Here is a 125,506-nt window from a genome sequence, read left to right as displayed (position 1 = left end):
CATGTATTTGGGTCCCACCACAAAAATTCTGATTTAATTGATTGGGTGCTATCAGCCTTGTAAAAGGTTTCTGGGATGATTCTAAAGTGTACAGCCACAGTTTACAGCCTGGTGCACTAGAAGGCAAACAACTAACCAGGAAAATAGACTTAATGTTACAGTGGTACCTTGGTTTTTTAACATTGTTGACTAACATTTTGGTTTTCAAACATGCCACACGGCTTCCAGTGAGTGCAGGATCCTGCGGCCTAGCTGTGTGCTCTTGATCCCTCGGTTTTCAAACATTTCAGAACTAGAACAGTCTCCCAAGACGGTTTACATTCGAAACAGGTACCACTATCACTATATGTCGATCGTTTACTATGAAGCTTTATTAATCATGTTAACTTCAGGGCTGAAAAGTACATCATACAGGCCAAATTTATTAGCCAAGTCCCTATTGTCACAATACTGAATGACGTTTAAGAGCCACTAGGCTCTGTATTTGGCATGCTTTATTTTCTTGAATTCTCCCATTGTGTAGATCCAGAAACTTCTTTGAGTTTTAATTTACCCAGTGTCCTAGAACTTGGTAGTAGCATACAAGTTAATAGTCCCTTGAGGAAGTGAATGCTCTCACTGAGCCAAACTGGGTGGTTGAAAAGCTACTTTCTGTGAAGAGAACAAGGCAAAAGTCCAGTTACCCTAGCATGAGATAGAAGGTACCAGACCAAGAAGTAGTGGAATGGACAGGAACCCATATAGGTGTCTGGTTGGTCTTGTACCCATGTGATTGTAGTGGGTATTAAAATGGAAAAAGTTCTATTGCTGAGAGAAATTTTCAGAAGGTAAAATCTATATATTTGTAAATAGGTTGAATAGAAGGAAGAAGGGTAAATGAAGATTATGTGATGTCTTGAGCATTGGCTAGCTGACGTTTACAGAGTACACTAGAGAAGGTTTAGAGGGACGATTTGACACATTTGAAGGGGCCATGGGACATTCTTATGGAGGTACTTGGTAGATTGCTGGGTAAAATGGATATAAAAATTAGAGGAATCAGATCGAGATGCAGATATAGGAACCTCAGCACATGATTGTAGGCATAGACACAGGCAAGGTGGTCCAGGGAGTATGTGTCTGATAAAAGGGCTAGGTGGAACCCATAAGTGATCAAGAAAGCCGACTGGAATGAGGGAAGCCACGGAAAATGTTTCAAGAATGAGAGAGGTGTCAACAGTGTCATAAGTCATCTGGGAAATGTAAATCAAAACAGGCAAAAGCTCACACCTGTTAAGGTGGCTATTAGCAAAAAATCAGAAGAACGGTGTTGGTGAGGATATAGAGAAGCTAGAACCCTTGTACACTGTTAATGGGAATGTAAGTGGTTGAGTCACTGGAAAAAAGTATGTTCCTTAAAACATTAAAAATAGAACTGTCCTATGATCCAGCAATCCCAATCTGGGTCTTTATCCAAAATATTTGAGATCAGCATCTCAAAACAGTATCGGCACTCCTGTGTTCATTGTAGCACTATTACAACAGCCTAGATGTGGAAACATCCTAAATCTTCGTGATGGATGAATGGATCTTTTTAAATGTGGTATATACAATACAATGGAATGTTACTCAACCTTAAAAAAGGAGATCTTGCAATATGTGTCAACATGGATGAGCCTTGAGGATATTGTACTAAATGAAATAGGCCAGTCACAGGACAAATACTGCATGATTCCACTTAAATGAGGTAAATAGTCAAACTTGCCAGCAAGTGTGAAAAGGTACTCCACATCAGGGAAACACCACCTCACACTTGTTAGAATGGCTGTTACCAGAGACAAGTGTTGGCAAGGATGTGGAGAGAAAAGAACCCTTGTGCACTGTTGGAGAGTCAAGGGTGCAAACTGAGCCGGCTCCCTCTACGTTCCCCCCAATCTTCCAGGCTGTCCTTTGTGGAGATCTGTGGTCAGGATATCCCAGAAATCAGTGGAAGAGAAGGAGCCCCACCGAGTAGGCCAATTGCTTTGCTTAATTTTCTTCCCTTGAAGCTCCATGGGTGGTGAGGACTGTGAGAGCAGTACATTGTAATAATGAAATAAATCTGGGATCATGTTCAGCTTCTCCTACCTGGACCCTCTTGAGAACCAAGGGGAATGGTACCAAACTCCCATGATTCCATTTTCCCATGTCCTTCTGAACACGGGCTATGACATTCCTTCTCTTTGCTGTTTTCTTGGAACTAGAGAACATGGTGCCCCACCCTGGCACTGCCTGCCCCCTTGTAGGGAGTGGTGGCATTAAGACCAGCCCTCAGGACCCTCTCTGTCCTCTCCACCCACCCTGTCTGTGTCTTTGAGGTGCCTCCATTTCTTCAGGAAGTCCCAGAACTCACAGTACAATATATCTTTGTATGTTTTTATTAATCCCAGGAACTCAGAGTTGGTATGAAATTTATTGCAGCAAATTTAAATCATTGCACAATTTAACTGCAACTTTGAAGAGATTCCTGAGGGAGATTTTTTTTTTTACTTGAAAATTTAATAAAATAGCCCTTTGGTCATTAGTCTGCCTGGGTAGTTGGTGGGAAATGTGTTCACACCTGCAGTGATGTATACTCCAGACTTCATTCAATTATAAAACACTGACCTCAACTCACCAGTGGCACTGAAAGTTATTAATACTGTTTTAAATCTCAACCCTAAGAGATATCTATATAATTACAGCTATGGATACAATTTTTGCAGAATCAGTGAACAATTCCTGAAGTTACTATACAACGAACACCAACATGGTGAGAAGCCGCATTAAAATGGAAATCCTACTTCACTTACTAAACAAGTAAATGTGCTGTTGTCTGTAACTTTCATTTATTTTTAAATCAACTTATAACTATGGATGCCTCTCAAAGAAAATTTGACTAAATCCATCATCCCTTTGATATTGGGAGTGAGGAGGAGGTGTCTCTGTGGAAACCTAGCTCTCTCAGGAGAATGCAAAGAGAGAACAGAAGCCCATGGGCTTTCTATCTGTTGACTCAGGATTTGGACACTAGAGATCCAGGACTTTGTGCCTTCTTATTTCATAATGTCTGTTTATGATAAACCCTTTAAGTAGAAAGGGCCTTATATTCATCTTTGGAGAGCAAGGAAGTGGGAGCTGAAGAGAATCTTGTTTTGGAGAATAAAAAGCCCAAAGGAGAGACCCAGTGGCGGCTGCCACTGAAACGAAAGCATCCTTGGGACCCTCAGCAAAGAAGAATGGAGAGTTCAGGGAGCTGGTCTGGGTCTGTGGTACAGGAGAGGAAAACGTGTCCCTGTGTCATGGCCTGAGGGCTCTCAGTTACCTGGTGGGAGAGGGCAAAATCGTATTTCACTTAGCAGGAGCCCCACATAATACCTGGCATATGCCCATTGGGTGCCCAGCATTTCTTAACTTGTAAGTACCTTAATGTCATTTTCTGAGATATGAAAAATAAAATCTTTGAGTGGTGGTTCTATGTCAGACACTATGCTGAGCAACTTCACTCGCAGTAGCTGATTGACTTCTGAATACAGCCTTGTGAGGTGCATGGTGGTATCCTCAGTCTATAAGCGAGGTTTAACTAATGAAATCGAGTGACAACTGCCCTCTTCTGATCACAAAAAAATATTAAGAGGGCAGAAAGATCATTCAAACTACAGTATGGGGCATATATTTTAAGACCCCCAGTGCATGCCTGAAACTGCAGATAGTACTAAACCTTGTATATACGATGTTTTTTCCTATACATGCCTACCTAAGATAAAGCTTAATTTACAAATTAGGCACAGTAAGAGATTAACAGCAATAACTAACAATAAAATAGAACAAATCTAACAATATACATAAAACAGTTACGGGAATGTTCTCTCCAGTATTTATATTTTTCAGTCCAAACCTAGTCCTGAGTGTATAATTATCCTTCACTTGGAGTGGAGTCACTCTTTTTAGGGAACACCTTGCTGATGTCTGAATGCTTGCTCAGTGCTCACCTTGCTCAGTGCTTTCTGATCCAACACATAGCCACCAATCAGAACATGTTTTCTATTCATGTCTCCTACCCACAAACTTCATGCCTTTTTCATCTTAACTAAGCACTTATCATGCACCACAGAGGTGTGACAGAAGTAGCACAGATTTCTTTTTCCTTCACAATTTCACAAATAGAAAATTAATTCTTATTGTAGATCTTAGCTACCTCAGCATACAATTTTTTAGTTTATTACGTTGAGAACTTTCACCTTTTCACATAAAGGAATCCCTTTGCAGTTTCTCTTTGGCAAAGCTGAATTGCCAGCATCACTACACTTGCACTTTGGGGCCATTAGTAAGTAAAATAAGGGTGACTGAACACAAGCACTGCCACTCCTGGATAGTCAGCCTGAGAATCGAGGTGGCTACTAAGTGACTATCAGGCAGGAAGCATATGTAGCATGGAGATGCTGGACAAAGGGGTGATTCATGTCCAAGGCCGGACAGAACAAGATAAGAGTTCATGCCTCTCAGAACTTCTTGCAATTTAAAACTTGTGAATTATTTATTTCTGGAATTTTTCATATATTTTTAGACTGCAGTTGACCATGGATAACTGAAACCAAGGAAAGCAAAACCACAGGTAAGGGGGCACTGATATAATAACCGGTCAGAGCGAGTGGAAGGGGGAGAGAGGGAGAGAAAAACACCGATGTGAGAGAGACACATCGATTGGTTGCCTCCCCAACCTGCCTCCACAGGGGCCAGGGATCGAGCCTGCAAGCGAGGTACATGCCCTTGGTCAGAATCGAACCCGGCACCCTTCAGTCCAAAGGCTGATGCTCCAACCACTGAGCCAAACCAGCTAGGGCGAGTGTGTGTGTTTTTAAATCCTCACCCAAGGAGATGTTTTTAAAATTGATTTTAGAGAGAAGAGGAGGGTGGAGAGAAAGAAACAGATCAGTTGCCCTCGGTATGCGCCCAGACCGGAACTGAACCTGAAACCTTTGGTGTACGGATGATGCTCCAACCAACTGAGCCAGCTGGCCAGAGCTGTAGTGGGTTTTTTTTTTTTTTTACCCCACCTATTCTATATGCTTATTATAAAGGAAATTTGGGAAAAGTAACTTTTTGCCTTTTGTATTGTAGGCAAACTGCTACTTTGGTTATTTGCAATTGGAGGGTGCCAGTTATTTCAGCTGTGTTCTTTTATGACATTTTGAAAAGTCATGCTGGTTCAAAAACAATATATATTAACTAATCCTTTCATTTTTTTCACTTGAGTCATTTTAGACCTTAATTGAGCTCTTTCACTGTTTATTCCTAATAAAGGTATACGTTTATGAATAACAATATTATATTAAAATAAGCATAAAGTTATTAAGCAAGGAAACTTTGTGTAAGTTGTGTTAAAGTTAAATAACACAATATTAATGGAAAGCTTTATAGTTTCTGGAACTGACACTTGGAATTGAGGTCTGCTGTTTTATAAGGTTTTATTTTGTAACTTTTAAAAAGTGACTATATTATTACACTTTTTTGTAAGTTTGTGTTTCTGATAAAACCTCTTTCATGCATATTAGTTTTGGACCAAATTTTTTAACATAAAGTAGGCATTTTATAAACAAAGATTCTAGGTTAAAGTTGTAAACGAATCCAAGTTATTTCCACTTGATTGCTCAAGTCATTTGAGATTGACTACTTTTTTTGGAGGTGGGGGGAGATATGCTTCTGTTTCATTGTTTTTTTCAGTTTTGAAGTCGAATTTAAGGGTAAAAAAAAGTAACAAACCACCATTCTTTCATTTACATGAGGAAACACTAGGTGGCGCTGTTCCCCGAGGGATTTGACTAAAATTGACTACCAAGCATCTTTGTAAGCCTATTGTCAAGGGTTGGTTGGTTATTTTGTGTTTATCAGAAGTCAGATAAAAATATTCTGTTCACTTTTTGTTCTTAATGAAGTTTTAACTTTATGAATAAGGATTTGCAATGGAAAAAACAGGGACTTCTTAACTAACATAAGTGAGATGTTAGATAAAGGTAAGTGACAGGATGGTAACCATGGCTTCATGGTACCAAGAACAAACTTGTTTACCTTTTTGTTGTTAATAAACTTTATCTTAAGAAAAGTTTTAGATTTACAAAAAAACTTCAAGGATAGTACAGCAAGTTCCATTTGCCCTGCATCCAGTTTCCCCTGTTATTAACATCCTACATTAGTCTGGGACATTTGTCACAACTAATTAACTGATATGGATATGTCATTATTAATTAAAGTCCACACTTTATTCATATTTCCTTAGTTTTTACCAAATGTCCTTTTTCTGTCCCAAGATCCCATCCAGATTACCACCTTACATTTAGCCATTCGGCGTCCTTAGGTTGCTCTTGTTGCAGCGTATCGCAGATTGTCTGTTTTTTATGGTTTTGAGTGTTACTGCTTGTGTATATTGGAAGATGCCCCTCTATTGGAATGTGTCTGATATTTTTCTAATGAATAGACTGGAGTTACGGATTTTGGGTAAAGTGCCACTTTATCGTGTCATATCAAGGGTACACACTATCATTATGACAAATCACTGTTGATGTGACGTTCACCACCTGGCTGAGGTAGTGCTTGTCAGCCTTCTCCACTGTAAGGTTACCTTCCCCCTTTCCATACTGTGTACTCTTTGGAAGAAAGTCAGTGTGCGCAGCGAACACTTGAGTGGGGTGTTATGTTTCTTGAGTGGGTGTTTTGCTTCACCTCTTTGAAGGCGAAGCACATAAATTATTTGGAATTCCTCTGCGTAGGACAATTTTCTTTTCTCCGTTTATTATCGAATTATTTATACCAGTGTGGATTCATGAATATTTTTTTCGTACTCTGGTTTATAATCCAATACTATTTTAGTTATTTTGTTACTCAAATTGTTCCAGCTTTGGCCTTTGGGGTCACTTTCAGTTGGCTCCTGTATTACTCTGACATAGCAGGGTGGGTTCCCTCTGGGAGCTGTGGGGGAAGGACTGGACCTGACCTCTCTCCGTGGCTTATAGATAGCAGCCTTTCCCCGAGTGTCCTTGCATAGTCTTCCCTCTATGTGTGTTCTATCTCTTTTCATGCTATTCCTTTTTAGGGGCACCAGTTATACTGGATTAGAGGCCTACCCACGATGTTGTCTTAGCTTAACTAATTATATCTGCAACAACAATCCTGTTTACAAATAAGATCCCATTCTGAGGCACCAGAGGTTAGGAACTCAACATACCATTTTGGGAGGACAGTATTCAATCCATAACGACTGCCAGCTCCAAAATCCAATTCCCTTGTTGAGTTTCTCAGGGTTATAATTTGAATACTTAAATCAAAATCACAGACAGGGGATGCTGTTTAAGAAACAAACACACAAACAGATTTCTGTACTACAGCCCAAATCTAGAGAAACCAATCTCCGGGTGTCAGGCAAGGCGAGGCTCTGCGGCTACCGTCTGCCACAGGGGGCTCACATGTAGTTGGGAGCTTCTCTCTCCTCCGCTGGGGCTGCCTGCTGTTGCTTTTCCTACCCATCCATCCCTCTGGCTGGACTTCATAATGCCCTTTTCTGACATTGCATTTCACTTAACATTTTGTTCAACAAACATCTTGATTTCATCTTTTTCCTTCACAAACACCGATTCAACTATGCGTGTGGCTTATAATGAAATATTTCTGCATTTATTCCCTCATAACAACCCTGTGAGGCAAGCACTGTTCTCACTCTCACTTTGTAGATGAGCACGGCCAGCAGGGCCCGGGCAGGAGGCCGGCAGTGGGGCTGCACAGACCATGGGGAGGGGGTGCTCTGTGCTGTGCCCCTCAGGTGAGACTCCCTCAGGTGTCTGCTGCTGCCACCAGCATGGGCTAGTCAAGTCCACACTTCTCACCCAGGATTCACATTTTCTCCAGGAGGTGACCTCCTCCTGGTTCACTGGGTTCCCCTGCTGCTGAGCTCCCGTATGTCCAGTGGGTCTCAAAGGGCGGTCCAGGGCCAGGAAGGTCAGACCCCATTCCCTGGCCCCTCTCCAGACCTTCGCCGCAGAACCAGACACTCTGGGTGGGGGCAGTGACCTGGCATAACAAGCCTTCCAGGCGATGCTTGTACACACTCGAGTTTGAGAAGAGCAGCCCTAATTCTAACAGCCTGGGGGGCCCTCTCCTTCGATGCTTCCACACCTCTCTGCCCCAACTCCTGCTGTGTTGTCCTTTCTCTGAACCTTTCCCCTGCAGCATCCTTTTAGACTGCCAGTGCCCTGGCCCCTTCAAAGCCAGTCCCTAATGTCATGTATTGATGAAGCCTGTGATCTCTCCTCAGAATGATCTTCACATTCTGTACCTGCTTTTCCCCTATGATGCTTTCCTGGCTCTACCTGTGTCATCACTGTTCTTGTCCCCAAAAAGCAGGCAACTTGAGTCTAAATGCCCAGGTTCCTCACACACCCACAGTTCCTGTGTCAGGGAAATGCTCAATGAAGCTCAGGATTGAATGACTATTATTAACCCACTGAAGCCCTTATTTAGGGTTAAGTACATTAACAAAAAAGAGATTAGGAGTGATGTCCTACTTTGAAAAAAAATATCTTCAAAGCAGGATTCAAAATATAATTCTTTGGCAGAGCAAATGTTTTTACATGATTTCATTTGTCTCTCTCATCAAAACATCTGTGCTGCCCAAAGACTTCCTTCCTCCTTTGACGTGCTCCTGGTTCTCTTAGGTACACCCATGGCCCACATCAAAGCGACCCTCCCAGGGTAGTTAAGATGAGAGTCTGCCACCCGGCATTCAGAATTGAGTGTAATGCTCCCACATGGTCTGACTTTCATGTTGTGAAAGAGCATCATTTTTGTGTGTGGCCTTTTTGGAGCTCCGAGTGTAGCCTGCTTCTGCATCCCTTAACTATCTTAGCACGCACAGCACACTGGCAGCTCTTGTGGACAGCTGAAAACACTAGCTATTTTCCCCAACTTGAACTGCTAAGGAGCAGACCCCCCTGAGGTGCATGTGACCAGAGATTATACTAATGACTATGTTGTTTTAAAGGGACACATAACTATTCTGCATCTTGGAACATGCCTGCATAAAGTGGGTCTTGGGTAACCACACTCCCGTGTCCGCCATTTGAACCAGATGCACTACTGGTGCTAAAAGGTCCTGCATATTCTCCCAGCTCCCTGGGTACAGGTCCATCCCCTTGTCCCCAATTCCAAAGTCCAAAAATCTCTGAAACCATTTTAGAACTCACTTGGAGGCAAAATCTGACTGAAAGCAATTTATAGGCTATATTCATCCACTAATATGAGTTTGGGCATTTTTCTGCAGGAATGTTTTATTTGACTAAAGTTTTTTTCCTCCAGTGTTCACTGAGGTATTACTACCAAATATTCAGTATATTCCTTATATTAATCTTTTAAGTTAAAAAAAAAATCAACACAAAAAACAAACCTAAAATAAAAAACACATCTGACCAAAGGGTAACAGATTAGGGATGAAGGGGGTCCAAAGTCGGCATAAGTGTAAAAAAAAATTCATAGGTTGCTTTCTTGCTCTGTGACATGCATCTACCTTTGGTGCTGGAAATAAATCCAGCTTTGATTCTAGAAGTTCTGTGTTAACATTCACATTGGCCAATCCAGATGGTTTCTAATAGCTTTCCAAAGACCTAGAAGTGAAGGGCACCAAGACTGCCCCTATTACTTCCACATTTAAGGGAGGGATGTACCCAAGATTACACGGTAGCCACCTTGGGAATCCTGTGACATTTTTGGCATTCACTCCTTTCTGAAGTATTTAGATTCACAACAACACAAAAATTAAGTTGGAAGGTTTTTCTTCCTATACATCTATCAGATTAGAACTTTCTAGGATAAAATTTTATCAGGTTAATACATCTTCATGTTATGAAGTGGAGGATAAATGTTATCAAAGCATTTTATTCAAAAGTGTATTCCGTATAAACTGTGTTTTTTAAAAGTGTGAATGGCAAGTTGAATTCTTGCAGGACTTTTTTCCTAAAAATAAAATTACTTAGAAGAAATTGCCCCTTATATCTATGTGGGCTTCAGTGGAGCATTTTATAAGTAATTCCTTTGCCCACTTAGGATACCCAATGAAGTCAGGGAGGTACCACTAGAAAGGTATTTTGTTTGCTTCATTTTACAAGGAAATAATATGAAACAAATCTATTCCTTGTGGCCTTAAATGCACCTGATTTTTCAGCTGTGGACTAGTGATAATACCTGCCATCTCTTCAAGGACTGTTATGTGAGCTAGAGGTAATTTTATAAAGTGCCAAAACACAAAAGGGAGCACTGAGAAAATGATGGGTGTGTACCTTTGTGTATTCCTAATTACCATTTCCGTCAGGAAGAATGGCAAAGCTCATCTTCACTTAATCTAAAAACTCCTTAGTCGAAATGTAGGAGACAGAGCACTGGAGTCTCCATTCCACGAGGCAGGAGTAGAAAATGCTGTTGCTGGGGGGCAGGAGGGCTGCTGGGATCTCATCTGAGAGGTGCATTTGGCAGAGAATGCAAGAAATGAATTGGCCGTGGAGTGTGGCAGTTAAACCATAAGGGCTGGGGGTGTGAGCCACAGGGTGCGCGTTGGTTTTAATTCAGCTGAACATGTCAAGATGCTGGTGTTTCAGAACTGAGTACCTTTTAGCAGCTACTGTCCGGGATGTAGTTTGTTTGAGCCAAGAAAAAGATTTTTAAAAAGCCATCACCCCAGGCAAATTGGGAATGAGTTCATACTTAATCTCAGTGCCCTTGACCTTTCCTGCTGTGTAAGTAAATAGACATGGCCCCTCCTTCTATTGACCCCTCGTGCACTCTTGGGACAGGGGTCAAGGCTTCTAGGATGTAGGGCCTCCCCAAGGAGGCCTGGGCAGTGTGCTCCTCTAGTGGATTACCGCAGAATCTAGGGAGGCCACGTGGGCAAGTAAGTGTCCCTGTCTACTAAACACACCAGTGTTAAGCCTCTAAGTTTTTTTTTAGGTTCATTGAGCCTCGTGTTCATAAGCAAGGAAAAAGGCAAAACATTTTCTCTCTCTTTCTCCCCTATTCCTCCCTTGGGAAACCAAACCATCTGAGGAAAGAGAAGGCTGGTCTTCTTTTGAGAAGATAACTTTGTAAAAGGAGTCAAAACAGAGGAGTGGCTCTCAGGCCTGAGCAAACCTGCTCATCGGGGAAGCTTTCCTAGTGTGGTGACAGGCAGCCCGCGCTGCGGAACAGCAGTCAGGACCTGGGCTGCGGGCAGCGGTCTCCTTTCCAAGTTCTCAGTAATGACCTGAGACGCGATGATGAAAACCATCCTGCCTGTCACCGGAGACCCTAAGATTCTACAGAAACCTACTCAGCCTCGAGGAGGGTGCAGTCCCACCAGCACGGGGGGGGGGGGGGGGGGGAACCGTGCGCGCCGACCACTGAGCATGTGGCTGAGCAGGTGCCGGCAGGGACGTGGCCGAGCTGCTGGAGGCACCTGGAGGAAAGAGCCACATAGTTGATGTGGGGAAAAGTGGAATGGAAACTGTCAAAGGAAGCGGAATTGAGAGAAGAAAAACCAGGTGAAGATACATTCAGTAATTCTAGAGACTTCTTTTTGCTTTAGGAATTCTTTACGCCTTCACTCCACGGAATCTGCTGGGCCATATGTGTGCTTCGGGAAGAAAATGTGAACAGGTGGGTGGTAGAAAACCTACCACTGTCACTCAAGTGACTAGCTGTGCAGACAGCCCATGATGATAATCTATCTTTGTGAATATGGCACTTTTGAATCAAGACTTTGAGAATATTTTAGAAGGGACATTTTAAAGATCGCACAGGAGAAGATAAAATTTAGGGAAAAGTAGAATATTTTATCCCTTCCTCTAGGCACCCATTGCCTAGCCAACGCACAGAAGGTGAGATTTTAAGGCTGCCTGCTAAGCTTATTTGAAAACAAATCCTATCTAGCCCCAGAAAGGGATGCTCAGGCCCCCATTTCAGTTCTCCAATCTGAAGATGCTCAAAGGATGGAGGCAGAACTTGTACAAGTCTTTCAAACCATGTAACCATATGGAATCACCTCTGATTTTTCACCAACTGGTACTCATTTTTACGTTAACAACTGAAAATCTTAGACACAAGTAAAAAGCTTGAGATGTTATTGGGCCACGTGTATTAAAATAAAATCAAAAAATAGAAATATTAGGTATGTACAGAACAGCATAAGTGAAACATGATAATAGCACTTTCCATTCAGAGCCTACAGTAGTAAGAAAAATTTAGTAAACAAAACCCCCTCTACCCCTTGCCGCAGCGGCTCATCAGAGCCTCCTCAGTCGCTCATTCCCTTTCATATTCTGTATAAATAGACTCACACACATCTTACACCAGTTAGAAGATTGCTGAATCATAACATAGCCCCCCAATATGGCATTTTTACTTTGAGTACAACTAAAATTAATATTTGATCATTAAAATAATGTTCAAATCATTTGAAGCAATAAGGAAAATGCTTATGTTTTATAAGGCCCCATAAGGTTCTGCAGAGATTAGAATCTTACTGTTCTTCCAAACTACACTGTCAATGAAAGTCTGTATATAGGAAGTTGTGGAATTGAAAAACTGGACCATTTGAAAATAGTCCTTCTGAAGGTAGTCCTGGGAGGCTGGGCAAGGCCCTGCAGTCGGTGAGGTCCATGTCACTCCACAGCAGCTTTGCACGGCTCACAAATGTCACTTCTACAGGAAAGAGACCAGAAAAGCGTGGCTGCTTCCCATCTGGGGAGTCTCCGCAGGTGGCAATGTTGAACAGTCTCAGATTTTAGGGGGAGGGGTGATCACTGAAATCTGGAAAAGACATTTTTAAGCTTCTGACTTCCCCTGCAAAATCTAACAGGTTAGATTAGTAATTTTTAAACAAATAAGCCAAAGCACAGAGAAGATACAAAGACACGCCATGACAGGCATCTGGTTATTTTTTAAGTGAGTTTAGTTCTGCTACTGTTTGAAATTTATTGAGATGGACTCTGAACCTTTGAGTCGCACATCCAATTGTAAACAAGAGGCCAAAGTGGGTGCATTTGGGGTAGAACAGGTGTTGTCTTCTCAGAGGGCTGTATTCAGATGTCGGTCTAGCAAAGCAAGATGGCCATCCAGGAGCAGGCCAAGGGGCAGAGCCCTGGGCATCAGCCTGTGAGAAGAGGGTGCTTTTCCACGTAGAGAGTGTTTCTTCCTGAGTAATTTCGCCTCATTTCAGGAAGCAGGGACGGCAGATGATCTTAGCACATGAAAACTAGTGCAACCAGTGAGCTGCCTGGCCAGTGGCTCCAGGTCCCCCGCGCTCTAAGGCTGCTGCTGATACTGGCCTTCCGTGGCAGTGTAGAAGTCATCCAGCACGCTCTGCAGGTAATCGAACGTTGGCCTTTCTTCTGCCTTTTCTTTCCAGCACATTTTCATGATGTCATAGAGCTCATCTGGGCAGTTCTCCATGCGGGGCATCCTGTAGCCCTGTGACAGCGCGGTCATCACATCAGCATTAGTTCTCCCTGAAGCAAAAAAAAAGCCAGAGCATTTAGAAACCTGACAGAGGAGTAAGCATTGCAGTGGTCTTGCTACCTATATCCCGCATCCATTACTGAAGCAAGCTCTGGAGGCTGTTATGGGCTGAATCATGCCCCCTGCAGATTCATATGTTGAGATCCTAGCCCACAATACCTCAGAATGTGACTGTATTTAGAGATAAGACCTTTAAAGAGGTCATCAAATTGAAATGAGGCCTTTCGAGTGGGTCCAACCCAATCTGACTGGAGTCCTTACAAGAAGAGCTTGGGACACAAAGAGATACCGGGGATGTATGTGCTCTGTCAGAGGATTGATAATGAAGGATGGCTTTTAATACGGTCAGATGTCTCACGGTAGTTCAGAAGCTGAACTTCTGATCTTTGTTACTGAAAATAGTTTTAAGAAAAAGATCATTTTAAAAGCACTTTCCTCCATTATTAAACTGGGACAAAGAAATGAGCTAATGTAGCGGTTTGGCAGCACCTACCCACATCTGTGTGTTTGCCTATTTTGTGTATACGTTGTTTTGCAGAGATACCAACTCCTCTAGAGAGGCACTGTATTCCATGCAGGGTAACTTCATGCAGAATATGTACACTATCCGGCATATGTGGAACTCCATTCATCACAACAGTTTCCTTTCCATAGCCATCTCCTTTCCATAGCCATAGATTCTACCACTAGAAAGACTCTAAAAGATAACTAGAAGCTTAGGAGAAATGTCTTTTATTAGATTTGGAACAGAGCCTTCTTTTGAATTTGGTCTCTAAGCAGTGTTTTTCAAATTATGGGTCACCACCCATTTGGATCAACAAATTCATTTTTTAGGGAGTTACCAGTACTTAAAAAAGTTAACAGAATAAAAAAGGATCAGAAGACAATGAACATATAAAAGTTAGTGTAGTTTGTGAAACTTATGTTTTATATATGGAGTGGGTTTCTGTATAGCTCTGACCATGGGTCATGATTAGTGACCTTTGAACTCTGCCCTTAACTCACCTTTCTTCTTCTAAGGACACAGTGGCTGAAAGGTCCTGCCTGCATTTAAACCACTGAAAGAAGACACCCTCGGTTTTGAAATGGAAAGATCCAGGCGATCTTTATAATTGTTAAGATCGCTTGAAAGTTGTTTAGATGGTGAATTATTTTTTCTCATGCCAATTTCTGAAATACCATCCTCAAATATTTGTGTAACTGGAATGTCCTAACTGGAAGACTTCATTTGATTTTCATTGCTTGAAGCCAAGGGGCCGATTTGCATTGCTTTCTTTATTTGGGCTTCTGGTCTCCATAAATTCCATGGCTTCGGCACTGCCTTGGCTCTTGAAACTAGCCAAGTTCACTTGAATAACTTTCCAAAGAAATCTCTGTGTTTTCTTCTACATGGGGGTTGGGGTCAGTCAGGGATCCTGGAGGGAGGACTAATATGCAGGATGACAGAAACAGCAGCTGGATGGACCTGTGAACTTGCTTAGGAATGTCCTTCACTTCCTTCCTGGACAGCCCCCATTGGCACGAAAGGTCAGAATGTGCCCACAGAAGCGGGGCCCCCTGACCCCACTGCAGACTTTTCTCCCTTGTTCTCGTATGATCCGCTAATGCTGAAGAACTCTCTCCAGGATGCAGGAGACAACCAGGCATGCTCCATCCTGCCTGGGGAATTTGACTTGATAAGAGGAATCAAAAGAAGGAAATCTTGAGTCTATCTTTTAATGTACAAGTAAACCAATAAATATAATAAAGCTATTGAATGACAAGACTTATGGAAGAAAGAGAGTGGGAAGGAGACCTCAACCAGACCCTACGATGAAAGCCGATGCTTGATCGTTGGTAACTGTTAGGTCCAAGACAGCAAACACCCGGTGGCTGGTGATCTGACAAGGCAAGCACTGCGGTATTCCGGCCTTCATTCTCTCAACAAGCATTTGTGAGCACTCACTATGGGTCATGAGCCAGCGCTAAGCTCTGAGACATACAAGGATGATGACGACAGAGACTTGTCTCCAAATGGCACACAGCCCAGGGGGAAGATGCCCCGGGATAGGGAAGTGGGTGGGAACAGGAAGCGACATTTGGAATAGGGAGGAATTAGCAAAGACTAAAGGAAGGAGCCCGGGAAGGAGAAAAATGCAGGACAGCAGAGATCAGAGGGAGCAGAGGGTGAGCGATGGGACGGGAGCCCTGCAGCCCCAGGAGCTATGACATCTTTAAGACAAAGGGGCCTCTGTGTGTGTGAGAGGGAGCAAGTACCGGCTACCCTAGGACCACAGTCTCCCATACTTAATACTTCCAAAAGGCAAATTAGTGTTTTCTGAGCAGAGCTATGACCAGGGTAAGCCTTTGCAGCAGGATGAGTTTCCTGGCTCTGACTCACATAGGGCACCGAGAGGCTGCATATATCTGGTAAGAAACAGCCAGAAAAGACGTGAGGCTTCAGCAAACTTTGCCATTTTCAAACCTCTTCTTTCTTTATAAGAGCAAAGCAAAACAACCCCCCAACCCCAAAGATCCCTCCTAGTTTCTTTAGAAAACTCATATATAAATATTAGAGTTTTGCTTTGAAGATAGTGAAATAAGGACCACTGGCCTCATCTCCCCTTTTCCTCTTTAATTCATTCCACCCCCCAAAGAGCAAGAAACAGAAACTCGAAGTCTGTCTTTGATGAAACCAGGACACCTGTCAGCCAGAGGCAGAAGTGGTCTGAGCCAAGAGGAGGAACATGAAACTACAGTGCCTACAAGAAAGGGACAGGCAGGACGTGCCATCCTACCAACTGCACCTGGGAGGCTCCGCGTAGTTACCACACATGCAAAGGTGAGGTGGGTGGCCGCAGACAGCACTGTACCTACAGTCCCCCTGGCAGGTGCCCCAGGTTAATGCCAGGCCCAGTAGAGGTGGGGGTAAAGTGTGGGAGAGAAGACTCAAGTGGGGACAAAGGCTGACCATGAAAAAGTGAGACACTTCTGACACATGTCCCAACATGGACAAACCTTAAGGGCTCTTTGCTGAGTGAAGTAAGCCAGGCACAAAGGGACAAACAGAGTCTGATCCCACTTATGGGAGGTACCCGGAGTGGTCACATTCACAGGAAAGTAAAATGCAGGTAACCAGGAACTGAGGGGTTGGGGAATGGAGAGTTAGTATTTAATGGATACACAATTTCAGTTTGGGAAGATGAAATAGTTCTGGAAATGGATGGTGGTGATGGCCGCACAACATTACGAATGTCCTCAATGCCACTGAACTGTACACTTAAAAATGGGTAAGATGGTAAATTTTAATCTATGTATATTTTACCGTAATAAATAAATACCAAAAAAAAAAGTCAGCACTGCCCCCCTCCCCAGTGAGCCTCCAGAATGCTGCCCATAGGCGGGGCCTGGAAGATCCTCTTCTGAAGAAACTGAATGGTCCCAGAGAACAGAGCTGAGGATGCTGACCTGTGAGGGTGCTGACAAGAAGCCCGGTGGTCCAGAGACCCTCATTCCCACGAGATATCTCATCAAAGGAAGGGGAGAAGCTAAGCCTGAGGGTAACAGGGACGGACAGAATGATGGGGACAGAGCTAAAGAGCTCAAGGACCTTTCGCTTTCTCCGATAAGCAGGGGCGGTTACTTCTTGAAGAGGCAGGGGCCCCAAATTCCTCTATATAAACCTCTGTGTCCGAATGAGCCAAAGGCACTGAAAATCCCCATTGCGAGGCCTGTGTTCCCCGCCATCAGGTGCGCGGCTCAGCAGCAGCACCCGTCTGCTCCTCGGCTCCATCCCCGAATCCGCCACACCCACGGTGGTGCCAGGCCCAGCGCAGGCAGGAGGCGAGTGGTCGGTGGTGCCAGGCACAGGGCAGGCAGGAGGCGAGTGGTCGGTGGTGCCAGGCACAGGGCAGGCAGGAGGCGAGTGGTCGGTGGTGCCAGGCACAGGGCAGGCAGGAGGCGAGTGGTCGGAGGTGCCAGGCACAGGGCAGGCAGGAGGCGAGTGGTCGGTGGTGCCAGGCACAGGGCAGGCAGGAGGCGAGTGGTCGGTGGTGCCAGGCCCAGGGCAGGCAGGAGGCGAGGAGTGGAATTAATCAGCGATGAAAGAGAATGTGCACTCAGTCAAGTAAGGTGGGGAAGCGGCTACGTAGATTTTAGAACCCTTTCCACTAAAGACAGTCAAAGTCAAATTCTAAGACACGGCTTATTCATAGCTTTTAGAGATGGGCTTTTTTTTTTTTAATGCCTTAGGCTTTTTTCTCATGTGCATCACTTGAATGGAAATAGGTAAGTAAAGGATACCTGGGTAGGGAATTTTCCCATAGGTGACGATTTCATACAGGAGAATCCCGAAGGACCACACATCAGACTTAATAGTGAAACATCCAAAGTTGATTGCTTCTGGAGCTGTCCACTTGATGGGGAATTTAGCACCTAAGGGAGAAGGCACAGGAGTCTTACTTGGGCCTCTGAGTTGACACAAAAAAGTCATGGCCATGTGACCGTCATAATTTCCTTCTTTTGAGAAAATTATGATTATTTATTTTGAATAGGTAACATACACAGTACAAAATAGTGATGATAGAAAATGTTGTACTTAGAATGTGTGCCTCCCTCCTCTGTTTCCCATTTGGGCATTTCTCTGTTAAGAAGCGAAGTTCCTAGTGTCTCCTCCCAGAGATATCCTAACTAGCCCACCTTGAACATGCACGCACGTGACACAGAATGTAAAGGCATCTATTCGTAGCTTGTCCGTTTGCCTCTCGACCCCAGGGTCTAAAGCATATACAGGGCGGGGCAAAACTAAGTTTACAGTTGTGAGTATATGAAACACAGAGTTTATTCTTGTATTATTATTTATTAATTATTGTATTGTTTTCCATATGAACAACTATAACCCAACTTTTGTCCCACCCTGTATATATCTTTAGTGTTCACATTTTCTCTAATTAACCCAAACTATGTTTATATGGAATGTAAATATATCTTTATATATATATATATATATATATATTATTGATTTCAGGGAGAGGGAGAGATGGAAACATCAATGATGAGAGAAACTCATTGATCGGCTGCCTCCTGCCCTCCCCCTGCTGGGGATCCAGCCTGCAACCTGGGCAGGTGCCCTGACTGGGATCAAACCCAGATCTCCTGGATCACAGGTCAATGCTAAACCCCTGAGCCATGCCAGCCAGGCATGGAATGTAACTATATCTTGCTGTGTATATTCTTGTGGATAAAGCGCTTAAGCCCATACCAAAAGGAACTTCAGATGCTACTCCAAACTTTAACGTCTCATCGTTTCATTTGATGGAACCAAGCATTATTACACTTTTAGAAATTGGGTAGGACGTTAATCTGCCTAGAGTAAGACAGTGGTGACACCAGGTTTCTCACTGGTGAGGCTAAGGGACACCTGGCAACCAGGTCACATGAGAGCCAAACCTGGCCCGAGGACCTCCAGGGTCACCCTGAGGAAAGTAGGGACTCAGGCACAGATTGTCGCTCTTACACCCTGGAAAAGCTGGGGGTTTCCAACAACAACTTAAACGTTTTCTAAAAACACATTTGCCTTTATTATGTCGTTGCTTTAGAATTTTTTGCGGCGTCAGACCAAAATTGGAAATCAGACTAAGAACTAAAAGGATGGAAGAAAGCCTCGCAGAGCAGCTGTTGTGCGTGGCCCACTCACTGCAGCACCTTCCAGCCTTAAACCTCCTGCCGCTGGGCAGCGGGACGGGGGAGGGGGGCTGCCGTGGCTGGGGTTTGACTCGGGTTCTGCTTGGTGTGATCCTGGCAAATCACTTTCTGTCCTTGTGCCTTCCTGGCACCTCCATCTGTAAAATGAGGAAACAACTGGACCTGCCCAGGTTGCTGTCAGGGCTAAGTGGGTTGATCTGTATGCTTGGCAGAGGTAGATCCCAATGAAAGGTAAATTGCATTACTGTTTAATTCTAGAAGCCGCGCTCTCTGCCCTAAGCCACCTGTCTCATTCATGAGAACAGTTATGTTTGTGACTTGTCAAATTAAAAAAAAACCAGAGGAATAAATTCTGGCTTATGTATTTTGAATTCAGATCTCCTGGGTCCGAATCCTGGTTCTACCACTGTGGGACCTCAGAAGCTGCTGGACCTCTCCGTTTCCTCATCTATAAGGTGGGACTCACCATCACCATCATCATCACATGGGGTTATTGTAGAGATAAATGATAGTGTATGAAATGCACTTAGAATAGTGCCTGCCACGCTGCAAATGCTCACTACATTTTCGCTGTTCCTTTTTTAACTGCTTTTCCTCAAACTGTTCTCCAGCACCTGCCTTTTTGTTGAGGATAATTAAGGTCAAGGGTAAGTAATAAACCACCGAAGAGAACATAGGACTGAGGCAGGAGGAGAACCACCTGAAACATGCTGGAAGCAAGAGATGCCGCACAAATCAAAATGATGTGTTCCATCTGTCTGTCACCTCTCTAAGTCCTGTGGACGCCTTCCAGAAATAACACACACGTAGTTAAAAGGAAAATAATCCTTGTTTAATAGCTCTTAGGAACGTCAAGGGAGTGCTGGGATCTTTCAGAAGAGAGAAAGCACTGCAAAAATATTCACTCAGCTTTCGGGAGGGAGATCTTCAGAATCAACCCTCAGACCATCAGCAACAGGGAGAGTCTCAAACAGGAGCGGCCAGTGCAGCTCCAGACATGGCCCGCCATGGAGCCACATGCCAGAAGTGGAGATTTACGCCTTTCTGTGCATTTCTGATTCACGTTTATAATATGAAATGTGCAAAAGTAAAGGAGTGTATTTTTGTAGCGTTATATTTACTTCTATGTGAGTAATAATTTCCATGTTTTAGTTAAAAGGCCAGAATATAGAATACAAAATTACTGTTGCAAATATTTTCTCTATACAATAAAATGTGCTCCATTATTTGAGTGAAAAGCTTTAACATATAATAGAAACAAAGAAGCCTGACCTTACCAAATGTCTTCTTGTTTTGCTTTGCTTACTTGAAATACCAATGATAGGTAGAATTTGTAAAAGTTATAAAAGTGTCCTGTGGCATTAAGAGAGTAATTTTTCAAAACAATATTAGAACAGAACCACAAACAGCAATTATGATATATTTAGAATATTTTACCAAATGAGTATTTTTTTTTTAGTGATGAGTACTGTAACTGCTCTGTTAAACACAGGAAAAAATAAAACTAAATAATAATTACACCTAAAGATCGTGAGGGGAACATACCTTCCCTTGCTGTATATTCGTTATCTTCAATTATTCGAGCAAGGCCAAAGTCGGCGATTTTGCACATGAGCGACTCAGAGACCAGGACGTTAGCTGCTCGCAGGTCTCGGTGAATGTAGTTCTTCCTCTCGATGTACGCCATCCCCTCTGCGATCTGAACACAAGAAGACGTTCATTTTCAATTTAGGGTAGACTATCGTAGAGGGCCATCAAGGAAACCCAGAACCCCGATGAGTTCCTGAAATCCTGTCATATATACTATTTTGATCACTCAAGTTTTAAAAAGAGTGGATAAATTACAACCACTATTTTGAGTCCTTTCTAAAATAACTGCCCCCAAATCTCCAATGATGGTAAGATCGCGTCTCAACATGATCTTTTAAACAGCTATGTGTTTCAACGTTTTCCAATGTGTGGAGAATCTTTTTAAGACGCTACTAAGTTCTTGCAGGTAGAGATATACAGGTGTCATTATCTCAGCTTTTCAAATGAGAAAACAGAGCTGGAGAAAGTGACACACTAATGCAAATAAGTTACTGGGGTATCAAGAACAGGATGGCTCCGGCCAGCGTGGCTCAGTTGATCGAGCATGGTCCCATACACTGAGAAGTCACCAGTTTGATCCTGGTCAGGGCACATGCCCCAGTGGTGGGCTTGACCTCCAGGAGGGGTGTGCGGGAGGCAGCTGACCAATGTTTCTCTCTTACTGATGTTTATTCTCTCTCTCCCCCTTCTTTTCTCTCTAAAATCAACAAAAATATATTTAAAAAAAATAAAAGAACAGATGTCCTTGGTCAGCAGCATCCTCCCTGTCACATGAATCACCAGCCCGTGGAACTGATCCTCCCAGTTCTCTTTGCACAGTCCCTCCAGGATGACCAGAACGCTTCACCCCGACAGCCAAGCATGATGGCAGGAAAAAGCCAACATGTAAAGAAAACAATAAAATAGGGGAGGTGAAGCTACTACTCATTGCTTACTAGTAAATCAGGTTTTTAAGGAAAACAGCACCAAAATATAAGGATAAGCAACAGAAAGGGAAGCACATACAAGTGTAGTCTAGGTTGTCTCTCTAGAACAGTGTTCCTCAACTTTTTTTATTATCATCCCCTAAGGAGAAAGGTTTAGATTTTAATTAAATTTATTCTTAATAGGAGAAATTAAATACAAAAAAATAAGATTTTTGTCAGGTAGGTCTGAGCTTTAGAGAGCCACAAACGATTGAATTATAAGATTTCCTCATGCCCCAGGAACCAGTTTTCATCCCCTTGGGGATGATCTTGCCCCCATCTTGAATGCTTGGTCTGTAAGATGCTAAATCAAACAAAGAAGATTTAAAATCAGTGTTGCCTCAAAAAGAGGAAACTAAGTCGGATGATTATATATGCTTGGCTTGGATAAGGTTAACACTGTCAGAATGAGCATGAGCAGGCTAAAATCAAGCAGGAAGATATTCTTTCATCCAAGTAACCTTATATGTTTTTACAAAAGCAATCAGTGTCATTCCCTTTGGAACTTTGATGGGGCTAAAAGGAAATTACCTCCCCAGAGTTACACCACAGGTTAGTTCAGTGGTTCAAAAATGATTTTGATTTCCCTTTTGTGCATTTAGCGGTAAAAATAAGTTTTAGTTCTTATGCCAATATTTCTTAAATTTGGGCTGTATACCTGGGGAGCTTTCATTTATTTATTTTTATTTTTTAATTGAATTTATTGGGTGACATTGGTTAATAAAACTGTATAGGTTTCAGGTATACAATTCTATAACACATCATCTGTATACTGTATTGTGTGTTCACCACCCCAAGTCAGGTCTTCCATCACCATTTATCCCCACTTTACCTTCTACCTTCTCCTAAGCCTCCTTCCCTCTGGCAATCACAACTCTGTTGTCTGTGTACCGGGAGAGCTTTTAAATAATATCATTACCTGAGGGCCTCCCTCTGAACCAATTAAACATGAATCTACGGGAGAAGGGCCTCCGCAGATGATTCTCACATGCAGCCCAAATGGAGACAGGCTCTAGGCACTTGCAACACTAAGTGTGGTCCTCAGACCAGGAGTGGCTTTGATATCATCTGGGAGCTTGTTAGAAGTGAGGCATTTTGGACTTTGACCCTGATTTATTCCATCAAAATCCAACTTTTCACAAGATCTCTGGGTGACTTGTATGCACTTTAGAGTTTGAGAAGCACTACACTGGATCCCATGATTTAAAACTTAAGCTATTTAGGATTTAAAGTTCTACAGAGATTGAAACAAAATCTTGATCTCAACACGTTGCCCACAAACCACCTCACCAGGGGACTGTGGTCCTCAGAATGCTTGGGATGAGAAGTCCCGGTGCAACTCAGCTTAAGAGATGGAGCAAGACCTGCTCAGTGGGCAGTAAGAGCCCAGGCTGGGCGATGGAGGGACATGTGGGCGCTGGGCAAGGTACAAGGCCAGATGACAGAGGTGCCAGGAACACCATGGTTGAAGTTCACGTCCATCAACATCTCGGGACGTGTGTCCCTTGAGTTCTGTCTTTCCTATAATTTAGTGAGAGTGACTCCTTTGGCCTCACAGCTCAGAGGCAAGGGACCCTGGTGCCTCTCCCTCTGTATCACGGCCCTGGGGCTGGGCCAATATGTAGAGGGATGGGAAACTGATTTCACCTTTAGGTTTTAAATCATCTGAGGGTATTTTCTTTATCTTGGGCCACTGCAGCATCGTGATGCCAGGCCTGGTGATGTACGGACATGAGAGAACCTCGACTTTCTTTCTAAACCCCTTGCCGAAGCTAAAGAAGTGACTGAAAATATCTGGTCTTCATGAGCTAATGTCTAACTCTGTATTAGAGGGTCTGTGTGCGAACTACTGGAAATTGAAGTAAAAAGCACCCCCATTACCTAAAATGAAAATAATCACACAAGATGCTGATGTGAGTGATGCTTTCAGATTCCTGGTGTAAGTGAACTGATTTGGGTCGGATGTGCTTTGCATTTCCCGGATTCTTTGGCTTAAACAGCAGGGCGAACGTACATTTCTTAGTTCCTCTTTTTGTACCTTCAGTGGAAATATATCATGACGACATTTTCTCCCTTTGATGGAGTGTGTGCGTGTGTGTGTGTGTGTGTGTGTGTATGTGTTGCTGTCCTGAGAGGACAGAGAGGAACCACTAAGAGACGGAGCCACTGGGATCCCAGCCTGAGCCAGTAACTCAGGAGGATTCCGGTGAAATTCCAGGTACCTGGTAGCCAGTGAAAGTTCCAGGCACAGGGAAGACAGTAAGAATGATGTGTCCTGAGTTAAGGGGCAGTCTAATCTTGTCAGGGCCAAATAAGCAGACTCCCAGCCCCGGGCCATGCAAGTCTCCCACAGAGGCCTTTCAAAGGCGCTGGGGGAAGGGGAGCCAGCCACCAGGTGTCTGCCATCAGCTTCTGCAAGCCTGAGAAGGGCGACCAAAGACAGACGTAAGGTATCACCCAGCGAGCGTCTGACCCCAGGTGAGCAGGCCTGCCTCTCCCACTGCGGCCGTGACACAGGAAGTGTCAACCCTCCCAGCAGACGCACCCTCTGGGCCCACAGCAAGTTAGGAAAAGGCACGGCTTCCTCCAGGCGGAGGCCACCTGCTGTCTTGGCTGGTGGGTAAGCTGGTTGGGATGGATTTCAGTCCCTCACCAGAATCACGAGGCCATTACAGACACACTCTACATGGTAGTGTCACTAGTGTGTGTCTATTGTTCAGTATATGCACAATTTTATGTATACACACAAGTACATATAAACTTATGAAAAGTTTTCAGAACCTCAACATTTTGTGAAGCATTACCCATCTGCTCCCTCTGCTCACCACACTCTACTACACACACACACACACACACACACACTCTCTCTCTCTCTCTTTCCCTCTCTCTCTCTCTCATATATGCTTATCATGGGGACAGGGTGTAGACAGAACACAAAGTCTAGAGTCCCATTTACTCTGCAAATAAATTTTTTCCCAGGGTACAAGGTCAAAAGTGTTAAGTCAGATCAAAGTTTTCAGAAGCATTTAAACTGAACATAAATCATTTAAGTTTAAATAGAAAGTCTGTGTTCCTACTCCCAAAATAAGTAGTAAATGTCATGAGCAGTCTCAGCAGACCGTCTTCACACACCCCTGCCTGGACTGCTCGGAGGAAGGCAACAGAGGTCCCTCCCTCTCAAGGAACTACGGCTTCCCTTACATATGTTTATTGAGAATGAGTTGCCAGTGACCAACTGGGGGCTCGCAGTACAGTTATGCCTGGGGCAGGAAATACCTAACAGCTACAACCCTTGGATATATATAAGATAGACTTATTTTATATGGAATACAACTCTGGAGGGGGGAAAAAAAAAAAAAGAAAAAAAAAGCCTGCCCGGCCGGTATGGCTCAGTGGTTGAGCATCGACCTAGGAACCAAGAGGTCATGGTTTGATTCCTGGTCAGGGCACATGCCTGGGTTGTGGGCTTCATCACCAGTAGGGGGCATGCAGGAAGCAGACAATCAATGATGTTTCACTCTCATCGATGTTTCTATGTCTCTATTCCTCTCTCTCTGAAAATCAATAAAAACATATTTTTAAAAATCTTAATTATGTTTTCCATACCAAGGCAGCATTCAAATAATACCCCTTGTAGGTGACTTTTGTTGCTAGTGATGACCACAGAGGTCCCTCAGTTCTTCTCAGAAGCCCAGCCAGGAGCCCGTTGACCCCAGCAGCCCACACACAGTACCCTCGGCTTCCAGGAGGCTCCATCCTGTTCACACACTCAGGCTCGGAGTTACCTGTACCCTCCCCTCCGGGGCACACGTGCTCTGAAAGGTTTGCTCAGCACAGAGGGCTGGTTTCACTGGAGAACCTGAGGGATGATTTGGACAAATAACGAAGTCTGTGTGGATGGCCTTGCTCTGCAAGTCTTGCTTTAGTGTTCTTGTGTTCATCCCAGGGGGGTATCACTTTTCCGAGAAACTGGCAAGTAACAGGCTGCCTTGCCTAGTGAGTTACTTTTTATTTTAATGAGAAGAAAGCCACACTTGAGTCAGATGATGGAGGGACAAAAGGAACCTAACTGAGGGGACTCAATGTGATCTCTCAAGCAAAGCTAAAATCGACCCCAGGAAATTCCAGCCTAAATGAGAAACTGGAACTGAAAACTCAACCTGTCTTAGAATTGGCTGGTTGGAAAACATTTGTCATCTGGACAAGCAGTGAGAGAAATTAAACAAGAAACCTGCCTAAGGGCAGGAAAGAATAAAAATCTGCTTTTCTTGTTGCTTTACCTGTCCTATTGGGCATCGTTTGTCTCATTCTCTAGATATGTATTTCCTTCCTATACTTGGGAAAAGCAGAGTTCAATAAATAATTACTTTGAAAAGCCCTAGGAAGTCTATGAAATAATGCTAATAATGACATTAATAAGTTGGAACTGAATAAATGAGTAGCAACTGGGGGAAACCTAAAGTTTCTCTGAAGACTCCTTCATAACAGGGAGCCAGCCCCTGGGCTCAATCCCAAAGTCACAGAAAAAGGCCATTTAATGACAACAGAAAAATAGAATATAAAGAAAACAGGGAGTTTAAAAGAAAGCTTAAGAAAGGACACATCTCCTCTGTACTCCATATATGACGGCATTTGTTTTATAGCACTTGACAGTTTTTATAGAAGCACTTTCCTATCTATTAATATGCATTGATATTCATACTTCATCCCTATACTCTTTTTTTTAACAAAATATTTTTTACTGAGTTTTAGAGAGAGAGGAAGGAAGAGGGAGAGAATGTTAACATCGACAGGCTGCTTCCCGCACAGCCCCTACCGGGGATCGAGCCCACAACCCGGGCATGGGCACCGATCAGGAATGGAAGCGGCAGCCTTTTGGAGCCCCTGGCGACACTCAACCAACTGAGCCACACCGGCCAGGGCACCCCTACACTCTTTAATCCATAATTTGGATGGAGGGAGGGATGGAAGAGAAAGCTCATTCTTTGATATGTTTTGGGGCCCAAATTTCTTAGAAATTTTGTTTTAGCTTTCTTGGGTTATTGTAATAATCTTCTTTGTTCCTCTTTTCTAAGCAAAACTGCTAAGAAATAATAAAATCCATTACTTTGATGATGATGGTGATGATAGCTACCATGCACTGGCTGCTTACTTAGCCCAGGCACCTTGCTAGGCATCTATAATCCTTAAAACAAGCCTATGAAGTAGCCAACATTAATAGTAAAGGTGAGGAAATTGAGTTTTGGAGAAGTTAAAATTTTTCCTAAATAGACTTGGATTTATTTAAATCCAAGTCTGGCTGATCCCACCACTTATGCTTTTAATCAATCATTCATCCATACTGGCTTCTTCCTTTAAAAACAGGAACAAATAGCGGAGTGAGTGCTCACAAGTTGATGTCAGGCAAAAGGAGGGAAAAGAGAAAAAATAAAACTAGATAATTTAAAATGTGGCCAAGTTAAAGTCTGGAGTCTGTCATGACTTCATAGCTCAAAGATGAGGGCAGAGTTTGGCATATACAAACTTAGGGCTGGCGAGGTTTCTGTGACTGGTCAAAATTTAATCAATCCAACAGCATGCAAGGAACCCCCAGTCCCTCAGGGGGCACGATATCCACAGAGACAGCTTCACTGAATAATCATATTTCAATCAGTAAGTTTCCATGAACTAGATTCACCTTCTTTAGCAGAAAAGGGGGAAAAAATTTGTAAACTAATTCCCATACACTTTCTCTCACAAAAACTCATTGGAACATTTCACACCCACTATAATGGCTATTATAAAAACAAACAAAACAAAACCACAAGTTTTGGTGAGAGTGTGGAGAAACAGAAAACCATGTGCACAGCTGGTGGGAATGTAAAATAGTGCAACCACTATGGAAAACAAAGTGAGTGTTCCTAAAAAACTTAAGCAATTCCACTCCTCGGTACATACCCAAAAGAATGAAAGATTCTTATATAATATCTAACATATTTTTGTACATGCCTGTTCATAGAAGCATTATTCACAGTGGCCCAAAAGTGGAAACAACTCAAGTGTCGATGCAGGACTAGATAAACAAAGTTTGCTATGTACATACAATGGAATATTATGTAGCCATAAAAAGAAATGAAATTTTGACACATGCTAAAACATGCATAAAACTTGAGGACATTATACTGAGTGAAATAAGCAAGTCACAAAAAGATAAATGCTGTATAATTGCACCCACAAGAGGTACTTAGAATAGTTAAATTCGGAGACAGAAAACAGAATGGTGGTTGCAAAGGAGTGGTGGGAGCGAGAATGGGGGGAGCTGTTTAAAGGGTATAGGGTTTCAGTTTGCCAGATGAAGAGTGCTGGAGATGGATGAACAGTTCTGGAGATGGGTGGTGGTGATGATCACATAAAAAGCTGAAAGTTCTTAGTGCCACTGAACTGTGCACTTAAACATGGTTGAAATGGTAAATTTTATGTAATGTATATTTTACCACAATTTAAAAAATACAACTATCCTAGAAGCTTCCAGCAGTAAGAAAGCAGGAGCAGAACCTGGGTGTGCATGTGAATGGGGTGGGGAGGCACAAATACATATCACAGTAAATACAAATGGTACCCAATGACTGTACAAAGGTAAAATAAAATTAAAAGCGTAAAACTCTAACTCCTGTGAGAGTATATGCTGAGTATACCCATTTTTTGTTTTTCTCAAATACATTGTTTTCCATTATACAAAACAGTGAACTGCTCCTCCTGCCTAACTGAAGTTAACAATAGTTCCCGTTTCCTTAATGTCCATGTCTACCTCTGTCTCCATTCCCACTCTTTCTACACATTTGCACCCCACTTGTACCTCTTTTCAGTGCCCGTATACACCAAGTTCCTTCAAAGACCCCTCCCTACATCCAACTCCTTTCCAGGCTTGCAGGGCTAACACTGGCTCTGAAGGTCACCTCCTCCTGGAAGCCTACTCTCTTGCTGCTACCCCACCCGACTAGGTTCCACCTTGCTCCACATGCTCTAAAACAGCCTGCAGTACCTGTCCCAGACAGCCCTTGCTACTACTTATCAGCCTCCCACACCAAGCCATACGCTCCTTGAGGCAGACCTGAGTCTCGCGCATCCCATCCTTGGCACATGCCTGGCTGTGCTCAATTCATATTCGTTGACAAAAAAGAGGGAGGTGTGCCAAGAGGGTGAGGGGAACACCAGGAAAGCAAGCCAAGTGCTTAAGAGAAAGATCGATTGGAATTTACATTCTGCTGCTCCCTTCAAAGTGCTTTCATTTCCACTTTTAAATTGTGGGCGCTGGTAAGGAACTCTGCCCAATCCTAAATGACTTCAATTTAATCATGGCCTTTAAGGCTTCCGTGATGAGTACCTCGAGAGGAAATTATTTTGTGACTTACACTAGTGCTGACAAGAAAGTGCCACCCCTGGACAAAATAATATCCAGGTAAGAGGCAGCTCTGGCACACAGACTAAAAGTACCAATACCTCCCTTTTCCATTAGCTAAAAGCTTCTTATTGGTGCCAAAACGTTTTCCAATCAAGATTGAAACAAGAACAACTTCTGCCTTAGATTTGCTCTTTTAAACAACCAGTTATGCTTCCTCTGCTTAAATATGCTAAACACCCCACCACTACCTACCAAAACAAAAAAAAAGTTCCTGTTTTATACTATTTTTAAATGGCAGTTTCCTATTCTTTCAACTTTTCATAAGGAAACTGCATATGACTAAGTATTGTAATTCTGATAGTAACTGTAGTTTCGTTTGTCCATTTTGTAAGTTTTCATGACCTGAGTTAAAGTCTCAGACTAAACTCATTCTCTGAAAAATATAAATAGAGCAAGCACTTACGTGCCTGACACCTGGGTACTACATCCATGTGATACATTTTATATTTCTTTACTTAGAGGAATGTCAAAATTTTATTTCAATGTCATCTGAACACACTCAGAATCATTAACTACAACTTGTGGGTGATGATCCACATAGACATTCTAAGTAGGAGGAAAGTTTCCCAGTCATACTAGAGTTGAGGCTATGGGAGGCCTAACCTGTGCCTCTCATGTCACAGGCGAGAACACTGGGCCCAGGAAATGCCTTTCCCAGGCGGAAGCAGATTCCCTGACTCTCAGCTCAATGCTTTTTCCACCACTAACATCATCAATAGCTCCATACAAAATGACTATGATATTTCTCATTCTGTAGGAAGAGAAAACCACTGTCTATATTTCAAAATTGAGAATGGCTCCTAAACAATGGCTCTTTAATGATGCCCATTGAGGGTCATCACATCCTGATGGCCGTGTGGCCCCTTCCGCCAGAGTGGTGTCCTGTTCAGATTATTTTATGGAATTAATGACCTCTTAAGTGCTAGCCATCTCCCCTTGAGGAGGTTCTTGTGCTTGAAAAAATTGGGTTCTTGGGGCCTCAATATAGATTCAGATATGAAAATTCCCATTCGAAGAGGTGAGATTAAACATGAAGTGGGGCGGGGATCTGGCATGGCACTCCAGGATGAAACGCTAGCCAAGTCTGTCGCCTGAGGCTTCCCCCAGTTTAAGTAAATTAAACATGGTGACACTGTCAATTAAGGGTTAATATTAATAAGGGTTTTGAAAATAAACTTGTTGCCTTATTATTGGGGGCTCAGAGTGAAAGAGCTTTGAGCTGCAAATGAGAATGTAACTTATCTTTTAGGTTCTTTACAGAGACAAAATGAGGAGACCCACATCTGATGGTATTGGAAAACACTCTAGAAACTTCCTCAGAACACCCTCCTCCAGACATTTCAGACCTGATTTACCAATAGACTGATGGGTCCCATCCTAGAGCTATTACAAGGAATTCCTAATCTGTATATTGTTTTCTCAGTTAGTAGGTATTAGAATGAGGGAGTACTCAAAAAGCTCTGATGTCAAAGGCCTTTCTACTCAGAGAGGTTGAGAATTACAGGGAGGTGGACTGAGGCTTCCCTACCTTCCTCATTTTACCAATTTCCAACTTAAATGTGGCTTAAAATTTAATACTGGGGGACAAAATGTAACTTGAGCATAATCACTATGTGATATGTCTTGGCAGTAGAGAATTTTTTAGGAAAAAAGCTGAAGATAACATTAATTCTGATAGGCAAAATTCATAAAGAGGGAAAAATGCAAGTCAGCATAGTGTCAGATGCAAAACGGGCGTAGGAACAACTCTGGCCATGGAATGACTGCGGGGTGCAGAGGAAAGAACCAGTTATCTGAAGTCAGAAGACCCAGCATCAAGTCCAGCAATTCCACCCACCAGTCCTATAACCTTGGGCAAGTCCAAGGTCACCTCCTCATTTGTAAAATGTATTAAATAATATAAATGTTTTCAAGGTGTGGGCTCAAGTTTTATGTTGGAAGTAGAAGTGTTTTATCAACTAGAAGGAGTTAAAGAAATGTTACCTGTTGCCAGGATTGTAATGACAACTTTGGTATTTCAGTTTTTGTTGCAGTTTTACTCATACATTATTGTCCACTTTATTCTTGGTAATCCCTTTATTCAGGAATGTTGCCACTAAAGAGCAAGAAATGCTTTGATTCACTTGGCCTGAATTACACAATGTCTTATCTGACTTCCATATTGCACCTAAATTCCCTACTTTTTTTTTCTATCAGTTTTACAAGTCTAAGATTTTGTTTCAACTTCTGCTGAAGGAAATTCCCACAGATTTCAACCCCTTTTCTTTCCAAGTTCATTTCTTCTCTTGTATGAGGCAAAAGCTGGAATGGAATTATGCAGTCCCTTTGCTCCAAAAGTATCAAACATCCTTCGCATAGAGGTAACTATCCTATTTGAGCATAAAAAGCTCAAAATTGCTTCATTTAATACAAGAATAAAAAGCAATGGGTAAAGCTGCTTTAGTTGGGATTTCCTAATCTCCATTCAGTGGAGAGGAAGGTGAGTGGGCTAATGGGCTGGAGAATCTGGATTACAGCTGGACTCAGAAGAGCCCTTGGGAACACAGCCTGAGAAAGGAAGTGATGAAATCAGCTCCCACATGAACTGAACTGCGAGACGAGATGACTGTGGGCACCCACCGCACTTCCTGTCTCGGCTGCCCTGCGCCCTGCAGGAGCACCAGCACCCTCAGGGGAAAGTAGAGCATGGGGAAGCAGGGCGCGGGGACAGAGGAGGCCAGATGGGAGACTGGGAAAAGTCCCAACGCTGCCCCTGACCCCTGTTCCCTTATCTGTCGGGCGGGGACGCTGGCATGAAGTGAAACTGGCTTGCTTCTACTCTCCCTCTCCCACTGTGAAAAACTGCTGACTTCAACGAGCTCCTTTGTGAACACTCAATTTCCCAACTCGGGTGGGACTGACAATGCTAATGGAAGACAGTTCAGAGTCCAAATACCGAATGGACTTATATAATACTTCTGCTTTCCCGTATTTCTACTCTAAACAGTCAAGTGGAGGGAAAGTATAGGAAAGGCTGTATTATCCAGGATCTGGGCACCAGGTATCCTCTTATCACCCTGGAGCAGCTTTATCCATATTTACTATGCTCATGTATTCACTATGGAAAAGTGACAAAGTTAATTAGTGGCACATGATGGAGAGGAAAAAGGGAAACAATTCAGAGATGACTTCCTTTGTATAGAGAGATCCTTTCAGAAAGGTACATGAAGAAGGAAGCGGGGTGTTGGGTGGTACCAGTCATAAAGGGAGTTGACGGTGTGCGTCACAGCGGGACTGGTCGCTAGGTGTGGTTAACAGAAAGCGGATCTGTACTGTACGTGCTTTCAGACTGGGGTCTAGGCCCCCTCCTCATGTTATCAATATTGCAATAAAATAAGCCGCAGGCTAATAAAGCAGATGATAATTAAGGGTGAGGCAACAGATGGTCCCACGAACTTCACCTTGAGGGAAGGACTGGGTGAGGTTTGCACCACAAAGATGAACTCCAAAGGAGATGGTATTTGGTTGTAAAGAAAATGCATTTAGTGCTGAGCCCACCTGCTAGGGACTTCCTGGGCACTGCTGACTGCTGACTCTCCTACTGACACCTAATACTCCATGCACTTAAATTAGATGTTTCACAGGTTCTACCCAGTCATCACTGCTAGGGAACCGCAAAGCATATGAACAAGAGTTCATCCAGCATGGGCTGGACTCCATGCACTGGCTTAGATGCACTTGGTAGTGGACTTGATTGCTCCTTGGCCCCTCCTGAAATCTACAATTTGAAAGTCGCTGTCAATGCCAGTGTCTGTGATAATTTACTTTGCAAGCTACAAAGGCTTAGAAAACAACTTTGCCCCCCCAATTCTTTCCTAAATTAGAAAAAGTTGCCCTTTGCAATAACACTAGTAATTTACAAAGTTAAAGAATAGATATAGAGGCCTTGACCTAAGACTTTGACTATGTCAAGATGTGTTTTAAGATAAGCTATGCAAAATTAAACACAAAATATCCATGTGACAAAATAAAGTCCTCTGGGTACAGTACACACCCCAATTTGCATGATTTCTACCCTATAGAACTGTAGGCACAGATCTGATCCTCGGGCATACTGAAACAGCTATGACCACTCAGGCCCCCAGGACATGTGTCCCCAGTTTTCTACATCCCTCTCAAGCCCCTTTCCCTTTCTGAGGAGCAGGTATGACAGACCTTTACTACACTCCTCAACTCTGTCATCCAGTAGGTGATGCCCAAGTCACCACCCTATGTAAAGGGCCTCATTTAGCTGTGCCAAGTGTGACACAAGTTTATCAGACTTCTGCTTTCTCCATTTCCTGACTCCCTATCTACATAGGATCTAGAGCTGCACCCATCAAATTCATTTCTCCTCTTACTGCAGAGCAATGGTTTTCAAACTGTGGTCCTGGGACCATGGGGTCCCACAGAGCCTCTGAGGTCCAGCTTAGAGAGCTAGAGAGGATTAAAAAGTCAGAGCTACTGGACCCTTCCATTCCTCCAGTTCCACCACAGCAATTTTGTTTCTTTCCCAATTAGATATTGGAATTCCAGATGACATTTGAATCTCATACTCAGATAAGGAACCTACTAAACTCCTCCAGTTCTGGTCAATGAGATGAGGGCTGAGCAAAATGACTTCATCATACAGCTTTATTGGAATGATGGGGACTGTCACCTCCAAGATGTCCTCAGCTTCCACCAACAAGTTCTGAAGTGCTTGTGTCTATGCCAGCTCGTTTGATTTGACCCTCAACAACGTCTCCTTAAAGTAGGCATTCCCATTTGATAGATGAATAAACTAACTGGAAGAGGGAAAGTACTTCCGAAAATGGCTATTGAGTGGCAGAGCCACGACATAAACTCCAGCCTTCAGATGTGGACTCCAACTCTGCTCACAACACTCTATTGAAGAGTAGGTGTTGATCCTACCTTACTTAAATGTACTCATTCATTCTTTTGATCTCATCTCCCAAGAAGGCCTCATCAATTTCCCAACTAAAGGAGGGTCTGGGGGAAGAAATGGGAATAATAAATGAAGATCACAATGACTGTCCTTTCCTTCAACTTCTAGAAATATCTGTGCTACTTTGAGTTTTATGGTACATGGCCTTTCCTACATGAACCACTCATGGCCAATATGGAGAAACAAGCAAATTAGTGAACATGACTAATGAACACAATGAAACTATTGAAAGTCAGTAGCTGGCATCATTCACAAGTACATTTCCTTGGTACACCAGGGACATTGCTGGGTTTCTGGGTAGCCTCCCTCTGCTCGTAAGTACATTTCAGGAAACATGTGATTCCAACTTAAACAAATTTGGAACTTCTAGGCTAGTTCTAGAAATATTATAAATAAGCATTTCTCAGAATCCTAAAGGCACATTCAGCAAGAAGAATTGAAAAGGGGTAGAGTAGGAAAGGAATACTGTACTTCTGTTTTCAAGAACACTGAGGACTTAAAGGTGTCAGTACATCAGGTTAGTACTTAAATACCACTTGTGCATCATTTAGAGGTGCTGCGCTTACACAACATGGAATTTCTTCCCCAAAATGCAGCATGAAATGGTCAATTCAGCTGCTTTGTTTCTATCCCTTGCGCAGAAATCCAAAGTCAAAACGAAACATGCACACGCATTCTGGGTAAAACACCCCGTTTTGTCTCTAAAGGATTGTACACAGAACCACTGCTGGGAAATATTCAACAGAAATGCCTTCTCCCAGAACAACAATTTCATTGAGAGTCTGATGCAGGGGAGATCTTTGCAAATTTACACACACACTGGCTTTTCATACTTCACCTGGGCAGAGAAGTCAATTAGCTTTGGAAGCAGCACTTTGCCCCCTTCATCGCTCTTCAGGAAATCCAGCAAACTGCCTGTTGATGGAGGAAGGGCAAGTTAGTGTAGTTCAAACACAAAAGAAACCCCAAACAAATAAAATTCAAATGATCATTACTATGGGGGGGAACCCCACAAAATGACTGGCTTTTCAATTCCGCATGGTTACAGTGCCTTTTCCTGAGGTTGGTCGAACCCAGTCCCCTTTAACCTGTTACCTTTGACCTGATCTGAAAAGTACATGTGGTCCAGGTCAGCAAGGCTGATGGCGGACACTGCTTTTCTCGCTACTGGTGTCTGAGAGCAATGCGTTCAGAGCACTTTGCACCTGCCACCAAGATACACTTTCTGCACCCACCTGACTTCAGAGCTTCTCTGAGCCACTTGAACCTCTCCTTCAGTGAGTCTCTGATTACACAGGAATTCAATCTCAACAAGTTTTAAAATGTTCACATTTTAAAGTGACACCCTGAACACTTAGATAATGCTGCAGAGGAAAACAAACTATTTTTAGGATTTTGAGAACTCATATTTTAAAATATAAGAATAAAGTACTCCTATTTAAAATATATCTTTATTTATCTGATAAATATTTATTAAGGGCCTAGTAGGTATTGGGTACTCTTCTCAAGGCTAATATAAGTATGGAGATGAATGTAGGGAAAACAGGAAGACTACATATTAATTTTATAACAGATTATTTGTGAGGGTGTGGTTTATGAAAATGCTTTGTTTTCCCGTATTTTCTGATTTTTCATTGGTGAAGTTGGTGACCATGCTGTTTTACAATTAAAATTATTTGAGTATTCTAAGAACATTTAGACATTTTACTTTTTTTTTTAATCCTCACTAGCGGATATTTTTTTACATTGTTTTTCAGAGAGAGTGGGGGAGAGAGAGAAACACCGATGTGAGAGAGACATCAACTGGTTGCCTCTTGCACGCACCCCAACCAGGGCCGGGGACAAGCCTGCAGCCGAGGGACGTGCCCTTGGCCAGAATCGAACCTGGGACCCTTCAGTCCACGGGTCAACACTCTAATCACTGAGCCAAACCAGCCAGGGCTAGCCATTTTACTTTCTGAGGTTCAGTCCTTATTAGCCGGGCTTCGGGGCGCCTCACCCTTGGCCATGTACTCCGTGATGATGTAGATGGGCTCCTCCTTGGTGACCACGGCGTAGAGCCTCACCAGCTTGTCGTGCTGAAGGGTCTTCATGAGGTTTGCTTCTTCCAGGAACGCTTGCACAGACATCGTGCCTGGCTTCAGGGTCTTCACGGCCACTTTGGTACTGTTGTGATAGTAACCTAGGAAGGAAGAAGGGAGGGCATGCTTTATCAAACTGGAAGTCCAAAGCCTTAGTGCAGAATTAGAAGGAAATTTAGTTCTAGAGAGAAAAAACTGACATAAAACTCTATATAGGGTTAACATTAGGGGAGGTTGAGTGAAGGGCACATGGGAATTAATCTGTGCCATCTTTACAAAATTATCTAAAATTATTCCACAATCAAAAGGTTTTTATAAAGCAATAGTTTTGTAAAAAACCCTCTATATTACTCCATCATGGGGACTAAGATTTTCCTCTAATTAATAAAACGTTCTTTATACAAGATTTTAAAAAAATACACACCAAAGCTCTATGCTTTTATATACACCCACACGCACATACAGACAAAGGTCTAGAAGAAAATACAGCAAAATACACCAAATGCTGGCTATCTCCAATGGTGCAATTATGGGTGATTTTAATTTTGTTCACCCCACCATTAGCTATTTAAGAAATATTCTATGGTAAATATGCCTTATTTTTGTAATCAGAAAACAAGCTTTGCACTTAAAAAATTACTTATATACACTAACTTTAGAGTACAATATACTAGAGTCAAATAAGCTTTTTCCATAGCTTTCAAAGAGAACTGGACTTGTGTGACTCTCCATGGGCTGAATGTCTGGGAACCCCTGACCGCCACACCCTCCGCCACCCAGGAGATGTAGGCCCTTCAGTGAAGAAACCTGTCTGGCTTGGCTAACCTCAGCATTCCCCACACTTTCTTGACCACAGAACACTTGTTCATGTACCTGTCACACCCCATGGAACACACTTTAGGAAATACTGGCTCCTTAATCTAGTTCCCCCAAGCCATCATTTTTCTGGGACCTGCTTCAATTATGTGCTTAATTCTGAGCATGACTTTCCTTCCTCTAGGAAAGCCTTTTCTCAGTGGTTTGTAAAAGCACAAATACAAATAATCATGTTCTCCTTTCCTTTCTTCTGTTTCCGTATTTTTCTTGGAAGTGCCAATAAAAAAAGTAAGGAGGGAGTGGCAGCTGGCTGGTTTCCATCAGGAATCTCCCTGTAGGTTACCTCTACCTGGTGTGTTAGTTTTAGAGACCCTACCCTAAGAAAAATACACTCTAAGAGATGGTGAAGTGTAGTGTCTAGTCCCCTTTTTGAGGTCATGTAATTGTCTGTATATGTATAGCAAAGAGAGATGAGCGGGATCACACTCAGTGAAACAGCAGCAATGATGACCTCTGGGGTGGTCAAATATGGAGTAACTTTTACCTTCCTTTGTGTTTTTCTGTTTTGATTAAATGTGTGAATGAATATAGTAGTTTCCCCTTATCTATGGTTTGCTTTCCACAGTTTCAGTTACCCACAGTCAACCAAGGTCCAAAAACATTAAGTGGAAAATTCCAGAAATAAACAATTCATAACTCTTAAATCATGCGCTGTTCTAGTAGCCTGATGAAATCTCGCACTGTCCCCAGCAGTCTCCTCCAAGGTGAGCCATCCCCTTGTTCAGTGTATCCACACTGTAGATGCTTCCCGCCCATTAGTCACTTAGGAGCCTCTTAGTTATCAGATGGACTGTGTTCAAGTCGCTTTTACTTTACTTAGCAATGGCGCCAAAGCACAAGAGGAGTTAATGCTAGCCATTTGGATATGACAAAGAAAGGCAGTAAAGTGCTTCCTTTACATGAAAAAGTGTGTATGTATAGGAAAAAACACAGCTATACATAGGGTTTGGTACTATTTGAAGTTTCAGGTATCCACTGAGGGTCTTAGAACGTATCCCCTGTGGATAAGGGGGGGACTACCATATGTGTCTTTTTCTTTTCACCAAATGGAATTACTTTAAAAAAAATTATGTTTCTGTTTCCACATCTTCAAATGGGCAAGAGAAAGTTTTACTTTATGGTTGTCAACCCTAATTAATAATTTTTCTTCTGGTCCTTACCACTGATTTCTCTGTTAAAACTTTTCCTTTTATATTCCACTTTGACTTATACTTAGTAGTAGCTTGTAATGCCCTACAGAAAAATGAAGAATGCAGTATATAAAATAAAATGTTAGAACATACAGATAAGGCTGTAATAGAAAGCTGACCAAATGCTGTCATTTTCAAAAGCCATAACCTACACAAAATAATGGAATCATGAAAATATAAATTGATTTTCCAATTGTAAGAAGCTAGGAAAATTCCTTGGGAAGTAGAATGGCAAAACTGAGACAAATAGCTGAACAAACTGGCCTAGCAATTTACAGCCAGATATAGAAGGTTACCCCCCTACAGATAATATCTAGGCCTCAGTTGTATTTCAGCTCCAGGTCCAGAAAAGCAGCAAAACCAGGTGGGTTAACCACCTGAACATGTCTCCAAGGCCCCCTTTTCTGTGACTTCTCAGTGAGCCAAACAGCCCTATCTAGGCTCATTTCTTTTCTATAACATTTTTAGAGAACCAAAGCAGCTCCACCTAGGCCCTCTCCTGTTGCTTTGTCTATCCAAAGCCGTTCCTTGTTCCACTGTCCCCGGCTTTAATAAACATACTCTCAAAATCACCTAGACTTGCGTTGTGAAATCTTTCCTGCATGAAGTCAGGGACCCACACACTACTGGCCAGCCAGAGGCAGACCCATTCCATGCTGGTCTCCTTTCCAGTGACAATATGACTTTTCCTAGGGCTCTTAAGAGCAAATTTGAAGTAAATCTCACCAATTTACTGATCTTCTACCAATCTTCTTTGAAGAAGATTCCACCAGTTTACCAAGATTCCACCAATCTTCTTTGAAGAAGATTCTATCATAAATTTGTTTAAAAGTTTATAAATAAGTCCTATTTATTACATGAATATACCTGTGGCAAAGCATAGCAAGAAAATACACTCTTGTTGATAGATGTAACTGACAAAGGACTAGTGTCCAGAATATATAAAGAATTCCTACAAGTCAGAAAGAAAAATGGAAAAATCAGCAAAGGCTTGGATGACCATTTCAAAAAGAAAAAGTCCAAATGACTAATAAACACATGAAAGGAATTTGATCTTATTAGTAATCACAGAAATGCAAATAGAGCCACAGAGAGAAACCACCACCCAGTTGGAGAAAAATTCTGGTGAGTACATATCTTTTGGTAGGGAAACCGGGGCAGCTCCCCTAGGCCCTTTTCTGTACTCTTTTTGAGCATCACTGAAATTCAGTTGTAAAACTTCTTCTCTTAACAACATCCCCAAGGGACCCATGAAGAGTGTTGATAGAGCAGCCCCCTTTTAAGTGCAATTATCTTGAGCAAACCCAGCTCCCCACTCCACCCCCTCCAGCCACACAGGGCAGTGCTGACCAGGGCCTCTTATACTTTGCTGGTGAAAGTCTAAACTGGGACAAGTGCTTGGGAAACAAAGTTGGGAGTATTTAATAGACTTAAAGAGTCAGACTCCTATGATCCAGCAAATCCACTCCTGGTCACCCTAGAAAAACTCATGTACCCATGCAGCACACAAAAACATTCACAGCAGCATTGTTCATAGTAGCCAAACCTGAGAACAACTCTGCTCCATCAATAAATAGTGAGATAAATGGATAAACGGCTGTACATCTTGAATATAAATTCAACACAATCCTCCACAGTAATGAGGATGAATGTACTGTGGCTACACCCCAAAACTTGAATGAATCTCCTAAGCAGACTGTTCAATAAAAGAGGCAAGACACAATAAAAGAGTACATTTGGTATTATTCACTTAGATATATAAAGTTCAGAACCAGGGCAAACTAAACTCTATTGTTTGGGGATGCATAGCCCTACATACAAAAGTAGCCAGAGCTATAGAGAAAAGCCAGGACATTATCACAAAGGTCAGGAGAGTAGCTGCCTCTGGGGCACAGGAGTGTTGTGGCTGGAAAGGGAAAAGGGAGGACCTCTAGGTGCTGGCAAGTTTCCACTTGTGATCTCAGTGGTCACCACACAGGCTTTCATTTTGTAATTATTTGTGATACTGAATATCTGTTCTGTATGCACTTTTCTGTCTGCTCGTTATATTCCACAGCAATAAAAGTGAAAGAAACAAAATTATTTCCCTTTGGTCAACATAAAAGCAATGGAACTCAATGGAGACTTTTACATAACATAAAATTATGGGTAAAGAAGAAAAGAAATGCTTCCCAAGGGTAAGGGGGGAAGTTATCAGGAAATACTGCAGCTGCTAAAGATATTTTAAATGCTGATAAGGAGTCTGACATGAAGAGTGAATAAAAGAGCTGTATCCAACAGCCCTGGGACGGCAGCGCTTCCACTTAATGTTATGTTAGAGCTGTGACATTTAAACAGTAGGGCAGGTTTTCATCTTGATTTTTACTCAGCACTAAGTGTCAAACTGTACTTTACTAAGATATTCCCCAGTAGTGTGCAGGTTCAATTCACCTAGTCATGGGGACTTGGGTTGACATTACAGATGAAAAATGATTTTAAAAAGTCTTGAAGGCAGTACAGATTTTCTTGTGAAGTGCCACCAGGCCACCGTTAAAGTGCACTGGGGTGACAACCTGAGAAAGCCCACATTATGCGAGCGTGACCAGGGTGCTGTTTAGAAAAAAAGAGGCATGCAGTTGATTTTGGAAGTTATCTGGTGATTAATTTCAATGCAGTTGGCTCAAATGAAAATGTGTCAAGTAAAATTCAATTCAAAACAAGTTTGCTTTCTTCCAAAGTCTTCTCATAGAACAACTGGTAACAGGAAACATCACCCTTAGCTTCACTGATCAGTCAGTTCCCTCAGAATCCAACAATCTATGGAGGAAACATCACCAGGCCAGATGTCAAGAAGATCATACCAACAAGAGGAAACAGCTTGAGGGAGAAACTCCTCCTTCTATGCCCAACCCCTCCAGCTTCACCCCCCCACCCCCCACCCCCCAAAACAGATCACTTCCTAGTATTTGTTCACTGTATTTCAGTCCAAAAATATGCAGGCCATAAAATGTGACTGGTGGTTTATGAACCATTTGTCATGCTTCACAAAAGTATCAGCTATTTGGTTAATGGTGATATAAAGTTTAATCTGTTCTTTTTCTGTCATTGAGAAAAACTAGCCTGCTATCCCTTGAGACACACCAAGTAGATTCTGGCAGCTCTAAATTGCAGACCTTGCTATTATACCAGCCCTTGGACAGAAAGAGACTCCCAAACACGCATGGAGAGGGGCCATCCTTTAGCCTCTGATTCATAGCAGAGTATCACCAATCGCCATTCTTTTGGTTTTATTCCAAGTATTTCTTGTTAAATGCATCCAGCATAGTGATGTTCTTTCAATAGCTAAGGAGGAGATCCCTGATAACAGCCAAATTCACATAAGATATCCAAGTAAGATCCCAGATCAAAATTGTCTATTTTCTCCTTTTGTCTTCTTCCTCCCTTCCTTTTCCTCTCTTCTTTCCCCTCCCTCTCTCCTTCCCTCCCTTCTTTCTTTCCTTTCTTTAATACAATATTAGAAAGAGAAAAGCATAATTAAAAAGCAAACAACTATCAATGCCAATATCCTGGCAATGATATTGTACTATAGTTTTGTAAGATGTTACTACTGGGAGAAGCTGAGTAAAGATTACATGGGATCTCTTTGTATTATTTCTTTTACATATAATACCTTTTTTGAAATACAATTCATATACCATATCATTTACCCATTTAAAGTATATAATTCATTGGTTTTGTATATTCAGAATTGTGGAACCAACACCACAATCATTAGAAAATTTTCATCACCCCCAAAAGAAACCTGTACCCATTAACAGTCACTCCCCCATCCTTCCACCCCCCTACCTGAGGCAACCACTCATCTACCTGGTTTCTTAGATTTGCCTATCCCGGACATTTCATATAAATGAAATAATAAAATATGTAGTCCTTTGTGCCTGGCTTCTTTCATTTAACATAGTGTTTTCAGGGTTCATCCATTCTGTAGCATGTGTCAGTATTTTATTTCTCTTTATTGCTAAATAATATTCCATCGTATGGCTATACCACATTTTGTTTATCAGTGCATCACCTGATGGACATTTGTGTTATTTACACCCTTCAGCTATTATTGAATCATGCTACTATGGACATTTGTGTAAACATGTTTGTGTGGACACATGTTTTTATTTCTTTATTTCTTACAACTGCAAATGAATCTATAATTATCTCAAAATAAAAAGCTTGATTTAAAAACCTGAGAAACAACTTGTGTCAAGTGGGAAAATCCTGGGTAATTTCTTTCCTCTATTTCATAGTCTTTGCTCTCATGTCACCACACTTTCTATATAATAAAATTAAATATGTAACAGCAAGGGTTCTTTGAATGCTGTTGATGGAACTAGGTGCTTTCCTGAATCTCCTCATTCAATCCTTACACCATTCCTACACACTAGGTTCTTTTATAACCCGTCTCAGATGAGCCTCTGCTGCTCATCTAGAGGACTATCATCTCTTCCTGAAATGATAACTCTGAGACCAGCAATTCTTATCTCTTATCTTTTGGGTGCAAAGAGCATGCAGTTCAATGCCCATATCATGGCTTCACAGCTGAACACGAGCAGGCTGGAACAAAGCTCCAAGCCATCACTCCACATGCAAGGCTGCTGTTGGAGAGCAGGAGAGTACACTCTGGTTAAGCTCCCTCTACTTTTCCCTTCATGACAGATAATGCAATTCCTTTGCCGACAACTATCCATGGGAAGGTCTAACTGGATTATTTATAGTTTGAATTCATAATTAAAATTGGAGAAAATCCATTGAAATGTAGCTTCCAAAGGCTATAGTCAAACACGGTAAGATGAAAATAATAAAAGTAGAGTGCAGAGAGCCAGACTCTACAGGAAACCCTGCAGCTACATACCCTCATTTTCCCGTTCAACAACTGATGACTGTTGTTTGCCCGTTTTACCCATGAGGAAACTGAAGCTGAGGGTCAAATCAACTTGCAGACAGCTTAGCAAGCAAGTGGTCCAGCTCTCTGGGATGCCGGAGCAGCGAGCTGGCTCCTTCACTGCCTTGAATGACTTTGGGCAAGTTGCTTCTCTGGTTCTCAGTGTCTTCATTTGTTGAATAACAATAACAATTCTTATCTTACAGTGTAACTGTGATGAGTGTATGAGATAATCGATGAAAATGTCCCTAGAAATGAACCTGTGGACATCTTATAGCAGGGACACTGTTTTTTCTCCCCCCACACCTTGTCATGTCCTCCCCACTCAAAGCCGTGGGACACTCAGATGGACTCAGAGACCTAGAGGACAGTTAAATGTAATCGTGAGCAAGTATTCCCCTGCCAATAAAGAGATAAGGCTGGAAAGGGGCGGCCAGGAAGAGAAGGCAGAGTCCCTCCCTGGTTACCAAAGGGAGCCAATGGGGTTGGAGGAGACACGGCCTGGGGAGTGTGGCAGGGGGGCAGGGACAAGGCCAGCTTTTTAGAGAAGTCATGGCTTCTGAGAGGAAAGAGATTAAAATGAGCAGATAATGCTGAAACCATTTGGGGGAAGTTCTTATGGAGCACAGCATAGATTATTAATTAATTACAAAAGGGAACCTAAAAGTAACATTTACAGTGGAGAAATCTGGTGGACTTCCTTCAAATTAAAAAGAAATCAGCAATAATGGAACCATCTAACATTCTGCGCTTCCTGCCGGATGCACCGAGGACACAGCATCACTTGTCCTATTCTAGCACAAAGGCATAACCTGAGCCAAGTTACAGGAAACATCAGAAAAATCCAAATGAAGGACATTCCACAAAACAAGTGACCCATGTTCGTGTTCTACAAAATGTCAGTGTCATAAAATATGAAGATGGGCTAAGGGACTGAGTGTTCCAGATTGAAGGAGACTAACGACATGTCAACTAAATGCAGATACCTGATCTTAGCTCCAAGAACGTTACTGGAACAATTAGGGAAATTCGATGTAGGCTCTGTATTAGATAATAGAATGCATCAATGTTAAATTTCTTGAATGTGATCCCTGTATTGTGTAAGATAATGGCCCTGCTCTTGGGAGACACATGCTTAAGAATTTAGGAGAGAAGCGTCAGTACCTCTGCAACGTACTCTCAAGTGATTCAACAACAAAATATGTATGTGTATAAGTGTGTATATGTATAAAAAGATAAAGCAAATATATCAAACTATTAACCGGTGAATGTAGGTGAAGGGTATACAATGTTATACTATTCCTGTCCTCATGTTATGGATTTGAAAAGGATATATTAAGAAATACAAATACCTAAGGAAAAAGATAAGGCAGCATTTTTTTAAAATGAGCAGATAACAGCTTGATGGTTCCTCAAAAAGGTAAATGTAAAATTACCATATGACCCAACAATTTCACTCCTTAAAAAATGTATATATCCAAGAGAAATGAGAATATTTGTCTGCACAATAATTCATACATGCATGTTCATAGCAGCATTCTTCATAATAGCCAAAAGGTGGAAACAACCCAAATGTGCATCAACAGATAAACAGATATACTGTGGTATATCCATACAATGGAATATTATTCAGCCTTAAATCAGAATGAAACCCTGAGACGTAGTACAACATGGATGAAATCTGAAGACATAATACTAAGTGAAAAAAGCCAGTCACCAAAGCGTAAATACTACAGGATTCTACTTATATGAGGTACCTGGAATAGTCAAATTCATAGAGACAGAGAGTAAAATGGTGGTGGCCAGGGGCTGCGGGGAGCAGGGGGTGGGGAATGACCGCTTGATGGATACAGTATTTGTCTCGGGGTGCTGAAAACATTTTGGAACTGGATCGAGGTGGTGGTTGCACAACAGTGTGAATGTAGGAAATGTCACTGACTTGTTCAGTGTAAAATGATTGATTTTATGTTACATGATTTTTACCTCAATGAAAAAGTAGAGCAAGTTTCCCTTGCACACTTGGACGTGGAGGACTGGTGGCAGCTGGAAGGTCACTCAGCTTAGATCGTAGTGCAAAAAAGTGTGTGAGGGGGGGTCAACAGCAAACATAAAACCTGCTGTCCCTCCACTCCCCCCCAAAGAATAGAAGAGACAGAGAAAGGAGGGGGAAAATATTAACACTTAAGCAACAGAGCGTGAATGAGAAGAGACCACACCTAGAGTGAGCACTCTGGCCCACGAGTCTGCTGACTGGAAAGGAAATAGTATCTGATACGCACCGCCCAGTGGTTCTGAAACAGGCCAACCAAAGGAATGTGAGGTGCGTGATTCTAATTTACCTGAATTCTGCATATATGCTCACAAACACAATGCAGTAAGAATTAATTATATGCTAGGTCAGTATCTGCCATTTAAAAGAACCCCAACTAAAAGCGTCAACAGGAGAAAGTGGGCAAAGCTCGGATCCCACGGGCCAAGATTTTAGGGGAAAACCTTTGCCTCGTAGATGGAGAAGTGAAATGCCCACGTGGCTGCAGCAGGCTGGACATGCCCGGTTTCTGCTCATCAGGGGTTGGACAGTTTTCAAAGCTGCCCACTCCTCTTTAGAAATCATGTTTGCTTTCACACACACAAAGCTGGGACAGAAAGAGTGATGGCGTAAGACGTGCATGACCTAACATGTCATTCTTTCCAGCAGTAACTGCATCTTCAACTGGAACCATGAAGAAAACATGACGCTTTAAAAAAGGGGAGTGCAGCACAAGAGGGTGTTCTTATCACAAAAGGAACTCACATTCACTATCAAAACTTCAGAGAAGACAAGATGGGCAAAGGAATCCCCTGGAAAAAGCCACTGCTGTGATTTTGCCAGCCGAGGAGAGCTGTCCTTAACCGAAAGGAATGATTCAGTGATGATGGCACTTTGAGCATCTTTAGAAACTTTCTTGGTGAGAAACTGCAATAAATGTGAGGCTTCCTTGGGCCCACTAGCAAGGATGGTCCTAAACCAAGTGTACCTTCCCCTGAGAGAGAAGCCAACGTGCTGCAGTTAAATGTGTGTGTGTCCAGCCTCTGGTGATGAACCACGAAAGAGCAGACAGAACAATCAGGATAAATACCCACTGCCCTGTTCCTTACAAACATTCATTCTGAAAGAATTATCAAGTCACAAGGAAGAGCGAGAGTCTAATCAAATAATTTTGCAAGCCAGTTCTTGGTGCCAGGTGGAGAGAGAAAAACAAGAACTGATGCTGCTGACATAGTTTAGTGTCTGAGAAGAATGACAGAAATTGGCTCGAGCCCTTATTTCTCCTGTCGTCACCTCCAGGGTGATCTCTGGCTCCAGAACCAAACACTCACCCATCCAAACTTCCCCGAACTGCCCAGCACCGAGCTTCTTCACCAACTTGATGGACTCCCGCGGGATCTCCCAGGCATCTTTATCCCATGGCTTTTGTGGTTTGGGACTAATACAAGCCTTCTCCAATCTTCTGCACAAGCCATCTGACTGCTCTAATTTATAAGAGAAAAAATATGTTAAAAAACAATTACATTTTGTATTTTACCAGTATCTATGGGGAAGTTTCGACTATTAGTCTTATTTCCAACTTGCCATAAAATGCTTACAGGGTATCATTTTTACAATTGTGACTTTTGAAATTCTTAAATAAAAGATAATTTAAAACATACTTGATTTTACTCATTACTACTGTTAATCTATTAAAACAATAAAAACATAACAAATAGATAAACAAAGGCTGATAGACTGTCACAATTAATTAAATGTAATTAAAATTGCTGAACTCATGTAAGATCTTCATGGCAAAAGGGCAGGGACTTGGTCCTGTCACCAGGGGACCCCCAACCCCAGGACAGGGCCAGAGAACAGCAAGCACTCAGCACACATGCCAGACGAATAAGTGAGTGGGATAACAGAGGGAAGGAGGGTTCCACAGAATCTGCGGCACCATGCTCTCTCCATCTTTTGGGACCTAAGCAAACTTATAATGTGTGTTCCCCTTGAGCAGGTTGTAGAAATAAGCAGTAACAACAGTTCCCACTACAACTGACTTCAATCACATAGGGAATGAACCTAAAGGCTGGTCATGGGTTCAGCTTAACAGGGATGGAGGTGGCACTGGTGACAGAGGACAATTGACTTGCCATTACTGTGATTTCTGTCTTCTTTTACCAAGAGTATGTGTTACTTTTACACACACATTACTCTTCCAGACAATGATGTGTTGTAAAAATGTACACTATGTGACAAAAGTATTCATTTTCTTTTCGTAATTCTGAGATATCAATTCTCGAACATCAGGGATTAGGTGGGAAGGACTAACATAATTACTCCCAAGGCTCAAATATGACTTTGAATGTATATTTCTTTATACATGAATTTAGAACATGATCCTTTAATTTTATCCAAAAGAAATGTAATGCATAAAAATTATAATATAAAACAGTGTTTGACACCATATATTTACCATGATAAACATATTTGTCTTGCCCAACCTCCAGCTTTTACTTACTTTGGTAATGCTTAATCATGTCACTGATACAAGGAAAAGTGATTCTTGGAGAGATGTAATAACCCCCATTGTCCAGACTTCTAATTTTGTAGTGCTTAATGACATCACCGTGCACAGGGTCATAATCTCTGACAGACAGAGAGTAGCTTCCTGAGAGGGAAAAAGTAGAAGTAAAGATTATACCTGTTTTATAAATGAGACCTGCATTATACAATACTGTAGCACCCATTTTGCCATAAAATAGGCAAAATATAAATTAAGTATGCATAGTACACAATTTGAAAAGTCCTATAAAAGGTCTACTTGAGCCCTGGCTCAATTGGTTGGGCATTGTTCAGTGCACCGAAAGGTTGCAGGTGCAATTCCTGGTCAGGGCAAATGCCCCAGGTTGCTGGGTAGAACCCCTGGAGGGGGGTGCAGGAGGCAGCTGATCAATGCTTCGATCTCATGTGGATGTTTCTCTCTCTCTCTCCCTCTCTCGTCCTCTCTCTCTAAAAATCAATAATAATACATAGATCTTTATATTAGACAGTGATCCCTAACAAACATTCAGAATGAATGTAGACCCCATTTTTTAAAAAAAGTCTACTTAATAAATAAAGCTAGGATTTTGTTTGCTCTGAAGTTTACCGACATACCATTTTCCTTCTTCATGATGACTTTTTAAATTATTTTGCTGACTAGAAAAGTTATTTTTATTTCCCTTCTCTTAAAATGTCAAGATTTACTCTAAATAATAATGTAAGAGATTCAACAAACATAAAGGATGGTGAGAAATGGCCATAATTATGCCTGTTTTGTATGTTACTTTTAGTAGCAAAACAAATAATTTGATTTTATGTTTTCATAGTATATTCTAGAATAGTTTCTAAGAATGAGTTCCGAAATGGTGTTTTATAAGAAGCCTTATGCCACTTCTTACCCTTTAATGTTTCACTTTCTCTGATGAGAAAAGCCCCAGGGCTGTTCCCTGGCGCCAGAAGCTGCCTTTCTGCATCTTTCCTGGTTATATCCTTGAAAAACCACCTGAGAAGACATTGTGACAGTTCAGTGTTATGCTCTGGGGAAGTGAAAAGATAAAGAATGAAAAAGAAATCCAATGCAGCAAACAAAACCATCAAGGATGGCAACATGCAGGACTCACTCTTCTGTTTCCATGGTGTTGACTTTGGCTACGTAGTTGCTGGGGATGAAGCCTTCTCTCTTTGTTGAAAGGGATTTAGCTTTCCACCACTCCCCATGCCTGGAATAGAAAAGTGTGTCCAATTACTCAAGAACTGCAACAGCAACTGTCTCAAGGTGTCTTGGGGTTCAGGGAGGGTGGGGAAGATTCCTGGAACCTCAGAATCCAGTGGGAAAATTCACTCTTCTTGCTGAAATAAAAATATGTTTAGAGACTGAAGCAAAGGAAAACAGCTTCATGACTGAAGTGTGGGCCACTGTGCTCAGTGCTGCACAAACAAGAGTTGGGGAAAATGGTTCCCATCCTGAAGAAGCAAAATGTTTGTAATTTCCCAAAGGATATCCAAGAAATGCTTTAGGTTCCTTATAGGAATGGAAGTTGAGGAGATAATGAACCATAGTTCCTATGATATAGACTCCTTTGTCCAAACATTTGGTTTCTACAGATAGATGCCATAGAAAAAAGAAATAGAAAACCACCTTTCTCTTGCCCTCAGCATGGAGCTGGGGAGGAAGGTGGAGCAGTGAAAGAGGGAGAAATGGATGGGTCCCTATGAGCCTCACTTATGCTGCCCTTCAAATTCCCACACGGAGATGGATGCTCGTTGGCAAGACATGGAGGACTACGACGGACACTAATCTATACGCCTACACTCTATCTATCCCTATGAGCACACACGTAATCCTCACATCAACCCGCAACAGAGGCACTGTCGGTCCCATTTTATAAAGGAAGAAACTGAGGTAGAGTTGAAGTAACTTGTAGAGATCACACAGCAGTAAATGACAGGGCCAGGATTAGGCCCAAGTTCATGCTCAGCCAGTAAGCGAGAATAGCTCTCAACCACTTACCACCTTATAGTTAATAAAGGGTCTCCCTCCTCTAACCCTGGTTGGCAGGCCAGGGCGACGATGTACGCACATTAGAAGGAAAAGCAAGCTGGGATTGAGATACTTGGAGTTCCTTATTCTCAGTACTGTTCTGAACCCCTGTGGTCTGAGTAGGGTCACAGGTCTGTGAGTCAGCATGGATGGGGTCAAGCAAATGATGATGTCACTTGTCTTCACAGAAGTGCCACTTGCTTTAGCACAGTGCCCTTACAAATGGAATCACGGTGGACCCATAAACTCAGTCTGAATTTGAGTAACTAAATAAAAATGGCATTATAATAACATACACATCCCACACACACCCAAACTTCTTAAGATGGCAGAGATGGGTAAGAAAGAAACCAGTGTCTGTCTTCAAAGGGAAACCTCTGGCGAGTGCTCACAGGCAAACTTAAGAGGACAATTCCTTTGGCTCCACTCCTTCCATTCCCAGCCCTACCACAGCAAGGAGGCTGGGAGGCCTCAGGCCCAGAGAGGGGGTCTGGCTCTTGCTGTGCTACTGGAAGCAAAACGAGGGTCCAGTGTGTAGGACACAGTAGCCAGGGTACAGGAGCAACAGGTGCAGTGTGCTGAGTATACTTACTCCTCCAAGACTTTCATCTTCTCTCCTTTCCTGAAAGACAAGTCGTCCGGGTGGATGCCATCATAAGGGTACAAAGCTACCACAATATCTCCTTGCTCTTCTGGATCTAAAAAGAAAACACAAATGAAGACCTTTAAAAATCCAACAACAGAAGACATTTCAACAAATCCTTGTCAGGCACAAAGGATGACAGGATGTGCTGATGAGAGGGGAGCTGGGATGGGGCGTGTGTTTCCTCCCTAGTGGGGCTCAGGGCCTACACGGTCTACAGTAAATAGCATGCTTTACGTGCTGCATGCAATGTCCGTTATCTCAAATCATACAGACCTACATCTACAATTCACGCCAACTCTGTATTTAAGAAATGATACACCCATGTTCATAGCAGCATTATTCATAATAGCTAAAAGGAGGAAACAATCAAATGTCCAGTGACAGATGAATGGATAAACAAAATGTGATCTATACAACAGCATATTATTCAGTTTTATAAAAGGAAGGAAATCCTGTCACCAGCCACAACATGACGGAACCTTGAGGACATTGTGCTAAGTGAAACAAGCCAGACACAAAAGGACAAATACTCTATGATTCCAACTGTATGAGATTCCTAGGGCATCAAACTCATAGAGACAGAAGGTAGGATGGTGGATGCCAGGGGCTGGGAGGAAGAGGGATGGAGTTTGTATTTAATGGGTTTCAGTTTGGGAAGATGAAAAAGCTCTGGAGATGCATGGTGGTGATGGTTGCACAGCAATGTGAATGTATTTAATGCCACTGTCTTATACACTTAAAAGTTGTTAAAATGGTAAATTTTACATTATGTGTATTTTTCCAGAATAAAAAAAATAACACCCAGGAAAAATGACTTCAAAGAGTCTCTAACAGTTAACAAAAGAAACCATCAATGTTGCTATGAAAACATACCTTTAGTTTGAAACCTCTGTCCTGGTAAAAGCTGAGATTCTGGAACCTAGGAGAGAATATTGGTCAGAAAAGAATTTTTATGTTTAGCTTTTCTTATTCACATTCATGTTGTATCATGTATTGTTTTTCTAACAGTAGCAAATGAGGTTTAGATTTGCTAATGTATTAAGCCGGAAAGAAGAGGTGTACAGAGAAAAAATTCTGCCCAGTTCTGTCCTGCTCTATACAGCTCTTCTTTCTAAAAGCAGTCGTTTGCCTGTGGTGGCAGGAAATGAGCAGGGCTCTGGGCAGAGGCTACTAGATGCTTACCCAATCATCCTTCTCGCTGTTATTTGGTAACAGAACCCTAATATTATTTGGGAGGCAATTTGCCCAGCTAAATGACTATGCTTCCAAATTCTCTAGCACTCTGTGCAGATGGAGGAGGCAGTGTATCTGTAAACAGAATGGTTATGTGGGCCTTTGGGGCCTGGTCCCCTTTAGCCTTGCCCTCTGGGTGAAGGCTGGAGTCTCAGCAGCCAGGGACACCAAGCACCAGGGGCAGCAGGGCAAAGACAGAAGTGGCCTGGAGTCCTGGGGACCTAGTGGAATAGCCATCCAAGCCCAGAACTACTGATCTCCATGTTTCCCAGACTTATATTTAAAAACTGCAGCGAGGGCTCTGCTACGAGCTGCTGAGAACAAGCCCTGATCAGCCCTGATTTTCTATGGCTGACCCTGATTCCATCATAGGGGCAGATGGCATCTCCCGTTATTTTAGTTGGAGATGAACTATCAGGAAGAGGGCAGTGGCACAAAAGGCCACTTCAATTACCTTCTAAATCAAATCCTTTTTCTCTCAGTGACCGCGAGGAGGATGTTTAAGACCTCTTAGGCCCTTTTAAGGAAGGTACTGTCAGAGAACTGCACCCACAAATCATGTAACTTTTCTCTTTGATTAGAGTGATTTAATGAAATGGGATCAAAACAGTTTGTACTAAAATTTAAATTTCTGACGAAAGTTAGCCCATAAAATCTGGGCTATGGTGGTGGGGGCATTAGTATATTTTCTGGCATCAGAAAATCATGGGTCCATGAAGTTTTATACTGATTTTTTAATCATTTAAATTTGCGTAATTAGGATGTATGATCAGTTTTAATGACTTAGAGGAAATAATTAGAAGATGAGAGATTAATTAAATGATTTTGAAAGCAGCAAGCTGATTTTCAAATATCAAAGTGTCCTTAATTTGCAAATGTTTTAATACACATTTTATAAGGCCAAAATACATAATTTTCTAATACCAGAAAAATATAGTAATTCCCACAAAAAGCCCCACCCCCACTCTCACCAACACATACATGCAACTCATCTACTACCCTCATTTTCTTTAAACTGTCTTTTCCTTAGAGTCCCTCTGTAATCAATCCTGGGCGTGCATTCTGGGCGCATCTGCCAGAGCTGAGAGTTATCTGTGGCCATGGAGTCAGGCCAAACTAACCAGCTCAGGAAACAGGGCATCTGTGACCACAGAAGGCACAAACTAAAATACGGGAATTGAAAGATATCAAACTTGTTTACTACTACTGCTTTCTAACTTAAGTTTTCACCTCCTTTACTTTTAAGAAGGTGAAAAATGGTGTGTAAGTCTGTACTAGTTTCCTTTGCTTTTCTGAATAAAAAAATAAATTTGTTTACCATTAAAGAAAAAACAAACAAAAACAGACACTTGGGTTTTAAAGCGTGTAAAATCTGATACGTGTGATACCAGAAAAAGCTGGATCCTTTTTATGAGATCTTTGAAGCTTATAATAAAAATACTATTTGTGACTTCAGTTCCTTATATCATTTTATTTTCTACTAATCATATTTATATAATATATAGTTCTACATCTATACTTATTAATGCAGTGTTTTTAAATACAGGGGTGGGCAAAAGTAGGTTTATAGTTGTTCTTATGGACAAATATATAATACAAGAATAAATAATAATATAAGAGTAAACTGTGTTTTGTGTACTCACAACTGTAAACCTACCTGTAGGACATACGTATTTATAACCAAATCATTAAAGCTGTTAATAATCTTATACATTTTGGGTTTCTACATAAAATTACAATGTTAATATATCTATCCAGAAATATCATGTACAATATATTCACTCTTCATCTCACTTCTTTTTAAGAAGGTCAATAATGACATCAATTTCAACAATGACGTGTGACTTTGACATATGTCATACTTGTAGGATAATGGCGAACTGTGGGGTAGAGGGCTGGCTGAAGGTCTTGGTAACAACTATATACTTCTGGAATGACAAGGCATCTAAAAACATGTCACACTAGAGAAACTATAAAAACACTTAATAAAGGCATTTGGGTTAACCTGGAATAAGCTGCTTCCAGATTAAATGCCAAGGAAGTCCATAAAAACCAGGCTATGACATATGTTATACATATGTTATGTGTATCTTCATACATAAAGGGAGAGAATCGCCCTGGCCAGGTGGCTCAGCTGGTTGGAGCATAGCCGCCTACACCAAAAGGTTGTGGGTTCGATCCCTGGTCAGGGCATGCATGGGAGGCAACCAATGGATGTTTCTCTCTCACACTGATGTTTCTCTCTCTCTCTAAAAATTAATAAAAATATATCCTTGGGTGAGGATATTCGTCCAAAGTTAGTGGGCAGAATTAGCTGTGATTTTTAAAAAATTTTTTAATTATAGTAAGCCATAACAACTTCAGTATCTGTACTATTATCAATTGATTGAAGGATGACAATGGGATAAAGGACATATTAGCACCAATTTTAGTTTCTGACTTGAATGCAGCATTTCCTTCTGCTTCCAGACCATTGCACTAATCTCACTGCCTGTTCTAAGTCACACAAGCTCAGACAGACATGAATGTCTTTATATATAAAAAGTGGGTATTCACACCAGTGATATGAAAGATGATTTTCTCTACACATAAGGTGATCAAAGGCCACTTTATTGTACAATAAGTGACCTGCTTTTCTCTCAAATGTTTACAGGCTCTTTAAAAGTTTCAGTTACAAAACTGTATTTTGAACAATAAAAAAAATAGTAGATGTTTCATTTAGTAATAATAACTGTGCTAAAAACAGTGTTTCACAGCTGTATTGTGTAAATCTTCACAGGTATGTGCAGAAACTTCACTACAGTTTCAACCATTAAGCCGAATTGATACATAGGAAATACACTCTTCCACACAGTCTTTGCTTCGACCATGTAGCAATGTATTGAATTCATGTTAGTCAGAGACTGATTCATGCATTAACTCTCCGAAATGTATTCCAATAAATCTATGAAAATACACAGGTGAAAAAAAAAAAAAAGAATTAAGGCCCAAGTTACTGACGTGTATTTTTGCATGCACATGTTACAGATCTGGTGTTTAAGTTACGCAGCCATGCTTTGGTCCTGCTGTGGGAATTCTCTCCTGAGACTATCTACTTACTGGCCTTTGCTGTTTATTGGACGTTGGATCTCTCACATAAATAGTTCGGTCAGTATTACGTACTGGTTGCGTCTTCAAATCTATTCCATCGTCATTCAGATTGTCTTTCCTTTTTGATTTTATACATCCCATATTTCCTGTTGGAATATAAAAGCAATGACACTGTTTTACCATTCTAGAACTGGCTTAAGCCATTGATAAATAAAAGCAATGCACTTCTATTCTTTATCATAGAGAGTTTAACACACTCCAATGTGGATATTGTTCACAAACCTGTTTGCTTTTGAATGCATTCGTTCATTTGTTCAACATCTATTTATTGTGCATCAGTTTTATGTCAGCAAGACACAGTTCCTGCTCTAAAGAAGCTCACACTCTGTGGCAAACATGTGTGAGTTAAATTTACAGTACAGTGGTGAGTCAGTGACAGAGGAAGCACCAGACCTAGGAAAGGACATCTAACTCATGCAAGAGGAAAGGCTGTGGCCAGGGGAAGCATCCTGAAAGAAATGCTCTGTAAGTCAAAATGGAAGTGATGTCAGCCAGGTAGCAAAGTCAGCAAAGGGATTCCAGGAAGAAGGAACTTTACATGCAAAGTACTGACCCAGAGATAACATGGCCCCTTCACAGGGACCTAGTTCTATAATGTCAATCCCTTTGCCAAGGGGCAGGTAGGGAAAGCCAGGAGTCGGGCTGGAGAGGAGAGGGAGGCACACCTTAGGTGCCATGCTGAGGAATCTGTTTATTTGCCTCCACACACCCCTAGATGAATGACACAATATGCAAGGTGAGTAAGGGAGCTTGAGGCTTCAAAGGGAAGCATGATTAGTAACCAGAATGAATAGAACCTGGCCCCAACTGAACGTGGCCTGGAAAAATAGTGGGGGCCTTCGCCAAGACTGGAAATAATAGAGGAGTCACAGGTATGGGAGAAAAGATGCTTTGTAGGAACATCCAAATGATCAAATCCAGTAGACTTCTCAGTAAGACCTGTGAGTGTGGAAGCCCGAAGAGATGGCAGAGCTCCAGGCACAAACAATGGTATCAGCAAGCCACAGTCGTGAGTAAGACTTCGGAGAAAGACCAGTTGTCAGAGGGCGCTTGTGCTTGGCCAGTGCAGAGTGACATGGCCATGCTTCTAAATGCTTAAGTCTTTTATTTGTTTACCCAATTGCTACTAAGATATGTAAAGCCCCACACAAAGTACTCTGGGGACTAAAAACATGATTTTGAAAGTTGAAATCAGATGTGAATCTTGCCTTACAGTACAGTGTCATGGTCAAGCCTGTTTTGAACTTCAATTGAACATCCCAAAGGGCAGTGGTTTCCAAGCCTGAAGGAACACCAGAATCACCTAGACCCAACAGAGCAGGTTCCCTGAACACTTCCCAGGAAACATTCTGGGGCCCAGCAGGGGCAGGGGTCCCCCGATGTGACCTGTGTAATTCCAAAGCATGGCCATTTGGGGACCACTGCCAAGAACTTCAGGGGAGGAGAGATGATTTAGAGTTTGGGGAAGACGGAGTGATACGAATTGGGGAATGCCTCCTGGGGCAGGAACTGTTTTAAGAAATCTCAAGAGCACCTCTGCAAACTGTCACCCACTTGCGTTGTGGCTACAGCTCATCAGTGCATTTTGTTCTCGAGGCTTCCAGATGGACCTTCGTCCTGTTTATCTATCATTTATTTCATTAGCTGAGGTGGAAGCCTCTAAAGAACAGCCACTCCTCTTTCTGAAACTAGTGAGCTGTAGTTCCCCAAATAAAGGGGAAGCAAGTACTTCTTTGACTCAAAACAGCACATATTTTTCATATGCTAAAATTTCTGAAATGAAGATGGGTTTTAAAGTTGGTTTGGAAATAAGCGAGATGGGTTTTAGAGTTGATGGGTAAATAAACGGGAGAGTTCTTTTTTTCATCAGTCTTCACACCCCTAACCTCCAAAACGCAGTGTTTAAGTGCTCAGCTATTACAACGGTGCTGTTTAAATGAGGGAATACGGTACACGAGGGAAGAGGCCTCCTGGCGCAGACCCCTAGGCGCACAGCGAGCTCAGGGGGAGGAGTCCTGGCCCACAGGCTGGGCCAAGGGACACGGGGACAGCACCAGCGGGGGCTGCCCCACTGTTCCCCCAGGCGCCTCACCTCCCTCACCCTCTCCCTCTCTAGTTCTCTCCTTTATCCAGATCTCTACAGAAATGTTACCTCCCACCCCCAGGCGGATCTTCACTTACACCTGATGGAAAATATCAGCCCTCTGCCCACGTCTCATGATTTACACTTTTATTCTTCCTATTATGACCTACATCCCATTACATAGTGGTTTATTCCTGGTCAGCCCCCACAAAAGAATGGAAGCTGATGGGGCAGGTCCCAGCACCTAGAACGGGGCCTGCTCAGAGGAGGTGCTCTGAGTCTCGACTGAAGGAATGAATGGAGCAGCCCTGGGTGCACTCGGGGCTTCCTACATGCCCGGCTGGACCAGTCTTGCTAAAGGTGGGTGAGGGAAAGGAAGGGAGGCGGACTCCACACACAGTTATTGTTTTCAAAGACAGACTTCTAGAACTAGCTTCTAGTTTACAGGAAATACAGAGGTTAGAGGAACAAAATGAAAAATCCTTAATGTGTGGTAAAGGCTAGTGGCCTGGATACTTCAGAACATACAGGGGGAGGGATGGGGCAGAACTACTCCATATTAAGAGAGACTAAAGAGACACAATGTGTGAACCTTGAATGACTCTGGGATGGGGAGGCCGGAGGGGATGACACATGCTGGGATAATTGCGGAAATCTGAAATCGTTTGAACATGGTATTAGGGAACTGTGTCTTTTATAGGTGTGATAATGGCATTGTGGTTATGCTGAGAGTGTCCATCATTCAGGAAGGGCATCCAGGTGTGTGGGCCTGAAGGCTCAGGGTCTGCAACTTCAGTCAAAATGAAAAAAGGCGGGGGGTGGGAGAGGGGGCAAATGTGGGAAAATAATAAAGAATTGGTGAATTTGAGTGAGGATATTCTTTCATGTTTTCCCCTGTAGATTTGAAAATTTCCAAATAAAAAGTTGGAAGGAGTGGACTATGGGGATATTATAAACAACTCTGTGCAGAAAACTGTTTCAAAATGTTAGACACCCCTGTAGTGTGGGTGCATGTGTGCTTGTGTGTGTGTGTGTGTGTGTGTGTGTGTGTGTGTGTGTGTGTGTGTGTGTGTGAAGGTAGGCGATGAGATCAGAAAAGTACTTTGTGGGGTGTTATTTATATGTCATATCAAGTAGTGTGGACTTTATTTATGGCTGAGGAAAGGTTTTTAACCGGGAAAAGAACAAGAGGAGATCTCTACTTCAGTGAGAGGCCTCTGTGGGAAGGAGGAGGTGAAGAGCTGGAGTGGGCAACTCCACGACAACGGCTCTGAGGGGCCCCAGACAAAATGAAAATGAAAAGCAGAGGATGGGAGAGGGGGTGGCGATAGTCCACGGACTATCATTTACTTATCTTTAGTTCATGTTTCCCCTCCCTCACCACCATGGACACCTGAGAACCAATGTATGCTTGGTAGATAAACAACTAAATACTACTCCCTGGGAGTGTTGCTGCTGAGGGGCCTCTGCTGACCGCCCCGCAGGTCTCGCAATTCCTAATGCTGTGGGGAAGGTACTAGAAAAGTACAGAACACAATGTAGCCCCAACAGAAACTGAGAAAGCGGTTACAAGTTTGTAAATGATATGAGTTACGCTTTACAATGATTCACACCTTAGTGTTTTTTAAGTAAACATTTATAATTTTCCAAGTATCTTTTAATCCTCAAAGGAACCGTAGGAGTCAGGTATTATTAACCCCCCTTTACAGAGGAGTAAACTGAGGTATAAAGGGATGGAAAGACTGGCCCAAAGTCACAGTGCTAGTGAAGGGTGGCGTCGGGGACTCACACACAGCTGTCGCCAAAAGCAGAAGCCTAACATTGTTCTCTCTCTTTTTTTTTCTTATATGGTGGCTCTTTTGAAACTGGTGTTTTATCCACTTATTAATGATGTTAAATGAAGAGATTATATTTATAGCTTGTTTCTTTCCTAAAAGGATTTGAAATACCTTTGCAAAAAAGACAATGATAAATTTAATAAAATGAAAACAGAAAACCCAAGCCAAGGGACAGAGGACAGTGCAGGTGTGGTAGCAAGCTGGGTACTAGATGGGCTGTGGCAAGCGTCCTAGCAGGAAGGCCAGAGGGCAGCGAGTCACAGCCCTTGAGGGGTGGTGGGAAGAGGAAGCAGGTGGGAAAGGGAGGCACCGCAGAGGAATTCCAAGGCTTCTTATGATGGACTGCACATAAATGCTGTGGATGATGCCATTGGCATGGCCTTCATTTTTTTTTAACAGTAAATAAAGGCACATTTTATATGTGAAAACTTCGGGTTAATAATGATAATAATAACTGAAGGTTTAACATGCAAATATGACTCTGAGATGTTTATCCCACAAGTGTAACTGGACATTCTGAAGAGACCCAAACAGCTGGACAACCCTTGGCTCACAAAGGTACATCCACAAACACATCCAGAAAGTGGGAGGTGGGTGACTTTTTCCAAAAATGTCTTTCACTGGAACAAATATCTAGTAGGGGTGGCTCATCCTCATTTAAGGGCCTTAGACTATGAAAATCTTTTTTTAAAAAACAACAACCCCCAAACAGACTCTGGGGTAAGAGGCAAATTATGACTCCTTGTCTAGCATCCTACTGTCTCTGGTAAGACCTGACACTGCCTCACCCACCTCCTCAACAAAGAAACCCTGTCTACCTGGAATTTCACTTCCAGGATTGTTTTTTTCTCCAGCTTTCTGGGATATAACTAACATAACAATGTGTAAGCTTAAGGCCTACAAGGCGATGATTTGATATCATATATATATTGTGAACTGCAGGGGTTCAGAATGAGTCACCCCAAGATGTTCCTCTGTGGTCTGTGTTTGAACTAAAGCCAACTGAGACACCGTGGGCTCAAGAAAAACTTCTTTCTTAATTTTTTTAAGAACAAATGTGCATTTCATTTATTCCACAACAGGCTATAAAAGTGTCGGGCATCAAGGATTGAGGTCCCCCACATTTATTTACCCAAAGATGGTTGGCCAACCTGGGCACACACAGTTACTCAGGCCCGTGTCTTAATGCCACATGGCTCAGGGCAAGCCTTGCTGGGCAGAAGTGGACTTCAAAGCAGACTAGGGGGAGCTGCTGTTATGTAAAGGTTTTAAAATTACTAATATTTCATATCAGAGCTTACAAAAATAAAAAATAGGAACTTGGATGTCACTTCCTTCTCTGAAATCTGAACCCATTTTTTTTAAACAACTATGTCACACAATCCTAATCTTAAAACTGAAGAACAAAGTTACTAGAATAATACTCCTTGGAACCTAAATTTCTTGCCTTTACAAAGTGCTACAAAAGAAATTGTATGTACCATGTTGTGTTTTGTTTTGTATTTTCAATCCTCACCTGAGGATATTCTTACTGACTTTTTAGAGAAAGAAGAAGGGAGAGAGGTAGAGAGAGAGAGAAACATCGATGTGAGAGGGAAACAGATCTGTTGCTTCCTTTATGAGCCCTGACTGGAGACTGAACCTGGTCAGAATCTAGGTATGTATCCTGACTGGTAATCGAACCCATAACCTTTTGGTGTATAGGACAATGCTCCAACCAACTGAGCCACTGAGCCAGGGCCATGTTTTATTTTCATTATGACATTGGCATTTTCTGCCTTTATTCCAGCAGCTATCAAAAACAAACTAAAAACTTTTTTTTTTACTTCACCACAACTTCCCAAACCGAATAATTTCCATTGAGTTTTCCCAGCAACGAGTGAATTTTTCATCCAAAGGCAATTCACTGGGGGGTTCTGAAGTCTTCCTCCTGTTCCTGGCCTTCTCTTGCCTGATCTTGCAATACTAGTGGTCACTCGGGAGTAACCAAAAAAGTCTATGGGAGTAGAAGACAAAGGGAGTGAGGGGGGAAAAGGGAGGAGTATATAATTCCCTACTTCAGGCCTGGCACAGATGAAGAAAGTGAAGGCCAGAGATAAATGTGTGCCAGGTCATCAAACTTGGTCCATCAGCTTCAAAGCTGCCCAAGACCTTGCAGCCTCTCTGTGGAGTGAGCTTCATCACCAAAAGAGTTTTTAAAATTAGGAAACTTAGAAAGACAAGAGAAAGAGTAAGGGAGCCCCAAGGACAGGCATATGGGTTGTAATGATCCCAAAGTGATCTGAGCTTCCGAAGTAGACGGAGTTTGGTTCAAGGGTCTTTCCTAGGAATTCATGCCTAAAAGAATGTCTTCCAGTTCTCATACTTGCATTCCAGGACCAGCGGTTAGCTCAAGAGATTTACTTTGCCCACCCAAGCAGAAACCCCCTGGTTGTGTCCCTTCTTAGGAAAGAAACCCGAAAGACGTTTTTAGAGAAACAAAGTCTATGGGAGAGTTGCAAGGTTTTCTCCAAACTTCCTATCACAAAAAAGGGGGTCAGGAAAGCCTCACTGGTATCCTTAGGAGGGCAGGAGAGAAAGGAGTGCCCAAACTCAACTCCACAAATTACCCCTTCAATTCCGAGCTTAAGTTGTTGTATTTTCTTTTGTCAATTTTCCTAAATTCCTTTGGAAAAGATAGAATTGAAAAGGGTGTATAGCCAGACTCTCTTTATTTAGGCAACTATGATTTTTCTCCTTACCTACCATGGTAATCATTTTCAAACATTCTAGATATTTTTCCTCTATAAAGCGCCCAGAGAGCCACTGCTGATACAGTTGGTAAGCTGGTAACCCAGGCCTGTCTGGCTCCAGACCCTGGCTTTCTTATTTGACCAGTCTCTTACGTAAAGCCCTTCCTTAAGGTTGAAATTCTATACGTAACAGGAACGGTGTCTTGGGGTAATTTAATCAATGCTACTTTGGTATTTGGTAATCCTTAGCTCCCAGTATTCCTCTGGGTTCCACATCAAGAGTTAGTCCTCAAAGGCTTGGCTCACACAGCTGTTCCTAGGACAGGACATCTCCAGGCTGTGACTAAGGTTGAGCCCTCAGGCTCCGCCCTAGAAGAAAGGGGGATGTGACTTACAAGAAGTGGGAAAGGAGCCTGGAGGAGTACAGGAAAGAGTAGGACCTGGTCCCAGAAACCAGCCATCCCCCATCCACTTTTTCTATTAAGGGCCAACTGGGAAAGGGGGCTGGGGTGGGAAGCGGCTTTAAGAAAATCGAGAGAGTTACGGGTCCACATCCCCGGACCCAGGCTGGAGGAGGCACGAGGTCTGAAAAATGAGCTGCTTCCCTCTCTGCTTCTTGTCCCACACATGGGGGACCACCAAGGAAAAGAGGGTGTCGAGACAAAACAGCCAGAGTTCTGTGGTGAGGCTCCCTTCGCTCAGCCTGTTGGTGGTTTTAAGGGGAGCCAGGGTGTCCTGAGGGGGTCCACTCGCCCTTGGGGTGGGTGTCAGTATGACATTCCCACCAACAGCAGCGCCCACTTGTATCTCAGCAGGCACCCCAAGCACATGCAGGGAATCTGTGCCTTCCTCCAGGAGCACGACAGGAACCCGAACCGACCTGGGTACCACCTTGGGAAGGGGCAGGAGAAGGAACGTGAAGGACTCAGCTCTTATCATAAAGAGCTGGAGCTCTTTCAACTGGAAAATTTCCGAACCCTACTGGCAAACGGAAGGTTGATTTCCCACCTATGCTCTATGCTATTCAGAGAGCTGAGAGGACGGGAAACTTTTCTCTCTTTCTCTTTCTCTCTTTCTGTCTTTCTTTCACAGCCGAATTCTGCAAGCCTGCTACACAAAGATGCAGTGGGTTCTGGAATCAGGCCGTGGTGATGGTTTTCTAGCCATGTGAATATACTACCAACCACTCAGATGTACACTTTAAAAGGGTGAATTTAGGGTACGTGGATTATATCAACAAAAAATTAAATTTTTAAAAAATGTTTTTAGTGATTTTAGAAAGAGGAAGGGGGAGTGAGAGAGAGAGAGAGAGAGACATCAATGTGTGAGAGAAACATCAATCGGTTGCCTCGCTCACGCACCCTGACCTGGGATTGAACCCACAACCTGGTTATGTGCCCTGACCGGGAATCAAACTGGGCTACCTCTCAGTGCACTGAACAACGCTCAACCGACTGAGTCACACCAGCTAGGGCAATAAAAAATTAATTTAAAAAATACCCCCCCCCCCCCCCAAAAAAAAGAAGAGAGATGCAGTGCAGTATAGTTGGTTTCTTCTTTAGAAACTTCTCTTTGGGACTCTGCCGTCCGAATTGGATACATTTTAATTTACCCTATGTTTACTGGTGTCTTCATCTGGTTTGAAACCATTTCATCAGTATATGCTATAACATAAGCGAAGCCACAGGAAGACCCATGGGTTGTAATGCGAACCTGCAGCGTAAGGGTGGAAAGCTAGCCTGATACGGAGAGACTCTGAAATAATGGTGCATAGAAGTAGCAAATTGACTGCATTTATAGAAACCTTAATAAACATGCACAGTTTCAATCACTGCATTTATTAGAATGAGTCCAGGAAAGAAGCATAAGACAATCAAAGAGGTTTATGAGGATTTCAAACACCCGGCTCCTGCCTGGACGAGCGCGGAGAGGGTAATGAGAAGTGTGGGAAGTTAGGCATCAGGGCGCCTGGCTGCTGGGTCCAGCTTGACAGTCCTATAATTATGGACAACAACGCTCTTTTTGTCTGGACTCTAATTTCCTCACCATAAAATGAAATCGTTGGGCTTGGCACGAGAGGGTAAATGATACAGTCTAACTTGATAATACACAATGAAGGCCTTTAAAATATATGCACTTCTTAACCCAACATTACCACTCCTAGCAATAAATTATTTCTAAGAAAATAACTGGGCAGTTACACAACATTCTGAATAAGAATATATTTATTGTGGGACTGTTTGTAATACCATATAATCAGAAATATACTTGTTTGCCAAGTAATAGGTCCCTGGTTAAATGTAGGTCAGCTCTCAAAACTCATTTTCACCCAAAGACAGTTCTCTGAGAATTTTCAATTTACAAAATGCTCATTTTACCAAAATTTGAATCTTTTAACTATTTGTGAGATTTCTAATAATTTCATATTAAGTGGGATGGTTTAAACAGCTTAAGTTTACAACAGTTAGAATTAGTTGGAGTGGTTTTAATAGCTTACGGTTATAGCAATTTCTAGCAAGTGCAAGAGTTTTAAAAGCTTTTGAAGGTTTCTATAATGTTTTAAAGAAATGTTCTACTTTTAAAAACTAAAGATTGTTGATTCTTCTTAGGGCTAGAATAACCTTAGCTAACAGTAATTTAGTAGCTTAATTATTAAAAATAATTATGAGACAACTGCAGAAATTTAATCATTTATTGAATATTTGATAAGAAATTATAGCCATTTAAAAAAATCCTAACCTGAGGACAGATGGCACAGTAGCACTTTTGTGGGGGGAAAAGATATAAATGTATAGAAAAAAAGTCTAGGGAGAAATACCTTAAAATATCATTATGGCCCGGCGGGGCGTGGCTCAGCGGTTGAGCATCGACGTAAGATCCAGGGGATTGGGGTTCGATTCCCGGTCAGGGCACATGCCCGGGTTGTGGGCTCGATCAATGACTCTCATCATTGATGTTTCTCTCTCTCTCTCTCTCTCCCTCTCCTTTTCTCTCTCTGAAATCAATAAAGATATATTTTTAAAATATATATATATATCATAATGTTCATCTACAGGCGATAGGGCTGCAGGTATTTCTGGTTTTGCCTTTCCAAATTTTTTAATTTTCCTATTATATATTTATATATCAGAGTTTGAAGGATATCAGGCCATGTGATCATTTATTCTCACTCTAAAGTTTTAAAAGACATTTGCCATTTTGTATAAATTATATATACAAGTGCTATACAATGTATTTTTATTATACATATATGTAACATGCAGTATAAACACAGATATATTTGTGTGTGTATACATAAACTTGTGCAAAAATGCAAATCCTTTTTGAAATTTTTATTTTATTTCTATTTTTTTTTTAATTTTAAACAAGAGAATCTGCATGCATGGCCTAAGGTCCTTCAAACTCTGGTCATCTGTGGGAGTGAAGAACCTGGAGAAGATGCAGGTAGGGCCACAGTCTTTGCCAAGAATTTAAAAGGAAATGAAATGGAAGTTGACAAATCATGGAGAGTTTTACCAGACTTAAGGAAAAATGCTGGACTTCCAAGAAATGCAGTGTGCTCTGGAGGGACAGCAAGGGCTCTGCCTGGTGTCTTCAGGAGGTGATGACCTCGCAAGCCCCCACACGAACACAAGAGGCAGGTGCAACTGATACCTACAAGCCCCCTTCTCTTTGAGTCCTAGCAGAGCTGGAAGGTCTAAGTGAAGGCAGTTCGGGGTAGAAGAAACGGGCTGTGCGAAGACTGGAATAAGGTGAGGGGCAGGAAAGGAGCTGGAAATGGCAGAAGTAAAGGGTCTGAGTAGCTAGAAAGAAGGCCGGGGCCCTGAACTTCTTATGACAAGTGCGCAACAGACAGTAAATCCACCAAAGATATGGGTGATACTCCCCTGGATCGATGTGCAATAAGAAGCCTCTCCCACATTGCTGAACCCATTTGCATAACTCTTAGTTGAGCAATTTCACACAGAGGAAGACAACGGGGGATTGCTGAAACAGTGGGGTTTTTTGGTTTTGTTTCTCTTACCAATAAAAGGGAACACTATGAAAACAAGATGAGCTCATGGAAACTTACATGTCATAGGGGAAGGTGTCATTTAAAGGACCAGAGAGGAAATTAAGAGCCGAGTCTAATTATGTATGCACAACCAACCAAGTGTGTTAAACATCAACATTTTTCTAGCCTCACGTTTATGACCAACGATCCAGCCACCGATATTGAGAAATGTATATAGTTATGTATTGATATCCCACTTTCAGAGTTAAGTGAGCTTTCATAAATTTCCGGAACATAAGAGAAACTATTATGAAATTGGGAAAAAGTGAAACTAAGCCCAAGACAGCTAAAAGAAGCCTGCTGTTATATCATATCATCAGTTTCTGCACAACTGTTGGAGGTGAACTGCAAATCTACAAAAATCCAGGTTATCTAGAGACTGAGCAAAGAGGAAAACATGCCCGTGGGTATAAATAAATCTGTTTCTCTACAACAGAGGGTCTCAACCTCAGCACTACTGAGACTTTGAGCCAAAAAGTTATTGTTCTGTGGAGCTGTCTTGTGCATTGTAGGGTAGCTAGCAGCATCCTTGGCCTCTACCCACTAGATGCAATAACACCCCTCTCCTCCTCATCTCCAGTTGTGACAACCAGAAATGTTTCCAGACACTGCGACATGTCCTCTGATGAAAGCTGCAGGGCAGGACATCCGATGTCTTAATTACTGGTAATGACTTTAAAATTAAGTATTGATATTTTCTGTTACAGATTGGAGCCAAACAATTACTTTGTGAGTCATCAGTGAAAGAGAGGTTTAATATCCCATTATAAAATTTAAGGGACATAGGCAGAAATCTTGTCGAACAGATGGATGCCACTCCACGGTCTACTTAAATATAAACTAGTCTCATGAGATAAAGCTAGAAGAAACAATAAGAATGATCTCTCCTACCTATTCCCCCTTATTAGGAAACTCAGGCTCAAAGAAGTCAGATAAGTCAAATCAAAATTAGTTACTAATAGATTTTATTTTCACTGAAGGTAACAACGGCAATGACAACATCAACAAAAACTCCTCACATAGAAGTATATTGTGAACAAAACAGAGCCCCCAGATATAGATCCACATAAATACAGTCAACTGGTTTTTGACAAAGAAGCACAGGCAATTAAATGGAGAAAGGACAGTCTTTTCAACAAATGATGCAGGAAATACTGGACAGCAGCAAAAACAAATCTAGACCTGATATCACATTTTTTTTACAAAAATTAACTCGAAATGAATAACAGGTCTACGTGTAAAATGCAAAACTATAAAGCTCCTAGAAGATACCATAGGAGAAAATTTAGATGACCTTTCATATACAACACCAAAAGGTTGATCCATGAAAGAAAAGTTGACAGTTTTTTACCAAAGTAAACATACTCTTAACATATGATTCAGTAACCATACTCCTTGATATTTACTCAAATCAATGAAAAACTTACATTCATACAAAAACCTGTATATGTATATTTCTAGCGGCTTTATTCACAATTGCCAAAACTTGGAAGCAACCAAGATGTCTTTCAGTAGGTGAATGGATATACAAACTGTGGTATATCCAGTCAATGGAATATTAGTTAGCACTGAAAAGAAATGAGTTAACAAACTACAAAAAGACATGGAGGAAACTTAAATGCATATTGGCAAGTAAAAGAAGCCCATTTGAAAAGGCTACATACTGTACAATTCCAACTATATGATGTTCTAGAAAAGGCAAAACAATGGAGACAGCAAGATCGGTGGTTGCCAGGAGTTCAGGGAGAGGGAGAGAGGAGGGAAGACCAGCTGAAGCACAGGGGGTTTAGGGCAGTGAGCTCTTCTACATGATACTGTAGCAGCGGATACATGTCGCTATAGAGTCTACAACACAGAGTAAACTCTAATGAAAACTGTGAACTTCAGTTAATAATAATGTACGAATATTGGCTCATCAAATGTAACAGATGTACCACACGAATAATGCAAGATGTTAATAATTAGGGGAAACTGGGGTGGGGTGTGAATGCCATATGGGAAACACTCTGTACTTTCCACTCGATTATTCTGTAAATCTAACACTGCTCTGAAAAACAAAGTCTATTAATCCTTTAAAAAGTATATTGTGACAGAATAGGCACTGGTCCACATACTTTTCAGTCAGGATTTCAGAAAACAGATATAGTGTGGCCGCTCTTCAGATCGGACAAATCCTTTGCCTTTACTAAAACAGATCCTCAATTTTGAAAAGACTATTGCCTTCAAATACCATTTCTGCCGAGAAAAGTTGCACGCATCTACATAACATGTTCCTTCTTAACACCCAACATTCTCTACAGTTATCAAGGGAGGGCTGTACTCTGCCTTAATAATCATGATGTAAAACACAATCAAATTTCATTAAATCTTCTTGGCTTAATCCCCAAACTTACACAATTTTTAGCTTAGGAAAATAACTGGTAAGAGCAGAAGCAATCTACTGGTGTTTAATAATAAAGTCATTATTTCTAACGATTTGCCTCTAGCCATTTACAATAAATGCAAAGTACAATTAAATTAGGCTTATAAAAATGGCAAGGCAAAGCACATCTGATAATGTAGCCCTGAGTTTACACATAGATATCTGCATAGGGAACAGGATTTTATCATCACTTAGTAATCCCGCGGAACCACCACTGTCAACCAATCGTTCCATAAGGCAAACAAGTAAAAAATAACATGGTAGCAGGTACATAAACTATGTTACCATTCAAAGACTACTGTAGAGCTCTTGAAATTGAAGTTAAGAAATTGGTTGGATTTAGTGAATAAAACTGGGTCAGGCAGCTAGGAAGGTGGGGCAGGAGTCTGTTGTTTTATGTTGAAGCTTTTAGTTGTTTTGGTTTTTAAATTATGTACAAGTATCATCTTGAAAGTGGTAAGAATTAATATTTTCAGGTGGCTGAAGGAACTATGTAACTAAATAAAAAATGTTTATAATGTAATTTTTTAAAAAACAAGATAAAAAGCTTTATATACATTATGATTACATTTGTAGAAAAAAGTTTGGAAAGGAATATTAAAATAAAATTAAATCAAAATTAAAATAAAACACTTGTATGCTTCTACGGCCAGTCAGTTTTTATTTTTCTCTTTTCCTTTGCCAAAATATCAACAACAAGCTACAGTGTTTTACTTTTACAAAAATATAGTTGTAAAATTAAAAACCAAACACAATGAGCCACTTTCACCATTCACTCCCACCCAGAGTGGCCTTTGCGATCTTCCCATTAACTGGAAGACAAGCAACAGCTGGATGGTCTGTCCTGCTGAGGTGCCTTGATGTTACAGCCAGCAGCAGTGTCTTCAGACATGAACACGGTAATAACAGCACCCATCCCCATGGGGTAGGAGCAGAGTTTAAATGTATTCAAGGAACAAAAAGGCACAGCAAGCTTTTCTTCCCCAGCCTGGCACCCGCATGAGCTTGTGGTAAAAGTATGATTAAATGCCAGGCAGTGATTCTAACCTGGAAGACCAGAGGTCACAAGACCAAGATTTTAAACACAAAAGACATAAGATAGAATGAGAATTGAAGATCATTCTTTGGACTAAGATTGAAGACAAAACAGGGACTTAAATCAAGTTAGTGTAAGATGGGAAAAGTAGGCTGGAGAGGGTCACTTTAAACTTACTCTAAAGTGTAAAAGTGAAACAGAGGAGGCTGGAGGCCAAGGCTGAGTCCAAAGTTACTTTCTTAAAATGGATATGGCCAAGAAGTGTCATAAGATTGAGGAGAAGAAAAAGAGATGGTAGGGAGCAGGCCTGAACCATGCTTCCTAAACAGTGTGCCAAGGCACCCCATGGTGCCACAGCAGATTCACAGAGGTGCCTGGGGATATTTCCAAATTTCAAGTGAAGCACAGCGACATCTATCAAACATCATAACTACTCTCGCGAGGTTTTAATATTACATTATGTTGTATTCTTATGAACAATCTCATACCTGTATAAAGCCAGTTGCTGTGATAAAAACCAAGTACGTATCGGGTGAAGATAAATAGGGAATACAAAGTGAGGGTGCTGGCGTCCAGATATGAATCTCAGAGTTGAGAAGTTGTGTGGCACAGGTACACACATCGCCTCAGTGCATCGCTTTAGTACTGGTCATTTAAGAATGGCACAGAATAGTTCTGCCGGGCATGGCTCCGGGGTTGGGCATCGACCTAGGATCCAGGAGACCAAGGTTCGATTCCCAGTCGGGGCACATGCCCGGGTTGCGGGCTCCATCTCCAGTCGGGGGCGTGCAGGAGGCAGCCGATCAATGACTCTCTCACCACTGATGTTTCTCTCTCTCTCTCTCTCCCTTCCTCTCTAGGAAATCAATAAAGATATATATATATATTTTTAAAAATGACACAGAATATATATATATATTTTGCTTTCAATGTATGTGTATTATCTTTTCACACGGTACTAAGTTGTTATAACAAATACGTATTGAGTAACCGGTTGGGACCTACCTACCTAATGAATGGAACTCTTTGGTGTTTCCTCCGCTCTAGGATTGCCATTGAAAAAATTCCTGAGATACTCAGGGTGCTGAGAATCAGGAACGTTTGGCAGCCTGTGAGCCCATAATTTTAAAAAGTGAGCAGCAACAGCTAGCAGGTTAGGGCAGAGCAGGTGTGTGCCGTCAGCTTGAGCAGTGGGGCAGAAAGACAGCAGAAGTGGGGGCATTTGCCAGGTGCGCCCCGGGGAAGAGCGACAAGGTCGCCGGCATGGGGAACCCACTGTCTTTACATTTCACTTTGCCTACACTGCTGCAAGGAGAAACCACTGCTTCTGGGTAGGTGTCAATATTCTGTTGAATTTCCAGTTTTCTTGGAGAAAATACCTCATTTTTCTCACCAGCCTGGTCAACCCAGACTCAAATCCTCTGTCATCTCTGTGACCTCTATCTCCTGTCTCATTCATGAGAATCACCTCTCTACCACACCGTCAGCGTCACAGTTCTCGGTTTCCAGGCTTAGGAAGAGGCACTGACTGGGTAAACAGTGTATTCTCATGTTTTCCCCCTTAAATAAGTCTTTCTCTACTAAACCCTACAGGATATTAATTACAAAAAGATCCACTTTACATGTAAGTATTCTGGGCTGTTGCAGCTGCCTCCTAGCTTGTCCCTGTGGCATCGATCTTTCCCCTATTCTTTGCTCTACTTTGTGAATTATATTTTCCTCATGTCACTTTACATTCAAAATTCTTCAGAGGCTGCCTTCTATTATTCACCTGATCAAATGAGTTAATACACACCTGTGCAAAGAACCAAGCTCTAGAATGGTGATGTCCTCTCATTCATTCGTTTCCCCGCTCACGTCTTACGTAAATCCTGCACGGCATTATTAGTAGAATTTAGATTACAACACATTTCAAGATCTATTTTATCATCTGTCCGTCTTTCCTCACAGGAATGTAAACCCCGTGAGAGCAGAGATTTTTGCCAGTTCTGTACACTGTTGTAGTGCCGGCACAGAGAACAGTGTTTGACACTTATAAATACTCTATGAGTGGTCATTTGCTGGATAAAGGGTGCCCCGTAGAATAAATGCTCCATAAGTCGTGTTAGGTATTATTATTACTATTATAGCACCACCTCTAACACTGCTCCCAGAACCACTACTGGTGCAGTAAGATAAAATTCTCGAATATTCAACTTGCCGCTCACAGCCCCCCACGGCCTACCTCACCATCTCACTCATGTTACTCCAGAAGGACGGCTCCTGTCACGGGCAGATAGCGACATGGCGCCAGCGTCCCGCCTTCACGTCTGGCTCTTACTCCTTGAGGCAAACCCCCCCTATCCTCCACAGCCTAGCTCGCACCCAGCCTCGCCCGGCCCCACAGCCTACAGCCTTCACTCCTCTGGTTTCTTCTCTCTACAATCAATATGGAACTTGGCTGCAAGCCCCAGGACATCTCTTAGGTACTGTTTCGTGTGATTATGTAACTCGTGAATTGTCTACCTGTTAATGTGCGTATGGCTCTCTTCTCCACTAGACTGTAGACTCCTGGAGGGCGGGCACTGTCTCTTCCACGGCTCTGTAGACCACCCTGCTTCCCTACCAGAACATACACAGACCTACCACCGGCTGCCAAGTCAAGGAGAACCCACTGGTTTTTTATTAGCCACAGTCTATTTGGTTTATAACAGATGATTAGTAAGTGTCAGTTCCCAAAACTGGTTTAGTTTCAGGCACATCTAGACCATGACAACTACCAAAATATCCCCATTAATTGAGAATCTGCGATCACTTGAAGAATTTGAGCTAAAAATCTCTACTTTTAAGAAGATAATTCTCCTGAAATGAAGTCGCAAAGGGCTTCAGGATGAGGAAATCAGGGTGCAGTCTGGTTCCTCTGTTTATTATTAGCCATATAAACATTGTTACTTAATTAAACTTCATTTTACTCATCTGTTGTACTCAGACAATACTCCTCCTTCAAGGGTCACTGTGGGGATTAAATGAAACAGCATGTGTTAAATGCTTCACTCGCAAGTGAACAATGTTACTTCCTGTTTTCCTGCCCTGTCCCCCAAAACAAGGACAGCCAGATTACAGTGACATTATCATACGTAAGTGAAGAAAGGCTCAGGTGACCTTCAGTGCAAACAAAATTGTTAAATCACTTTGCTGAAGAGGCTTTATGAGTGTGGATTCCACTAACAACTAAGGCACCCCAGATAAATTCTGACGAGTTCTCCCTGGGCACCTCAATTCTAGCCCTCCCTTTGCTTTCCTGAAAGTTAAGTGGTCCAGATTCAGACCTTTCCCCCACTCACACGGGGCTCCCCTCAATCTGCTAACTCCTTCAATATATGGCAGAAAAATCCATTCTGTGTTTGCAGGTATTTCTTTTTCAACTGGCTTTGACTTTTTTCTCTGATTGTGTCACCAAAAGAGTCAAAACTGAAGAATTCTATTTTTCAGCCCTGGCCAGCTGGCTCAGTCAGTTGGAGCATAGACCTGTACCCCAAAATGGCTGCGGGCCCCGATCCTAGCCAGGGCACATACCTGGGCTGCAGGCTCTGTCCTCAGTTGGGGGACCTGCGGGAGGCGACCCACTGATGTTTCTCCTTCACATAGATGCTCCTCTCTCTTTCTCCCTCTCTCTCTCCCTCTCTCTCTCTAGAATCAACACAAACATATCCTCGGGTAAGGATTTTTTTTTTAAAGAGTTCTACTTTTTGGTCCCAAGGCATTTTAGATTGAAGGACAAAGGAGACAGACAGAGGAGCAAAGAGTCGGGACACTGACAGGCAGATTAGGGTTTTCAAGCAGCCCCCGGCGGCGGAGGAAGTTACTTATTCCCACAGGCCTGGGTTTTTCTTTTTGTGGGTGTGTTTTCTCTTTCTGAAACCAGAAGGCTGAATTTGCCTAATGTTTAAACCCAAAAGGATTACAGATTCTTTCTTCAAGAATCTGCAGAGGCCTGTGCCCGTCCCTCCATATTAAAGTCAATTTGTTTCCAAATCACCCTGAAGAGAGAGGGGAGGCTTGCAGGTCTCCCCAGTGGAGCCTATTCTATTCCATTATTTGTATGAAAAATGCTCTGTTAACAGAGCATTCAAATTTATGTTTCCCAGTCTTCTCACCGAAACTCTAAAAGTGCAAACACTGATTATGTATGTTTCCTAAAATGGCAGAAATCAACATTTCATTTCCCCTTCTAGCCTTTCTACTCTCTTAACTAAACTACTTTTAGGTTCAGAATCTCATACTCACATTTTTACATTTCCGTTAATTAGCCTTGAACGCCCAGCAATTCTGCTTCTCTTGCAAAAATGGAGGTCCTCTTTCTTGCCTGTCGTTTCTGCTAAAAATGTGTTCTCCCACGGTATCACATTCAGCAGCCCTTCCTGTCAGGCAGGGGTGTCTTACTAATGTCATCTGTTACCATGAAAGTCACCTCCCCTGGTCTGAGCCTCCAGGCCGGTGGAGAATCTTTGCCACAGCCGCTGCAGAGCCCCCGAGGGAACCTGTGAGCGTGTTGCTCAGAATCGAGGGGCGCTCTGCCCTACGGCGGTGCTTGAGAAGAACACGGGCTCGGTTTGAATCCCAAGCTACTGTTCGACTTTGGGAAGTCATTTCACCCCTCAGCTGATTCGTCTGGAAAATGAGAATATTGCTACCTGCCCCACTCTAAGGATGAACTGAAATAATGCACTCAGGGCACAGGGCGAGCGCTCAATCCGGGAGGGCCCGTGTCAATATCAACTATGAGTGGTTACCTGCAAATGCCCAATTATTCCTTAATAATCCTCTCTAGATTTGTCACTCTTAGTTCTTTTTAAAAAAAATCTGTTTTTAGTGACTTCAGAGAGAAGACGGGAGAGGGAGAGAGATAGAAACATCAACGATGAGAGTCATTGATCGGCTGCCTCCTGCACGCCCCCGAATGGGGACTGAGCTGGAAACCCGGGCATGTGCCCTGACCAGAGTCAACCCGTCATCTCCCGGATCACAGGTCATTGCTCAACCCTTGAGACACGCCAGCCGGGCTGGGCATCAGCGTTTTAAAATCTCCAGAGGTAAACAACTACCTAAAAGACTTCTAGGTGGTGGTAAAAGCAGCGAAGAAAAAGCAAGGTAACAAGAGAGGGAGGTGAAAGAAACAGTTACGCACACTCACATTTGGATCAGACACGGACTGGCAAGTGGGCTGAGCTGAGACAGCGGCAGATCTGTGAGCTGCTGCTGTCTCCAGACCTCTGGTTCCTTCCCACTGTAGTTTTGCTTGCTTAGCTCTTCATTTCATTCTGGGCAATTTTGTGCAATACCTCAACTTCCTTTCAATAATTCCCTGTTTTAGCTTAAGCTAGTCAGAGGAGGTTTCCAGAGAAACCAAAGAACTTCAACTAATACAACAAGTTACTGAAACTAGTCTTATTTATGTAGTCGCATTTGACAAACATGGAACTGCATTCAAATCAGGAAATTTGGAGGAACCTATTACAACTTCTACCACTAAGTATCCCAAACATATTCTTTAGCTTTTTCTGGGCCTACATCTTCTCATCACTTGTAAAACAAATGAGTCAAACAAAATTTCCATGTCTTCCAGCTTACGTTCCGCACATCTGTGAATCTGTGATTTTTTTCACTTGTTGGACATATAAGAGAGACACTGGAGGTGTCCTCCCATACCTGTAAGACATGGCCCTGTGCTCAAGGAGTTTCGTACATTATGTCTTCGTGTTAACAGAGGATAATTACCCAGTGAGTACATATTTAGGGAACTCTCTCCCTTTCCTTCTTTCTTCAGTTCATACCACCAGCCTGTGAGCACCAGCTTATCCTTCCTCATTCCCTCAACTTTGTTTGACAAAATATTATCAGCGTATCAGTATATAAGAACTTTTAAAGAGTAGTTTCAAAATCATAACTTTCCCTGACCTCAGTCATACTCCAAATAAACAGAAATCTGATTTTTAATTTTTTCATCTGATACAACGCACAACACACAACACACACACACACACAGGACCTAAGGCAGCATTTATTCTGCACAGTTTGGAGAGCAGTGTTAGCATTCCCACATTTGTAGGGTAGGGCCAGCTGGAGGTCAATCTGTGCTCTTTTCTCAGGAGTGGGGACACTGTGACATTCAGGACATGATGAGGGATTTATATCTTCCTTTACATCTGGTTCAGGAATCATCATCAAAGACAGGATACCCATCTAGAACAATTGTTCCAGTGAAACAGTCTACAACCGGCTGCCCACAGATGTAAATAAGTCCCCATTGCTCTGTGGTCTACATTCTGCACACGCCCTTCCAGAGTGGTATCATGTTTGGAAATCAGGCCTAAATCTTTCGAAGTCACCAAAAGGATTCTGACAAAGTCCAGAAGTAGAAGGTTTAGCTTTAGAAGCACTATTTTTAAATGAGAAAATAAGACTTTGTGTACAATGGGAAACAGCCTCACCAATTTACTGACATTAAAAGCACATTAATGTTGAACACATACAATATTTTTCTCCAATATTCTCTTTCTCCCCTCAAAAGACAAAATAAAGTAAGTGTTCCTTTAAAACCAGTACTTCTTTAGCCAATGATCAACTTGATAAGTCTTTTTCTCTGAAGCCTTAGTTAACAAATGGGACTAACATAAGAAATAATTTACCATAAAGTAGAATTACCAAACTGACTTACTCCAAGTTCTGTATTTTCCTGAACCTGAGATTCACCAATTTTCATACCATTATTTTACATACTGTTAAAGAAAGAAAAAGAATGGCTACCCTTCAAAATATTAAGATAGCATTAACTGCAATTTCAGAGGTACTGAAATATAAAAGATATGTATGTGTCAGAGCCTATAAAGTACAGTAAGCACATGCTTATTGAATATCCATTCTTTTATTTTAGAAACCATAATCTCTGTTCTATTTTATCCTTAAATGTTGGGTTTTCTTTTCTTTTTGGCAGTACTACTTCACATTCTTTTTAAGTAGGGAGAATTTAATTATTATCAAAGTCAGTTTTAATGGATTTGAGTAAGAAGCATCACCATCTCTAGTCCATGCTGAACTTGCTATCCAATTCAAACATTGCCTTACTGTAGCTGATAAAAACTAGCATTTATTTAACACTTACTATGTACCACGTACATTGTAGATGGACTGTTTCATTTAATCCTTACAATAGTCCTTCAATTACTATTATCACCCTCATTTAAGAGATGAGAAAGTTGAGGCTTAGAGAGGTAAAGCAACTTCTCCAAGGTGACAGGGGCAGTAAACAATGGAGCCAGAGTTGGGATGCATGTTCTTGAATAAGCACCATTTGCTGTTCAGGGGTAATGGTGTGTGTGTGGTGGGGAGAGGGGGGGACGGGAGAACAAGCCTGCACAGTGGAAGTGAGGACCACTGTCGACCGTCGCTCAGTCCAGAATGGCTCCACACTGTGAGCCGGGTGTGACCTGGCCTTCACATGCTAACAGATAGAGGATTTCTTAGTGGGTGGGGTGAGCTGTTGGAACAGAGGAAGAGGACCACAAGGGTGAGACTAAAAGGAGATTGCAGGAGCAAGGAGTAATTATACAATATACCCGTGAAAGTGGGTGGCACTGGGCAGATACAAACATCTGTGTGGGAAATGTTACAAGTTCCCTCTTAATGCTTTATAGAAGAACACAGAATAAAAATGTTTGAGCTGGAGGCCTTAGAGGTCATCTAGACCAGTAACCTCAATACCTCCTGGGGAGGGGCTAGAGACGTAAATTCTCAGGTCCCACCCTAGGCCTGAGGAATCAGACTCTGTGGGTGGAGCCAGCAATTCTGGGTTTCAGAAAACTCTCCAGGGATTCTTATGCCTGGGAAAGTTTTAGAACCACTAATGAACTAATCCATCTATTACCAGAGAATCAAATTTCCCTTCATTTGTGAGAGCAAGGTCCTTGGGGTAGTGCTGAAATAAGCATGTTCAGAAGCCCCCCCCCCCCCCAAGAGAATGAGATTTGTTAAAAGTCTTTATTTGCATGGAGTTACGTTCCTCGGGTTCCAAAGTCCCCTGCCCCTTAAGTCAGTCCTGAAAAAGGTGCAGCTGGGATTCCAGTAGAGCCAAAAGCAAGGCCAGCGTCCAGAGCTTCCATTCCATGTTGCAGTTGGGTGTAGTTCAGCATCCAAGCTAATTAAAGCCCATTACTCCATTGAGTGGAGTCCCACCTGGCCATGAGCCACGTGGGCACAGGGGCCCACATCCCCTGCTACAGGAGAGCCAGTAACCCAGGGCACCAGATAGAGGAGAGAGAGCCTGCTGCTTTGTTTAGAAGTTTAAATATTCAGGTTTTGTGCCCTCCCAGTGGCCACGCCTATTTTGGCCACTGACTCACTCCCAGGTGTGATCGCTGATGGGTAAGCACCCTCCCATGTCACTCAGACCTTACTGGGCAAGCATTTAAACTGCCTTTGTCCAGTCCCTTCCCCCAGCGATCAGCAGGGAACAGACTTGGAGAGGGTTCAATGCAGTTTTTGGCAAAGCTGTGTAAATGGCGTGCCTATATTATATGGTCTCCCCTTTACTCCTTCCTGTTAAATAATAACCAGGTTATTACCATAGCCTCACAACCTCCTTACTTTACAGACCAGACAGCAATGCCTGAGGTCCAGCAACATGGACATGGTGAAGTGAAAAAACAGAATCTCGGCCTTTAGGATCTTAGTCCAGAACCTCAACTACTTCAGTGTTTGATTCTGTTTTCACAGATGATCAATTTTCAAAGGATTTGAATTTAATAAACTATATACTACTGTTAACATAACTAAACCTGGATATCACAGACTTGAGGACTTCCACAAGCGCAGTACGTAAGTTCACAAAAGATGGGGCAAAGAACAGCCCGAGCTGCATGCCTATGGAAAGCAGGCAGCCAGCTCGAGGCCGCCAGGGCGACTGGCCAGCTGCAGCACAGCGTGATGGCAACTGCACCTAGAAGACACATTTTCAAAGGGAAGAACAGATAACAGAAGAGGCTTTAAGACAGAGTGTGGCCTCCCATGGTTAATGTGATAAGCATTATAAAATGCAACTTTTCCATCTAATTAACAAACCCATTTGTACTGTTCCAGTCTAATCGGACATTATTAAATTATCCTAATTCAAAGCAGGTGAAACCTCAGGCCAATTCGAGTTTAGCTGGCCCCGAATCCCACTTGAAACCAATCCACTGGCGTTGTTCACCTCTGCATTTGAAACTTGGCTCCACTGTTACAAACCAAATGAGCAGGGACAGGGAGTTAAAAGAACAGCAACTTCCCTGGTCTCTCTTGTTTTACCCAGTAGGTAAATCGACTGAATTTTGTTCTGTACTGTATTTTCTCACGTCTGGAGGAGGAGAGGGAGACTGGCGGTGGGAAGGGGGCACAAAACACACAACCACCAGGGTGACCCTGTTGTCTGGATTTCCACCAAAATACTGGGACCGGAGGCCTCCGAGGACGGTCCCAGAGCTTGGGCTGGTCCCCGAGTGCACACACATGGCCCCAAAGGCTGTGGTCTCACCGGGGCCCTGGTCAGAGCAGCTGGTCGGGCCTGACCCAGCCACATAATCACAGCAGAGCGCCCAAGGAACTGAACGCTTCTCACGCCTGCGAATAAGAACATTCCCTCTTTTTCATCACTCTCACTTTATGGGAGCATGCGCACTCTAAAGTGTATTTCATGATAAATACATAGCATGCTTTTAGGGAGGAGCAGGATGCCCTCCTGAGGACATGTTCAGTGTCTCCCCGCCACCATTCCCCTCAGAATTCGTGCCTGAATAATTGCAGTCTACTTCTCCATCCCAGGGACTGACTTCGGGGCCCTTCTTCCTCACTGGAGCTGCACTGAAATCTCTCTGACTTGGCCTTCCTTTCTCTTGCTTTTCCATTCCCTGCCTCCCTCCCTCCTTACCTCCCTCTCTCATTCTGACACCCCCCACCACCCACTCTCCAACCTGCATGCACTGCTCCAGTTATCTTTCCAAAGACAACTACGGTTCTCTCTGCCCTCAATTCCTTGTTCCTCATACAACAGAGCTGGCAAGTAGCTCCCCTCACAATGGCCTACCTTCCTGGTTTTATAAGCCGCTCCCCTCGTGGCAACCCACCCTACAGACCAGCCACATGGAAACCCAGTACCCTCAGGCCTCTCAGCCCTCCTCCCTGCCTCTGCACTGGCTTTCTTCCTGGGGCACCCCACCCAATAGACAGCCCCATTTCTGTTTCAAATAACCACGTCCTGTGTGAAAAATTGTCCCGAAGGTCCAGGCAGGACTGCACACCCCTCCTTCCCCGCCCCTACCCTGTCTCAGGCACAGCGATGTTTGGATCTTAGTCCACTCAGTGTCATCGGTGCCCAGGACATGGCCAGGCCCATCAGAAGACACTCAACAGACTTTGCTGAATTCTTTAACTAATTAAGTAATTTGTGTAAAATGACTTCTCCTCAGGTCTCTCAAAAGGTGCCTTCGCTCATACCTTCAATATAGTTAGAATTCAACAATTACGCCTTTAATCCTTTCACTCAAGCCAGTGTTTTTGCTTGTTCACAAGAATGACCAGGGTATTTGTTAAAAATACAGGATACTGGGCCCTGCATGAGGCAGACCCCAAACTAGAATCCAGATGGGGGCCGTGAGCATTTGCAGCAAGCAATACAAGCAATTCTTACACTGATTTATTTGACTTAGGCACACTTTGTCCCCTACTAAAATGTACCTTTAGAAAGAGAGCAACGCAGTAAACGTTATTAGCTGTTTATACCTTAATGTGAATTTTTGGTAAAATCCTTTACTGAAAGATTTTAATGGGGGGGGGGGTGGAGAAAAAGAAAAAAAGTCATGGAATGCATCTAAGTTTTGATTCTTGTAAAACATTCTCTGGGTATGAGACCCTTTTACATCCAAACCCTCTGTGGCTTCAGCAGGCAGATCTCCCACTAACTCTGTTACATACCTGATTTATAAGTTTTTATATGTAGGTAGCATCATCAATTCTTCTTCTAATGGTTAAATGCTGATGATACCAGATTTAGATCTAATTACAGAATTTCATTACTATCTATGAATAAAGTCAAGAGGAACAGATGTTTCACAAAGGTTTATGTACTCTTGCTTTTTCCTCAGAATGACAGAATTTCTTATTTGGGCTAAAATTCAAGAAAATGCTTAAGTGCAGCCAAGTTAGGGTCTAACTGTAATACTGGATTTTATAAATGTTGGGACTGAAACACGTTCGATCCCGCTGGATCTTGTCTGTCCTTGACTGCCCACAGAATCGCCTCATTGCAAAAACTGTTGTGTTTCATTATGCCTGTCAATGTATCCTCAAAGAAACATTGCAAAAGAAATGCACAAAAATCTGTTACACAACAAAATAGAAATGTTCTTTAGTTCAGTTTCTAGGAAGTACATTTATTTTTCCCACCATTTCCCTTAACAGCAGTCTGGCTGGTGTTTAAATGTTCATTTAGGAAGTAGCCCGTCCCAGTCACCTTATGTTCTGAATTGCTTCTGTTTGAGCAGAGAAACACTTAGATGGGGGTAGGGGTGGGGTGGGGGAGAAGGCTGGAAGGGGTGCGAATGGATGGTGGACAAACCATAATTTCTAGCTCACGCAGAGTCCAGCGCCCACATCTCCATGTCATGTCTACATACCCCTAAATAAGACTTGTACACATCACAGCACGCTGGCCCCATTCTCCCATCATCTCCATTTCAGTAAAGGCCCCTCAGGTGCTGAAGATGAAAACCTAAAAGTCATCCTTGGTTCATTTTTTTCTCACTCCCCGAATCCAATTCATCATCAAGGTCTTTCAATTGATCTGCACAACCTGCCCCCAATCTGGCCCCTCCTCATTTTGTTGCTTCATCGAGGATGTCTTTTCTATTGATTATTAGAGTGCAAGGAAAGAGGCGGGGGAGAGAGAGAAACATCAATGGGAGAGAGACACATCAATTGGTTGCCTCCTGCACGCGCCCCGTCTGGGGTCGGGGACCAAACCTGCAATCTGGGTACATGCCCTTGACTGGGAATTGAACCCATGACCCCTCAGTGTGCGGGCTGATGCTCTAACCACTGAGCAAGACCAGCCAGGGCACATCCTACATTCTTATTTGCTGCTTCTGGCAATCCTATCTGCCCCCATGTTCCCACACAGCTTTCGTTGATTAAAACCCTTCCACAACTTTCTTCAGAATTTAGAATAAAATTGAAGTTCTTTACCAAGGTCTTCAGGACCTGGGGTTGGAGGAAGTTGGAAAGGGCCCTCTGCTTGCCTCTCCAACCCTGCTCACCCTCTGTCTGTAGCACAGGAGCCTTCTTTGTTCTCTGCAGACACCCAAGTTCATCGCAACCTCAGGACCTTTGTACTTGCTGTTCCCTGTGCCTAGAATCCTCTCCCTGTCCTTGTCTTCCACATCATGCAGATCACGCTAAGAGACTTCCCCATCCTGCCCACCTCGCTAACGCAGCACCCCCATCACTCACACACCCTCTATTCCATTACTCAGCCTTATTTTCCCCAGGGCCCTTCATCCAACCCAAAGGTATTTATTACTATATTGTATTTTTGTGCCCACTGGCAATGCATGCCCATTAGAGCAAAGACGCATCTCTTGTTCACCGTCTCCAGAGCACTTGGAACTAAACCTGGCATTTAATAGTCCCTCAGTGCCTATTTGTTCACGAATGAATGAAGAGTTCCCTGTAAAATGAGATTTCCTAAATTCTAAGCAGTCTTCTTCACTTCTGCACGTTCAGCTTTTACAAGAACATGCTGACATCCTTAAACAACCTTTCCTCTACCCAGTTCAGGATCTTTCCCATCAAGCAGCAAATCCACATCTCCATCCACTGCATGATGTTGCTGCCTGGCCCCTCCAAGTTCAGAGTCAGCAGCGGTGCCTCATCAGTACAAGGGGATAGGTGATGCACTTACTTGAGTGTTTCATTGTATTTTAAACTCGTGATTGTGAACACTTAGTAGAAAGCCGAAAGACCAAGGTGTTGACACAGATGGTATGAAAACCAGAGGTGCCATAAGCCTGCCAACTGAGCAAGAGGAAAATCACAAGGAGGCTGAAAGCAGGGACTTCTTAACCGTAAGCAAAACACTCCTTTTGATGTCAGCTGGTAGCCTTATTGTGAGGAAAATGCATAAAATTAGATTGAAAACTATGTCTAAACAGGAATGTGCAATTAAAAATGGTACAAATTGTTTATCTGGAAATGGGAGATCTTATCATATAGCTCTATTTTTGGCTCTCAGGCTTAGGAGAGGAAGAAGGGGCTGCTCCTGGAACATCTGAGAACCAGCTAAAAAGCAACATGGCCATGTCTGTGAAGAGCAACACGCGATTCCACCATCCGCCCTGCTGCTCAGAAGTGTGGGGTTTCTGAAGAAAAGCGTGACGTTTCAGTTGCAACTTTTCTGAGCTGCTAGGAGAATGAAAAATGTGCAGTGGTCATCCAGGCCCTTTGGCATTCTTTAGATAGACGATTTGAAGGCAAGACAGGAAACCACAGGGCACAGGAGGAAGGGAAGTGCCTAAGTCACAGTGTGGGTGGCGGGACTCCATAAGCTGACTCCAGCAGGCAGGACGAGAAGGGACAACGCACGCATGTCACAAGCAGATGGCTCTAGGAAGTCATACTAAATGCTCCCCATTTCAGGTTCCAGAGTCTCACATAGTCTCTTTAACCGTTTTACAGATGCAGTCCTGAAAAATGTGGGCGCATATTGTCCTTAAGCAAACCTTGGGAATGTGCCCGGGAACCACTTGGTGTTCAGCACACTCTCATGAAAGCTCTACAGGGACACCGGGACAGCAAGGATGACAAGGCGGGCTCTGCCCTCGGGAGACCAGGGCACAGCGGGAGAACCAGGCAAATCAGTGCCCGCGCTCATGAGACGTGACAGGTGCCACGACAGAGGCATGTCAGGCGAGCTCCGGGGCCCTGGAGCAAAGCAGACAGCCTGAGAGTCAGGGCTGGCTGAGTTCAGGGACACACAAGGCTAATACCTCACTCACAGATGGGCTGGGCCTCACCGCGTGACATTATTTTTAGTATTCCTTTTTGTTTTTGTAATCCTCACCCGAGGACATTATTTTTGGTTTTTTTAAAAATTTTTATTTATTGATTTGAGAGAGAGAGGAAGAGGGACAGAGAGACATCAATTTGCTGTTCCCCTTATTTATGCACTCACTGGTTTCCTCTCGTATGTGCCCTGACGGGGGGTCGAACCCCACAACCTTGGCGTATCAGGACAACACTCTGACCAACTGGGCTACCTGGCCAGGGTCTGGTTTACTTTTCTTTTCGAGGTAAAATTTATATGCTGTGTTCTGGAGACGGATGGTAGTGATGGTTGCAGAACAGTGCGAATGTGCGTAAGGCCAAAAGACACCCAAAAACGGTCAAGACGGTAAATGTCATGTTACATAGATTTTTCCACAATTTTGAAAAAACAGGAAAACTAAATTTTGATGAGCCACCACAAAAAAATGTATGCACAGTGAAAAACACAGCTCTTAAAAGCATGGGTCAGTTTTGATCCATGTCTACACCCACATGTCACCTTCCAAAACAAGATACAGAACATTCCCGTCACCTCAGCAGGCCCTTTGTGCCCCTTTCTGAGTCGCCCCTTCCCTACGATCACTGCTCTTGAGCTTCATACAAATGAAATCATACAGTATGTATTTTCACTGTCAGACTTATTTTATTTAAGATAATGTTTTGGGATTCAACCAGCTCTTGCGTGTTTCAGCATCTTTTTTTTTTTGTCTGGGTAGTATCTTATTTGATGAATATATCATCCAACTCTATTAAACCACTCTTCTGATAATGAATATTTGAGACATTTCTAGGGATTTTTAAAAGTATACTATGAAAAAAGCTGCTATGTACATCATTCCATGCATCTTGTGGGCATGTTTTCTTTTGGTGGTGAAGTACATGGATACTGAATTTTATAAGGAGCTCCTAAAGAGTTTCCTGCAGTGGCTGTCTCCCCACATCCTCACCAGCATGCTAGTATTGTCAGCCATTTTATTTTATTTTATTTTATTATTTTATTTTATTTTTTAATTATATCTTTTATTTTATTATTTTATATTTTATTTCATTTTTTATTTTGGATGGAGAGTGATGGCTCACTGAACCACCATGAATGATGCACAAAGAGGGAAATATCCTCGGACAAGATTACTGGTTTCCTCAGGGCTGCTTCTTCTCCCACAGGCAGGAGGGCTCACACCCCTGGGTCAGCTGGAGTTTGAATGGGGTTCAATTCATTTCTTTCCTTTCCTTTTTTAACAAAGCACCCTCACATACTCTTTCACAACCAATCCTGATAAGGAATGCTAATAGATGGCGAAAGAGCAGCTCCGAGATGGGTCATTTGCCCAGAATTCACAGGAAAGACCTCACCATCCCTGCCCTCTGATGAAACAGGTGCCCATTTCTGAGCATATCAGTCAACTGTCATATGTAAAAAGGAAAAAAACCTACTGAATGACAAGTTACGAGGGAACTATGTTACTCCATGGTTTCCCACTGCACACTCCCCTCTCTCATGGGTCATTTGGCAGCAGTCAAGATGAATGGGCAACCTGGAACTGCTGGAGCCTTGTCCAGGGCACCTGCACATGTGAGATACTCCAGGTCTGAATGAGAAGTCCCTAGAGCGAGAGAAGCTCTGTGTACCCCCACATGGCTTATAACACAGCCAAGACAATGCTGTTTTGGTGAGTGAGGCTGTCTCAACAGGTGGTACATCTCTGTCCCATTCCAGATGTTTCTCAAGTGCACGGGGGAGATTGAGTAGAGCAAGCCCTCTAACCCCAGGAAGCTATCCACCCTCCTAACTGGTATCCATGTGGTTGGATACCTGAGGTAACCTTTCTAGCTAGGTAGCTATTCTGGGTACATCTCAGCCTAATTCATTGACCTGAACAGGACCATCCTAATTCTGAAGGTTTTCTTATAATAGCCCAAAGATTCTGCATTGGCTGGATCTAGTGAAATGGTTCTCAACCTTGGTACCCAAGCAGAATCTCAGGGAGAGCTCTAAAAAGAACTGATACCTGGGTCCCCCCATTCCCATTTAATTGGTTGGGGTGCAGCTTGGGCATGGATGGTTTAAATGCTCCCCATTGGTTTTAATGAGCAGCCAGGGTTGAGAACCATTAGAAAATCCCTACATTACAACCTCACCCACTTTTGAAAAAGAAAGTCAAAGTCTAATAGTGTTGGGAACTTTTTCAAATATGGAACTTCACATAAAAAATTAAATCATAGCCATGGAAATGCTTCAGGCTTCCTGCTGGTTAACTGCCATAGTAATTATCCCATATGGCATTATAGTTCCACGCTCTGACTCAAGAGCGGGGATTGGAATTGTCCACTGCCAACCTAACGCTATACCTGAACTCAAAGCAGAAAAAAATGCTCAGGAAAATAAAATAAAAGCTCTGATTGGTAAATAGAGCCCATAATTGCAAATGCATTTGCCAGTACGCAGGAAAGTCGGTTTTCATATCATATTTTTGCTTCTGTGAACTTAATTTTTGTTCTAAAACATGTTAGAAAAAATTAGAAATTATTTAGTCCTGACTTTGGTTACATTATGGACCAAAACAATAGTATTTACAAATGATTAGCCTTGGGGTGTATTTTATGAAAAATATAATTCACTCATACTTATCTCAGGTTTATCAATTATAATACTATCATTTTCCTTTATTTCAAGAATCACTCTACCTTATTGTTTATAACCACCTCTCAGAGAACAAGTATTTTTATGATGATAAGACAATGCTACTTCATGTTTAAAACCTCGAGATCGGGACATCTGTAATACTTTCAACAATAAATATAAATTTAAAAAACACACAAAAACCAACAACCTCAAGATCTACCTACATAAAGGATAAAACACTAAATTCTAGATAAATGAACAATAGTCAGACTAATCATAAATAGAAAACAAATCACTTTCAAATGGGAGGGTCTCAATGAACCCCAATGTATTCAGATTGGAATTCCTATCAATACAGAAATAAAGTACAGTGAAATACAGCTTCTTAGAAAATGTATTCCCTGATCTTAAAGGTAAAACCCTGGGAGAGCAGAAAATTTCCAACCTGTTCATTTCATGAAACACAGGTAGTCAAAAGGTGACAAGTGATTCAGTTAATTCTTCTTCTCTCATTGAGGTTTATTTCATCATTTTCAACTTTGCAAGTCTTGCATACAGAAGCCTTAATAATTTCCATTGTTCCCCCAGCTCACTTTGCTCTTGAAGACTTTAAATAAATACCTCAAAAAAGGGCTCCTCTCTTCTCTCTGCTCTACTGTGAAGACTCCCTCCTAGTCATATAGATACGGTCAGCCCTCACTTAACATCATTGGTAGGTCTTGGAAACTGCAACTTTAAGCGAGATGACGTATTATGAAACTAATTTGACCCTAGACTAATTGCTATAAACAGGAGTTAAGTTCCTACAGCCTATTTCTGGTCACAAAAATACCACAAATTTCTAAATAAAACCCCCAAACACTTCTAATGTTAAACATTAAAATAAACTTGAGCTACACATACATTTAAGAAAGATAAATAAAAACAAGTAATAATTTTCCAACCCACTGATTCCAATTCAGGGTCACAGGCTGCAATCAATCCTGGCAGCTCAGGGAGCAAGGAGGGACCCGCGGTGGACAGGACCCACCCTGGACAGGACGTCTTCCATCACAGGGCCACTCACACCCACATTCACTCAGATGGGGACAATGAAGACATGCAGATTCACCTGGTGTGCACATCTTTGGGATGTGGGAGGAAACTAGGGAACCTGGAAAAGACCCACACAGACATGGGGAGAATGCTGCATAGGTCACACAGACAATGGCCCTGGCCCACGATCACATTTTTTTTAAATCAATGAAAGGATGTTACTTGAGGACCTGCTGTATGAGAGATTTCTTTAATGATCATACATCATCACTGACTCAGTTGGCTAACGGCCAGATTCTTTCCAGTGTCTGTGAGGCAATGAATCTGTCACTAACTTGGGTAGCACATTAACCCAAATCACAGCCCTGATGTCCTGTCTGGTTTAGGTTCTTCTAATCGTTTATCTTTGTTGGTTGAGCCAGGAAGTGCAATTAGGTAATGACTTAGCACAAGCTATTAGCTGAGGCTCTCTCCTTGCTGCATCCAGCTCAACCTTGGAAAGATCTCAAGTGGTCAGTCTAGGATGGGCAATGGTTCTGTGGCCCAAAGGTTCTTACAGGCCCTGCAACACGCCCAAACTGTCAGTCAACGGGATTTATTTAAATGTATCCCCTCGTGTTCCTTCTGAATGGACATGGAAAATATTGATACAGGACTCCCTAGCTCCACCCTCAGTCCCACAGAAAACGACTGTGACACAACACCTCTGCCTGAAGCCAACCTTAAGCTACCATATTTGGGGAGTATTAGTCCAGGGAAATCACTGGAAGTGGATCCAATTAGGCCACAAGGTGTACAAAAAGGACCCTGCCTTGAGTACAAGGGTTGACCTGACATTAAACACTTCCCTTTATGTTAAAGTCAATGTCAAAACACTTCCACTTACACCGACTTCGTCAAGACCAGAGAAAACTGAGGTTTTGCTTAAAGAGTCACCTGACACTCCAGTAATGAAAGGAAGTAGAGGTGACCCTAACACATTTTCCTTTTTAAAGAAAAAGTTGAAATCTTATCCATTTTTTTTTTCACTTCTTTTTAGAAAGCTATCATTCAGAAGTGGAAATAGCCATTTATACACCACAAGGAGACATCAGGTCATGGAGTGCCCAAGTGCTGAGCAAAAGGCAATGCTTTTGGACACTGCTTCCTGGGGATTAAATCGGTTTACCTCAGGCATCTAAAGGCATTGCTGCAAATGCCACAAGGAAAAGCAGAGTGGAATGAGCTGAAGACAGCTCTGTGACTCACCTGATCTGTTATTCTTTACCTGTTATCCAACTCTTTGCCATTGATAATCTGTTACTTAAAATCTTAACAACTTTTCAAAGTCCAAGATTTTGTAGCAGTATGTTAAAGTAAAGAGATAGGAGAATATAAGATATCAAAGAGTCACTATTCTTCCCCCCCCCCGCCCCCCAATCCTCACTAGAGGGTATGTTCACTGATTTTAGAGAGAAGGGGGGGCACAGAGAGAGAGAAAGAGAGAAAGAAATATCGATGAGAGAGAGAAACATTGACGGGCTGCCTCCCTCATGCACCCTATCTGGGGATTGAACCACACAACCTAGGAATGTGCCCTGACCGGGAATCAGGCCCGCAACTAGGGATGAGGCTAGGACCAGCCCAGCCACTGGGCCGGGGCAAAGAGTTACTATATAAGGAGAAAAAAAACACAAGCTAGATATGTATTTAGCAAGAGAAAAGTGTGAGATGCCTACTGAGGAAAAGGCTTAATCCAATCATGACTGAGTTTTGGCTATAAAACAAATTGTTTACTTCGGTTTGCTGTGAGAGGAAAATTATTCTTTCCCAGCAAATGGTGACAGATACAACTGATATAAACTGAGTTGCCAGCTGAAGTGAATGCAGAAAAATTCAGCTGGCTTAATGATCATTCTTTAAACTCTTGATTTAATTTTTAAATTTGCAGCACAATTTCAATGACATTTTTTTCTCCTTACCTCTTCAAGCTGTGATCATAGTAAAAATGACACCAAATTGCCCGAATCAGGGGCTCTGTCATGATTTGGTTACCATAACTGTTTTGGGTTTTTGGCATCTGGCTCTTGTGCCCCCTAAGTCAGAGCGACTGCACATTAGCTCATGCAGCCGTAGAGCTGGACTTGAGAGCCAGACTTCCTGGGTTTGAGTCCAGCTCCACCTTGCAGAGCAATGTGACACTGGGCAAGTTAGTTAGACTTTATCTGTAAAACAAGGGTGATAATTGTACCAATTTCATAAGGCTGTTGTCAGCATTAAATGAATAAAAACTTAGCAAGTGTTTAGAATAATGAACGACACACACGTATGCTCAATAAATGTTTGCTGCAATCATATTGTCCTGTGTTTACATTTAAGTTAATGTATAAAGTCAACTTGATAAACTAAAGTCAAGGACCTTACCTTCCACATATTATAATCATGATTTAAAAAAAAATAACCTTTTGAAGTTAAATAAAACACATCACCTTGGGAGTCAAGCTGCCTTAGATTCCATTTACTTAGTAGCTAAAGGAGCAGATTATTTACTATCTGAGCCTTGGTTTCCTTTAATAATACCAAGAATGTCAATAACACACCCTGTAAGATATTGGTCACCTAACAAAGGACATACACTCGGTAAACGATTGCTATTTTTGTTATATTTTCTGTGGAAGGTAAATTACTGCCTGATATAAAAGTGAAACAAGTAATAACTGTGGTGGCATCATTATAAAATTCTTCCAATTAAGAAAGAAAATAGCTTTCCCTTCTGTGCCAAAACTAATTATTTCCTGCTCTATTTTCTTCTTGGTCCTCGTACATCAGTCTTCAGTCTAAAGAAAACAATTTCAGATTGGATCCTGTGGCTCATCATTAGCTAGTCTTCAGTAAGATTGTCTGGGTTTGAGGCCCTAAGAGCAGGAAAGTTCCTTTAGCTCCCTACAGAGACCAAGCAATGCATGGAAAACAAGGCACCCTGGTGTGGGTTTCTCTTCTGTCCATCGTTCACCAAACATTCTTTCCCTTTGAGCAACACACTGTGCTTCTAAGCTCTAACAAGAATTTCAAAACGTAGTGCTGGATAAAGTCCAAGTGTGGATCTAAGTTCAGACTACCATAGCCTTTGCCAAATCTTTTCAGTAATTTCCATAGAATTGCACGGAACTAGCTCCCTAAAGACTGCGATGGCCGAAGTGATTATTCTGGCAAAAAGAAAAGCAAATATTAAATATTTGTTAAGTCTCTATTATGTTTCAAGTACCTCCGCATAAATAATCACAGCTAAACTTCAAAAGACCTTCTGTTATTCACTGTTACTTAACAGATGGCCACAGGGAGACTATGAGAAGTGAAGTGACTTGCCCAAGATTCTATCTCCAACAGTGAGAATTCATACCTCCAAATGTGGAGCCAGGTCACGCGACCAGGTCCTCTATCCATCAGCCCTCCATGACTTTGCTTCTCACAGGGAAGAGATTTACTAAGAAGCACTGGTTCAAATGATCATATTTCACTTGATGCTTGGGAGAGCCTATGAGAAGCTACGATCATGTCCATTCTCTAAGTGGGGAGCCAGGCTCAAAGAGAGCACTCCTTAAAGTGCACCCAGGAATCAAGAGCACCGTCATCACCCTAGGGGAGCTGGGAGCCGGGCAGCAGAATGCAAGAGAACAAAATGCCCACAGTTTACCCTCAGAACTTAAAACTCAGCTGTCTAAGATTCCCTCCCAAATAGCTTTCATTCCAGTATGACTAACTCTGCCCTTTACTATCTTGGAGGATTCTCATGGAGAGAACTTTTATTTTAATTTTTTCAGATCTAAAAGAAAAAAAGTACTTGGAGTGTCTTTCTTGATAAAAGACCCAATAACGTCTCCACCCCCAACAATATTAAGCTTTAGAGAAATTGCATTATAAACTACACCTCACCTGCAAAGTTAAATTAGTCAAACTGGGAACAGTTCAAGCTGGGAAACATCAAAAGTCATGCACAAAATATCATTAAAAACAGTTGCCTGGAGTCTATAGGTAGAAAGTAGATTAGTGGCTGCCTAGGGTAAGAGGATGTGGGGGTTGGGAGAAATGGGGAGCGACTGCTAATGGGTACAGGATTTCTTTCTGGAGTGATAAAATTTTTTCAAATTGACTGTAGTAATGGTTGCACAACTCTGTGACTGTAGTAAAAACCACTGAATTATGTACTTTAAATGAGTGAATTATCTGGTATGTGAATTATATCTCAATAAAGCCATATTATAAAAAAGATCACCTACGGTAAGATTTTATTTATATTACACCCTGGAAAAGGCAAAACTAGAGTGACAGAGAACAGATCTGTGGTTGTCAGAGGGTAAGGAGGTTTGTTTTGGGGGTGATAGAATTGTTCTGCATCCTCACTATTGCAGCAGTTAAATAAATCTACATATCTATTCAAAATTATAGAACTGTATAGTAAAATTTAAGTTGATAAAAAAACAAAAAAAAGGTGTTTCTTAAAATCAAATCTACTTTCATTTAAATTTTTGTTACTCTTTTCATAAGAAAAAGTTATTTACTAATCTTAAAAAGTTATTCTGGTGGTTTAGAGTGCTATGTCCATACACTAAAGAGATTTTGAAATGTTTTGGGGTACCTATTAAGTAGTAGGTTTTCCATTATACTAGGGGAGGAACCAAGGCAGAGAAGGCAAATATAAGAGCGAGACAGAGGGGACTACCAGCTGGACTGTTGTTAGAACTCGGGGTGCGGTCAAGGCCCTTGTAAACACCACAGGTCTGCTCAGCATCCAGAACGCTAGTTCCTGATCTCAAGGTGTTTTTAATTCAGTAAAACTTTAAGCACTGTGTAATTTATTATTGGATTGGAGAGGAGGGAGAGTACTTTTTAAGATACAATAGAGAAAACTTCACTTTCCTAAATCTATAACCTGAATTTTCATTTATATGGCATGATAAGAGTCTCACGAATCAAAACTCCAATGTAATAGTGTTTGTTCTTTTATCTCCTTGTCAGGAGAAAACAGGCCAAGATCGCTATGAGGTCAGTAGGAAGAGACACGTGGACACGGAGCCTGCAGAAAGTCAGCTCTGGTCAGGGCACAGTTCTCCATCCAGCTGATCACAGGGCAGTTATTTCCCTGGGCAGTGGGAGGGCATTTACATGGAGGTGAGGGAGCCTGGGGACACACCTCTTTTAAATTAGGCAAGGTTTTTATTTACTATTGCTTTATCTATAAAACTAGGATTTTTTTAACTGCTTTACCTCCCATGCTTAAGGACTGCCTACTAATAAAAGAAAATGTTTTCCCTTTGCCTTCTGCAACATTTTAAAAAGAACGAATCTGCATCTGGCGTGGACACCAAGACTCAGTGTCACCCAGGACTCAGGGTGAGGTGGGTGAACCCGATCAAAACAGTCCAGGGGTACCATGAATGCGGAAGGGGGCAGGGACCCTCCATACCAAGAAAAAGCGAGGGGTACTAAAGTTGAATCCAAAACAACACTCCAAAGTGTTTTGAGTTAGATTTCTCAGAGCTCTCAGAGATGTTGCCTCACTTCACCCTTGGAACAACTGGGCGGGATACGAGACAAGCACGTTATCATCACTGTTTTATGGTTTAGGAAAGGGAGGCCAGATGAGCTTCAGGAAGGCCATCTAATGCCCCTACCCCCAAGACTAGTACGTGGCAGAGCAGGCCTTAGAGCCACATTCCTGACTCTTCGTTAGAAACTATGACTTTACACTGCTCCGCAGACACCCCAAAGTTCACCAGGAGCCACACACTTCTCAGCAGCCACTCTCCTGTTACAGATGCACACCCTCCTCTCTCCAGCAGGATAAGCGAGGAATCCAGCTAAGCTGTTTCCCAAATTCTCTTTTTGTCTTCTCAGCTGAGGAGGGCACATCTTCACGTGAAAATTGCTCTGCTCTGGTCAGTGTCCTTGGTCTAATCCCCTCCTCCCTCCATTCGCAGGATTCACTCCTTGTTCGCATCTTCTGTAGCACCCAGTGGCTGCCAACAGGGAAGCGGTGAAAACGCAGAGATGCCAAGCGTCAGAAACTGTGGCCAGAGGAAAATTCAACCGAGGCTGCGGGCAGGCAAACTGGGGCTCCACGTTGCCTCCTGGTTATACCTGCCCTTGATCTGAGTAACAGCTGCTACCTTTTCACAGGAAGACACAGCTCAGCGCTCTGCTGCTTGTGTGTGTTCTTCATACTGCATATGAAATAGAAATTTACACTCCTCGCTTTAGTTTTCCAAATATTTTAACTTCCTGAGTATATGTGGAACAATCCTGCTATTGAGAGCTAATGAATGTGACTGAAAGTCCTATTCATGCATATTCATGATCAGTGAGGATCCAAGAAATGTTTTCTGAATGATGAAAAAATGAAGCATTGCTTCACTGATTAATAAATTCCACAGGTCAAACCACGGCGCTCTCCCACCCCCAACAAAAATAAATGTCGAAACTACATGAGGCAGGACAAACAGTCAGTAATAAGGATGCTGTGTTCCTTCACAGCAGAAAAATGCGTCCGGCTTTACTGAGGAAAATCATAACTGGGCGCACAGAACCAGCCAGTGCGTTCAAATGCCTGCGCACAGACCGGCTCTGTGTTCCAGAGCAGGATGCTTGGTTACATGGGGGTCACTGGAAGCCACCCTTATCACACTCACATTTATAAATTTGCATTTACAAATATGCTTAGCTATGCAGAGATAGGCAAGAAAACAAGCTATATAGGGCTACTGCCGTCTGATTTTATTAACTAATGGTTGAAATAAAAGTTATTTGAGAATGGCTCTGACCGAAGTCACCTGTGAGAATTTGAGCACCTTAACACCGGCGCATGAAACAGGGCGAGGACCTGCGCTCCGGCTGCCTTGCAGCAGCTGCGCACAGAGATGCCTCCACCCGCCAAACCCACAGCCTGAAGACCTGTTTATTTCTCAAGCCAAATGGCTTTGTGCGCCTTTTCAGTCTCTTACTCTTTACTGTTGCAACGCCAACCTGGGAAACTAAACTAAAACTAGATACCAGGTGGTAGAAGCCTCTGAGGAGAGAGTATTGTTTGGGTGCCCAGAGACAGCGGGGATGAGCACTGTTCTGCTTTTTGATCTGGGGGTCGGTACATGATGGTTTGCTTTGAGCCAGACTTGTCTGTTTTCTGTAATTTGCCATGTGGATGTTTTACTTAAATTAAAAGAAAAAAACACTCCAGTATTGGGGAAACTCTTTAAAAACTCCCTTGTAACTTGGTGAGTATCCATGGCTAGAAACAGCAGAATTGTCAAATCAGAAAGCATCTTTTAGAGCCATTTAGTTCAACTTTTTCTAAAATGTCCTGAAAAAGATTCACTGAAACAGTGCTCACAGACTTCTAACGATGGAGAGGGACCCCTTCAAACGCCAGCCGCTCTCGGCTCTCCGCAGGCAGCTTCGATTGTTAGAAAGCTCCTCCTTGTTCTCTAATCCACAACTCCACCTTTAAAATTCTCAATTAGCATGCTCTCACACACCACAGTCATTTCAGTATCTTGCCAGCTATCAACCCGTGTGGCCCTGTAGTAAATGATACAGTTAAATAAAGACCCTGTCCGGCCATCCCCCCCGTCAAAAAAGCGAACACCTGTCAGCTCGGTGGGCAAATCCCGTCAGAATAAGGGGAATTTATCAAACTCCAGTGACATATCCTCTAGACCACGTTCATCTATTTGTACACATTTCTGCTTATCAAGCAACTTTTTAAAAATCATTTTATAAGTTGTGATAAAAAGCACATCGTACTTACATCTAAACCATCAAGCATGCAATTAAGCGGCACCGAGTGCATTCGCATCCTTCCGCAACCATCACCACCACCCGCCTCCAGAACTCTTCACGTGGCAAAATGAAAACTTTAGGCCCATTAAACAATGATTCCATTTTCCCTTCCCCCCAGTCCCTGGCAACCACCATTCTACTTTCTGACCCTATGAATCTGACTACTCTGAGTACCTCCTATAAGTAGATTCATATAGTATTTGTCCTTTTGTGACTGGCTTATTTCTCTTAACATACTATTCTCAAGGTTCATCCATGTTTTAGCCTGGGTCGAAACGTCCTTCCTCTTTAAGGCTGAATACTATTCCATCGTATGGATACATCCTATTTTGTTTTTCCATTCATCCACTGATAGACACATAAGTTGCTTACACCCCTTTGCTGATGTGAGTAATGCTGCTATGAACATTGGTGTACAAATATCTCTTTGAGACTCTGCTTTGTTTGGGGTATGCAACCAGAAACTGCTGGATCATATGGTAATTCTATGTTTAATTTTTTAAAAATATGTTTTTATTGATTTTAGAGAAAAAGGAAGAGACAGGGAGAGAAATATTAATCAGCTGCCTCCTGCAGACCCCCTGCTGGGGATCAAGCCGGAAACTCAGGCATGTGCCCCAACCAAGAATCCAACTGGTGACCTCCTGGTGCATGGGACGACACCCAATCAACTGAGTCACACCAGCCAAGGCTTTGCTTAATTTTATTTTTCTGAGGAACTGCCATACCATTTTCCGTAACAGTTGCACCATTTTACATTCCCACTAGCAGTGCACAAGGGTTCCTTCCAGTTTCTCCACATCCTCACCGACACTTGTTATTTTCTGTTTTTGTTTTGGTTGCTATTTGGTTCTGTTTGACAGTAGCTACCCTAAGCAAGTTTCTTTTGATAATAACAATAACAATGACTACCACTAGCTATGTGCCTCACATGTGGCTAGGTCTGAATCTCTTGCACATTGCACCCTGGGGTCCTCACAATCAACATCTGAAGTTTAAATATAGGACCACGAGGCACCTAGTCCTGTTGCTAGGATAGGACAGACCTGGAATTTGAGATAAATGTGATTAACTCCATTTCCTGTGCTTTAATCCCCTCACACACTGCCTTCCTTCTTACCGGAAATGGTTTCTGTGCACTGATTCTGGTGCCCAAAAATCTCCTGAGCAAGGCTGCTGTCCCGCCCACAACCACAGCAAATTAATTTGCCAGCCTTCTGGTCTGTGAACAACCCAGGGAGATTAGAGTACAATAAACTCTTCTAGGGAAGGAACCTCACGCTTATCAATGTTTGTTTCTCCTCAAGCACTCACTACAATGCCTAACACACAATAGTCAATAAATATACATTTAAAAAATAAATCATGGTTACAAAAGCCCAATTATTAGCATTAATGCCACACCAGTCTGTGTGACTAGAAGAAACACAGAATGGACAGTCACACACCATGTAAACTACAAATTAGTAATCAAGATAACTTGTATTTTCTTTCTAATTTATTGACTTTTCCACGAGGTTTTTTTGTCCCTTCATTTACCCCCAACTTTCCTTCTTTCCTCCCTCCCCCTTTTCCTTCTTCCCTCCCTCCACTCTTTTTCTGCTCATATCTTAGGACCATCTTTGGAACATTACTTTGCTTTACTTGATGACTGTCCAAACCAAAGTATACCCATCCATTCATGAAGCAATCACTGGCAAGAACAAGAACTTCTGACTAGTCAGACCACCTATAGATGGGGCTGGGGAAGACTTCTGCTGAAACTTCAGGGGAGACACTGAATCCCAAAATAATATGGGTCTGCTAGGAAAAGAGATGGAGTAATAGTGTTGGGTGGGCAGTTAATAATGTCCCTATACATCCTACACTTACAGCCACAGTGATTGTGATAAAAACTTGGCTTCCCACTGAAACGTTCTAATGATTCCCCTTTGTTTACACAAGAAAATTCAAAATTTAGTACTGGAGGGGACTCCTCCACACCTTTAACAAGGGCGCTCCATGCCTTCTGATCACCTCACCAGACCGAGTTCACGGACCTCTGAATGATCCCTGCATCAACTTGGTCTGTTCTTCTCCGGCCAGGCTCCTCCCAGGGTTCAAGTGCCTGGGTCGCCTTCAGGATTTCCTTCATCATCTACACACAAGTTCCCCAGCTTCCGACACTGCGCCTGACTCACAGGTGGTACTCAGAAAGGTTTGCTCAACTCAATACTGAAAATAACTGAATACCAGAAGTACAAGCTTCTTGAAGGAAATATCTCTGTAATTCCTGGCCAGTTAGCTCAGTTGGTTAAAGTGTCCTCCCGATATGTGGGTTCCACCTTTGGTGAGGGCACATACAAGAATCAACCCATGAATGCGTAAATAAGTGGAACAACAAATTGATGTTTCTCTCTCTCTCTCTCTCTCTCTCTCTCCCCCTTCCTCTCTCCATAAAATCAATTTTTTAAAAAGATTAAAAAAGAAAGAAAAGTGCCTCTATTTATAATACTCATAAGCACATGATGTCCTCCAGGGGCAGGTTTGCTTACAACTATACTCACACAAATGTCATAATAGCCACTTTTGCCCCAAAGTTTCCTGATGGCTCCTACAGAAGTTATACAAGTGACATTCCTTTATATATATATATATGTACATATGAAAAAAATCAGCATTCGCCCATCCCTCAGAAATAATCACTATTAAAACTTTAGATGAAAATTACTGATATGCATAGCTTTTACAGATTGTGTCCCACATATGAATATTTTATTTCAGAGATGGTATTATATATTAGTTATCAGTTTGCATTCAACTTTTTAAAAATATCTTTCATATTAGCAAGTGTAATTTAATATGATTTTAAGATATCTACAAGGTAATTCCATTGTGTAGATGTATCTTAATCTGTACTTGTTTAACCTTCCTCTTGGACCGGAGTTTCTGGAATTGCTGGGCCTGCCTCTGTGTGTTTTAAATTCTGATAGATCTCACCAAGCTGGTCTCAAAAGGACTGCTCTGATCACACACCCCAACAACCTGGGAGGAGGGGCTCTTCCACCATTTTTAATTTTTTTTTTTTTTTTTTTTTGCATACAGAAAACTGGGCATTTGGGCAGAAGGTCAGATGTTTCAGAATTTGGGTTGTGGTTAAATAAGTTTGAAAGCCACTGCTCAATCCCCAAAATTTAACCAGACACTATAAGTAATGTTAAAAATAATAGCCAACCACTGTAGTTAGGATTAAGAAATTATTAGGTTTCCTACACGTTAAAGGATTTCAAAACACCTACCTAAGAGTTTTGTAACGGTTTCCATGATGGAGAATTTCAAAACGTACATCTTTCTGTTGGTGAGAACTCAAGCATGGCCACCATGGGCTTTGTCAGAGAAGGCTCTACACTGATGACTAGATTCATTCATTTTCTCTCTCCCCTGCCCCCCTGCCCCCCTGCCCCTTTCTCAAGGGGGAAAAAAAAGAGAACAGAGCAGGGGGTGGTAGAAAGAACCCTAAGGAAAAGGCGGTGCTGGGTGGTAAGGAAGGTGGGGCTGCAGGCAAATGACAGGCTGGTGCCCTCGAAGCAGGAGGAAGTATCACTTCCTCGCCTCCTCCTCGCCCGGGCCTCCTCTCTCGGCCTCTCGCTACAGTTCTGCTCTCCGTGACACAGCTTCCCAGTGGAAAGCAGAAGTGGTCCTCCTTCTCCCCACGTGGCTCTAAAACAAGCTTCTCTATTCCCCTCATGGGGGCTAACATTTACAGAAAGAGTGGAGGCACCCAAAGGCCCAAGCACCAAGAAGATGTCATTGCTCTAGGTGTGGGCAGAATGAATCCAGACTCATCTCTCCAGTCTCACCAGGTACTCTCACCGGCACAGAAAAGTGGGCCCAAAGAAATCGTTTTAGCTCCTAGCCACATGGTGTACCAATAGAGAGAGGAAGGAGAATTGGGGAGAAGCTTCCAATGGGCAAAGAGCTTCCTACTGACATTGATTCTGGTCAATAAAGAGTAGTGAGATAATTTTAGATGCTCACAGAAAGGTGGGAGTGCCGGCAGCCCAGCAATATTTGACTTTAAAATATAAACTATAAAAAGGAAAAGACCCCCAGAGCTACAGAAATGAAGCCTTCTTCCCAGGGTCCTACAGCTCAACAAAAGCAGAGCCTTGAGCATTAAGAAACACCCTCTCAAATGGATGCTGTAAGTGCGTCCCCATTTGTGTAATTTCATGGGACATCATTTATATATCTTAGCATTCTAAAAAATGAACAGAGTTACAACGAGACTAACTGAAAATCTTGTCCCTTAAATGGCCCACTCCTATCATGTCAATTTGTGGTTTGAAAGCTTTGTAAAAAGGGGGAGAAAGAGTTGAAGAGGGAGCTAGAGCGGGGAGAGTGGAAATAAGCTGAGGATTACAAAGTACAGTTAAATAATCAACACTTAGCTTTCTATACAAATTAAAACTCCATCCTGATGTAACTATAACTTTCAAGAAATAGCTTTGTGGCAAAGACGGAAAGTTGACAGCTTACTCAGTACTGTGGGGAAAGGAAATATAAGAATGAAGAACAAAGGCCATGATAGGCCCCTGCAACTTCTCACCATGGATGAGCCTTTGTAACAGAGCATCCCAAGGAACTACGTCAACTTGCAATTCTAAATTACAAGAGAGCCCTTCCAGCTAACTTAAGCCAAAGATATCTAAAAGAAAGTCTCAGTCTTTCAACTGGCCTGTTCCAAAAACTCTAATTCCTCAATTGGCAGATTTCCATATTATTTTCTACACTTGGGCTTCTCCACCAAATGGGAACTTACTCAAAATAAATTTTAGAAATGATGATAGAGTGAACTCAACATTTCACAATTTAAGTATCAGGAAGCTGGGCAGCTGTAAGAAATCTTTCGATATTTCTGACTGAAAGAAAAGCAAAGCAAAGAAAAAACCCAACTTCCTCTTCTATGTCCTAGTCTTCATTACCAATCTTAAAAGATGGAGGAAATGTCTATCTATTTATTGGAGCATGGAATTAGGACAGCACCTTGCTCATCGTAGGTGCTCAATAAATGGGGTGCATGTTTTAATGTGCATCCTATGGGCCCCGTCTCCTTTGTAGCTTCATCCTGGATGATGCTCTCACTGATACTACATAACAACCACATAAGGAGGCTCATTGAGAAGAAACTGGAGGGAATTCCTTTGCAAAGTACTACTTGGGCACTTTTGTATTAACCAATAAGCTCCTGATGGCAGTTATCTGAGCTCTCCCTCCCCAAGCAGGAAGCAATGTGAAAAGGCATGAAGCTCATCTTCCCAGTTCAGCTTAAGAACCCCAGTTGGTGCACCTACTCATTTGTCCTGAGCAGTTAGTCACTTAGCTACCAAGTGATGGAAGAAAATTACCTGTGACACTATTTTTAAAATGTATATTAAATGATAAAATAATTTATTTGCTTTTAAGTAAATGAATACCTACTATTTTCTACAAAGGTAGAAAAGATGGAATAAACTCTAAAGTTGGAGCCAGAAAATATACCTCTTCTGTCCTCTAACGATGCCACTTAACCAGGCCTATGGCCTAGAACATGTCGCCAAACTTCTTTTTCTATATCTATCCCTGACAACTGTGGGGGGCTATGAGAGGTTCAAATGAAATCAGAGCTCAGCAAGGTTTCAGAACCCTGGGTAAGCACCATCATTGCCAAGAAGTGCCCAAGAGAGGTCTCACATGCCATTGATCAATGCTCCCACTAATGACTATGGTGACCTTTCAATATTAATACTACCCATGTCTGAGAGCATGAAGGTCATTGATATCAGCAGTGTGAATGAACTGTAACAATGTTCTTCTGCATGTGTACATACTGTATTCTTATTTATGCAGATTTAAAATTAGTACAGGTTTGTTTCCAGATAATATGGTTTAATATTATTAAATGACAATTCCATATATTCATTTGAACCAACTGGCATCTCAGGTGTTTTGGTGATTTATTTCTGAATACAAATATAATGGAACTTTATAAAAGGCTTTGAAAATCACTGATTTGCAAAATTGCTGCACTACTTTTCTACTAAAAGGATGCCATGGAAAGGGAGGGGGAAAGCGACATCACAAATTCTCCACATACATTTGCAACACCAACGACTCTAAGACTTAAAGTGGGTCTTTTGGGGTTAGGCAAACAACTTTTGCAGGCTACGTCTTACATTCCAAATCAAGCCCCATCTCCAGGTAATATAACAGAACCGCCAGTCCTGAGTGGAGCTTCCCACTTAGAGCGCTAGCACTAGAACTTAATAATCCAAAAAGTCCCTCAAATCCTCAGTTTACAGAGGGCCAGTAGGCTTCAAATGCCTTGAGAACCCCAGCCCTGCTCCTCCTGCCTTGCCGAGGGCCAGACTTCCATTCTTCTTCCTTCTATATCTGTAATCTCAACTATGTGACAGGCTCCAGAGCTAGCGTTTAGCACAAGACAGATAAAGGTGTTGTCGATGGAGCTTTCTTGGAGTTGTTAATACTAGACTGTATACATGGGGACAAGTCACCATCTAACTCTGGTTACTGTAAAAAGGAAGTGCTGGCTAAATTAACGGCCCAAGTAACTTATCCCAAATCACAGCTCTGGTAAATGGTGGCAGGGACCCAAACTCAGGTTTTCTGGCTGCTGCTTTCCCTTACATGGGGCCCTCCGCCCTTCACTCAGAAAGAGGACTTGCCTGCAATAGAGGCAAAGTCACCAAAAGCCTCTTGTGATCAAATATGTATTTCTTCAAAAGCCTCAAGGCCTCCTTACCTCCAAATGAAAACCAGGGACCACCCAAATCCCACCCTTTCCCAGCAGAGCTTACCTTGCTCAGGAAGGGCTTTGAGTGCTTGGTAAGGTCCTGTACTGTCAGTGCCTACTCCCCGCCACACTGCCCGAGGTGGTCCCGGCACAGAGAGAACACCCCCTGCCCTCCGGAACCCTACAGCCAACTAGGGGCAGCCAGCAAGTCAAAAGTCAGTCAAATAGCCTTACTGGCTAGCTCTTAGGGTGAGCCAGACTCCTGGTCCTGCTCTGGGACAGCAAACCTGTTCTGGTATATTAAGCAGATTTACTAGGAAGGCCAGGTGGCTCAATCGGACAGATTTAAAATCATCCAATTGCAAAGAACCAGGGAGCCTCATTTTTTAGGGTCAGAATTATTTGCAATAAATAATAGCGTCATTCATGAGATGCCTAGTACGTGTTTGGGGCATTATGTGCAATAAATGGCTCAGGAGATAGAAATGTTCCCCCAAAGATGTGGAAACCCAAACAGAGAATGTCAGTCACAGGTCCAAGCTCACACTCAGCTAAGAACTTGCAAGGCCTACTTTCAACTCGGGTTTCTGAGATGGTAAAAAAAGTTGCGTGGGGTTTGGGGTCTCTCTCTCTCTCTCTCTCTCCTCTCTCTCTCTCTCTCTCTCTCTCTCTCTCTCTCTCTCTCTCTCTCACACACACACACACACACACACACACACACACACACGAGACACTATCACAGGACCGCAGACCACCCGGCTATTAGCAGGCACATTGCAAACGCTCAACATCCAGAAGCGGTCACAGTCGGTCAAGATAACGCAGGAAAGTGGGAACTGACGCTTTACACCCTTCCCCCAAGGCGAAGGAAAGGCAACCCCTGAATTCTTAAAATAACTCTCGCTTCCTCTCGGGGGCGGGGGCACCGGACTGTCGCTCTGAAGGCCGCGAGGCGCCGGGCGCAGCGGGAGGGTGCCCAGCAGGAGGGCGCCCAGCAGCCTCCGCCGAGCCCCTCGACGTCACCCTCCCGCCGGGCTCCCGGGAGGACAGCTGCCCGCCGGCTCCGTGGGGGCCCGGGCGGAGCCCCTCCCCTTGCCTCCGGGGACCCAGGGCCTAGTGGGGAGCCCAGATTGCGCAGCCCGAGGACTCCCCGCCGGGGTCCCGGCCAGGACCCGGGCGCGCGCTCCGCGCGGAGAGGGGCTTCCCCGCCGCGCTCCAGGCGGGAGCGGAGCGGCCGCTGCGTCCGGCCCTCGGGTGCTCGCCCAGGGCCCGCGGGGAGCCCGCCCCCGCGCCCGCCCCCGCGCGCCCACCACGCCCCTGCCGGGCGCGGCGCAGACACCTGCGGAGCTGCCCGCGCCGCCTCCTCACCCCAGCGCCGGGGCTCCCACGGGCTGGAGTCACCTGGGTGCCCCCGCGGCCGGTCTGGGCGCCAGGGTGGCCAGGGAGCCGCGCGCGTCCCTCGCTCCCGCGGTCCCAGCCGACCCCCGTCCAGGGCGACCCCACGGCCCGGACTCCCCGCAGCGGCCCAGCCGCGGCCCCCCGCCCCCCGCGCCGGCGCCCCGCCCGCCCCCCGCGGCCCTCGCCGGGGACTCACCAGCCTGCGGTGGAAGTTGCGGGTCGGCGGGGACGGCGGCGGCCGCGCTCCACGGTGACTCGCGCTCGGAGCGGGGGGCGCGACGGGGCGGCCCGGGGGGCCCGCGCGGAGAGGCTGCGGGCGGGGAACCAGGGCGCTCGGCGGGGCGCGGGGCGCGGGGCTCGGGCGGGGGGGCGCGGGCGCCCCGCCTGCCGCGCGGGCTGGAGGCTGCGGCGTCGGCCCGGGGGCGCCGCGGGCGGGAGCGAGCGGCGGGCCCTGCGCGGCGGGAGAGGAACTGACTGTCGCCGGCTCCGCCGAGCGGTCCCAGCGACTTCCTGGTGCTCGGATTTGCATACTGCGCCCGGGGGCGGGGAAGTGACCGTTTGGCCCCTGCCCAAGGTTTGGATCTGCGGCGTGGCCGTCCCGCGGAGTTTCGAAGGCAAAGAAACCGGGCGTCCCCGGGTGCAGCTCGGGGGCGCGGTCTCCTGGAGACTCGGCAGAAGGGTTTTCCCGGGAGACCCTCGGGAGTCTGGGCGTCCGCGGACCTCTCCAGTCTCCTTTCCTTCTCTGCCCACGTGCTCCCCAAGGTGTTAGGAACTGGGCGCCCCTGGAAGCAGAAACGGCGCCCTCTGATCCCCCAACATTTGGGGGATCTGCAGAGAGACGGTGATTCGCGCCAAGTGGAAGCTGAGGTCTCATTGAATTCTTGCTCAGCCCAGAGCAAGCGCCTTAAGAGTGTACACATGGGGATGTTCAGGGCGTTGGTGCGGGCGAGGGGCTGCGGAGTTCAATGGCCTGGCAATTACCCAGTGCCTCAAAACTTCCATTTCTTCCCCAGAAAATGGAGATAAGGGTGCCCACCTCGCAGGGTTACCGGGAGGATGACCGTGGCCCATGGCCCTCTGAGCCAAGACTGACCGCCCTCAGTGTGCACTTTCACTACCACCTTGCCATCTGATCTGCAGCTCGTCCCACTGCCACGGTGGGCGCTGTCCCTCATGCGCCCTCCGGTTGTGGGCACCAGCCTTCTGGTTGGCCTTCTGGGAAGGGAGAGAGTGGACACTAAGACTCTCCATCTGACTCTTATAAACATGCCTCCAGACCTGATTTCTGAGGCCCAAGGAGCAAATAATACAGAGCATTGGCACTCAACCCTGGTGGGTGGCACGTGAGATTCCCCTGCCCAGGCCCTATCCAGATAATCAAATCAGAGTTGGGGGGAGTAGGGTTAAGGGGAGACCTGATCACCGGAAGCTTTTAAGCTCTCCCTGTGATTCCAATGAGCAGCAAAGGTTGGGAACCACTCTGAAAGAGCCCCAAGCAAATATCCTGCGAGAACATGGGGTGTGTCTGCCAAACGAGTGTCTACTTATCACCACCTTCTCAATAAAATACCCTCGAAGACCTCTCATCTGACACATTTGGGACTGGTGATTCAAAAAAGTTGTTTAAGGTGGGAAAGTCATAAAAATGACATCAATGTGCCTTATACGTTTTACTGGAACTTCACCTAAAGTATGTTCATTCACGGCCAATCTCTTGTGTAATACTAGGGTGTTTCCTCTGCGCATGAGTCCCCTGCTTGGCATTCTGTATCATCTTTCTTGCCTAAACAATACCCAGGAAACCTCATCTCTGATTTCTAATTACACCTTTGCGGAAGCAGAGGAAGGGCCTGCAAAGCCGTCTCACCCACAATCTCTTACCTTCCACAGCTGCTTCGCCAACACCTAATCAGCAGAATGATTTGCTTTTATGATTTACCTGTGACTGTTTCCAAAATATTCCACTTAGTTTATACAGAAACGTTTTCACTCATATTTTGACGTTGTCACTTAATTAAATTGCCTATTTGTAGTAGCAAGCACTAATTGACATAAAGCCTCTGGCTTTTGGAAAAGTGTGTACGTGTTGCAGAAAGGAGGGCCTTCACTTCGCTGGAGGGATAGAGGGCTGTTTTGAAGAGGGAGGCGTGAGCTGGCTCCCCCAGCGTTCTTGGGGAAGAGGCTGTTTCCCGAGGCTTCCTGTCACAGCTGGGCAGGTAGTGTTATGTTAAAGCCTCCAGTTAATCCTCACACCAACCAGGTTTTCTTTTCTACGCTTGATAGATGATAAGAGGGCCTCTAAAGCGGTAGGTGACTCACCCGAATGCACCTTGCTGAAATGGCAGGTGCTGGATTTGAACCCCATCCTGTCTGCCTGACTGACATCAGAGCCCAAGCTTGTACACTTAGTTTATAATGCCTTCTGCGAAGCTGGGGCTTCTCGCCCCACACACCCCAGAAACAGCACAGTGTGCCCGAGAGCAAACAGGGCTAAATCTCGGCTGAGTTCTTCTCGATTCTTTTATGTTATAAAGGAACAACCAAGCTACCTGAACAAAAATTGTTGAGACTGAGCCAAATAATAGTAATAACACCAGTAACATAATTAGGATTGGAATCTTATCCAATTTACAACATCATTAATTTGTCACCCAGTGATACAGAAGATTGTGCTACATGCTAATTAGACAAAAATGGTAAACTATGTATTAAAAAATTGTCTCATGTAGTCAGACCCGGGGGTTTCTGGGGTCTACTGGAGAGTGTCCAGAAAGGAAGAGGGAGAATTACTTAAGACTTCATTTCTGTTTTCTCTCTGAGGAAAGTGGCCTTGGTGCCACATCCCCCTCCTTCCCTACCTTCTGATCGTCAGTGAGGATGCCCAGCTCCTTAAATCAGGCTGATCTCAGGACCCTAGTATCTACCCTGTCCCCAGTTCTAATTCTAGACTTTTCAAACCTGTTTTCTAGTTGCTCTTATGTTATCTAGTACCTCATGTATTTACCTTTTCATTTTAACATAATTTCAGACTAACAGAAAAATTCCAAAAATAGCATGAAGATTCACCAGATATCCTTCAGCCAGATTCTCCAACTGTTAACACTTAACTATATCTGTCTATCTACAGACTTATTTGAGAGTAAGTTGCACACATGATGCCCCTTTACCCCTAAATACTTCATGTATCTTCTTAAAAACAGAGGCATTCTCTTATCAGGAAACTAACATTGATACAACACAATGAATCTACAGACCAAATTCAAATATTGGCAATTGTCCCAAATATATACTTTATGGCAAAAGAAAATCCCAGGTCCTGCTTTGCATTTATTTTCATGACTCCTTAGTCTCTCTTTCATTTAGAACACTTCCTCAGTCCTTTTTTGTGCTTCAAAGTACTAACATTTAAAAAAAATAAAAGTATAGACCAGTTATTTTGTAGAATTCCCTCAATTGCAGTTTATGTGATATTATCTCAAATTAGACTCAGGCTATGCATTTTTGGCAGAAGTGTTACTGAAGCGAAGTGCATTAAGACCGGCAGTTTGCATGAAGGCAAGTGGTCATGTGGTGCCTGACATCGTGAAGGGAGGTGGCCTTTGGGGGACATAAGTCAGTGCGTTCTAGAGGCAGGTGCTCGGTGGGAAGGGGCTGTAGAAAGAAACCTATATCACACTCCATACCCCAGCCCTGGGGCAAACTTGGCCTGCCTCTCTAGAGCCCAGGGGTGCCTCTTGCAGACATTGATCTTCTTAATTCCTTCTGGAAGTTTCAGCTCCACTAGTCACCTCCAAGGATGAGCAGAGCCATCAACCCCATTCTCAAAATGGGCAGACGTCCTGCTCAAGTGGGCTGAGCCAGGGACACAGATGAGTGTGGGCCAGTGAATGCTCAGCTGCGGGGTTTACAGGCAATCCCTTTACCTTTCCTACTGCATTCTCTTAAGCTCTCCTCCTCTCCACCTTTCAGAAAGCAAAGGCCGCCTGGGGTAACCTGAGCATCTGGGAGGAGGGCTGGCCCAGGCAACTGGATTCTGGCTCTAGAACTGTGGGTGGAGGCCTCCAGCCAAGCTCACCTGCTTCTGCCGGCTCAGGGCCTGGAGGCTGATCTCAGTAGAGGTTCTTCCCCTTCTTAGACACAGGGCCGTCCCCACTCCATCCACTCCCCTCCATCTCTTCTCTACTGCACATGCTGTCGGGTCACTGCCATTTTCACAGAGGGCTCTGCTGTCCCCCGGGCTGGAACCCAGCTCTCCTAACAATAGCAACCTCACCCATAGCCCCCACCACCCAGGACATCCATGATTAAGAGAGTTGCATGTAGCCCTGGCTGGGTGATTCAGTTGGTTGGAGCTTCGTCCTGTACACCAAAAGTTTTCAGGTTCACTTCCCAGTCAAGGCACATACCTAGGTTGTGGGTTCTATTCCCAGTTAGGGTGCATATGGAGGGCAACTGATGTTTTCCTCTCCCATTGATGTTTCTCTCTCTAAAAATCAATAAACATATCCTTGGGTGAGGGTTAAAAAAAAGAGAAAGTCTCATGTACATATGCATACGTGGGTAAAGTGGTAATAATTAACAAAAATCAAACCTGTGTTGATAGCAAAAAGGGGTGATTTTAGCACAAATGATTATAGGTACCAGGGAATTAATAAACAAAAAAGGAAAATCACAAAAACTTTTTCAGACTATGAAAAATGTTAATAATTTTCATAAAATATTATTTATACACAAATTACCGCGAAGCATCATTTCTCAAGATGTTTATCAAATTTTAATAGCTGTTGCATGGAAAAGTATTCATGGTCAAATTGGTTTGGGGACTTTGAGTTGAACCCAGTCTCAGAGGCTCCACGTAGCACGGGAAGGGACTAAAGTGCCTGTGTCCTAACTCGTGGCCCCAGGTGATGAGTGTGCTGAGATGCACTTGGGACCAGCTATCAGAGAGAAAACACAGCTGCTTGTGTTAATGGGACCTCCTGCTGCTACACAGTGCGAGCAGGTATCTGAGGCTCCTGCAACTGTGCCCCTGCCTTGGCCACTGTGATAGACGTGACAGCAAAATATTCAAAATCGTGAGCATGAAAGTGATGCATCTTGGATGCCTACACTGCTTACTACACAGCACATAAACAAACCCAGCCTCTTTCCCAGAGCTTTATGTCAATCTCTGTTGACAGAATTGCCCATCATAACCTTTCATGATGAACTGTCAGGGCCCCTGTGAGGTCTGGCTAATGCCATCACCTCTCTCTCAGTCAGCCCGTGATTCTGTTCACTGAGTACCTCCTGTGGGACAGAAGCAAGAGGGCCTGCTGAATCCAAGTCCGAAAAAGCATTTTGGTAACAGCTGGGGGAGTGAAGATGTAGCCAGATGAGGATGTTTATGTAAAGTTGATAATAGTTTATTTATATATATATATATATATATATATTCTGATAACATTCTTTTTTTATCGGTGACACTACTAAAGATATCCCCCATTCCCCCCCTTGACTCACCTCCACCCAGCCCAGCCCCAGTCCCCCTCCCTCTGACCAACACCACACTATTGTCTGTGTCCATGGGCTGTGCATATATGTTCTTTAGGTAACCCCTTCCCCTTCCTTCATCCAGTCCCCCACAACCCCGCTCCCCTCTGGCCTCTATCAGTCTGTGCCATGCTTCCATGCCTCTGGTTCTGTTTTGTTCATTAGTTTATCTTGCTCATTAGATTCCACACATAAGCGAGATCGTATGGTATTTGTCTTTCTCTGTCTGGCTTATATTGCTTAGCATAATAATTTCCAAGTCCATCCATGCTGTGGCAAAAGGTAAGAGTTCCTTCTATTTTAGATCTGCATAGCATTCCATTATGTAAATGTCCCACAGCTTTTTGCCCACTCCTGTACTGATGGGCACTTGGGCTATGTCCAGATCTTGGCTATTGTAAATAATGCTGCTATGTTTATCTGCACTGACCAATATTATATCATTTTTATGCATGTATGTACATATGTATGTATGTGTGTATGTGTTTAGTTTGATGACCTTGGATGTTATTTCTCAGTCTGTATTGCCTTTGAATGAATTTATCTCAAAGGCTGCTTCTGTGTTTTGCCCTGGTAGGAGGCATCGACTGAATTCTTCCAGTTGCCTGTAGAGCCAGCCTGATAATGTGATATGGTTGTTACCATTTCTTGCACATACATGGCCACCGTTGCTGTAAGATGAGAAATACTTCATAGGAATCTATAGATTATGTATGAAGAGGTGTTGCTGTGATTTAATATGAACCCTATTGGCTTGTCTTCACAGAGCATGTCAGAACAACAAGCTAGTGTTATCTTGTGCCCAGCCAAAGTGTTAGGGGAAACCTCAACGGCTTCATTGTAGTCATTTGCCATTCTTACCTCCACCTCCAGAAAAGTCCAGAAAATGCAGAGTATTCTCACAGGTCACTCAGTAAAATCTCAACCACCCTCTAAAGGTAGAGTTCATTCCAGGGTGGGCTTATGGTTTTCTTGACTTTGGGTGGGCCTTTCTGTTGAGCTAAATAGTTCATGAGCGTCTGTTCCTCGGAAATCCTGTTTATTTTGATAAGTTATTGTTAAGCTCTAAGAACATTGCTCTCCTAACAATACAACTGTCCCATGAAATGTAGTATTGGTTCTTACTTAGGGATTCCTCAGATCTGACTGGAGGTTGGATTCACAATTACAAGAAGAAAAACTCATGTAATAAAGTTAGAAATTAAATTTATCTACATAAGATGCCTACACTGGGTAGGGAACTCCTGAAGGAGGACCCAGGTCTGTTTCTTTCATTTTGCTCTTGTTTTTTGTTGTTACTCCAAACATTAAGCACAGTGCATATAGGCAGCAGGTACTAAGTGAGCAAAGTGAGTCTGCCAAACAAAGAGTTAGAATGATGCATAAGGCTATTTCTACTGTGCTTTGGTTCATAAGGAAAATCTACTGTTAGTCATTGTTATGGGTTCAGTTGTGACCTCCCCTAAAGATGGAATGAACTCTACCTTTAGAGGGTGGTTGAGATTTTACTGAGTGACCTGTGAGAATACTCTGCATTTTCTGGACTTTTCTGGAGGTGGAGGTAAGAATGGCAAATGGCTAGAGATTACAGAAGTGCTAATCTCTAGTATCTGTGAATGAGGCCTTATCTGGAAACGGGATCTTTGCAGATGATCCAGTGAAGAGGTCATTCAGGGTGGGCCCCAATTTAATAGGACTCTGTCCTTATAAAAAAGGCAAATTTGGACACAAATAGATTTGTTTGTACACAGGGAGAATGCCATATAAAGATGAATGCCATATAAAGATCAGAGTAATGCATCTACAAACCAAGGAGTGCCAAATATTGCCTAGGAAACCACCAGAAGCTAGGAGAGAGGCAGGAGTAAATGTTTCCTCACAGCCTCAAAAGGAACCAACCCTGCCCAAGCTTCAGTCTTGCACTTTCTGTCTTAGGCACTGAGACAAATTTCTGCTGTTTATGCCACCAGTTTGTGGTACTTTGTTACAGCAGCCCTAGCAACTATATATATTTATATATATATATATATATATATATATATATATATATATATATATATATATATATATATATTTACATGGTATTATATCCTACCTCTCACTTTCTCTGGTCTTCATGTTTTTTGGAGGGTGGTTGGGGCCACACAGATGGATTTTAAGTGGTTGCAATGCTTCAGCTGGAAAGAAACAGGGAATAAGATGGTAGCTATGATAATATAGTGGTGACAGAAATATACTAATAATATTTTAAACAATATTTTAGAATGCATTATTTCATTTAATCTTACAAGAAGTCTACCCTTACAAGAGGTGGAAAGAGTAGATGTGATCTCCACCCCAGCCTTTCAACAGTGGAGAAGGTCACTGACCTTATTGAGTTGTAGGCGTTGTTTAAAGTACATTATACATATTATGTCATGTAACCCTGAAAACCACACTGGCATGGCTACTCTGACCCTCATTCAGCAAATGAGAAAAGTGTGACAAAGAGAAATTAAGAGACTTGCTCAAAGTCATATAACAAGTGAGTAGGGAGCTGGGATTCAACTCAGATCTTCTGAGGCAGAGCCAGGGCGCATCCCATTGGTTTGGTCTCTGTGCCATTGCTAATGATGAGTCATCTCATCTGCCCATCCTCTGCCTCAGATGTAGATGATATATGGCCACATCCCAAGTCAGTGTTCCACTGGCAGGTCCAGGAGGACCCTGAGCTTCTTTAAGTTGAGGATAGTGCCTTGCTCACCTTTATATTCTTGTGTCTAGCACAATGCCAGTCACATGAAAATGCTCAGTAAATGCTTATTAAATAAGTTAATTTTTCAGTGCATTAAAAATTGATTTTATAAAGGACTTCATGCTTTTATGTATGAATAAAGCCTAAGTTCTCTGCGATGTCAACTGGCAGTAAAAATAACCTTTCTTTGATAGAAAGAACATTATATAGGAATTATAAGATCTCAGTTTCAGCCTTAGCTTCACCATTTATTAGCTATGAAACCCGATTTCCTCATTTTTAAACTTAGAGGTTGGTCTACATGGCATCTGTAGTAACTTCCAGGTTTCAGATTCTATGCTTCTGACAGTAAGACTCTACTCTGAGGACTTTTATTACCAATTTAGGGTGTTTTATCTAAGAAAATAATTCGCTGTGACCTGGAGCAATAAACTAGCAGTATAAAGCAACATTTTCCTTAAGCCAATCAGAAGCAGCTTTTCATTTCAATAAGGACAATCATTTGAAGGGCATCTGCATATAAAAGAATTAATAAGATAATTGTTAGTATTAAGGAGCTTAAATTTTCACCAACTACTGTATTGTGAACTTTTATAAACTAGTCCAACTAGATGCTTCTGTTAAATGGAAGGAAAGAAAAGCTTACAGTGACTAAACCCAGTATTAAATCTTCTAAAGTTCCTTTACGTGTGAATGTTTTGTGCTCTGAACCTAAAAGTTTAGAACACTGCTAAACTACATGGCTAAATAAGGCACCTTCCCGACAGAGTGCGAGTAGTCGTGAGAGATCATTTGTCAATTTTTAATTATTCCTTTGGCAGGTACTGGTTTAACCCAAAGAGAAAGGTGCCCTGAAGAAATGGGCTCAGGAAATGATTAAGAACTAATAAAGCCATAGTAATCACATACCTCAGGCTAAAGACAAATTGAGAAAAAAATAAACCCATTTTAGGACCATTTCTTAAATGAAGTTGAAGAGGCAATAATTGTCTATATGTATATGTATGGCCTGTGTTATGACATATGTGTAAATAAATCTGGAAAAAGAATAAGAAATGCCCCTTCCCCCAAGGCTCTATTGGAAGCAACTGCAGGATTTAGGCTGGACTTGCCCAGCCCCAGGTTTTAAGTCCAGCACAGTCGTTAGCAGAGCTCTGTTGAGAAGTAGGGAATTTCAAACATGTGGTGAGCTTTCTGAAACCTAGACTCTGATTCCGTGGATTTATACATCTTGCACGCCTTTCATTGCACTAATGAAGAAACAGCTGCCTAGCTAACATGAACGATGTTGAGTTGGTTAATAAACTACCTATGGGGTTGATAATAAAATGGAAATGAAAGCTATAAATATTGTTGACCCTTTGTACACATGATTGTACCACATTTGCCACACAAAACTTCCTTTATGATATCACCTATTTTTAATATAAGCTACATATGTATAAACTATGATGTATCTCGGAGAGTACTACCATTCGTCTTATAGACTTCCATAAGATTTCTTATATATCCTTCATATATAGACAAAGTCATTCCTATACGGTAATAACACTATTTTCTCTCTCCAATAAAACTCCGCCAAGTTGCGCTACTATTTTTTACTTTAATGTCATAGCTAAAGATTCAAAGAGCCAGGCAAGAGCAGGAGAGCACACTGGGGGCTTCACACGCTTACTTCGTTTCGTCTCACTGGAAGGAAATTGAGGGGCAGGAAAGAGAAAGTCCTTGACTGATATGAAACCAGTAAATTGTTGGTTCCAGGATGGACACAGGTTTTCTGACTCCAGAACTTGTGGGCATTCCACTCCACCCCCACATTCGCTTCATGTTTACTAAGCAGGACACTTGCTCTAGGCTCTTTCATGTACGTCTCCCAACAAGGATTTGCTGTTGGGACAGTTAGTCCGTAAGTCGCAGATGAAGAAAGTAAGCTCACAGAGGCTGGAGTAACTTGTCCAATGTCACTCAGGCAGTAAATGGCAAGAAAGAATAATTATCATAGTAATGCATTACCTTTGTCTAAATAGATTAATATCTACAATTAAGTGTTTAATCAAGTTCAACTAACTACATGTTTATCCTTTGGGTGATACCTTGAGTTCTGTTTCAACTTGACTTGGACTATCACTTCCTGGTAGGAAATACAATGCTTAAGAAATTTGGAGACATTTGTGAAAACCAGATACAACTTAATTTGTTAATGTTTACTAAGGGCCATTGTCATCATTATTAGCTAAAGAAACCAACCATGAGTTATATTCTTTTAAGTAAAACCTCAATAATAACTTATTAATTTAATTACTTACCCTTTTTATACATGTTTACTTAACTTTGTTATAATTTTGTGAATTCTCAACAATTTAACTAGTGGCCTAGTATGCTGCTCTCTGCTTGACCTGATGATTCTTTCACTGTTTTATTGAGAAAAATATAAAGTCATTTCATAGTAGATATGGAAATTCCATATGAAATAACATGTCACCAAAGCAAAATTTTATATTCTTTAGCTTTTCAGAGAGGGTCCTTATTTTCCAGTAAAAGCAAAAAATAATAGCCCAAACCAAGCACCTGGTAAAAGTTAGAATGAGAGGAGAGAAGAGTATGAATGAATAAAAATCAATAGAAAGGGGACGTGTGCTCTAAAATAGAAATCTATTCTCCAGGGATGTTATCAGAGACAGCACTTCCGCAGTAGTCTCTTTTTACATGCAAAAACTATAATTATAGCATGTTTCAGTATTTGGTTAAAATTTGATTGCCTTTACATCTCATGCAGAACCAGCAAGAAAAAAAAAAAAAGAAAAAATTAGAAGCATTGGAAAAACTGCACAGTGACTACAGGATGTCCTGTTACATTTATCTGGTAAGACAGACCCATGACTCACTCTAACACTTGACACATCGGAAATGGTTTTATTGTGTATGGTACTTTTCTCCTCATAAATATTAAACACATCGATTTGAGGATAACAAGCTGTATTTGTCCTGATACAAAGGTATCCTCTTATAATTCTTTTTGAAGAGAGAGAAATGTAACGTAGACGTGGAGAGGATGGTAAGCCAGATCCTATGAGCAGCAGCAAGGCAAGCCTGACATCTGAACCCTCAAAACTCTCACAGTTCCCCCTTCTTAAGTTGTTGATAATAAATGGTAGAGGCAGATATCTCTTGATTGAATCTCTGCATTTTGTCATTGTTTTTGCAAAGCTAGGATACAGTTGCTCAACTACAAAACCTCTTTAGCCTTGAGCCATAGGAAACTGATACGTTGCAAAAAATTATGGGTAATCGAATAATAATAAAGAAAAGAATAGCAGCTTCACATAAAAAGGGATGGCAACTTTCTCATTGCGATGACGCTTTCAACCCCTAATCCTTTAAAAAGCAAAACAAAGACACGAAGTGAAGACACAAGGGTGTCTTCTTCCTCCTGTTTCCTAAACTGCAATTATTCACACCGTCTTATTTCAGTCGCCTAGAATGTCTCCTCTGCACAAAACTTCTCGATTGCATTACCTCAAATGATCTTTCCCTCCTCAGTATACACTTATTGCCAAAGCACATTATTTAAAAATACATATTTAACAAAGGAAAAAACTTTCCCTCAGTACCATCTTTGGGATTGTTAAATGATAAAACGGAGCCCTAGTTTCTTTCACTTTTCATTCGTGTTCAGATATTGGCCTGGTTGTGCATGTGTGTGTAGGGTATGTGTGTGTATAGGAATGGAATTTGTACGTGTGTAGGGGTGTGTGTATGTACACAGATGTGTGTGTGTGTGCAGGGTGTATGTGTAATGACACTTGTGTATGCAGAATGTGTGTTTGTGCTCCGGGCAGTGTGTGGGTAAGGATGTGTATGTAGGGGTGTGTTGTGTGTAAGGATGTGTTTGTGTGTTTATGCATGTGTGGCTATGCAGAGATGTGTACATGTGTGTGTTCAACATGTGTTTATAGGTTGGGGTGTGTGTGTGTGGAGAGAGAGAGGGAGAGAGATGTCTGGGGACAAAGCTGCAAAGCGGTTCAGCCATGAGCAGGAGTTAAGGAAATTTAGAGAATAAGGGAGCAGGCCCGGCTGAAGCATCATGTGGCCCTGGATGCCCAGGGACCTGAGCTGCGACCTCAGTTAAAGACTAGAAGAGAGTCACAGGGCATCGCTAGCAGGGGCAGGGAAGGGAACCACATGAGACGCTCTGGGGATCCCTGCGGCCCCTGGGCCTTGACTGAGGAGCTGGGATCTGATGGTGGGCCTCGGAAAGTGTGAGGGGAAGGAGGGGTGGAGACTGGCCATCGGGGTCTGAGTGGTCGCATCTGGCAGGGACAGGGGCTCAGTCACCCCTCAGCCAGAGCCCAGGATTGGGAAGCCAGTGAACTCACCAAACTCCATTCCTGGCTTTTAAAATGGAAAGAGCGAGACTGCGTAGGACAGGCTTGAGGATTGAATGAGGCGGGACACAAGTGACACAGCTCGTGGGCACCTCTCCATAGACCCTGAGAGACGAGAAGGGAGAGGGGCAGGAGCGGGAGGAGAAATGTCAGGGGAGCGCAGGGACTGCACTGCTCGGGTGGAGAGGGGCCTCCTCTGTCCCCCGTCTTTCAAACTCTTTCTACTGTGTCTAAGTCAGACCCAGGGCCAGTGCCTCCAGGCTGCAGGGAGTAAAACCTGCGGCCTGACTCAGGTTCGGGGAGCTGATGGAGGGAAAGAAGGCCCCCGGGAGAGAAGGTGGCCCCCAGCAGGTCCTGGGGTGCAGGGAGGGATGACTCCCCCTGAGACTCAGCACAAGCCATCGGGCGTCTCCCCACGAAGGCCTGGGCGTGAAGGCTGGGCCCCCGGCCAGTGCACAAAACGAAAGGAAAGGAAAGTGTGAGTTGTGTCATCTCCCATATTTGTGTAAAGATACTGGATGGCTTGTCCAGAGGAAAGGGGTTGCAGTTCCTCTAATTTTTAACTTAAGCTCTGACGCCAATTACTTAATCTTTCACCCAATCCATCTACAAATAGGAAGAACAAAACTTGCCGTTTCTCTTTTCCTACAGCCTTTCTTAAAATTCTTCTCTTGGGCTAACAGGTAAGCATTGTGGTGGAAGGTTTCGCCTCCTTTAGGCAGTGTGCTAAAGTGTTTGCCCACGTTATTTAAAATCCTCACATTTATTCAGTACTAGGTTATTGTTGAATACGTGCTGTGTGCTAGGTGTCCTGACAGTGGCAATGCCCCCATTTCATAGCAGAGGAAACTGAATCTCCAAGAGATCAAGAGTCTTGCCCCAAACGGCCCAGCTGGAAGCCTGAGTCCCTACACTGCCCACGGCCACTCCCGGAGTTTGTTCAACCAAACCTGTGACATCCCTCATGACAAACATCAATTACCCTTGGCCACAGAACGGTCAAATGACACACTTGTGTTATCGGGCATGAAATCGAAATGAGAATTTTCTTAAAAAATCATGTCATCTGCAAATATAGTTTTACTTCTAAAATAAAAATAAATGCAAGTGAGCATGGCGACTTCTCAAGACAATAAGCCTCTTCAGCGACATTATATATAACATTCAGTGCCCCAAATGCTGTTTTATTAGAAAACTGAAAGCAAAGTGGGAGAGAATACCCTTTGGTCTTTTCCAAACATTGTGCAACATGAAGGAGAAGAGAGACTAGGAAGAAAAGGAACACACTCTCTGGTTAACCAGGAAGTCAGGTTTAAAATTCTTTGTGAGATAACATTACATTTTATCTAAAATGAACGTTCTGGTTGACTTTGACGTCTCTGGCAAGTTTCGGCCTAATGAATACGAATGTGGGGAAAAGTGAGATGGAGATAAATGAAGAAGAAATTTGTTTCTCTTACGATCCAGTTTAGACTTTAAAAAGTAAATACACTGTGACAAAAGAATAAAATTTTTGAGAAATAGAAACCTCTCAATATTGTTTTTGCTTACCTCGAAGGTCAATCTTAAATAATTAATTTTTAATAAATGAATCAATTCTAAAAAGATGTTTTTCAGAACATTGAAAGTAAAACAATAAATTTACTATAACTACATGGCAAATGTTATGAAGAATAAATCTCAGCAGACCTATGGGAATGGCCTAGAAGAGAAGGGGATCATGAACTGAGGGCAGACAGTCTATTGCACAATTTAGACAGGGTTTCCCCACTAAATTCCCCACTAAAGGGAGGGAATTATGATATTGCTTGTTTCTTTCAAAAATCTTTATTATTTTTTTTTACATGTCTTGATTTAGAACAAGGGTAGGGAACCTTTGGCCCTGCCAAGGCAACTGCAGGTAGGACTCGATTTCAATAAATCTAGGAGCTTTATTCATAGCTAATTTTTAAGTTGATAATTTTGTATGGCCCGAGAATGATGTTATAAATATCCAAATGGCCCTTGGCAGAAAAAAGGTTCCCCACCCCTGATTAGAACATATAGACCTTTGGAAATTGCATGCTGACTTTTTTGGTAAATCAACTGCTATGTGCTGAGTTGATTTATGTTGAAGCTGTAAACTTGAGTACCTGAGACTGTGATTGTATTTGAAGATAGGACCTTTAAAGAGGTATTTAAGTTAAAATGAGTTAATATGAGTGGGCACTATTCTGATATGACTGGTGTCCTTATAAGAAGAGGAGGTTAGGATGTAGCACATCGGGCAAGGGAAGATTATGTGAGGACATGGGCAGAAGAAAGCCCATCTACAACTCAAGGAAAGAAGTCTCAGGAGAAACCAACCCTGATGATACCTTGATCTCAGATTTCTAGCCTCCACAACTGTGGGAAAATACATGTCTGTTGTTTAAGTCATCCCGTCTGGGGTATTTAGTATGACAGCCCTAGCAGACTAATACACCAATCAACCAACCAACACACACAAACCAGGAAAGAATCAAATCTTCAGGACCCCAAACCTAATGGCAGCATCTCCCCTATCTTCTCCTTCTCCAATGACAGAATCACCTGTTAGGGAGATATGGACAGAAAAATAAATATAAATGTCTTGTGTGTGAGTGTGTGCAAGTATGTCCTTCTATTACCTTGTTCTGCTCACCGAGAGGGCCTGGGAGAAGCACTACCCCAATACAAACGAATATACCCAGTATTTAGGTCTTGACTTCTAACTACCATTCTCCTCTAAAAAAACAAACAAAAACCAAACCAAAACAAAAACAGGATTCCTTGGAGAAATATTCAGTTCCAGGCCTAGAACAAGGAAAGTACAAGTTGAGGTTGGAATACCTTGTTGGAACAGAAAGCAAGAAAATACTCAAAAATGATGGCACCTGTCAAAAGGCACTTAAACCACTTTTAAGGAACTCCTGTTTGCCAAATCTGGGTCAATTTCAGTATGAAATAAATAATAAGAGTAACAAATTAAAATGCATTATCGGTAACACGTTATAACCTATTAAATAAAATAGAAACCATAGGTTTATGCTGATATATAAATTGAAAGTTAGATGAGAAACAGAATATTTACATAGTTTCAAAGTTTCTCCCAAAGCACAATTTTTTTTATATCAGACAAAATAGACTTTAAAACACAAATTGTAATAAGAGACAAGGAAGGGTGTTAGTTACATAATGATAAAAGGGTTAATCCAATAAGAAGATATAACATTTGTAAATACTTATCTACCCAACATGTTGGTTGGTTGCTGAATATATAAAGCGAATATTAACAGACTTAAAGGGAGAAGTAGACAGCAATATAATAGTAATAGGGGACTTTAATAACCAACTTACAACAATGGATAGGTGACTCAGACAGAAAACCAACATCAGCCTTAAATGAATGGCACATTAGACCAGATGGGCTTAGATATTTACAGCACATTCTATCCAAAAGCAACAGAATGGACATTCTTCTCAAGCTCACATGAAATATTCTCCAAGAAAAATCATACGTTAGGCCACAAAACACATAATAAATTTAAGAGGACTGAAATCATATCAAGCATCTTTTTGGACTACAAAGGTATGAAACTAGAAATTAATGATACAAAGGAAACTGGGAAATTCGCAAATATGTTCCTCATATGTGAGAGGAGTAGGAAGAGATTATTTTCTCACGGTGGATACATTCATGGAAGATAGAACCGTAATGAGAAAGGATATTCAGGAAGTTAAAGAGTTCCGAGGTATGTGATTCTTTGAAGGGGACACCAAAGCTGAATTATTCAATAGGTGGACTATGCAGGTACAAGGGGACTAGCAGACAGGGACAAAAGGAAGGGAGGGAGGAAGGGAGAAAAAGAGAAAGGGAGAAATTATCCCAAATTTTGATGATCAGAGAAATCTAGAATGGGGCTATTCTGTTTCGGAATGCATGTATTTTTGTATCGTGTGGCTTACTCGTGTCGTTTTTGTGTCAGGTGACATGTGAAGTGTGAGCTAACCTTTCAGTTCTGAGGGACACATTGAAGACAAGCGGAGGTGACTAGCAAACCCTTTAGTGGCATGGACAGTGATGGGAGAGGTCAGGCGTCCCACTTGTCTGACCTAGTGAGGCACAGTTTATGTTTACAAAGATAGTTCTGGCCTTTCAAGTATTTAAAACAAAACTTCATACCTGGGATAAAAGTGTGAAAAGATCTGAAAAGCTTCGCTTTCTTCAAGCCTTTGGAAAATGACACCGTTACTTGCTGTGTGTTGTAACCCTTGTCTCTGGGGCGTGTCTGCTCGTTTACTATTAATAAGAGAGACTATTTTTTAAAACACTTTTTGGGAAAAGCTATAGCCCTGTGATGACTGGAAACAGACAGCAAATCAACATGTCTCAGTTCCCAAGACACAGGGGCAATGGAGGCCTGGCAGAGGCCCAGTAGACATGTCATCGCAGCAATCCTCGTGTCCCTTGCAGTTAGCGTGGGGTGTTGGGTGACCTCTGGCATGTTCCATGGCCATGCTCGAGTTCTGCCTAATTGGCTGTGCTCTCCATATATGACCTACTGAAGCCCCTCCTAGAACCCTAGCAGTTGGTTTGCTCTGTGCTGTGTTTTGGAAACAACACTTTTGGCCACTTGCAACAGAGGTGGTCAATTAGCAGGAGCCATCTGTATGGGTGTTGCCGCCTATTTCCTCGAGCTTCTGCGGTCAGGAACTGCCCCAGGCTGTGCTGCACGATCAGTGCTTGGTATAAATCTGGTATCCTACAACTTTCTCCCATAACGATTCCACTTTCATGAATCTACAGCTGTCTTCATACCAGGCCCAAACATTTGAACGAGAGGTTAAAACATTTAACCCTCGCCCGGCCGAGCGTGGCTCAGCGGTTGAGCATCGACCTGGGATCCAGGCGATCAGGGTTCGCTTCCCGGTCAGGGCACATGCTCAGGTTGCGGGCTCGATCAATGACTCTCTCATCATTGATGTTTCTATCTCTCTCCCTCTCCTTTCCTCTCTCTGAAATCAATAAAGATAAATAAAAAAAAAAAAAGAGCAGGTGGTACCATGTGACCTGTGATTCTTCTGTGCAGATACAGCCAGATGCTAGAATGTGTCAGTAGGATGGGGCTCTTAACTGGTCAGCAATAAATAGTCATCTGGACATTGCATTTTTGAGAAAAGACCTGAGATCAATGTGAGGTATAGTGGGAGGAGATGTTATAATTCTTGTATAGGGCCTGGGGATTATTGAATGGTAAAGTTGGCATGTAAAGGGCAGGCTACTCCTCCAGTGTGTAGACATGGTCCTGTCTGAAGGAGGCCTATTGCGACCGTCTGCTTGGTTAGCTGTGGCTGAGGTGACTGTTTCAGAGCGAAGAGGAGACTTGAGTGAGAGGGTTGTGGAAGGGGGAGAAGGCTCCTGCAAAGCTGGAGAGAAGGCCATGCTTGAGCAGCAATGTACAAATGGTGAATGTTCTAATAGCCACATTAAACAAGATAAAAAGAAGGTGAAGTTAATTTTAACCACATATTTTCTTTACCCCCAAATATCCAAAATATCATCATTAAACATGTCATTAATATAAAAATTATTAATTTATTTTGCATTCATTTTGGTACTATGTCTTTGATATCAAGTGTGTGTTTTCCACTTCAAGCATATATCCATTTGGACCAGCCACGTTTCTAGTTCTCCATGGCCCTTGAGCGGCTGTAGCTGCAGACTTGCAAAAAGCTGAGTGGGTGATCCCTGAGACCCTGGGCACACTTCTGGAAGCGGAGGTATATCATTAGCACTATCAGAAACTTGTTGTTTTAGAACCTTGACTATATAGCCCTTCTCTAAGTAGTTCCTTCTTTGGTAGCCCTTCCCTTTGTTTTGTAAATGCCAGGCTTCCGTGTTATGTTATAAGTAGAATCCTGGGGACTTTATTTGTTTGGACCCCTCATGGGAGTACTTAGAATAATACAAAGAGAAGTGAGAAGTTAAAGGAACCTTAATGTTTTTCTTTGAGTCCATCTCCTGCAGGCACCAGACCAAAGAAATGCATGAGCAAGAGTTTTCGGTATAGAAAAAAAAAAAAGCTTAATATTAAATTGGCCAATCCGGAGACAGGAAGCTAATGCTAAAAGCCCAGCTCTCTGATGTTGTGTGGGTCACAGATTATAGAGGGAAAAATCGCAAGACACCATGGGTTACGGGGTTTGTGTCTGTGCTGGCAGCTGCTTGGTCGGAGGTGAGGTGGTTTTGAGGCCGGCTCTGAGGTCTGTTCTGATGTACTTCTGTCCAGTCTCAGGGCAGAGTAGCCAAGGAGTTGTTCCCCCTTAGGGCTCGGGAACCGAAATATAATTTAGGTCAAGATGTTATCTTTAGCCTGCCAGAGGCTTGGACGTTGTCAGGGCCAGGCTACTGTCTTCTGCTCCCTTGCCCAGGGGTTGCTGCTTATGGGGAGGAGGGTGGGAGCTCGGTCTTATGAGGGGCGGAGGGAGAGAGAGAGGGAGAGAGATGATTTCTAGGGTTAGGATTTAGAACTAAATTTAATCGAAGCCATAAGGACCCTCTGTTTCAGTGGCCTGGTGCTGTGGACTATGGATTACGAGGAACCCACAGACAGATGCACAAGAAGGGGCCTCTCCAGAGGGTCCCACTGTTCCTGTTCACTCAGAGCTCTTCCTTCCAGCGTTTTCTGTGGTGTGGCCAGGACAGCAGCAGAACCAGTGCCCTTCTAGGGCCTCAGATACATGGGTCCTGCAAAGACATGAGGACAGAAGGAATAAAATAAATGATAACAGACGGAAGAGACGGGCACAGAAACATCAAGCTGTTGTCTGGAATTCAAAGCCTACAGAAGCCACGTGCCCGGACTTCCCTCCATGTGGGACAAATAATACAGAGTGCATTGCAAACCTTTGGAAAGAAAAGAAAAGCGTAGATCAATAATTAAAAGTAAGAATCCTACCCGCAGGCCAGGGCAGGTAGGAGAAACCACCACGCCTTTCACCAGCCACGCAGCAGGAGTAGGTCCCGGGCAGCTTCAGGATTATCATGGCCAGGGATAAAGGCAACAATTACACTCCTCCAGTCATCAAAAATAGTATGATAGGTAATTTAATGGAAAAAACAAAAACAATGACAAAATATAATCCTGTTGAGAAAGAAAATCCTTTTTGTCCAAACTTCATTGCAGACCAGGCATTTGCAAAAACGTCTTAAAACCTCGTAGACAGTCAATTTAAAGTTCTTTTGGGGAGCCGACGTTGGGATCAGAGTGCTGCTTAGAAAACCAGCAATTTAGAACTGTGGCGACTTGCTGAGAACCTCCAATGCGGCAAAGAGCCCTCAGCCACTGGGGGAAAATGAAGTGAGACCCTCGGACGAGAGCGAGCACTGTGCGCGTGGTCCCTGCAAAGCCAGAAAAGGTCGCAGGTGCGACACTGTCCTGCCCTTGGCCTGGAGAAGCTCCCGCCGAGGGCGGAGCTCTCACCTCTCTGGGCCCAGCAGAACTCAGCCCTGAGCTCAGGCCTACAGGGCACAAGGGGGCCTTGTTCAGCGAGTCACACCAGGGAGCGCGGAGGGAAACCGGGACGCCCTGCTGGGGTTTCCCTGTGGGAGCAGGGGGCTGCCACACAAAAGGCATTCGGAGGCCTTTGCTTATCCTCGCTGCCTCCACCCACTCCTTCAGAGAAGAGCATTTGAGTGGCAGTTGGAGCCACTATCTTCCCCTCATTGCCTTTCCAACCCTGCCCTGGATTCCTCTGGACTCAGCCTGAGGACATGAGATTAACAATACCGACTGTGCCGCTATCCCTTCCTTAAAGCACATTTCTGCACATTTCAGATATACGTTCCTACAGGGTTTACTCAAACTGTACAAAATATCACCCACTTGTCTATACGAGGAATATCCTGCATCTACTCACGCAGACCTCAGAGACAGGCGCTGAGTGGGAAAGGATAAGGTATCTTTTTTTTACAGCCCCCCAGCCACGCTTCACACAGACATCTTGCTCAGAGGACAGCATTCATCCCGCATCCTTTCATGAGACCGCCTTTGTTGGCGATACTGTGTTGGGCGCTAGGGACACAAAGACACCTGCCAAATCCACCTGGAGGGAAGTCAGATCTTTGTCAGAATAAGGTCCCAACAAGTTATAGGGTTAAATGTGCCCGTTAAGGCCAGTGAGCTGCTGCATTACAGATATGCCCAGATAGGTGTGTGACATATTTTGGAGGAGTGACTAGTTTACGGAAACACAGCGAGAGCACTAATTATGAAAGAGAATGGGAACTTTTTGCTAGAGATTGCAGAACAGATTTTGATTTTTGTTTTTAAGGAACTTGCAAGGTACATATCAGATCCTGGAGACTGAGCTTGGAATCTAAAAGGTAACTTAAAGATAATCTAAATGGCCTCATCCAAATTAGAAACCAAACCAAACCAAACCAAACTGGAAGAGGGGCACTGAACTTGATATTCTTTAAAAGCCTCAAAGTGATCTTCACCAGAGTCAGAGCATTCTTGGTCCTTGTACTGACTGTATTATTCAGCGTTGCTTTTATTTTGTGTCATCCAGGGGCAGGGAGGGGTGTGGTGTTAGGTCTTCTCAGTGTCTAGGGGGGCTGCCGAGGTCTTATTCCAGGACCTGCTGCAGAGATCTAATTTTAATTCATTTTCCCAATTAGTTAACTAATTTATTGGAGGAAGATATCTGTTCCATCAGAATATAAATCCTTCCTCCCTCTACCTGTTGAAGAGCTATTACCAACTTGTTTACTGAGTTTGGGACAATGGGAAAGAGGGTTTGCAGACTTAAAGAAAGGCTGGCCAGGCCCAGAAGGACTGGGGTTTCCTGTAGATAGAGCAGAAGTGGGGTAACAACAACTCCCAGCTGGAGGGCTTCATTGGGCCTAAGAGACCCAGCCAGCTGTCAGCCAGCTGGTCACCCAGGAGGAAGCCCAGGGAATGGAGAAGTGAGAACGTTCAGCAATGCGACTAAGAGCACAGCCACCCTGACCGTGGCCGGAAAACCACAAATGGAACAAGAAAAAACTGCCCTGAGAAACCTTTGAGAATTTGCAGTAAGTGCACAGTGTCAGTACCAGGGCTTGATTTCCGCACCGGCATACAAACAAACACGCTTCTTTGAATGGCGGAGACGCCTCTCCTTTGCTAGGCCGAGGTTTGAATCTCACCAAGCGCTGGGCTGAGAAAGGCAGAGCCTGCAGAGCAGCGTTGGTTTGGTTTGCAGGGAGGGTGTGGGTGAGCTTGGTGCGTGGGTCAGCCCGGCCGAGGGGTCCCTCGGCTATCCCAGCAGACGCCCTAGAGCTGCTGCGTGTCCTGCCGGCTCCCCTGGTTCCATGAGACCCGCCACGTTGTTGGGGTGGCTCCGAGCTCAGTTTCCTCATCTGCAAAGTGTAACTAATGGTGGCACTTCTCCCCCAGACCACAGAGAAGAGTAAATGAGATGCAGCCAGGGGAAATCACTTTGTAAAGCCTTAAGGCACTGGTTCATTCGTTGGTTGACTCTTAACCATAAGAACCACCCAGAAGGTCAGTGTCTACCCGAACTAACTTTCTCTCTCTCCTTTCTCACTTCTGCTTTTTCACAGAACCAAGTTACATATTTTGTTATTAGAGTGGGTCAGTAAAAGTTCTATAAGGACACTGAGCTAAATAGGTTTGGGCTGGAATTTCCTCAAGAACCTTATGATCTAGTTGGGAAGAAACACATAAGCAATGGTCCTCATGTCAAACTATAAAAGAACAGTGGGGGAGATCTCTCTCCCCCCAGTGAACGATTAATTACTGTATTCATTTGTTAGGGCTGGCGTAAGGACGAACCACCACTGAGGGGCTTTTAGACAACAGAAATTAATTTTCTCACAGCTCTGGAGGTTTTAAGTGTTGGCAGTTTTCTTCTGAGTCTTTTCTCCTTGGCTAGGTGGCCTGCCTTCTCCCGTGTCGTCACGTCCTCTCCTCTGTGTGAATCTGTGTTCCAACAGTTTCTTATAAGGACACTAGTCCTTTTAGATTGGGGCCCACCCTAAGGACCTCATTTTAACTTAATTTCCTCTTTAAAGATCCT

The 125,506-nt window shown here is 42.9% G+C and overlaps 1 protein-coding gene across 1 annotated transcript; it reads right to left on the bottom strand.

Annotated features, from left to right (window-relative positions):
• Nucleotides 1-12,128: 12,128 nt before the first annotated feature.
• On the bottom strand, nt 12,129-103,025 carry LYN (LYN proto-oncogene, Src family tyrosine kinase). The gene is made up of 13 exons (XM_087825384.1): nt 102,966-103,025; nt 54,805-54,941; nt 51,346-51,391; nt 50,419-50,524; nt 48,907-49,005; nt 48,685-48,788; nt 47,763-47,912; nt 46,591-46,743; nt 36,171-36,353; nt 35,010-35,086; nt 20,755-20,908; nt 17,809-17,940; nt 12,129-13,517 (listed from the first exon to the last, which is right to left on the bottom strand). The coding sequence occupies exons 2-13, from the start codon at nt 54,934-54,936 to the stop codon at nt 13,315-13,317; spliced, it is 1,539 nt and encodes a 512-aa protein (XP_087681510.1). The 5' UTR covers nt 54,937-54,941; nt 102,966-103,025; the 3' UTR covers nt 12,129-13,314.
• Nucleotides 103,026-125,506: the final 22,481 nt, after the last annotated feature.

The sequence above is a fragment of the Miniopterus natalensis genome, chromosome 16 (assembly GCF_054644295.1).
Source record: "Miniopterus natalensis isolate mMinNat1 chromosome 16, mMinNat1.hap1, whole genome shotgun sequence".
Classification (NCBI taxonomy): Eukaryota; Metazoa; Chordata; class Mammalia; order Chiroptera; family Miniopteridae; genus Miniopterus; species Miniopterus natalensis.
The sequence above is the reverse complement of the archived record's forward strand: the minus strand, read 5'-3'. Positions and strand labels throughout refer to the sequence as shown.

Bases quoted from the DNA above. Each gene is read 5' to 3' on its own strand.
- LYN (XM_087825384.1), bottom strand. From the start codon at position 54,936: ATGGGATGTATAAAATCAAAAAGGAAAGACAATCTGAATGACGATGGA. The intron at 50,525-51,345 runs GTATGTTTTCAT...TTTTCTTTTTAG, and splicing joins ACAGAGGTTTCAAACTAAAG to ATCCAGAAGAGCAAGGAGAT. The intron at 36,354-46,590 runs GTGAGTGTTTGG...CTTCCTTCCTAG, and splicing joins GTTCGGGGAAGTTTGGATGG to GTTACTATCACAACAGTACC.